This window comes from Camelus bactrianus, chromosome 30 (assembly GCF_048773025.1).
Source record: "Camelus bactrianus isolate YW-2024 breed Bactrian camel chromosome 30, ASM4877302v1, whole genome shotgun sequence".
Lineage (NCBI taxonomy): Eukaryota > Metazoa > Chordata > Mammalia > Artiodactyla > Camelidae > Camelus > Camelus bactrianus.
Window position 1 is genome coordinate 29,730,406 of NC_133568.1, and position 119,876 is coordinate 29,850,281.

The following is a 119,876-nucleotide window of genomic DNA, read 5'->3' on the forward strand; positions in this document are numbered from 1 at the left end:
CCGCCTCGTCTTGGCCGGTCCTGAGGTGGGAGGGGGGCGGGCAGTGGGGCGGGAACTCTCCACGCAAAATCCTGGCACCCGGGTCTGCGGACGCCAGGATCCCGGCAGAAAGATCTTTTCAAAGGGAGGGGCGAGGGAGGGGCGTGGGCGGCGCAGCCCTGGCGCCCCCTGGCGGCCTCCAGCGCTGGATGCACGCCCCCCACCCCCGCAGTCGGGCATCCTCGCGGGGTCTCCTCAGCCTCAGAGTCGTCGCGGGGTCCCCCGCCCCCAGCCACAGTATCCACTCTGGGTTCCCACTCATTGCGCCTTGGGCACGAGGCGCGTGCCAGGCCCCGCTCTTGGTGTGGGAGCAGATCTATAGGTGGTGGCACCAGAAAAGTGTTCTGACACCCACAAGACACCCGCAGGGGAGACCTGTGCCTGAAACAAGAGATTTCAGCCTTGTTGAGTCGACGCCGCTGGGAGGAACCGATAAACGGCGGAGGTGACGTGGGCATCGCTCCCTCTGGGCCCCTTCCTATTATTTAATATCGCACCCCGAGGAGCCAGCGAAACCACTGTTGGGTCAAATGTCTCACCCCCACCCCTTTCCCCGGGTCCCGGGCATGGAGTCGTTTCGAGCACCCACCCGCGCGTCCTGCGGGCCTCCTGGTCCGCGCGGCAGACAAGTCTTTTGCTTTAGGTTTATTTTAAACCACATAGGGTGTCGTGCAATAGATTTATGATTTTGTACACCATACATTTTAGCCGCCCTAACACTCCAGTCCCTTCCATCCAAGGCCAACACACAAATATGGTCCTGTTTTGGCCACTGAACTGCGCCGAGGAAAAGCAGGAGAGTTTGAAAGCGTAAAGTGTAAAGTGAAACAGCCCGGCGTTGGAGCGGCTTCCCCAAGCACCAGCTTTCGGCTCGCAGACCAGCCCCCACCCCTCATTGGTTAGAAACCCGAAAATCGCGCACCCCCAAAGGCCCCTGACCCCCTGGGGCGGGCCACTGGCCGGCGGCTGAAAGCCCGGGGTGGGGGTCGCGGTTCTCCACGCCCCCCTCACCTCCCCACACACGCTATGCCAGCCATGCAACAGGCAATCTGGGTCGTTCAGATATTTACAGAATAAAAATGACAATAACTCCACGTCCCGGGACTGCCATGCAATCTGTTAGTAATTTAGCGGGATGGGAATTTCCTTTCTCCGGCCTGCCAGTGGAAGCGCTTTTCCAAATTTCCACAGCGGGGGAAGCCTGCGATTTTACATAATGACTTCAGCATGCAGGGCCCTCTCGGCACCCTCGTCGTCTCCTGCACCCCCCTCCCTCATTAAAGCAGAGCGTGATTCTCTCAGGACACCGCGTGGACCCAGGCATCCGGGTTGGTCCGGAGGCCGGGGGCGCCCAGTCGGCCCCGCGTGCGCCCCTGCTCGCCCAGTGAGCCCCAGCCCGCCCCCCTTGCGCCCTGCGGGCCGGGCGAGCGGCGCCCCGCGCAGGGAGGGGCGGGAGCTCGGCGACTGGTCCCCCGGGCTCAGCGCCGGCTCGGGCGGGCGGGGGCGTGATGTCACGGCAGGGAGGGGGCGCGGGAGCGGCCGGGCCGGCGGGGAGGCGGGGGAGGTATTTTCCAGCTTTAAAAAGGCAGGAGGCAGAGCGCGGCCCTGCGTCAGAGCGAGACTTAGAGACTCCGAACTCGCCGGCACAGTCACCGCGCCGGGGCGGGCGGCCGGGCGCGGGGACCCGGGCGCGGGCGCACACCTCCGAGCCCCCGCCACCCGCCACCCTGGTCGGGTCCCAGGGCCGCAGCCCGGCCCCGCCACGCGCGCACACGCCCCTCGTAACATTTCCCCGGGGCGCGCGGCGCTGAGCCCGGACCGACGCGCGTCCGCAGGGGGCGAGGGCGCCTTCCTCCCGAGACGACCCCGGGCGGCGGCGCGGGGCGCCCGCGCCTCCCGCTCCTCCTCCTGCTCCTCCTGCTCCCCTCCGCCGCTGCCGCGTGGATGCCAAGTACCAGTTTTCCAGTCCCTTCCAAGTTTCCACTCGGCCCTCCGGCTGCAGTCTGCGGGAGCGGAGAAACTTTGGGGCCCTCGCCGCCCGCCGGCGGCACCATGAAGTCCGCAGAGGAAGGTAAGCTGGCGCGGCCGCAGCCCCTCACTGCGGCCCCCAGGCCCCCAGCCCCGCGCCCCCAGCCCCGCGCCCGCCGCGCCTGTCCGGTCCGCTCCTGGCCGGGTCCCGTCCCGGGGAGGGGGAGCAGGCCGGGCCAGGGTCTGCGCGCAGGGAGGGGCGCGGGCGGCCCGGCGCGCGGCGGGCGCGCTGCACAGATTGGGAAGCGGTGTCCCCCTGGTGTTTCCCCAGAGCAGCCCTGATTTCGAGCGCGCCTTCTTGCCAATAGGTGTCTCCTCTTCTCTAGCGCTGAGTGCGCGCTCTTGGCCTTCGCTGGTGCAGCCTCGCGGCGGTACAAACTCAGTTCAAATGCAGGCGGCTTGAGGACGGGGCGAGGTTAGGGCCGTCAGAACTAGGAAGGAAAGACACTTTGGGAAGAAGTGAGGTTTCTTTGGGAAAGGAGTATGGCCCAGTTACTTCCCCAGTGGGGCAAGGCCACCCTGTGGCTTCGAAGACTGGCCATACAGCGAAGTGTGGGGGTTCTGCGCCCCTCCACGGGCTTAGTCGGTGGGGGGTTCTCTCCGAGAGCTGGCTCCCCGAACTGCCTCCAGCCAGAGCCGCTCCGGGCCGCGCCATCAGGCTGGGGGCCCGACCCGCAGGATTAAAAGCCATTGAAGGTACTGTTGGGCACAGCCTCTAATTCAAGCCATGTTGCAGGCTTATAGGATTCATAATCTTACACAATCATAAGACTTGAGAGTTCCAACTGCAGAAAATGTTTCAGGACAGTTTGAAAAGGGACCGCCAAGTTTCAAGCTACTTGCTTAGAGTCAGGAAGATGGCTTAAGAGTCTGCCCTGAAACCTGGTGATGGCAAGGCGCTGGCCACCCTTGCGTGCAGCCTCAGGTCCACAGGTTCCCACTCCCTCCCTTAAAAGAAGCACTCCTGGGACCCAAGCAGCCCACAGCTCCTACTGGTCAGGGTTCCTGAAGGTGTCTGAAAATAGCCTGGGAAAGGGTGACCAGCATCCTAGTTAGGGATGACGATGGCAAATACGTGGTGGAAACTGGGAGACACCTTTCCAAGTGCCTTATCAGTGTTGAAGTATTTTATTTAAATTATTTTAAGAAAACTGCCAAGCCTGCCAATGTGTAGTGAGTGCTCTTAGTTTATAAGGGCAGACACCCTGCTGGGGAGCGCCGGAAACTCAATGCTGCTGCCTCCTGCATGGTTCTAATAAATGCAATGGCTGCACTGCCATTTGCAAGGACAGCCAGCTTGGGGTAACGTCCCCATGTTCAGCAGACATGAGCTCAAGCCCACACACTCAATACAGGAAGGCCGATGTGGCCAGGGTCCTGCTGTCTTATGTTATTTCTACGTGTTGTGCATCACGGAAGGTTATCTTATGTTTCTTACATTTCACCCCAATTTAGAACATGGTTAAATGTAAACTTCGGGTAAAGTTTACAGGATGAGCTCTTACTGTGAAAAGATTTTTTAAAAAAATTGTTGAGGTTTTGATTTGAAATCTTTGGACACGTATTTCAAAGTTTTCTCCACATATTTCTCTTATCACTGCTTTGAAAAATGTGGGTCTTTCAAAGGTTAGATTTCTTGAACAGTCGGTGGTCTGTCTGCAGTAACCTTTTCTCTTACAAGAGGAGCAGGCATCTCTGGGGGTGCTGTTTACTGTTCATGTTTCCTACTTAAGGAAACGTGTAAGGTGCCTCTGCTAAGACACAGCCCCCCGGTCCCAGGGATGCGCTCTGACTGAACACATGTGTATTTTATAAGGACTGCAGAATTAGGCTTACCAGAATGTATGAGCTAATCCTTCCCATCGACAGGCGCTGGACGGAGAGGCAGAGCCCTCCCTGCAGGTCCACGCCTGCCTGGCTGAGAGCTGGGGGACTGCGTCTGGCCCTTCCCCGCAGGCCCGGCCAGGCCCGGCCAGTCCCTCAGTGCCCAGCGACACACTCGGCGATTCCCGGCACTGCCCTCCAGTTTAATGAGCATCTGGTGAGAGCTCATTAGGCGCTGTTGCTTCTGAAGGCCCCGCGCTTGTTTTTCCGCGTGGGGAAGGCAGAGAAATGCAGGCCTTGTAGGTACACCCACCCACCCACTCAGAGGTTGCTCCACACAGAATGCCCGGGGCTCTCCAGAACAGAACAAAGCCCGCCCTGTTCTCCCGCCACTTAACTCCGTGGCGTTGTTTCCTAACCCAGATTAGTGAGGGCCTGCTGCTCTGTCACACCCAGCGCTGGAGCTCTGTGCCCTGTGCACACCCTCCGCCTCTGAGAGGAAGCGCCAAGCTAAACATTTCCATCAAGACAGGAGTGTCTGCTGAATTGGCAAATAACTCCAAACCATTTACGAGATGAAAGGCACTAGGGGGGTGCTGGTAAGAGGAGCAGTTAAAAAACAGCCACCCTATCTGGTTACCTTTGGGGATCTAAATCTGGTGGGGGGGGGTGTCAACTCAGCCTTAGGATAAAGCCGTCCTGAGTCGTGAACCTGAGGGGCTCAGGTGCCCCCGACGGGTAAACCCACATTCTCCTGGACAGAACAGTTCAGCAAAAAGTTTAACTGATGGTAAGGGCTGTTTTTGTGAGTAAGTTTTTGGTGAGAGTGAGAAGGTGGCTGAAGTTAAAAAAAAAAAAAGAGAGAGAAAATGAAATGTTGCGGCTTCTGAACGGAAAACAGAACTTCCATTTGCCTGAAGGTCAGCAAGAAACGCAAACTACAACAAAACAGCCCTCCAACATACATCTCAAAGTTAGAGCTATTATTAGAAACTAAATCAGGCCAAAGTGAACTATAGTTTATCACTGGAGAAAAGCAGGCATTTGAAAAGGGTCATGAGAGGGAAGTTTTTGGGGGGGGGGTGGCCATGTGATTCGCAGGTTATCTGCTTCCGGAAAAAGCTATACCCCGGGGACCAGCGGGCCCGCAGGGCAGAGAGGAGGACACGGTTTAATTCTGCAGAGTTGCAAAAATGGACACGTGTGTCACCCTCCTCCTTTCTGATTCCATTCCCCCTCCGCGTGTGATCCCTAGCTTCTCAGTCCTCTGCGATCATTCTTGTGCTGTTCCAGACGCTGGTTTCGCAGGTGCCAAGCCCCCGGGCAAGTCAGAATAAAGCAGAAGGGGAGAGAAGGCCCTCAGACGGGCCTAGCTTTGTGTACTGGCTCTGCGCGGACCCGCTGCTCCTGCGCCCTGGCCTTGGGTGGAACCCGGCGCTCTTCCTGCCCTTGGTCAGTCTCTGGGCGCTTTGGAGGCGCTCACGGATGGTGGGCAGGCTGCTTGTGCGCGCAAAGGCGTCAGTACGTATTTCAGGAAGCTGAGGGACCCACGTGAACGGCTTTACAAAAAAGAAGGGTTGCCAGTTAGGGGCCAGCCTGCAAGTGAAAGGCCGCGCGTAAGCGTGGACAGCCGTGAGCAGCAGCGCCGCTCCACTGTGCAAAGGAGAGCACGGCCCCAGTGCCTCCAAACCTCCCACCTCCCTGACTCCTTCGGGTGGCGTCTTCAGCTTCGAGGGCTGGAAAACCGTGTTCCCTGTGTGCATTGCTCGGGTTAGGGGAGAAGCGTGCTCCTTCGAAAGCGAGCCCTGCTATCCAGGGGCTTCCACTCGGGGCCCAGGCTGCGGGGCTCCGGCAGGACGTGCGCGTCGTACACTCGCAGCAGCAGAGCCCGGCTGCTCCTCCCCCTGGAAGCGGCCCGGCAGCTGGGGGCCCCTCGGGGCGAGTTCAGCAGACCGGCGGACGGCGTCCGCAGCTCTTTGAGACGCGGTTATTGAGCTTCGCGTCCCTCCGTCTTCGGGAGGCGCGAGCCAGGCCCGCTAGCCGGTCGGGGCGGCGCGCTCCACGCAGAGATCCGAGCCGCGCGAGCCGGCTGGCGGGCTGGCGGGCGGGGGTCCACGGCCCGCTCTCGTCCCCGCCCCCTGCCCCTCCCCTGCCCCTGCCCGCCCGGCTGCGGCCGCACTGGCCCTCAGGCCCGGGGGCGGACGGAGGAGGCTGGACCCCGAGTCTCCCCACCTCCCGGGCGCACGTGTACGCCCCTCCCCCGCGCGGACCCAGGGGACCTTCGGGGGTGTCGCTTGCGCGGGGGCGTGGACCCCTAGAGCTGCCCGGGGACCCCGGCGCGGGTGCGGGCGCCGGGAGCTGGGACACCAGTGAGAGGCGTGCGCTCCAGCTCGCCCGGAGAGTTTATTTAAAACTCGGAAGCCGGCGGCCGGCGAGCCGCTTGTTTATGTAAACCCGGAAACAGCGGGGGGAGGGGCGCGGCGGGGGAGGGCCGGCGGGAGGGGCGCGGGCAGGAGTCACGTTACCCGAGGACGCGCGGCCGAGCGCAGGGCGCAGCCGAGCCCGGGTCGCCGCGACCACAGGTGCCCGCGGCCGGGGACCCGACCCCGGACCCCGACCGGACCCCACCCCGGACCCTGTCCTGGACCTCGACCCCGATCCCAAACCGGGATCCCGACCCCGACCCGCAACCTGACCCCAACCCGGGACCCCGACCCTGGGCCTGACCCCAGACTCCAGACTCTGGACCCCGCCCAACCCCAGCCCCGGTCCCCGACCAGGACCCCTGACCTAGAACTCGGACACCGACCCTGGACCCCCGACCTCGTACCCGAACCCCGACCCTGACCCCCTGACCTCCGACCCTGACCCAGCATGACGGGGCTGGAGGAGGACCAGGAATTCGACTTTGATTTCCTCTTCGAGTTTAACCAGAGCGACGAGGGCGCCGCCGCGGCCACCGCAGGTGGGTCCGTGCGGGGCCCGGGCGTGGGGGCCGGGGGCGCGGGGCCGGGCGGGCCGGATCCGGGTCCGGAGAGCCCGCCTCAGGGGCGCGCAGTGGCGCCCGCCCCTCTGCCCAAGGCGCCCCCCCAGTCTTCTGTCCCCCCTCGGCGTCGCTCAGGGAGGGGCACCGAGGGGCCGGCGGAAAACAAATCAAGTTGAGGGGCGAGTGTAGAGAGGCCCCTTTCGGGGCGGTAGGGTCCCCCTAAGTGTGCTAGACTCGGGGCGTCACTCCAGTTGGGCTCCGAGCATGATCGGAGCGGGGAGCCTCCTATTTGGGGCGGGCTGGCGCTCTCGCCAAGGGACGGAGTGTCCCCGATCCTGGACTTGAACGCACGTGAGGCGGGGCCGAGACCCTCAGGTCTGCCCCCTTGCGCTCCCTGTGAGGTCAGCCGCCCTCTCCCTGTAAGTTAACAGCGGAACTAGCCTCGGACCACCAGGTGCGGGCCTTTTCTTTCTTTCGTTTTCTCTTCCCTGTCAAAAATAAGGCTTCCACTTACACAGCAGGTAAAAGAGCCCCCCAGCCCCCCAGGGCGCCCCCGGGGTGCTTGCTGTTAGGTAAGACTAGGCCCTTGAGTATCAGACCCGCATTATAGGAAGACGGTCTGTGCGGGGGGGGGGGGGGGGCCGCCCTGAATGGAAGTCACTACAGCCCCTCCTTGCAGCCTGGCTCTCCCCCACCTGTCTTTTATGTCCTCTGTCGCCCTCCTTTCTGTGTCTGTCTTCAATATATTCCCTCTGTCCCTGCCCACGTGGCGGTGTGGTGGAGAAGCTGAGCCCAGCACACTTGGCACGGGCAGGCGCTGGTTTCTGCAATGACTGTATAATATTTTCCGTATCATTCACCGTCCCTCTTTTAAAAGTGCAACGTCCTGCTCATTTAAAAAAAAATAAATGTTCCAACCAGGCCGAGGCTGCCTGATCTTTCTTATCTGCCCTTTCTGAACGTCTTCTCTTTTCCTCCTCCTTGGCTCGGGGTCTCCAGGCCTCTGGAGTCAGTGGGAGCCAAGGCCCCTGAGGTTGGAGAGAGAGGTGGCTGCTTGAAAGAGACTTGGGGCCGGAAGTGGAGAAATGGCCTGGAGGCGCCGTGCCCCTGCTTGGGCGGCGGGGCGGCTGCCTGTGGCAAGTCCTGGATGTTCCTGGGCTGCTTCTCTTTTGGTGTCCACCCCCCACCCCTTTCAGTCACTCAGTAAATACATTTAAGGAGAGATGCTCTGTGGAGGTGGGGACCACACTCCTGACCTCTTCATGGAGTGAAAGCCGCCCGGACAGAGACTTCCACTGCGAGTCCTGTGTCCCCAGGGCTGTGCTGCGCTGGGAGGCCAGCCTGGTGGGTGCAGGGGTCCTGTGGTCATGGAGCTTTCTGAGTTGTGGAGGCCTCGTGGCCTCCCTGTGCCTCTTTGTGTGTTTGCTCCTGCGGACAGACAGGTGCCTTTTAAGCATCTCTGCCAACTGTGTGCCCCTCCCATCTCAACCCCCCTGTTAAAACCTCCTGTGGGAAGGCCCCGGGGCGCCAGCACCTGGGGCCCAGCATTCTCCAGCTTTGGGGGCGGGGAGGCCTTAGGCAGCTGGAGAGTGTTCTGGGCAGAGATGGAAAGAGCTTCTTCCTCTTGTCATAGTGTTAGAAAGAAGTTGATAGAAAACATGCCTTTTTATATATTTCTGTGAAAGACATATAACTTTTTTCTTTTTTATTAAGACTTTTCAGAGCAGTTTTAGGTTCACAGCAGAATTGAGAGGAAGGGACAGGTTTTCCCAGGTGCCCTCTGCCCCAATGGAGGCACAGACTCCCTCCCTATTAGCGCCCCCACCAGAGGGGCGTTTGTACTGTTGTTGGACCTACACTGACACGTCATCACCACCCAGAGTCCTTAGGTTCACAGGGTTCACTCTGGGTGCTGAATGCTCTGTGGGTTTGGATGAATACATAGTGACTCGTATCCAGGATAATTGTCACCAGAGGAGTGTTACTGCCCTGAAAACCCTCTGTGCTCCACCTGGTCCTCCCTCCCTCCTGCGAAACCTTGGCACCACTGATCTGTTCACTGTGTCTGTATTTTTGTCTTTTCCAAAATGGCCTATAGTTGGAATCACACAGTTTGCAGCCTTTTCAGATTGGCTTCTTTCATTTAGTAACATGCGTTTAAGGTTCCTCCATGTCTTTTCCTGACTTGATCATTTTCAGTGCTGAATAATATTCCATTCTTTGGATGGACCAGAGTTTATTTACCCATTCAGTTCCCAAAGGACATCTTGGTTGCTTCCAAGTTTTGGTAATTACGTGAATAAAGTACTTTCTTCTTCTTCTCATTAGTTATTACAGAACATTGTGATTGTTAGTTATTGGGTTACTGATCACATTGTATGTTAGATTATTAGAATGAATTCTCCAGCTCTGGATAGGTGACAGAAATGGCTTCACATTATTTCTGGAACCAGCCTGGATAGGAATAAATGAATGAATGACTAAATCTGAGATGGATTGTGAAGTAAGGTAACATAGAGCTTTAGAGGTTGAACTAAAAATGGGCACTTTGTCAAAAGGACATGGCCAGCCTTGAGCACAGGGCCCCTGGTCTCTGTCGCAATTCTTCCTGCGCCCAGGGGGGGTGTCCTCTAAACTGTCACCCTGTCACTCACACCCCTTCATGCACTGAGGCATGTGGCACCCTGCGGTTCAAGGGGGCGACTGGGTCCTGGAGTTCCTTTTTGCTAGAGTGCTCAGCAGGTGCAAATAGACAGTCGGGTACCATTTGTTGGGAGAAAGACAAGAGAACTTTTTAAATGATCTTCCCAGGGCTGGGCGGGGGTGTTTGCGCTCTGGAGGCCTCGGCGTCTTCCTGTCTCCGCGCCCCGGCCCTCTGGGGAGCGGCTGGGCAGAGGGCTTGCCTGTCTGGAGAGCGGGCAGAAGGCCTCCTGTTTCTCTCTGGGTCTCAGGAAATAGTGGCTCTGCTGACAGCCACGGCGGGCGTGGCCCCGCTTCCCGCCCCAGGCTCCTGTTTTCTAAGTTATTTTGGCCACGCTCTGCCTGACTGTCGCCGTGGCAACCCAGGAGGAAGCTGGCCGGCCCCTGGAGGCTCCCAGCACCGGGCCACCTCACGGCCTCCGCGAAGGCGGGTGGTTAGCTGCCTTCACTGCTCGACAGTGGCGTTTCCCGGCTCACACGTGAAACGGACGTCTTCTGAGAAAGTGAAGGTGTGGAGGCGTTTCTGTTCTCCATTGCGTTCTCAGCGGTGGAGCTGTTGATGCCAGCCCATCCAGCCCAGGAGGGCACGTGGGCATGGCCTGCGATGCACCTGCTCCGGGGCGGAGAGGCCCGGGGACACCGGACACCGGAGTGGAGGTGCCCCGTCTTTAATATGAGCAGCCCCGCCACCCTCAACTTACCCCAAAGCCCCAGAGAGGTTTCCACCAGCGGTGGCTCTTTGTAGAGGAATTCTCTGTGTGTCTGTCAGGGGAAGACCACAGCTAGTAACGGACAGGTTGGATGGTTTTAATTCCTTAAAAATGGTGTGAGAAGGGGAAGATCTTAGCCGATGAGATTCGGCCGTCGGGGGCCTGTGGGAGGAAGGAGGTGTGTGAGGGCAGGCCTGCTTGTTGGCCGCCCGGACGAGCCATTCTGTTTGCCTTTGTAAACCTTCTCCCTGGCAGGCGACTGGGTGACCGGTGCCCTCAAAGCTGTGTCTGTCTGTCACCCACGGGCCTGCCCCGCCCCGGCCGCCCTCAGGCAGTGCCTCCCGCCTGCTCAGTAAACAGCTCCCAGCAGAAAACGCCTGGCATGGAGCGTCTTTGGTGTTGTTTTGTTTTGTTTTGTTTTGTTTCCACTACCTGTGAAATTATAATCCTGCCGTTTCGGGCGCCGCCCCAGCGAGGAGGTCTGGCCGGGCCTGGGAGGACGGGCTGGCGTCACAGTCGCCCCAGGTCTATTTCTAGCTCCGTGTCCTGCGCTTCAACCCCAGCAAATGCTACCAGGGATGTTCCTTAAAATGAAACACACGAGTCGCCGTGGCAGTCACCTCTCCGCATCTGTGGAAGGCGGCAGGGAGCGGGCAGGGACGTGGTGGCTCCCGCTGGAAAGCATGTGTTGGACGGGGCGCCCGCCTGTGCAGAGAGTGCGGCAGCCGTGGCACTGGCCTGGCTGCACTGCGGCGGGGCCCTGATGTCGGTGGGGAGTGGTCTGAGGTGCAGTGGGCCTTAGGAGGGACACGGGTATATTTCTGTGGTTGCTCAGAAATAATACGATTGTCTGGTTCTGAAGAAGACTGTTTCTCAGGGTTCTGTCGGGTCTGCTGAGGACTGAGTTTGCAGTGGGCGCTGGGCCAGCCTGGGAGCTGAATTCGCCGGCTGCCGGGCACCCCGCTCCCCATGCCAGTGTCCGGCTCTGCACCCTGAGCACCCTGCTCCGCGCACCTGTGGGAGGGGACGGGTGTTCGGACTGGAGGTGGCAGGAGGCAGTTCGTGTCTTGAGACACGAGCCACACTTCCCGAATTTCCATTCTATTAAGCCGTTTTGAATGCGCTCCCCCCAGCATTTGCTCAGCCTCCCGCTCTCTGTGCCGCCCGCCCTGGGAGTTAATGAGCCTCCTTGGCAGACAGCCAGGCTCCGAGGCAGCGGCAGAAGGTGGCGGTGATGGGAGCCGCGCTCTTCAGTGGCTCCTGACATGACATGAACCAGCCCGAACGTCTCAGGATTGTTAAGAAAGTTACTGGAAATATTTTCATTCCATGTAAATGTCATCCCTTTGAATAGCTAAATAATTCAGATTTGAATACGGTTTAGGGGGGTAATAAAGCCAAACAGAGTGGAAGCTGGGGGGCAGGAGGGAGAGAGGCCCCCAGGCGGGAGGGCAGGACCCGGGCTGCGGGGGCTTGGTCCCGGGCAAGCTGGGACCACTACCTGTGTGGGTCTTTGTTCTCAGAGGGAGGGCGTTGTCATCAGGCTGGCTGAGTGTCCGTAATGAAGTTCAGGCCTTCGAGGCTTTCGCTTTGGAATTTATTTAATTAAGGAAAACTCACGCTTAGGTGGGTCTTTTTTGTGTGTTAATAAAGGCTTTATTTTTTTTTTTCTTTCCTTTGTTGGATCATGATTATCGGCAGTCTTTGGTTTACATAAAGTCCCCTCTTAGGGTGTTCTGGGAGTCAGCGTGCCTGCCCCCCACCCCAGTCTCCCCCCTGGGCTGGGGGAGGGGCAGGACTGCTCCTAGGCACCTCGCTCGACTCGGAGCTCGAATGTCCAGCCCGAATGTCCAGCCGGCGCCACGGAACATGGCTGAGCCCCGTGGGCAGGCGGTGGGGAGGCCCCAGGACTCGCTCTACCATTTGCTGGGATTTTCTTTGTTTTAATTCTCAGAATTACCTTCCTGCCAAAAAACAGTAGATCATAGATTTGCACGAAATTCTTCAGCTGGAGCAGGAGTTGTGGGGATCCGCCCATTAGACCCCTTGCATGTCCGCACGGCCGCGGGGTGCTGGGGGCAGAGGGCTGGGGGGGCCTGTCCCAGCGCCACGTCTGGGTTTGTGGGGCACGGTTTGTACGCTTCTGTCAGCCTGGGCCAGGGCTGCCCTTCCAGAGTCGAGGGCTTGTCTCTAAAGTGAAATTCTTTCCTCATTGAACGCTGGATGGTCACATGGAGAAAAGGGTGCCCAGCACGTGGCCACGTACCCAAGGGGGCGGGTCTGCGATCTCTTCCTGGGCGTTCCTGATGCTGCCACCTCAGGACAGAGTGTCAGGAAGACAGCGGGGCTCATGGGATGTAGCGGTTGTCCCGGGAGCGCCCGTGAGAAGGGGTCCTTCGTCCACCCATTTCCTCTCGGTGGCCGGGAGGTGCGTGTCCAGGCTGGGAAGGCCGCCGGTCCCTGTGGTGACCAGGGGTGCAGGTGGCCTCCACACTGGCAGAGTGGTGTCCATGTGCTGGCTGCAGACTGGCAGCCGGGATGGGACAGGTGCAGACCCCACACTCACCGAGGTGGAGCCAGAGACCCCAGGAGGGGGTAGAAACCGCCCAAAGAAAGACGGGTTCCAGACGATCTAGCGCATGCAAGGCCAGGAGGCCGTTGACTGCAGTCACGTCGAGACGCAGTGCCGGGAGGAGGGGACACCTCTTTAATTTGGAACACGTCCGACATAGTAAAGCTGTTTGCCGACGTGTCACGACTGCAATTCCTGCCCTGAACGGACACAGATCAGTTTGTTAACACGCTGCCTGTTGATCACGCTCACCGTCACCGTCGTGGTGCAGCAGTGGGGCACGCCGCCCACTCTCGCTCCTGCTGGACTGGTGACACCTGCCTTCCTACCCGAAGCCACACAGGGACTGTTTTCACCTGCAGGGCCTGGGGACACTGGTTCTGTTTCCTGTTTTTTTAACTAGCCGTTCTGGTTAGAACGGTCTGGACAGGGCCGGGCTGGCTGCGAGGAGAGGCCCTCTGGACGTGAGAGCCGGGGACACATGCTGAAGGTGCCTGTGATGTGCTGCCGTCTGTGGCCAGGGGAGACGTCTGTCTGCAGAGCCGCCCGTGGACCCCTTCGGGAGGAGCAGTGTTTAGTCCCACAGTGAGTGAGGGCACCACTGCAGCCCTATGGGGCCGACCTTCCTGAGGCCCTGAGGCCCCTGTAGGGCTGACACCTCACAGGCCCTGGCCCGCCTGCTGCCCGGGTCCCTCTGGACAGCGCAGGTGGCCTCCTCTGTGGCCAGGCCTGGGTGTTCGTGGACGAGGGCCTCTGCCCCCGCCCAGCACCCCACGCCCAGGCGAGCGGGGGCCTGAAGGCAGGGTGTCCGCACCTGTCCCAGGAGGTCACCGCGGGGGGGCGTCTCTCCCAGGGCCGCAGCCCAGCCTGCAGCCCCAGACCCCCTCCTCCTGGGGAACCTTGACCGTGTCCTCTGGGAATTCCTGTTCCAAGGTTATTCACTTCTTGTTTGATTTTCACAAAGATTGTAATTTCATTTTTAACCCTCGATTGTGGTTTTTGTGGTAAAAGTCAGTAAGCCTCTGAGGGTGTTGGTGTGATTGGGGGACGCAGCAGACAGAGGGGCTGTGCCCGGCGTTGGGGTCTGGCCTGTGGAAGAGAAGACTGTCCTTCCCTCTGGGGTGGGGGTGGGGGTGGGGCGGTGCAAGGGCGCAGATGCGGCTGGGGAGCGAGGCTTGGGGGCAACAGGTTTGTGGGCAGGTGTGTCCTCGGACCCCCGGGAGCCCCCCTGCCCCAGCTCCCTCCTCCCGCTTGGGGCCTCTGATTCCCTCAACTGCAGTTTGTTTTCTTGGCTCAGCTCAGTCTCTCCCCAGGGCTGTTTAGAATCCGGCACCGATTTTGAGCATCTGGAAGTCTGGAGCTTTCTCTCCAAAAGGCAGCGCGCCCTGACACCCCGGGGTGAAGGCAGGGCCTTGCACTCCCTCCAGGATGTGCCCAGGGGAATGGCGAGCAGTGCTTTCCTGGGAAGGGGGTTTAGCGTGTCAAAGGCAGAACTTCTTGGTAGCAAGGACTGTAAAAGACTGGATTGCCAGAGAAGGTAGTTGAACCCCTACTTCTGGAAGGAAGCAGTGTTGGAAACGGACTCCCCCCACTGGGGCTGCTGGACCCACTTCTGTTAGTGAATACGGTGGGGCGGAGCCTGCATTTGAGGCCCCTGATTTTCTGGGGTTCGTCTAGGCGAGCTTCTGAAGCCAGCACAGCAGGAGGGCAGCCCTGCCCTCGACCACAATACCTCCCAGTGGCAGAGTTAACCCAGGAGCGGGGTGTATGGTTTCCAGGGGCGCTTCCATTATTCAGAGGCCTGGGGAGACTCACCTCTCGGTGCACGAAGATGAGGTGCCGAGATGTTATAAAAAGTCAGTTCAAATCGGAGGTCCAGAGTGTGGCTTTCCTGTTAAAAACTACTAATTATACTAGTAGTGATTTTTAGAAGCATTTCGAGGTTGTAATTAATATGTAATGACTTTAAATGTGACTGCACATCGATGTTGCCTGCTGTTTTTTTTAAGAAGAACTCTTAGGCCGTGAGTCACCATCGGTGTTTTCTGTGAGAGACCCCGGTTTCTGTGTTTTCATCCAAAGGTGCTTTCTTTGTAGCTGGTGATTGGGGCACCTGCATGTGACTAGTCTGTTAAAATGCCTTTAGATGTGCACGTCCCAGCGTCTAAAAGCCAGCCACCAGGCCACCCCTCCGCCAGTCCACCTGCCAAACCCTCCTCCAGCCCCACCCTGTCTGCTCACTGAACAAACGGGGCACAGACTCCGTGTTGAGGCCCCGCGAGTTGCACTAGGCTCACCCAGCAAAGGTCTCTGCCAGCCCAGAACTTGGTTTCTGCGGGCGAAAGACGTGGTGGACGAGGAGATAGGCGTTCAGGAGGGAAAATCCAGTGAGGGGGGATGTAAGTGTTGGGTGGGGACTGGGATTTTGAGAGGGTGGCTGGCGGGGGCAGGTTTTGAGTAAAGAGCAGAAGAAAGTAAGGGGCCGACCAGTGGTACGGCCTTGGGCGGGGGGACGCTGGGGCAGAGGGAAGCCCTGGTGTGGAGAGCGAGGAGGGCCTGGGGAGGGGCTCGAGCTGCCTCCCGTTGGGGCAGCAGGAGCTGAGCGACCCCGCAGGGCCCCTGCCCACAGGTAGCGGGGTGGGGCAGGTCCCCGATCCTGGGTTCCTAAGCCTGTGGTTTGTGTCTGGGGACCAGCCGCTCATCCCTCCCTTTTCCTTCCAGAGCATTACAGCTATGTCTCCTCCAACATCGCGCCTGGCCTGCCCCTCACTGTGGCCCACCCCTCGCTGCCAGCCCCATGCCATGACCTGCAGACCTCGGCCCCGGGCGTCTCAGCCGCTGCTTCCGCGAGTCACCCCTCGGGGTACGGAGGAGCTGTGGACGGCGGGCCCTCAGGCTACTTTCTCGCTTCGGGCAACGTCAGGCCCAACGGGGCGCCGGCTCTGGAGAGCCCCCGCATTGAGATCACCTCGTACCTGGGGCTGCACCACAGCGGCAGCCAGTTTTTCCATGACGTGGAGGTGGAGGACGTCCTGCCCAGCTCCAAGCGGCCCCCGTCCACGGCCACCCTGAACCTGCCCAGCCTGGAGGCCTACCGGGACCCCTCGTGCCTGAGCCCAGCCAGCAGCCTGTCCTCCCGCAGCTGCAACTCCGAGGCCTCGTCCTACGAGTCCAGCTTCTCCTACCCGTACGCGTCCCCGCAGACGTCCCCCTGGCAGTCCCCCTGCGTGTCCCCCAAGACCACAGACCCCGAGGAGGGCTTTCCCCGCGGCCTGGGGGCCTGCAGCCTGCTCGGGTCCCCACGGCACTCGCCCTCCACCTCGCCCCGCACCAGCATCACCGAGGAGAGCTGGCTGGGTGCCCGCACGTCCAGGCCCCCGTCCCCCTGCAACAAGAGGAAGCACGGCCTCAACGGCCGGCAGCTGTCCTGCTCCCCCCACCACTCGCCCACGCCGTCCCCGCACAGCTCGCCGCGGGTCAGCGTCACTGACGACACGTGGCTGGGCAACACCACGCAGTACACGAGCTCGGCCATCGTGGCTGCCATCAACGCCCTGAGCACCGACGGCAGCCTGGACCTGGGCGACGGCGTCCCAGTCAAGGCCCGCAAGACCGCCCTGGACCACTCTCCCTCGGTGGCACTCAAGGTGGAGCCGGCCGGCGAGGACCTGGGCACCACGCCACCCACGTCCGACTTCCCGCCTGAGGAGTTCTCGTCCTTCCAGCACATCCGCAAGGGCGCCTTCTGCGACCAGTACCTGTCGGTGCCGCAGCACCCGTACCCGTGGGCCCGGCCGCGCTCGCCCACCTCCTATGCCAGGTGAGCTGGGCCGTGCCGCAGAGCCGGCTGTCAGGGCCTGGAGGCCGGCAGGGCCGGTTCCTCCTTGGGGGGAAGGGCTCTCTGCTTCCGCTCGGGGTTTGCTGTCCGCCTTGGCGCCCGCGGCTTCCTCCTGCCGTGTCTGGTGTCTGAGTCTGACCTCCTTTCTGGAGGCACCCAGGCGTGTCAGGGGCGGGCCCCCCTGAAGACCTCTCCTTCACCGATTCTCTGCTTTCTGAAGGCCGTCTCCACGTGAGGCCTTGTTCGGAGGTGCTGGGGTCAGGGCTTCGGGGACAGGAGTCTGCCCGTAACGGGTTTTCAGACACGTGCGAGGTTTCTGTTTTCGGTGGAGCCCGGCGCCTGTCTGTGGTTCTGCCCCCTACCCCCACCCCTCCCCGCCTAATTGCCGTCCTCGTCCTCGTCGGCACAGATGGGGCCTCGGCTCAGCGACTCCCCAGAGCCGCCAGCCCTGCTGCGTTTGGAACGACACGGCCTCCCCCCCCAACCCCCCGGAGACGCCCGCCGCCTGGCTGTGAGCTCGGCACCTCCGAACCCTCGTCTGGGGCTGTTGGGTTTTCTTCTAACGGCGTCGTGGCTGCTGGTGCTCCGCTGGGTCCACTTACTCAGCCTGGGGTTTTTATTTTTAACTAAACAGCTTTCCCAACAGGTGGCCGCTAATGCCCCCTGCAGAGCGCTTTCTGCTCCAGGGCTTCTGTCGGGCATAGCCTGCACGCCGCCCTCGGGGCCTCTGTCGCGGGCCGGGCCGCCCCCGCGAGGAGGCGTGTGCCGGGCACCTGTGCTTCTGCCTGTGGTTTCGGGTATTTGAGGCTTAGCGCTCTGTTTTCCTGCTCCTCTTTGTTAGGGGGCATTCTGGGGGCGAGGCGGGGAGCAGGCCCTGCTGGTGTCCGGCGGTCGTGCCGGGAGCGAGGAGAGCGCGTCAGCAAGCCACTCACCGCAGAGCTCGCTCCCTCCCGCCCAGACCCTCTGTCCCCACGGCTAACCTGCACACGGTGGACTCAGAGCCACAGGTGGCCGATTTAATTCTCGGCGCCAAATGAGCTTAGCTAAGCCGTTCTAGAGATTTGTGGCAAAGAAAGAGCATGAGAACTGACAGTTGATCAACTGCTGAACACTCGCTTTCTGCCGCGTGTGTAGGCGTCAAGGGCAGGGAGAAAGCAGGACTTACCGCTGACTCCTCCCTGGCTGGCATCAGGGTGTGTCCTCATTTCTGTTGTTTGAGAAGCTGGTGTATTCAAAGTTACTCTCAAAACAAACCTATCTATGAACCTGGATTTCATTCATCAACGTGGGAATTAAAAAACCCACTTAGAGGCGTTTAAAACGTGTGGGAGCTGTTTCTGCAAGCTGTACCTCTTCATAACTTTTATTTAAATAAAAAAGAATATTTGAAAGCTGACCTCAAGCACAGACTCACACGCAGTCCGTAACCTTCTGCATGTTCGTGACCACGAAGGTCCCCGTGGCTGATGAAGAGACTTGGGTGAACCTACGTCAGAGAGAGTGAGGTAGTGACTGCTGCCGCGGCGACGACTCTGACCTGCGGGTTTGGGACAAGGGGGCGGAAGTTCAGGTGGACCCCCGCGTCTGCAGGGGCTGCCACGACAAACATGCGGACGCTCAGTCCCCACACATCTCGCGGAGCCACACCGCCTTTCTGTGTGGTTACAGGGGTGCCAGCCCCTGGCCACGCCTTAATTTGGTGGCCCCTGTGAAGACCCTGAATCCAAGCACGGTCGCCTTCTGAGGTCCCGGCTGGGGACTCCGACCTGGGACGTTCGGCGGGGCCAGTTCAGCTTGTGACACCTGGTGTTGGGGTGGGTGGGACCCTGGTGCCTCCTCCTTCCAGGCCCCTGGCTGCCGGGAGACTGCGGGAACACGGGTGTTTCTGGCGAGTTGTCCTCTGCACACCAGGCATCTTTACCCCGGGGTCTGGGCGATGGCCTTGGGGCCGAGTGACTCTGCCTCTTCCTGCCTTGGCTGTGAGCCCTGAGTGAGGGGTGATGCCCCCAGCACTCCCGTGAGTTCAGGCAAACAGACCTCGTGGATGCACCACCCTTCCCCCTGGGGGCTGAAGTCAGCTTTTTCCACTGTTTTGGTTCCACGCCAGAACACGTCTCCTGGTCCCCAGTGGCGGTACGTTTCCATGTGACCCCGTCCAGGTGCTCGGGGGAAGAGCGGGGTCAGCTGCTTGACCCATTGGGGCCGGTGACCGACTTCTTCCCACGGCTGCTGCTGCGTGTGCCCGAGGAGGGGGGCCAGCCCAGGGGACACCAGCGGGCGCCCGGGCCACACAGCTGAGGTGCGAGTGTTGGACGGCCTCTGGCGTCTGGGGTGGAGAATTTATCGGGACGAGTCCAGTCCCTTTGCCTGGGTGCAGCACCGCCGCGCACTGCTAGCTCTGTCCTGAGGGGGGAGGAACTTTCTCATGAGGAGTGTGCAGTGCTGGCCCCCCTCCCCAGGGGCCTCGGTGTTGTGGGACCATTTCCCCTTGGGGGTCTTTCTGCCTGGACAGCGTGTGTGACACGCCCCTCGGTGCAGAGCGGTCCGACAGGCCCCCAGGCGTCACAGGACGATGCTGAGTTCTTGCCACAGAAGCTGTGTTTGTGAAAGCAGCAGCAGTGTTGCACAGGAGTGAATAGTTTCAGAGTTTAGACTTATTTTGGGGCTTAAGAACGGTGTTCCTGCCTTGGAGCTCAGGAAACGCTAGAGCCCCCAGATCAGGGTTTTAGGTGCTCTCTGTTCTGCGTTGGAGTCCGGCCACAGCCTCTTCAGAATGGAGAGGGTCCTCTTCCCACTGTGCTCCAGGCTGCGGGTGAGAATGACTAATTCTGCCGGCGACAGTCACAGGCAGCGCCCACGGTCACCACGTCCGCACGGTGGGAGTGGCCGGAGGCGGTGAGAGTGGAGGGCCCCTGCCAGCAAGGCCGGGGGCAGGAGCCCAGCGCGCCTGGGGCAGAAGAACCCTCGCCGGTGGGGTTGTTTCTGGGTGGTGGTTCTCAGATGGTGGCATTTAGAGGACTTCATGCTGACCCAGAGGAGCTAAAGCTTAAGTGTCTGTGGAGCTGAACATACCAGAGCGCCTGTTGGGGCCCTCGCAGTCCGTCCTGTGAACTGGCTTGCGTAAAGTGTCAGCTTTTGAGGTTTTAGCGTCGTTGGCGATCTGGGTCCAGCATAATCTCTGAATTGTCTTTAAAGAGGCAAAGTCCATGAGGGTGTGGACTTAAAGGGAGCTGGGTTTGGAAGGCAGAGCGTCTTAAGAAGAGGCTTGTGACCGCAACAGCACGCTGGCCGGATTAACTGCCCGCCGCGGCGCGCGCTCTTTTGAGGGAAGACTTGGGAAGTAGTAGACTCCCGGGGGCGAGGGCGGCGCAGGGACGGGGGCGCCGGGTCCGCTTGGTTCAGGGACCCGAGGCCTGCACGTCTGAACCGCTTATTCCAGGTTTTGGCTGCGACTGATGATCTGAGTGACGTTCATGACTCTTATGCCGCGCGTGAGCGTTAGCTCCAGAAGCCTGACGGAACCGTCGCTGACCCCAGCTGCGCTGCATCTGCCCGTTTCAGAGTTTATCCCCATTTGGAATCAGATTAGGTAAAGCTGGAGGCTGGTGACCAACCCTAGCGCATCACTCCTCCCGGGTGGCCCCGGCCCTGGGCCGCCTGCGCTGGGGGCTTCCGCCGGGCCAGCCCCCAGCCCCTGCCAGCCCCCGCCGGCCCCAAGCCCCCAGCCCACAGCAACACCCTGGCACCGGGCGTTTCGCTCATGGGTTGCTTTTCTGTTTGACGTCACAAAAGGAAGCTCTCTGAGACTGAGCTTTAAAAGAGAAGCCAGCTAGCGGGGAGCCTGTGGAATCGCAGCGGGTCTCTGCTCCACCCGAGCACTCGCAGGGCCTGTGCTCAGCCTCCGGGCCACCCGTTCAGGCCCCGTTCACAGTGGGTAGAGCTGGACTCTCGCCCGCGACCAGCTGCCCTGGAGCTGCCCCTCGTGGGCCTTTGCTCCCAAGAGCCCCGAACAGACTTCCCTCAAATGGGGGGGGCGGGCCGTGGGGGGGCTCCAGGGGAGCCTGAAACCTTCCTACGACATACGTGTCCTGGGCCAGGTGCTGACACGCCGCTGGGGGAGGTGGGAACCCAGCAGACAGAGGTCTGACCTTGACCGCAGCCTCTCCCAGAGGCTTTTGCAGGTGGATTCAGTCCCCAGGGCAGCCGGGGCTCTGCGTTTCTGCTGGTGGGCCCCTCGCCGCAGGAGCACGTGGTCTTAGAGACGCAGACCCCCTGCAGCTCACGGAGCAGCCTCCCCCTGGTTCCCAGAGTCGCAGTTGACGCTATAAAAGGTGCTTCAAGTCCCGGCTTCAGCTAAGATGTGGGTTTGCAGTGGAGGGAGCGGCGGGCGGGAGGCTCCCGCCCCGAGGTGCGGGGGACGTGGGCCCCTGTTTCTCTTTTTGATGTTATTCTGTGGATGTCTGTAATTATTGGCCATGAAGAAGAGAAAGAGAAACTCAGATCCTTTTGTGTTCCTGGAGCCGATACAATAATTTGCATCTTGGTGGCTTTGCACACAGATTTTCACGTCAAGCCACTGAGATCTGAAATGCTGGCTGGTTTTGTGGGATAATCCAAGACTGGTCACGCCCGGCCCCGAGACTGGTCACGCCTGGCCTGGTCCTGCACAGGCCCCTCTGTCCACCCCAGGGCATGTGGGGGCGGGGCTGCACTCAGGTGTCTCAGGCACCAGCCCGGGCCTTCCTGTGTCTCCGACCTGGAGATTTCCCAGACTGTTGAGCCTCGGCCGGGAGGAAGCGTCCAGCGGCGACACGCGCCAGTGACCACAGACAAAACAGAGCTGATTTCTGCTCAGACGTTTTCCTCTAGGGCAGGTGTGTTCCGAGCTCGTCTGGGGCCCCACACACCTGCCACACACCTGGGCCGGCTGGGACCAGGTAACGGTCCCGTTGGGGCTCACACACGTCATTGTGGTGGGGGGACGGTGATTGTCCACACTTAAAACTAGACCTTCTGTGCAAGTTAGTGGGCCTTATTTGCCAATTGTTTCTTGGTTCATGAGCAAAAACGTATTCATGTCATGATGGGTTTGTTTCTTCAATGGATGGTTCTGAAGCACCTTCTGGAAGCCGGGGTTGACCTGCGGCAGTAGCTGATTTTGAGTGAAGAAAGAGACTTCGGTGCTGTTTTTCCCCGAGATTTCCCATCTGAGTCCGTCTGTGCTCTGGTGCCCCTTCGCGCCCCGCCTGCCCCTCACGTGAGGGAGGTTTTGTGGAGAGGAGCCGTCTAGAGCTTGGTGCCTCACACCCCTGGAGCCCAGAGCGTTGCATTAATTATGCTCCGACCTCCCAGTGCCTCGGAGGGTCCTCGGGGCCTCTGGAAATGCCTGCTTTTCTCTTGAGAGTCACCTCCCGCAGGTGAGTATGGCCACCCGCAGGGCAGCCACACTGAGGTGCTGCTCTGTTTTCCCCGAGCCCAAAGCTCATTAGGGCCGTCCAGACGCAGGGACCGGGCACCGGGCCAGCAAGCCCACGGCTGTGGGAGACGGAGTGCGGGCATAAGCCCCATCTTACAGACGGGGACACTGAGGCATGTGGAAGTTCCTGGACGCACAATCAAAGAGCGGGGAGCCGTGAGGTCTAGTGACGCGTGCATGGTCACTGCAGGGCTCCAAGGCCAGGAGGCCCCAGTGACACCGCCGGGGTGCGTCACAGGGGCCGGACACACGCCTGGAGGTGGCCCTGAGGTCTCACTGCTTTATCTTGAGTCAGGGGTTACAAGGAGGGGGTGAGGCGGCGGAGATGCGTGTGTGGTGAGGGGGCATGGTGGTCACTCGCTGGCGGTGGCCAGAGACCACAGCGACGAGGGGGCAGCACCCAGCTGGCTGCGCCTGTCGGGCACGGGATCTCCTCGGGCCCGAGGACGGGCTCTGCTGCGAACAGCGGGCGTCAGGATCTGAGCTGTTGCAGCGAGACCCTCCCTAGCTCCTGCGTTCCCCTGGTCCTTGGGAGCCACGTGCTGCCTCAGACATGTTCCTGTGGCTGACTTGAGAGCAACTGTATTTATTATGTCCTGAGCCACTGAAGTCTGTTTTAAACTTCGAATTTGGAAACCGAATGGCTACTATTTAAAGACTCTCTGGGCTTTTCTGTGGGCACCATATTAAAACTAAACAGAGGAGGGGTGAGCTCTGGGGGTCGCCCGCTGACTGTCCTGGTGGTTCTGTGGTGGAAAAGTACATCGGAATGCCGCTTTCAGGGCTAGCTTGTGCCCCGTCCTGCGTTACTCGGCGATTCTGAGCCATCCTTGGCAGCCGGAGTGTTCTCGCCCTGAGCCTTCATCTCTGCAACGACTGACTGGCAGCAGGCTCCAGTGGCACCTGAGACAGCATTTGGGCCTGAAGTCACTGTCACAAACATGCTGGAATCTGCCCCCTGTAGTGTGAAGGTCAGGAGAGCAGCAGAGTTTTCCCATGGGGTTCCTCACCCAGGGTACGATCCTTCATCCATCTGTTCTTTCTCCCTTCCTGCCTTGCCTCTTCTTCCGTCCATCCGTCCATCCTCCCACTCATTCACCCACCCACCCACCCACCCATCATCCATCCATCATGCATCCATCATCCATCGTTTGTCCTTCTGCCCGCCCATTAACCCATCGTCCATCCATCATCCATCCGTTTGTCCTTCCACCCATCCACCCACCCACTCATCGTCCACCCATCATCCATCGTTTGTCCTTCTGCCCGCCCATTAACCCATCGTCCATCCATCATCCATCCGTTTGTCCTTCCACCCATCCACCCACCCACTCATCGTCCACCCATCATCCATCGTTTGTCCTTCCGCCCGCCCATTAACCCATCGTCCGTCCCTCCCTCCCTCCCCCCTCCCCCCTCCCTCCCTCCCTCCCCTGGGCATGTGACAGGCATGGGCCCTTCCCAGCACTCTTTGTCCTACTCCCAGAGATAAGCACGAGGGGACGGCAGTTTCCTCCCTCGTCCAGACAGTCCCGGGCCCTGCGGGCGGAGGAACCGGCTGCGAGTGCAGGTCCCCGACCTTGGGTCGGGGAGAGAAGCTCCCCCAAAGCAGCTGCCTGTCCGTCTCAGCTGGACCCCCAGACAAGAGCTCGTCCCGTCCCGTGAGCCGGCCCCTCACGCTGAATCGTGGGGACGCCTGGGGCCCTCAGACACGCCTTCGCCGTGTGTGTGGTCAGGGAGCTCTTAGGAGGGGGCCTGTCCTCCTGGGCGGCCCGCACCGCTGCGTGAGAGGAGCACCGGGGTTCTGCCCTCGTGGAGGAGACCCCCAGAGAGCCATCCACTCTGGGGAGAGGGGCTGGGCCCCGTCTGCCCGGGTGCTGCCCGGCTCCCCCATCCCAGGTGTGGGGTGGCGGGAGCCGTCGGGAAGCCAGTCTGGGATGGCAGGGCCTGAGCAGCTTACGTGGAAGTGGAGTGGTTTTTTATGGAGGGGGTGCAGAGCAAGGATGACGGGGATTTTCCAGAGAGCTGGAAGGAAGTCTCTGCCTCCTTGGAGCTCTCCACGCTCTGCTGGTGGAGCCACTGAAAGCAATGAATTCTTATGAAATTCCTGAGCCGCCATTATAAGAAAAAGAATCCCTCAATGGTGGCCTTGCCAGGCTTATTCTGAAAGTCAGGCTTGTGATCGAGTTTGAGTGGAATTCCTGACCAGATGCAGGCCTGGCAGGACTCCCACAAGTGGGGAGCCTGAGCAGGTGGGCTCCCCAGGCTACCCTCCCCTGCTGAGCACGCCCCAGTGCTTGACCCCATCTGGGCCCCAACCCCCAGGGACCAGTCAGGCCCCGATGGGGGCCCTGGAGGGCCCTGAGCTCCACGCTGTCAGCGGCGGACAGGCGGGTGCTCCGTCCGCACGGCACCCCGAGGGCGGGCAGTGGTCCCTCCTCTCGCCTCGCTGGCCTCCTTCCCTTGTGCTGCCCAGACGTCCCTCGTCCAGCTGTTTACCCAACCCAACGTCTCCGTAAAGCACCTCCCGGCCCCTAGGTGCGTCGGCGCCTCGCCCCGCGCAGCTCCTGCCCCTGGGCCCTGTCAGTGCCATCCTGAGTGACAGCGCAGAGGGGCCAGTCCCACAGTCGGGTGTGACAGCCCGAGACTCCCAGCCTCTCTGGGCACGAAGTCCTGCCTGCAGCCTCTCCCCTCAGCCCCACCCGTGCCGTCCAGACTCACCAGGAGTGAAAGGCTGGGTCTGAAGGAGTTTTCTAAAGACCCATCCTGGACAGCGGCCAGCCCCTCCCTGAGAGGTGTTCCCTGGAGGGTGGGAGGGGCCCCCAGGACATGACACCTGGAGGGGTACCCGCGGTGGCACTACTGACAGCAGGGTGGGTGGCAGGAACCCACAGGCCCTTCAAACCCCATGGGATTATCAGCCGAGAAACCCGGCTTTGCCCGGCGCACCCACCTGGCCTCTCCCCATGGCCCCTGGCCGCCCCGCAGAAGGGCCGGCCCCCTTGAGTGGGAGGAACCGTCTCCCCCAGGGCTTGGCCGGCGGTGTCAGGGGCCACGGCTGGAGAGTGGGCGGCCGTTGGGCGAGCTGGGTGGTCCTGGGCGCAGCCCCTGCTCCACGGGCCTCTGGGGGCCCAGAGACCCTGCGTAACAGCCCAGAACTGAGCTGACGGCCTTTTTTAAAATCAGAGGGAAAAAACAAAACAAAGCAAGTGACAGAAGGCCCTGACTCCGACTCTGGGAGAACATGTTCCTTTCAAACGTGGGTAACGTCCTTCCCCTGAAGCTCTGGTGTCTCTCCTTGGGCGGATTCGAGGCCTGCCAAGTGCAGAGTCTGTAGCTTCAGCTGCTGTAGAGGTGTGAGAGTCCCGGAAGAGCACCGACCAGCTTTTCCTAAGTGGCGAGTCCACGTGGGCCCAGCTCTCAGGAGGCGCAGAAGCGAAAGGGTTCTACCCAGACCGTCTGAACAGAGGCGCTGCCCCCCACCCAGCGCCTGTCCACGTGAGGAGGGCTTCAGCCAGAGGGGCTGGCGGAGGCCCCGTGCGCGGCCGCCTGGGCGGTGGGGCTGGGGTGCATGTTGGTTCTCAGTGTGGGGTGAGCCCGGCCTTTCTGAGGAAGGAGGCTGGCGGAGGGGCCTCAGGCTGGGTGAAGCCACTTTCCCGAAGTCGCTGCCTCCGGCTCAGAACAGTCGCTGAGCTCCCAGGGCAAGGGCGGAAGGTGGGAAAATGGGTTATTTTGGCAGTTTACAGCTAATATCCTTCACCGTTTTTCAATGTAGATAAGCAAAAAGAAAACTGGCTCCCCGGCAGCTCCCTGACCGGAGCGTCATGGGGACGGATGGCTGTGGCACGCGTCCCTGGGACTGCTCGTGAAAACGGCTTTTGGGCTTTCACTCGTGTTACAGAAAACCAAACTTGTACAGAGTCCGAGATGAGTCGCGGGTCCCCATGCTCACCCCTAACCTGGCCGATTAACTCGGGGTCAGCTGGCCTCACCCCGACCCACAGCCGGTTACTCTGCAGCAGAATCTCAGACCTCACTCAATCTTATCCATCGACACTGTGTGCGTCTTCCAAAGATAGGCACTCGTTTAAGAAACTAGTTGTGACGCCAGTAGAGCCCATGCTAGGAAGCTAACAAGTGCCTTGAAATGACCCCTTAACCGAACAAGTGAGTGTTCGGATCCCCGATGCTGTGTTATTTTCTTGGCGGTTGTCGAGTTCTGGCCCCGTTCCTCTCGGTCATTCCGGTGCACGGTGTCTGCCTCCTGCGCACACAGCTGTAGGGGGCTCGGCGGTTCCCCGTGTCCCATGGGGCACGCCTCTGTCCCAGGAGTTCCCTGCTTTTCCTCAGGCTGGTGGAGACCCCGGGCCTTGCTGGGATCTAGCTCCAAAGTGATGGGCGCACGTCCCTCCACCGCACCTGGTGGCGTCTCTGGTGTGTGGTGGTTGGCGAAATGGTTTAAACGAGATTTTCAGCTCCAAGTGGAGAGGCCTGAGGCCTGCCCCGTTCACTGGCCATCGGGACTCACGGAGGGTGGTAGGGACTGAGACGAGGCTCTCCCGGGGCCCTGAGCCCTGCTGTTAGTTGAAGCTCGCTGCCAGGACCTTGGTTCTGAGTTGGCGTGAACGGTCTCCAGTCTCCGTGGTCGGCGCTGCCCTGAGCTGGGGCGCTCGGGCTGCACAGGTGGAGCCTGTCACGCAGGCTGATGTTCCTGGTGCCGGACCGGGGTTGGCGTTGGTTGGAATCGGGAAGGGCGTAGGGGTCTCGTGGTGCAGAGGTCAGAGCTGCAGTCTGGCAAACACCCTACCCTCTCCGGTGCTGCTTCTGCACAGCTGCTGCTGCAGTGAGGAGGGCCGTTTATGAAACCCTGTGCACACGGGAAAGACCAGGCTGGACGCACAGATGCCAGGGGCAGCACTGAGCAGGCGTCCGCCGCAGCCAGTGGAGAGGAAGGGCTCCCAGGGGTCAGCGCGGGGCTGCTGGGCAGCAGGGTGGAAGGGCGTGGACGGGCCTGGGGACCCGAGCAGCTGAGCCGTCTCTGGTTTGGGAGCCCAGTGCGTGGGTGGTCTCCGGGCTGTGAGCTCAGCTTGAAAAAGTCCTTTACCCCTTTCTTGCATGAAGGAAACAGATTCAATAAGAAACAGAGGCTTTCTCGTGGGAAATGGAGGGGGAGCAGCTCCGGGGACGGGGTGACTCAAACCGGGAGTTCTCCCCACGGAGGCCTCGCCCACGCTTGTGCCCAGGAGGCCTGTCTCGCTTCCTGGTCCTCACACAAGGCGAGCGCTCCCGGGGGCCCGGCGGGGGGCCGTGGAGCCGGCATCACCCTTCAGCCTTGGCCCAGGGTGAGCCGCGGGCACTTGGCCCTGACTGCTCCCGCTGCTCCGCCGGGCGGGGATTCGGGCTCAGAGGCCTCCTCGTCTTCAGATGGGAGCAGCGGGAACGCAGTTTGGATCCTTATTACCAAGCACGCAAACAGTTTTAAAAACCTCTTATTTGAAAGAATTCCAGAGTCACAGCAAGTTGCTCAGAGATCTGTGTCCCCTTCAGCCAGCGTCCGCAAAGCTGGCACATCCGTGATGGCCACTGTCGGCGCCTGGCCCCTGACGTGTGCGCACACATGAGCGCGCAGCCCCGCGGGGCGGGAATTGGGTGTGGAAGGCGGGTCGAGGGCCCCCTCTTGCTGTGGTATTCCGTCACCCCCATTTCACTGGCAGGAGAACCTCGTGAGGATTCGAGGAAAAGATGTGACTTCCGTTGGCCCCAGGCTCTCGTCTGGAGCCGGCTGAGGGCTCCTGCAGGGTGCAGGCCCTGTGGCGCAGACCCCCAGAGGACGGCCCTGGTTCTTAGTCGTTGGATCTTGACCTGCTGCCCTGGGGAGGAGCCTGTTCTAGGCTTTGCAGACCGAGCGTGGCCTCAGGCAGGTCTTCAGGCCTCCCCCAGACTCCGCGCTCCCACCCCAGCACATGTTCCTGGCCTTGTTTCCTGAGTTGGTCCTTCACATGAGGCTTACACGCCCCACGCCCCATTCTTCATGAACCATTAGATTTTAGATACAGTCTTTTTACTTAGATCAACAGAATGTATAAGACAGCACAGAATGAATACAGTGAGCTGGACTTTCAGACTGGAGACGTGTACCCCTCCGGGGAGGGTGCTCTGAAGTGGGCAGACGCTCGGAGGGCCTGGAGCAGCCCCTGGAAGACTGTTACCCACCTGGGACCTGTGCCCCCGCCCCAAGCCAGCCCTGCCAGGCCGACCTCGTGCGGAAGCCCTTGGCTCACGGGCCCCTTCCCCCGGCCCTGTGACGCTGACAACCTGCAGCTTCATCTGAGAACTGCCTCCGTCGGCCACGGCCCAGGAAACTGATAAACGCATCTTGGAACTTCCTGGATGAGGACGACTCCCCTCCCCACCCCACCCCCCGATGGCTGTGGGATGCACTCAGAAGCAACCTGGCATTTGGGATGGGGGGCTCCTGGCTCTGCCCGTGACTTGGCACTTCTCTCGCCCGAGCAGACGCATGCTCAGCACACACACGTGTCTGCCCGGCTCTCGCTGGTCATGCGCTCCAGTTCTCCGAAGCTGTTCTCAGGGAGAACCAGCGGGCTGTGTCTTAGCACCGTGCTGAAATGGACTCGGAACGGAAACAGCAGACGGGAAGGAGCTGGGAGGGCGGCGGCCAGTTCAGTTGTCCCCTGAGGGAACCTGAATTTAGGTTGGCCATTGACTAGAGGATTTTCAAGTGAAAGTTGTCCTGGAATCTGCCAGACAGTCTGAGGAGGGGGTTCCCCGGGTTGGAAGGCCTCCCACTCGGACAGTGATTAGAGCCCAGTGGAGTGGACTCGGGCTGAGGGACACACAGAGGCCTCCTCCCTGCCTAGACCGAGGTGCCCTGAGGGGCCTGGTCATCCTGGCCTCCGCTGGCCCCGACTGTTGGATTCTCAGGCCTACATCCATCGAATTTGCACGATTTCCAGTTAGGATTGTAAGTTTCTGGCTGCAGCAGCACCGATGAAGCCTCTGCTCGTGTTAGAGTCTTGGATTTTCCAGGTGAGGCCAAGGGCTCCCAGGCGCCTTCCCCCGGCCCCGTGACGCTGCAGGAGCTCTGGTTGCTGGGCAGCGTGGGCGGGCCAGACCCCAGCTCCTGTGCGAACATGGGGGCCTTGCACAAGACTGTGTCTTTTGGGGGCTGACCTGTGCCTTTTTAACGGGCAGGACCCTGGAGCATGTTCTGCACGGCCTTTGGAGTCACAGAGACCTGGTTTCCTCATGTGTAGAATGAGGCCAGCAGTGCCCACCGCCAGTCCATGAGGGAAAACGAAGCTGGGGGCTCTGCGGGCGGGCCTAGCACACGTGCCCCCCCCCCCCACGCTCCCCTCACCAGCGCCAAAATAACAGACCAGCTCACAGACCCACCTCGGGCCCCACAGCTGCCCCTTGTTTGCTGGCCTGGGGCTGCGGCTCCTTCCTGCCCTTGGTGGGTGCTCGACACCTGTCACGCATGAATCATGGGGCTCGGGGCTGGGGCGAGGTCCTGATACGGAGCCCGTCGCGTCCCCAGCAGTCAAGTCCTGCCACCCAGCTGGGCCCTAGCTGGTGGGAAGCATTGATCAGAACCAGGCCTTCCTGTTCTTAGGCCGAGCGGGTACCACTGTGATTTTGAAAGACCTTTAATTACTTCTGGAATCTATCTTACTGGGGAGGTTAAATAATTTATCTGCCTATCGTGAAGGAAAGAAAGTACTTCCAGGTCTAGTGTGGAGCAGTCTCCACCTTATACAGGAAAACACTTCCGGGTCTATTGTGGAAGTGTTTCCATCTTACTCAGGAGGCTTGTCATGAAGACCCGAAAGGCTCCGGGCACATGAGCCGTCGAAGACGTTTAGAGGGCTGTGTCAGGGTGCAGTTCTGCCTGATGGCGGTTTAGACGCCAGCGGTGCAGGGTGAACTGCCCGCGGCCCCAGGGTCACAGGGTGGGGCACGGGGGATGGGATGTGGGGGATGGGGTGCAGGGGACGGGGCGCGGGGGACAGGGCCCAGGGGATGGGGTGCAGGGGACGGGACGTGGGGGATGGGGCGCAGGGGACAGGGCCCAGGGGATGGGGTGCAGGGGACGGGACGTGGGGGATGGGGTGCAGGGGACGGGATGCGGGGGATGGGGTGCGGGGGATGGGGCGCAGGGGATGGGGTGCAGGGGACGGGATGCGGGGGATGGGGCGCGGGGGATGGGTGCGGTGTCTAATGCTCTTCCATCCCCTTTCAGCCCAACTCTCCCGGCCCTCGACTGGCAGCTGCCGTCTCACTCAGGACCCTATGAGCTGAGGATCGAAGTGCAGCCCAAGTCCCACCACAGAGCCCATTATGAGACGGAGGGGAGCCGGGGGGCTGTGAAGGCGTCGGCCGGAGGACACCCCAGTGTGCAGGTACCGCTGCCTCTGACCCCGGGGCGAGTCCACACTGCTTCAGTCCAGAGGCCACTTTGTGCCAACAGCCAACAGTGCTTTTCATTTTCTGTCTTTTTAAAGAAAACTGTCATCACCCAAACAATTTAGCTAAATATTTTACGCACAGTTAAGTCCTAGTTTTCTCCTCAACACACACGATTGTAGATGGGAGCTCACGGCCCTCATTTCTGCAGCTTACAGGTCAGCTGTGCGTCCGTGGGACTGCTTTGGGGGAGTGGGCGACACCTCGACCATCTCTGGGGTGACGAGCGTGGTCTGGTGGGGCCGGGGACTCCCCATGACGTTGCAGGGGTGACCAGCGTGGGATCAGCCGGGCACTGGAGCTGGCGTGGGACCTGCCGTGAGGTGTCAGGGGAGAGGGTACTTCAAGGCAGGGAGGTCACGCAGCCCTGGCTGTGCTGGGGGTCTCCTGCTGCATGTGGGAGAGGGTGGGCCCCATCGGTGTGACTCAGGGTGCTGCCCTGGGGGGCAGTGGGTTTTACCTGCCTTCAGAGTCAGCCAGTGCATGCCTCGTGTCCAGGCAGCCTCCGCCGTCCTGAGCCTGTCACCTGTGCCAGCCCAGGAAATCACGAGAACTCCCGGCTGGCTGTCCCGTGGCATCTGCACTCGGTCACACGTGGCACTTAACCCACCCACCTCCCACCGGGCCCTCTGCTGTGACTTGTGACAGTCCCTCTGGACACGAGCTTGCTGTCTTACCCTAGAGCCGCAGGCCGTGCGGAGTTGTTGACAGAGAGTGTTCCTCCCCAGTCTCCGTTCCCCCTACAAGCCCGGATCCCCAGCCCTGTTGTTCAGAGAATGGTGCCGGCTGGAAGGGAGGCAGTGGGGCCCCGCGCTTTTATTTTATTCCATTTAGATAAATGAAAATAAAGCTTATGAGGGAAGGGGGGCGCGGAGACGATGGCCATGGCAGCAGTCAGGGACGTGGAGTTTGCGGGGACGTGAGGGCAGTATTGGAGGCTGTGCCCTCCCCGCCAATTAGCACCCGTGGCAGCTGCTGGACGCGGGAGCGCGGGGGAGGCGCGTCGGCGTGGACGCGGCCTGCTTGGCCTGCGCTTGGCCGCCTCCCGGGTGACTTCTGCACTTAGCAGGGCTGCACAACCACAGTGTTTACCGCCCTTCCTGCTGCGGCTTTCACTGAACGAAATGCCTTGTGGCTGAGTGGGAAAGGTATTACCAAGGTGAGGAAATTGGCCAGTGAATAGGAGAAACGAAAATAAAGCCGCGGGGGTGTAATGGCCCAGTGCCCCCGGTGGTTGTAAATCGCATCGATGAGGGGAGTTGGTCCCGGAGGGAGGGGCTCGCACCGCAGGTCGGGCTTCAGCCTGGGGACGCGGAGGACCCCCGCCCTGACTGAGGGCCGTCCTCGGTGTGGGGCTGTGAGCGCGGGGCGCACGGGGCAGCTGCAGCGAGTTGCTCCCACTCCTCGGCCAGGAGCGCACCGAGCCCCTGCCCACAGAGCCCGCAGCGCTGGGTGTCCGTTTCTCCCGCCAGTGTCTGGGGCACAGCGCGGTGTCTGTCTCAGTGTCGACGACACAGAGAGAACTGAGTCGTTTGGAGGAACTATAAAGCTTGAAACTATTTAAAACATCTTGAGGATGAATCCTCGAAAATAATTTCAAAGCAAACAGCGGCAGACCGCAGAGGCTGGTTCTGGGTTTAAACAGAACGGATGCCCCCAGCCTGACGGAAACGCACGAGGGAAAAAGATGGCAGCAGAGAGTGTCGGCCCGTCAGGGCTTCCGGCGCGAGCGGGGTCGCTAAGGGAGAGTCTTCGGATCGCTCTGCGGCAAGTGTGAGGTCAGCAGTTAGAAAGGGGGCTTTTGGGTTTGTTTTCTTTTTCAGTTAGTGGACCACAAATTGGATAAAAATAGAATTTGCACATAATTATAAAACAAATGAAAATAGAAAAGTGTCTCTGCTGCCGTGAAAGCGTGGTAACCACAAAGTTTTATTCTGTGCTGTGAGTTATTTTCGCACATCCTCTGACCCCGCGGCTCCTCCTTCCAGAGACGATCGCGCCTCCCGCAGCTTCAGCACAGGCTGCTCCCCATGCAGGGAAGCAGCCCCTCCCCGAGCTGCTCTGTGGTCAGCTGGTCAGAGGGAAGCCAGGTTTTGGTTCCGGGGCGTCCAGGCTGTCAGGTTCAGAACTGCGGTCACGTGGAGCATCCAGCAGGCCCGGCGCTCGCATGGGCTGAACCAGGGAGGACATCCAGACCTTCACAAGAGTCCGCCGCCAAGTCAGAGGCTGCAGTCTTCTGCAGGACGCGGCCCCCAGCTGTGCCCCAGGGAGGACTCGGTGCTTTTCTCGAGCATCCGAGTCATGGGGGGCAGCCCCACACCCCCCTCCTCTGAGTCTAGGAGACACAGAGAAACTCGAAACCTTTCTAGGCAGAATCAGACTAAAATTTTAGATTAGGAAAGGACTTCTGTGTTCATGGGGTCCCCAGGCCCTTTCCTCGGCTCTCCGGAGTCACCAGCAGCCCTGGTGGGCATTTCCGCGGGCTCTGTCTGACGGGGGAAGTGGAGGGAGTCCTCGGGCCACGTGGGGTTTGCCTTTCCGGCGTTTCCACCACCAACCAGAGGCTGTGACCCTGCAGCAGCCCCAGCGCCCCGGCCTTCCCTCAGGAGACAGAACTGCAGGTCGAGGCGGCCGAGGGCTTCGTTCACTTGGTGTTCCGTTTGCTCTCCTGGGTGTCCACTTCTCCTGCCATCACCTGGGCGGAGCTGGCCCTCTGCCCTGCGCTCTGTGCGGCGTCCCGATGCCCGGTCCCCATCCCGAGAGCAGAGCCCCGGTGAGCTCGTGGTGGGTCAACCTCCAGGAGGTGCTGGTTCCGGCCGCCCTGCAGGCCTGGATAGAGGGACATGAGGGGCGTTAGTGATCTCTGACCCAGGGGTCAAAGAATTAAGCTCTGTTTACCAATGACCAGAATCACTTGCTCACAGGCTTCTGGGCCGTCACACCGAGGCTCGTGTGAATAATTGATAGGTTGCTGTAACGTGACCCTTGGTGGCAGCCTTGTCAGCTCCTGAACAGCTTCAGGTTTGTGACCTGTGTTCCTGTCAGTTATCAGTGGGCAGCGTAAACCCTGTCAGGGCAGGTGCCCCTCGGGGAGACGTGGGGACCGGCCTCACTCAGGCAGCAGGGCCTGGGGGGGGTGTCCCGGCCCCGGGCCCGGGCCCTGCCTCGTGCTGGGGGTCTCTCCTTGGGGTGCTGGCTTGCAGGCCCACCCTTGCCCCTGTAGACTGAGATAAATACTTTTCAGTCATTTAAGGCGTTTGGGGGCTGAAGCCAAGGAAGGAACTGACCAGGAAACAGGCATTTTTTCAGGTCATGGGAATCAGCCAAGGGGGCCGTGATCATCGCCGCATCCCATGGAGCCTCCCCCGGGCACGGAAGGGGCCACGAGAGGCAGGCTTCCTGCGGGTGTCTGAACACTCTGGACAGACAGCAGCTCCTCCTTTTACCCGACGTCCACAGCCCCATTCCTTTCACCCATAGCTCATTCCATTTCCCTTACTGGGTTTGTGCGAAGTGGGCATCTCTTCCTGCGGTGGAGACAGCACCAGTAACCCGGCAGCTGAGGCTTCACAGGACCAGAGCAAGACGCTGCTGGAGGAGGTGGTGGTTTGATGGCAAACCCTCGGGCCCCAAGGAGCCGCCATCAGAGCGCAGGTCCGACCCCAAACCAGACCCTGGGCTGCCCTGCCCACTGCACGGACTGACCTTGCACGGGGCTGCTGGGCCGTCCGTGTCCACCCGCGTCGGGGCTGGCCACACCGGGAACCGCGTGAGTCGTTGCAGAGGCACTGGCCGCCTTCGCTGCTGCCCCCAGCACGGGGAGCCCAGGAGCACGTGCAGGGCACCCTCAGCCCCAGAGACAGGTCACGAGGCCTGTGCTGGGGGTGGCATTTAGGTTCCTCCGGAAGTGAAGCGCCGGGGCCTTGCGCGTGGGGCCGCGCTGTGGGCACAACGGGTGCGGTGAAGCTGGGCGGTAGCAGCGATAACCGCAGGGAAAGCGGGGTCGTTGTTGCGCCTGCTGACACGCGGCCAAGGCCCCTGCTCTCAGGCTCATAACGTCGGTTTTAAACACTGGGCTTAAAACTGAGGTCAGGGCAGTTTACGCTTTCCTCGCAGCCGATACGTTCACTTGGGAGTAAAGTCCGCTGAGCAGCTCAGCAGGGAAACCCTCTCAGAGCAACAGGCAGACAGCATCGTCCGCCCCGGAAGCCGCCCACCTCAGAAGCTTTGGCCTCTGGGTTCCAGGCTGCAGACATTTTAGAATAAAAGTCGCCTTGAGCGCGGAACCTCTGGGGGTTGTCCTCGATCCTGCCACCTTCCACGTTGTCCTAGGAGGGTTTCCGGAGTGTCCAGCGCTGTTTGAGTAGAGCTGTTAGCGCTCCCGCGGGCATCCCAGCCGTCAAGACGGGGGTCGGGGGTCGGAGTTCAGAGGTCGGCACGGTGAGCGGGCCTCCAGCTCCTGGACCGCATTCCCTGCCGGGGCGTGGGGTACGGGGCACGCCGTGGGGAAGGCGCTCCCGTGGGTGGTGGCAGTGAGGGGTGGGGGCTGAAGATGAGGCGGACGGAGCTCGTGCCGCAGGGTCTCAGGTTAATCCAGTGTTAGAGAAATCTGAGTCAGAAAAGGTGAAGCCGGCTTTGAGCTGGGTTTTCCCTTCTGCGTGGTTCTGCAGAGCTGACATCTGGTAAACTCATAATTGCCCATTAAGCTGATTGTCACACTGGGCACAAGGGCTCCCTTGCTGGGTTCGTCTGTGCGCCAACTCGAGACCCAGCTGAAAAATGATTTCCCTCCGTTCACCGGCTCCTGTGTGGCTCTGCCTCCGTCCTGGGCTCTGCTGGAATCTCAGCGTTGACCAGACTTGGCCTCGGCCATTCCCTCACCTGTCATCCTGCCGGAAGGTGCTGAGGCGGGCAGAGGAGCTAAAACATTTTCAGGTGTGGAGAACTCAGCAGGCCTTAGACCTTAAAAATGGAACAGCCTCAGGCTGAAGCAAAGAGGGGCCGTTGCTGTGACAGGCAACCTTATAAATCTTACTTTGACAGACACTGTAACGTGCCGGAGGCAGAAACCCATGCAGTGGAGCCTGTGAAGCATTTAAATCACTTTTCTTAAAATGAACTTCATGTTTTAAATAATAGATGTTTACCTCCCAGGTTAAAGCTCGCATGTTCCCGTTTTCACTGAAATGGCATGTTTTCAAAAGGGTGCAGTTATGCCCACAACCCGCTGCGCTCTATGCGCCGCTCCGGCCCCAGCGTAAGTCCTGTGGGAACTTTCCGCCGTCATTTTCAAGCGGTCTGCCCGCCGCCAGGCGGGTGCCGGCCTTGGGGCTGCCCCCAGCACCAGCCACGCGAGGGCAGCTCGTGGCCAGAGGCTCGCTGACATGGTCTCACGTTAAATGTCGCAGAATGGAGACTGGGAGGAAAGCTTGTTTCTTCATCAGTCTCTGATTCTATTTTTACATTTCTTGTTATGAAACTGTAGGTTGAGTCCAGCATGGGCTACAGGGTTTTAGGAAGTTCATTAAGTTGGCGAAAGGCTGGGCTCGCACAGCCCACAAGGAAAGAGAAGGCATGTGGGCCGGACGAGCGGGCCTCGGTTTTCCTGACCTTTCCCGTCTGTGTGGACACACGTGTTCACACGGGAAAGAAACGTTTCAGTTCAAACAGGAGGCGCGCTTTGCTTCTGCAGAATTAAGCCATGTTAGCAGGGGCCCCTTGGAGTGGGTGGCTTCTGGCAGGTTCTCCGTGGTGCTGGCATTTGTCCGCATGGCAGACCAGGAGGACAGCGAGTGGACAGGTGGGTCCCCGAGCTCTCTGTGCGCCGCGGGCGCTGTGGAGTCGCTGCGCACAGACTCACGTCTCCACCGCAGGCCCCAGACCAGCTCCGTCCTCTGTGTGCATCTCGCCCACCCGTGCCGGACACCCGAGGAGCAGGACGAAAGTGCAGCTATTTTCACAGGAGAGAAAGAGGCTTGGCACTGTCACAGACAGAAAAAAATAAAAACAGGGTGCCTGACACACGACGCTCGCGCTGCAAGCCAGGAAATAAAATCCTCCCGACTGCAGAACTCCAGAGCAGGTCTGGAGAGCGTGCAAGTGTGTGTGTGTCTACGGTGAGTGCACGCGTGTGCGTGCGCGTGTGCGTGTGCAGACAGCCCCCAGAGGCGGGGCCCCCCTCTCCACCCACGCACACCTGTCTGGCTGGAGCTCCTCGCCTCCGCGAATTCTCACAACGTCGTTCGCGGTAGCGGCCCCACTGTCTGTGACACATGGGGCTGTTCCACAGGTGTCGGTGCGGCAGAGAGCGCCCCGGGGACGCCCGCAGGCGCCGGCACTGCCAGGAGCCCCGGGCAAGGAGGCGCAGAGCCGCTGGACGTCCGTCACTTCCGGGGCTGCAGAGCTGGGGGTCGTCAGTCCTGGGCGGTGGTGTGTGGTCTTGTGTCTGTGATGGTGACATCGTGTGGGGGTGTCGGCAGGAGACGGGACCAGACTGAGAGACTCCAGGCCCCTCAGAACATGGTGCTGCCTGGACTCCTTGTTGGGCCTGGCGCTTGGTGCTTGGTCCCAGCAGCTGCCTGATGCCCAAGCACATCCACCCCGGGGGGCCCGGGGGCCGGTGGGCCGGCCCTGGTGCCTGGCCCCCAGATGCATGAGCCACCTGTCCTCGTGTGGGACTCTCTCATGAGCACTCAGTGTGTGTGTGACCTCACCTCTCCACTAGCCGAGGCCGGAACAGCAGCCTAGCTCCCGTCAGCGAGGTTTACTGCTGGCTTGAGCCACACTCGGAGCAGCAGGCCGTTGCCTCTGTGGGTTAATAGATCCATAGGGCCCCACGCTTTAACCTGAAGTGTGACGTTCCAGGATTCTGTTGGAGAAGTTGGGTTGAGGACGTGTTGACACCGTGATGCAGGCACGCATGTGCCAGTGTGCACCGCACATGTACATGTTCCGACGTGGGCAGCCCGCTGTTCAGAGCCCACACTGGGCAGAGACCCCAGAGCTTTGGGGCACGAGGCATCTCCAGGTGCTCATTCCTGGGCCTGCGACATTAGGACCTGCGGTGGGGGCTCTCAGCGCCTGTGCACCCTCCCTCCTGAATTGGCCCTGCCCTGGAAGCGTGGCCGGTCTGCGCGGGGCGCTCAGGGACTGTCCTCTTCTCCCCCAGCTGCACGGCTACGTGGACAGCGAGCCGCTCACCCTGCAGCTGTTCATCGGGACGGCGGACGACCGGCTGCTGAGGCCCCACGCCTTCTACCAGGTGCACCGCATCACCGGGAAGACCGTCTCCACCACCAGCCACGAGGCCATCATCTCCAACACCAAGGTCCTGGAAATCCCACTTCTGCCAGAGAATAACATGCGCGCAATGTAAGCCATGTGTCTGCATGTCCGTGTGTGCTTGGGGGCCGGTGGGAGCTGGGTGGGCCCTGCATGCCTGCACCTCCCCCAACGTTTCCACAGCTGGGCCCCGGGTGCCCTTGGCTTAGCACCTGAGGAAACTGCACGAATATTTATGACAGCAGGTTTGTTTGTTTCGGGGTTTCAGCCACTGTGCATGGTGCCGCCTGAATATCTCAGCTGTGGGCGCTCCCCTGTGTCTGAGCACAGCGCCCGTGACAGCTGGAGGAGTGGCTAACCTGCAGTCACTGAGAGACTAGAGGGGGAGCAGTGTGTTTGGGACGTGCTTTCGCTGAGAGGGTCTCTGCCACGGCTGCATGACTGGCCTGGCGGCTCACTTGTTTACCGGTGAATCGACTGAGGGTCAGTTACCCCCTCGTGTCCGGCGGAGCCTGAGTGCGCAGCTTCGTTAGCTGAGCAGCCCTGCCGTGCACGCCCCTCCTGTGTCGTGGGCGCAGCAGAGAAGGAGCAAGTCTGCCCCACAGGACAGGCCTTCTGCATGGGCTTCGGGGGCGGGGGACAGATCCTGAGCACAGTACGTGGATAAGCAAGTTCAGGCAGCCAGTCGTTCCCCCAGGGGGTCGGTGGAGCGCCTGGGCCCCGTGCATGGCAAGGGTCTCTGAGAGGGCGGCGCTGGGCTGAGAGCGGAACGTGCAGGGAGGCAGCTCGTGCAAAGGCCCTGAGGCAGGAGTGAGGGGGTGACCTCGGGCAGGAGGAGCCCAGGGTGGCCGGGCTGTCCTGCGGGAGAGAAGGTGTGGGCGGTGAGGCCGGCAGACCACGTTCTGTAGGGCCTCGTGTGGGATTTGACAGTTACTTGCAACTGTTATACACTCTAAGTTGAAAACAAAAGGAAAGGTTCCTCTCCATGCAGCTCTTCACGGACTTGGGGGAAATCACCGTGAATCCTTGGGTTTGCTTTTGGGGCTGCGGAGTCAGTCTCCCGGGCCAGGATGCGGTCAGGTGGGTCAGGAGGACCTGCCGGTTTCTTCGGCAGCAGCAGCAGCAGCAGCTATGACTTCAGTGACTGCGTTTTCTCCACCAAGACCCTCCCGCTGGGAGCAGCCCCTGCCCCGCGCTCCGGAGTCGGGGCTTCGTGCTGGGCCGCCGCCCCGGTCTGCTGGGGCAGCGTTGGTGTGGCCTCTTAGCTTCTGACAGGGGGAACGGGCTGCTTCCATCTGACCGCTGTTCTGGTGCTGAGTGGAACTGTCAGGTTAAACAGAATTAAACGAGGTCGCATGAAGCCCTAGAAATTTCGTGATCTTGACCCCAGGTGACGTTGCCAAAATCTTGACTGAAAGAGGTTTTGGGAGCCGCCTGGAGGGCCCCAGCGGCCCTGTTGGTGACGTCCACGTGGGTCTAGCCAGAGCCCTGAGCGTGCGGGCAGCTCTCTCCAGACATGCTCAGACCAGATCAGGGCGCGAGGTCCTGGCCGGTCCCACCAAGCCCTTCAGTGAGCGGTCGTCTGGGACGGGCGGGGGCTCGGGCATAGGGAGCGGCTCGGGGGTTGAGGAAAAGCGTGGACTCTCGTTTTGGGCAGCATCGACTGTGCTGGGATTCTGAAGCTCCGGAACTCAGACATCGAGCTGCGCAAAGGGGAGACGGACATCGGGAGGAAGAACACCAGGGTGAGGCTGGTCTTCCGTGTCCACATCCCGCAGCCCAGCGGCCGGACACTGTCCCTGCAGGTCGCCTCCAACCCCATCGAGTGCTGTGAGTAGCCGCCCCGCCCTGCCTCCCTTGTGACGCCAGGCCAGTCCGGCCGGACGTGCCCTTTCCAGGAACAGCTTTCTTGCCATGTGCACAACCCTGTGAACTGTGCTTGTCCCACCAAGCGCAGCGTGGACAGTATCTGTTCCTTCCTGCGCTGGTGCAGGGCCTCCCCCACCCCAGCACCTGCTGGAGGAAACTGAGGAAAGGAAGTTTGTCCCCAGACAGTGAGACCTGTGTGTTGATCGCATTTGAGTTATCTCCCCCCGTCTCAGGAGACTTGAGAAAGGCGTTGGCGTTGTGGTCCGTCGGGCTGGACGGTCCTGAATTTGCCAGCTGGCGCAGAGCTCGGCCCTCCATCCCCCTTGTGGACCTGCCCATGTGGTTCTGGGCCTCTGGCCTCGGGCTTACCGCTGGGCTCGTCTGGGTGGTTGGACGGCCAAGAAGTGAGGTCTGCCCCCTCCCGTGTTAGCAACGTGGGTGACTGGTGCCACCCTGGGCAGAGACCCATAGCCCCGCTGCAGCCCCTGCTTCCCGACCTGGGAACCTGACTGTCCCCCGGCCACTGCTCCTGGAAATGCCCTTCCGTCTTCTCTGAAGGTCCCCTCCAGGGTGTGGCTGTCTCAGGAGCCGTCCCCATGGCTCACCTGTCTCAGCAGGAGGGTCCTGCTTTGGTCCCTGTGCCTCTGACCTGAGGGCCCGTTGGACCTCGGTGACCGGGCCCTTCCTGCCCCACAGCCCCTCCTCTGTGATGGTGGCCTTTGCCTCACTGCCCCGCCTCCCCCGCTCCTGCTGGACCCTCACTTGCAGGCTCCAGACGCCCGTCCCAGGCCGTGGGGCCTGCAGCAGTGGCTCCATCTCTGCTGTGTGATCTCCTCCTTCCTCCAGCTCATGGGTCCCTTGGTTATGGGGTGACCGTGTGAGGGACCCCGGCACGTAGCCAGTCTGCAGAAACGCCGTCCTCACCACCTGCTTCCATGCAGACTTCTGGTTGCTGCCTACATCCGTGTCCTCTGCCTGTCCTGCCTCTCCTGACAGCCCGGGTTCTCGGAGCCCGTGTGCCTGCTGCCCCCTCCCCGGCTCTGAGACAAATCCATCCTTGGATGGGCCCCCCACATCCCAACCTGCTCTCTGGGATCAGCCTCATGTGCCTCACTCCCAGAGACCCCTCCCTGGCCAACACCTGGCCCCACGCCCCTCCTCTGCCAGCACCCAGGGGAGGGGACTCCCCGTTGCTTCCAAAGACAGCACCCCGTTCCCCCCGGCGCAGGGGTCCAGGTGGGGAGTTGGCTGTGAGTCTCCGTGGCGGGCTCTGTCCGCAGCTTCCCCGGGCCCTCCACGGAGCCCACCCTCGAGTGGAGGCTCACACACAGGCTCACACGCGTGTGCACACGTGCCCCTGGGAGACCGGCTTTTCCAGGTGGGCGAGTCAGACGTGTGGCTTCCCTCGGGCGTCGCCTCGCCCGGGGCACGTCGCCACACTTCCGTTCCGGGTGCAAGTGATGGTCGGGTGGGTGGTCAGTGGCGCGGGGCGGCTCACACGCACGTTCCTGTCCCCACACAGCCCAGCGGTCAGCCCAGGAGCTGCCCCTCGTGGAGAAGCAGAGCGCGGCCAGCTGCCCCGTCCTCGGCGGGAAGAGGATGGTCCTGTCCGGCCACAATTTCCTGCAAGACTCCAAGGTCATTTTCGTGGAGAAGGCACCAGGTATTTTCCTTAAAAAACCAACCGGGTCTGCTTTGGGCGCTGGGGGAGCCGGCTGGTGGTGTGGGTACAGGTGGGCCGTGCGACGCTCTGGGTCCATCGCGGGTGCTGTGCAGGGTCCTCAAGCCCATCACGCGGTGCCGGGGGTTAAAGGGCCTGCAGGTGTGGGGCCTCCAGGAGGCCATTGTATGTGGCGGGGCAGCCCCGGGTCTGCCCGGCCGGGCGGGCACCTCCGCCGTGGGTCCCGGGCCGGGTCCTGCTGCCAGGCCTCCCCGTGTGGACGGCAGTTCCCATTTCTCAGAACCACAGGCTGTCGGGGACAGGCGTCCAGACACAGAGTGGCCACGGTAGCCACAGGGGGACCCCCACCCCGGGGCCCTGCAGGGCCTCACCCTCTGGACGAGCACCCCCACCCCAGACACACAGGCAGATGCTGTTGTTCTTTGAGTGACTGGTGGTCTCCGGGGTCCCAGCTGCTCTGAGCGTGTGCGTGTGCGTGTGCGTGTGCATTCTGCGTGTGTGGTCGGAAGAGGGGGCTGTAGGTCTGAGGGACCTTTTCCTCTGGTGTCTGGGGCCCCAGAGCAATAAGACCCGGGTTGTCTGCAGGATGGATGCGGCGGGAGCACCGCTCCTGCCTGGTGGACGCCTGGCCTGTGCCACGTGGGTAGCAAGTGTGGGAGAGTGTGGGCCCCACTTCTCTCTCAAACTCTGGAGTCTGTTTTTGGGGCTGATTCCGTGCAGGGAGCTGGCCTCCGCCCACACAAGGGTGCAGCTGCCCCCCAGGCTGGGGAGGGGCCGCATCTGGTAGCTTGTTTCTTGTCTTCACTTTCCTGGTTTCTCGGGAGCGCCAGGGCTGGACTCGTGCTGGTCACTGAAAAGCGCGGAGGCACTCAGCCCCCATAATGGGGTCTTGATTTTGTACAGTTTGCAAGAAACTTAAGCACTTCAATCAAAATGGGCTGAAAGGTCCTTCACAGGTAACCTGGTCTGCCTGTGCAATTGTGCACATGATTGGAAAGTACACTTCAGATGATGGCTGGACCCCGACTGAGTGTGAGGTTAAGGGGGAATTTGTTACTGGAACGCCCTTCTTTGGAGGACGTGAATTTTGAAATAATTTAACTTTTTGTGCATTAAATGTGTGTCCACCTGCATGGCAGGGAGGAAGGCCCGGCGTCCTCACCACGCACTGGGGCGTCACAGAGCCGGCAAGCTGCCCTCGCTGACTCACAGAGGAGATGCTGAGCGGCTTTCTGTGCTGGTTCTGAGACCAGTCAGCACCTCGGGCCCAAGACAGGTCTCAGCTGGTGTGGTCTGGTCATGGGGCCTTCACTGTGGCCTCGCGGGTGCCACGGGCAGGTCAGCCACTCGCCTGCAGGTGCAGGTGGGACTTGGCCTCGTCCCCGCCGGGGCCCTGGCCACATGCAGGCTGCGTGCTGCTGTCGGGGCCTGTCGTCCGCTCACCCTCTCCTGCAGTGGAGCTGCGTCTGAGGGGCAGAAGGTGAGAAACCAGCGAGTGGGTGGTGACCAGACGCCCTGCGAACACGTGCACCGAGACGAGCGAGACATAAGCCCTGCAGCCGGGCCTCTGGGCGTCCTGAGACGCCACACTCGTGTTTAACGAGGCCACGTGTGCCCTTGAACACGCTCCGTGTGAGTCCTGTGAGCGGAGACGGGGGAGCGGAGGCCCTGCCTCCTTCCTGTCCGTCAATTCTCGGCAGAGCTCACACACCTGACACCTTGACGGCCTGTCGCTGCCACTGGGCTTCCCCTGGTGGGTTTTCAGAGAAACCGCTATGGACAGTTTGGATTAAAAGCACAGCTGTGCTCTGGGCATCCAACGGGGCTGTCTGACCCGCTTCGCAGCGCGGCCAGTGGGTGAGCGGTGAGTTCTTGTCTCAGGGCTGCTGGCCTGGGCAGACGTCGCCCCATGGACAGGACTTGGAGCCGTTGCAGGAAGAATGGGGCCTCTCTGACTGCCACCACGTCTGACACCCCTCTGCCGCCCTGGGCAGTGGGCAGAGCTTTTATGAGCTTCTTGGTGTGGTTCCTCCTGACTAGAGGACTGGCCATCACCTGCGTCCCCCTCACGGTGACTGAGCAGGGAACCCGGCCATAAGGGCGGCCCCGGGAAATGGGAGCAGACCCCCCAGACGTCGGCCGGTCCCCCAGGGGTCAGCCGAGGCCGAGGGGAATGTCCCGAGGAGCAGCTCTCGGCTCTGGCTGCGTGAGGGACGGGCATCCCCAGACGTCCGGTGGTTTTTCTCAGGTCTCTTTCTGTGTCCAGCAAGAGGCCCCAGCGTTGAAGTAGCCGTTCCTTCACGGACTCTTGTCGACGGTTGCGGCTTCTGCGTCAGATGTTGTCTCCCAGGTGGATTCTGTGTGCGTGGAGACCGTTCATGCCCTCACCAGAGGGTCGTGTGCCCCGAGTGTCGGTCACCCTTCCTCCCACTGAAGAGCTGTGGGTCTCCCCTCAGATCTGTGAGTGAGGGACACATTTGCACGTGCATGTGAATGTCTGACCCAGCCTGACACACAAACGGCAACACCAAGAAAGCGGCTACGTGGACACCAGCTCACTCTTCTGGAGACGGGAGAGGAGAATGTCACCAAGTCCGTGACGCTGGCGCGGGAAGTCGCTCTGTCCTTCAGTCTCCTCACCTGTTCTGGGCAGCTCTTGGAACCTGTGTGAAGCCTGTTTTGGCTTTTCTGCTGCACAACAAGCCTCACCAGAACTTGGAGGCTGCGGCCAGCAGCACTTTGTCTGCTGACAGTGGTGGGTGGCTGGGCTCGGCCTCTGGCCATCCCGTGAGCTGGCAGGTCAGCTGGGGCCGGATGGCGGCCTTCTGCCCGTGTGCAGACCTCCCCCAGCTCTCCTCGGCAAGGTGACGGCATCCTACATGGGTGCTAGGCCTCCGCCTTGGGTGCTGGTCTCTAAAGGGTTCCTGGAAATCCCCCGGAGCGGACGCTGCGGCTGGTGTGTGCCTCACACCCGAGGGCTGTGACTTGCTCCCGAGACGCGCTGTTCAGACTTTCCTGGCGCTGACCTGGGAAGTGGGGGTGGGGTGTGCAACGAGCGTCCACATGGACAGCTGTCGTCACCTCACCACGCCCGCCATCCGGGCAGCTGACCTCCGCAGGTGGTGTCCTAGGGTAGCCCTGCGCTGAGACCCCTGTGTCAGGGGCTCCCAGGGGGGCAGCAGGGGCACACCCACAGCGGCCTGGCTGTGCGGGCACCAGAGCTGCTGGCCCCTGGTAGCCCCCGCCTGGGACTTACCCTGGACGGGCCGTCGGGGAGAGTGCACTGACCCCAGTGAGCGGAGAGCGGCGGCTGGGTCCCTCTGCCCTAAGAAGGCTTTCCCTAACTTTCTGGCCTTGGAGCTGAGTGATCAGCCCACAAATCTAAGCTAAATGACACTTCCGACCGTCTGGGAGGAGACCGGGCTACCCCGGCTCCCGTCTGCAGGGACGTGCAGGTGGGCGGGACCCTGGCAGGTGAAGCAGGTGCTGCTGGGGTCAGCAGGGCCCCGGCCTGCCCTTCTCCTTTGGCCCCAGACTCTGCCTTCACTGATGTCCAGGAAGCACCCTGGCCCCTGTGAGGGACTGCCCAGTTTCAGGGACTTGCACTCCCTGTGGGCTCTCCTTGTGGGTCCAGGCCGGCCTCTGAGGTCAGCATTCAGGAGCCTGGGGCGGGGACGGGCGCTCAGCTTGGCCTTGGTGCCCTCCCTGCCCCTCCTGGGCCCGGGCTGCCCTCTCCCTGTGGGATGTGCAGGCCCAGTGTCCTGCCCACGAGAGGGCTGTCACTGCAGCTCCCTCCCTCGGTTTGCCCCAAACCCGCTCACCTTGCATGTGTCCTCCCCAAGGGCCGTGCAGAAGGTGGGCTGGAGCAGGAAGCCTGGACAGGGAGCGCCAGGCTCAGGAGGCCCCCGCTTCCACGTGGTGGTGCCCACGCAGTCCTGTCGGGCGATTCATTTTCACTTTTAGAGTCGGCTTTCCAGAGGTGTAACTCGCTGACCTCACGTGCCGCCCGTTCAAAGCTTGGAGGCTCCTGTGTGTCCAGAGCTGTCGTGCGTGCCCCAGGGCGTCTCCTCGCCCCCAGAGGAACCTGACCCGTTAGTGTCGCCCACGCCCCAGCTTGGCAGCACAGCCTGCTCTGTCCGCTCTGCTCGTCGGCGGGGAGCCTGCATGCCCGTGCCCGGCTCCCTCCGCCCGTTGGTGTCAGGTCCGTCCATGCGGAGCGTCAGGGCGTCGCCCCTCCGAGGGCTGGTAGCCGCCCCACCCCTGCCCCGCGTGGACAGAGCACATCCTGTTTATCTGCTCAGAGTGGATGGACACTGGTGTCACGTGTGATGCTGCAGTGACTGCCGTGTGCACACGCGTGTTCCTCCCCTGGGCGCACACCTGGCACCGGGTGCTGGGCCCTGGAGTCTCCACCTTCACCCTGGGGAGCCTCAGCAGGCAGATAGCTTGCCTTGCTCTGGAGGCGCGTCTCCTGGTCCGTGTGGCTCAGAGGGTCCTGCGTGGGGTGGGGTTGATGAGGGAGTAGTGGATGGGACACCTACTGACACCTGCCCCGGCCCTCCCCAGGTCACCCCTGGTGGGGCTCCACCTGCTCACGCCTCCTGTGGCTCCCGGGGTCCAGCCTGCAGGCCAGGAGCAGACGCACCAGGGACCCTGCCTCCTGGGGCCAGGGGAGCAGACGTCTGGCCTCAGACGCTGGGGTTCTTCCTGAAGGAGGCGCTGCTGCGTCTCCGTCCTCCCGTCTGGCCCGTCAAAGCCTCGCCGTCAGTGCTGCAGGAGGGTCTCAGGAAGGGGAGTCCGCTCAGCCCCCCGCCCCGCCCGCGGATTGAGAGCAAGGACCCGCGGCCCAGAGCCGCTCCGCCTGAGGCCCCGGCCCTAGGAGGAAGCCTCCTGGCGGGTGTGGCGGGGAAGCCTTTCCGATGACTCACGCGGCAGGGAATTCCCTGATGACTTGGAATATTTTTACTTCTGGGCTTGTGCACAGTTTCCTACTGAGAAGCCCAGTGAGCGCCTGATAAGGAGGCACACAAAGGCCTGTTTGGGGCTGGCCTTCCCGTCCTGTCCCTTCCCGGGGAGGCCGGGCTGCCCTGGGCGGGTGTCACAGGACGGGCGCCGGAGGCTGGAGCTGGGGGGTGGGCCTGTAGTCCCAGAGCGGGCGATGATCAACACTTCTCCCTCCTGCCCCGTCCCTGGACAAGGCCACGTGTGCGTTCCCGACCGTAAAGAGACGCTAGCCTTTAAGAGTCAGGCTCCGTTTAGGGTCCCCGAGGCCTGCCCTCTGCCTGGAATCCATCCTGGAATAAAGAGGCCAGGGAAGCCGGGGCCAGAGCCCCCACGCCAGGGTGGGCGGGAATGCAGGGAGCAGGGGCTCTGAGCACCTGGGACTGAAGAGCCGGCCTGAGGGGATTCGCTCTCGGTTGGTCTAGGGCCGGAGGGATCTGCGCCTTCCAGAGCCGTGAGGGCCTGGGAGCTGGCGCAGCCGGCAAGGCCTGGCCCGCCCGCGGACATGGTGCGTAGTGGGATCATGTGGCCTGCTGGCCCCTGGGCAGGCACCCCAGGACGGCATTCCACAGGCCCAGGACGCCCTGGAGGGGAAGGACCCTGTCCCCTGGGGGGCATGTCCTCAGCACGCTCGCCCCGCCGCCCACTCCACGACTGCATTTCCCTTCGTTTTTGCTCCATGGGTGAACCTGCCAGGCGCTCCCGGGAGGCCAGTCCAGTCTCTGGCCCCTCCTGGAGGATGGACAGTGGTGGACACTGGGTGATGCTGGGTGTCCCTGGCCCCTCGTGGGCCTCCGTCTCCCCTCTCCTGGGCAGGTGCTGCCCTTCCCCATTCTGGCCAGGGAGGCCTGGACACTGTGGAGAATTCTGTTGTGGGCCGTGAGCTGTGGCTCTGCCAGCCTCTGTCAACAGGCAGAGAAAAAGCAGCTGCATGGTTTTGCCCCCAAACTTCAGGTTTTAACACTTAAGCTGCTCAGTGAGGGAGGGACAGAGATCGGCTCTGTCATCAGAAAACGTGCTGTTTCTAAAAGGCATCAGGGAGGGGGGAGAGGTCGTCACAGGCGGAGTCACTCTGATTTCCTCAGACACGTGGCGGGGGAGGCGGGGCACCAGCACATCCGGGCGGGTCTAGGCCGCGGGCACGTCACAGCGGCCCTGGGGGCCCTCAGGTCCATGGGCACCGGGGCCGGAGTCAGGGTGTTCTTTCCCCCGGGCCCTGAGCTCACGGGGGAAAGTTCGCCGCTTTGCAGACCTCGCGATGCCTTCGAGAGCAGCGGGCTGTTCTGTGGGTTTCCTGTTGTTTTTCCCAGCGGAGAGGTGGTGCAGTCTCTGGGCCGTGGGGCCCTGCTTGCCGTGGAGTGGGTCCATCTGGCAGATAACTCGCGCGGGGACCTCGGGCGTCCCGAGAGGCCGGTGGGGTCCTGGCGCCTCAGCCTCCCCGTGACTCATGCTTCCTCCCCGCTCCGCCCTCCACCCCTGCCCGGCCAGCACCGCCAGGGAGAAAAAGGAGATCTTGTTTAATTTATTTATAATTTAGGGTTTGTAACACACGCACATCTCTTCTTTGCAAACAGAGGATTAGGACACTAAATGTATCCATAGCTATAGTGATTCGTCTGGGGAGCTGACTCGTAAAAGATGGAAAGGAAAGAGGCCTCCGTCGGAGACTGACGTCTGTTAATTCAAAATAACGGCCAAAACCAGTCCCCCGACAGCGTGCCTGCCAGAGGGTTTTCCAGACTCTGGAACGCGCTCCCTCCGTCCCAGTGAGCGTGGGTTCCCGACCTCGCCCCCTCCAGGGCCCGAGACAATGTGCCCTTTCTTTCACTGGAGGCTTTTCGTTTTTTCAAACATGCAAACGGCCACTGGGGTAAAGTTAAAAATACCTTGTGTTTTGCATTGGTGGATCCTGATGTGGCAAGGAGCAGACACAGGAGGCGTTTTCTCCCCCCCCCCCCCGCCCCCGGCAATTCCCTGAGCAGAGGCAGGGCCTGTGGCCCTCGCTGCGTCGAACAGCTCTGAGCCCGGAGTGCGCCATGCACACTGTGGGCCGGAGCCAGTGGGGCCGGAACCCAACCCAGACCTGGCCCACGTCCCAGCACGGCGCCCCTCTTGCTGGGGTTACCCGTGTTCCTCCAAGTGTGGACGCCCTTCCGTGGCTGCGCTGGGTGGGGGTACTTCTGCAGAGCAGGGGTCTGTGGGCCCCTCCAGGCTCCCTGCACTCAAGTTCTGGATTTGAGCTTCTCCCGACTGGGTCTGGCGTCCACTCTCCCTGCTCAGCACGCACGGCAGCCCACCTGTGCCAGCAGGCGGTCCCCACGGCCGACCAGGCAGGGGGAGCCTCTCACCAGAGGCTCCTGCGTGTGAGTCCTGTGTGCCTGCGTCCGGGTTGTAATTTCAGGTGGTGGCCATCAGGACGTGAGTAACGGACTCTCCCTCCCCTTCCTTGCAGACGGGCACCACATCTGGGAAATGGAGGCGAAGACTGATGGAGACCTCTGCAAGCCGGTGAGTGCGGCCCTGGGGTGAGGGGGGAGACGTGGGGCCCGGGGCCTCCTGACCACAGTGGCGGCGGCCTGGCCCGAGATACCTGGCTTCTCGTTTGTTGAAATGAACCGACTAATAAAAATAACGGAGTAGGGAGTAGAAACGATGGAGAAACAGTTCCTGAAACGAGCGCTCTCAGGATGGAAGGTGAGGTGAGGTCTTGGACACGAGTGACCGTGGAGGACGGTGCGCCATGTAGGCGGCAGGCCTCTTGCCAGGGGGCATGGGGGCACTCTCACGCCCGGGGCTCCTGTCGCCATAAGCTGCCTTTGTTACCAGGGCCCCCCCACTGGCCGCTGCCCCCAAGGGGGACGCTGTGTGAGCCCGTGGGTGCCTCCGGGGCCGCCGGCGTCCGGGGCTGTGATTCCTTGTTTGTCCTCAGAGGGCAGTCGGGACCCGGGCTCCAGGTGGGGTCTCACCTGCCAGCCAGGGTGCCTGCGGGGCCTTTGCCCCACCTTGTGTGGGGCTGCCGCGCTGGCTCGGGGCTGTCCTGACGCTGGCCCCCACAGCTTCCTTGGCTGTCTGCACACGGGAGCCTAAGTAGTGACCGCTGTCCGGGGCTGTTGATGGAGGGGGCTTTGTCTGAAGTTCCGTGGTGGCTCCACTTCCCTCTGACGGCTGTTCGCAGGGTTACTGTCCTCCAGCCCCTCGGTTTCAGTCTGTCTTTATATCTAAAGCAGGTCCCCACACACAGCAGAGAGCTACGTCTTATTTTTACCCACTGACACGCTGTCCTAGTCGGGGTGGGCAGACCGTTGGTGTTTAACGTGATCAGTGATGTGTGTGGGTTGATGTCCACCATGGAGTGTGTGCCCTTCTTGGTCCCAGAGAAGCAGCAGGAGTCTTCAGGTAACATGATGCCCTGCAGCTAGCAGGTGATTTTTTGAGAAAATTCAAGTTTCTTCCAAGCTCTCTAGCTCATTCCCCCAAATGCTGTTAGAGATGTGCAGACAGTCCTCCCGAAAGTGCAGGAAATGTGGGCTTTGCTGGAGGGGTCTGGGTGGTCAACCTCTGCCCTGGGCCGGCCCCTCCCTCCACACAGGTGGCTCCGGGAGGAGGCAGCACCTTTAAGGCTGTGACTTAAGCTTCCTCTTCCAAGCTCTGGTCCATTTAGCAGGGGCCTTACAAAAGTGTCAGAGGAGCAGATTCTTCCCTGACTCCAGGAGTGAAAACTGTGTCCACAGCCCTGCTGCCCTCATGGGTGCTGGGCCTGCCGCCTCACGTGCGCACTGCTTCCTGCCTTCCCCTGAGGAAGGGCCGCTGGCTCGGGCAGCTCGGCCTCCACGCTGGACTCCTGGCCCAAACAGGCCGTTAGCTGCAGAGCCAGCCTTCGGGTTTGCCAGGACAGGTGCCACCTCCCCTCTCCTCGCTGCTCCTGCCCTGCTGGTCACCCCGAAATGTGGGCCCACAGCCCCCGGTTCCAGCTCCAGCGTGGGCCCGAGTCCTCTCCACTCCCCAGGGCCCGTGTGGCCGCCCCCTTCTCCCTGGGCAGGAAGGAGAGGCCGCAGAAGTGGTGCATCTCTTGGTATCAAAATAATTCCACCAAGTTTGCATGTTCAGATTTTCCATCAAGTTTTTTTTTCCACTTTGAACAGTGGGTATTTTAAAGGGAGCCGAACAGTTGACAGTTGTATGTTCTAAACGAGTGGGGAACAAGTGAACGGTGGTGGCCTGTAAGTTCACACTTTAGTGTAAGTTTACTCAGCTTACTCTTTTCTTAACTCTTCACTTTCACTTAACTTACACTTTCACTTTAAGTTCATCTCTCTTGTCTCTTAAATGACGTCTACTTTTATATTTTTTGAATTATAAAAGAATGTCATATTCATTGTGGAAACTTGGAAAATACAACAAAGCTGTCCTGGAAAAAGGACACCGCCTGGTGTAATTTCACCACCGTCAGCGCTCGGGCACGTTTCCTGCCCTTCTCTTCCTGTTGTGGGTGTGTGTCGTGAGCTCCTCTGCACATTCACACACACATACGTGGACACTGTAGCATGCGTATTTTTAAAGCCAAGCGGGGTTGCGCTGTGTGGACGGTTTGTACACCGTCATGAGTGGATTTTCCGCACCAGCTCGCGTGGATGCACCGAGCGCCCTGCTAACCCTCAGCCTCCCGTCAGGACAGATCTTCTTACCTTACGGCGCAACCCAGCACCAGCGCCCCCATGGGGATGGCGTTTTGTCACATAATTTCATCATCTGCCTATTTAGAGGACTGAAGTATGTCCGTCTGAGCCCACATCAAACTAAGAGCTCACAGAACCTGGAAATGCCACCTGCCTGGGTCGCCCACCCACCCGGGTCACCGGCCTGCCCGGGTCGCCTGCCACGACACTCCCTGCAGCCACCTTGTGACCCTGAGTCACGTCCCACTTTACTTCTGACCTCAGCTCAGGCAGCGCTCCTCCCTGTCTCGCCTCACTTCTGTGTTGAGCCGTCGTTGGGTGTCAGCTGTGTGCCCACGCCAGCGTCACCTGTGGTGTCTCCTTCTGATAATTGAATCCTCGGTAAACATCCCTGGAGGTGGCGTCTTTCTAGTCCCCGGACAGGTGGTGAGACTGGGACTCGGGATGTCAGAGCCAGGCTGGACACCTGCCCGTGTCTGACCAGACCTGGGCGCCCACGGTGGGTGCAGCCTCTCGGCCAAGATGCAGGCTGACCAGGCACACACAGCCGTGGGCCGTGGCTTCTTCCAGACCAAAGGAGGTATTGAAGCAGTGTGTTCCCCGGCGCGAGTGTGGTTCCGAGGACAGACCCAAGAGGGGCTGCAGGCCAGCCCCAGGTCAGGCGCGTCAGGACGTCTGAGCACCAGACAGCCCAGATGCAGGCGCGCCGACCCCTAGCTGTGTCCTTCCACAGGGTGGGACACCCCACCGCCGTATTTTTGTATCTGTACTTGAAGGGGCAGAGTTTTGTAAAAATGTTGCTGTTTAACTCAAAACACGGACGGGTAACAGCAACCTCTGTGAAGCACCCTGTTCCATCTGTGCTTGACGCCCACCCCTCCGGAACCTGCTGCGCCCGGCTCTCCTGTCCTCTTCAATTCGAGGGGTTGTGGCTCGGGCTGTGGGCCCCCGGAGACACCTGCAGGGCACGCTTCCCCTGGGGCTCCATTGCCGGCTACCTGAGCAGGGGCTCCCGGCTCCACCCACGAGTCAGCCCAAGGGGGCCCTTTGTCCATTTTCTCACGGTCATGATTTGGGGGCAGAAGGGTGCCCAGTAGCCAGTCCTGTCTCAGCATTTGTCCTCACAGCTTCTCTCCTGGGTTGAGTTGGTGGCATCTTAGGTGAAGCCCCAGCCTCCTGCCCACACACAGTACCTCAGACCACCTCTCAGCTCCGGTTTGCGGGAGTCCAGGACCCAGGGGCTGTTCACCCCTAGGGAAAACCCTCCTTGTGCTCGACGCTGTGGAAGGGGCTTGTAGGCGACTGCCTCGCGCAGACGGCTCTGCATTTGGGACGCTAACGGTCTCCCTCCTGTCTGCCACTTTCTCACTAGAACTCGCTGGTGGTCGAGATCCCGCCTTTTCGCAATCAGAGAATAACCAGCCCAGTCCAAGTCAGCTTCTACGTCTGCAACGGGAAGAGAAAGAGAAGCCAGTACCAGCACTTCACCTACCTGCCCGCCAATGGTAACGCTCTCTTTCTAACCTTGAGTGCTGCGAACGAACCAATGGGGTGCTTTTCCTAAGAGACACAGGAGCTGACTGCCGCAGCGGTGACACAGTGCGGTCCCACTGTGCGCTCGCGCGGCTGCCGTCCGTTGGCACGGTCACGTCTTCAGTTCTTCCCAAAGAAAAGCGAAGCTTCTGGTGTATTTTCCTTCATTGCTGTTGGGGTGGGGCTGCATTTGGGGTCATTATGATCGTGTTGCTGGCTGCTTGCACACACGCAACAGCCAAGGGGGGAAGCACTGCTCTTTTGTCTGAAAAGCTGGGGTGTGTTTAAATCCCGTGGAAGTTTAAAGTGGAGAAGCAAGTAGCTGTCATTATTTTGCAGGTGCCTTTAGAAATAAACCCTTTCCATGAAGCCTGAAGGCCGGTGCCCGGCGTGGTCCTTAACTAACACTGGTGATTCTCACGCTCCCGCTAACGTCCCACACAAGCTTTTTGTGAATAACTGCATCTCCCCGTGACCGTGCGGCTTGCAGCCCGGAGTGCCTTTCACTCGACTGAGAGGTCCCTTGTTCAGGCTCACGTGCTTTGAGGACGGTTTCTTTTCCCTAAAAAAAGTCCTGTTCACCTCTTCCACTTTGCAGGTGTTTTCTTAAGGAAAACACCGCTGTCTGTCGTTCCACCCTGACCTGGCAGGAAGCTGAGCCTCCCCGCGTGTGCTCGGAGCCCCCGGTCCCGTCACCCTCCTCCCGGTGGACGGGTGTGTCCAGCGAGGACCGCGTCCTGATTGGCTGTGTCACGTGCACGCGCAGCCATCAGTCCTGTTACACTGCAGCTTTTGTTCTAAAACCTTAAAAGAGATGCGTACAATCTAACAGAGACATCATAAACTAAAAACAGACTGCAAAATGAGCAGTGTCGTCATTTACTAAAATCAAGGAATTCTTGTAGGTTTCCGCTTTCTCTGAATGTGTAATGTCATTTACATGATAGAAAGCTCTGGGATGCCCGAGTAGACGCCAAACAGAATTAACTGTTTTGGGGACAAACACTAGCCATGCCTTTCCAAGTTTGAATGACGTGATTGTGTTGCGAAATCGCGGCGTCGTGAGCGTGTTCAGTCACAGGAGCGCAGCAGCGGCGTTTGCCCCCCGCCCTGGGGCCCAGCTGCTTGTGGTCTGGGCCGCGGGCGCCTCGTGCCTCCTCTGCATTCGTGGGGTAACGAACTACGTACCTTACAGAAGAGAATAGGCTCTTTTTAATGTGATGATTGTGTCCTAATTAAAATTCGTATGTGCTTGACTGACGGAAAGCTATGCTTTACGAAGAAAATGGCTTTTCAAACCAGTGTAGAAAGCAGCTTCCAACATCGATGTTTTCTGCAGTGCCTGCCCCGGATTTACCTCTCGCTCACACAGACCCCCCAGCGTCAGAGGGGGAACGGCCGGTGCTCATGGTGTGCCTCTCCGGGGGTGGGGGGCAATGCCCCAAAGACAGGTTACTGAGGTCATGGGGCAGGGCTGTCCCGAGTCACTGTCTCCCCTACCCCACAGGAAACCTTCAGTCCTGCAGGTCCCTCCCACAGGGGCCGGACAGGCTCTCTGCTCGACACCCCCCACCCCCACGTCTGCCGACACGCCCCACCCCCACGTCTGCCCGACACGCCCACCCCCACGTCTGCCCGACACGCCCACCCCCACGTCTGCCCGACACCTCCCACCCCCACGTCTGCCGACACCCCCCACCCCCACGTCTGCCCGACACGCCCACCCCCACGTCTGCCCGACACCCCCCACCCCCACGTCTGCCCGACACCCCCGCACCCCCACGTCTGCCCGACACGCCCACCCCCACGTCTGCCTGACACGCCCACCCCCACGTCTGCCGACACGCCCCACCCCCACGTCTGCCGACACCCCCCACCCCCACGTCTGCCCGACACGCCCACCCCCACGTCTGCCGACATGCCCCACCCCCACGTCTGCCCGACACGCCCACCCCCACGTCTGCCCGACACCCCCCACCCCCACGTCTGCCGACATGCCCCACCCCCACGTCTGCCCGACACCCCCCACCCCCACGTCTGCCCGACACGCCCACCCCCACGTCTGCCCGACACCCCCTACCCCCACGTCTGCCCGACACCCCCGCACCCCCACGTCTGCCCGACACGCCCACCCCCACGTCTGCCCGACACCCCCCACCCCCACGTCTGCCCGACACCCCCCACCCCCACGTCTGCCCGACACCCCCCACCCCCACGTCTGCCCGACACCCCCCACCCCCACGTCTGCCCGACACCCCCTACCCCCACGTCTGCCCGACACCCCCGCACCCCCACGTCTGCCCGACACCCCCCACCCCCACGTCTGCCCGACACCCTCCACCCCCACGTCTGCCCGACACCCTCTCACCAATGCTCTGTGGACCCTGGAGGTGGTGTGCCACCCCACCGGTGGACCCCTCGCCTGTGGGGTCAGAGCACAGAGGCCTGGCCATCTGTGGCCTGTGCCGCTGACCCTAGGCCCCAGCCCCCTTCACGTCGCTCCACACAGTCTGCTCCATCCGCGGCTGGGGTGCCCAGGCTCCCCACCCCCGGAGTACCCTGCCCTGCCTGCCTTCCTGGGGTGGCGGTCCCCATGGCGCTGTGACCAGGCCAATATCCCGCTGGACTGTGAGCTCCCTGAGAGCGGGGACCCCCGCCGGCCCCAACTCCATGCCTGAATAGTGGAGGGCTGCCCTGTGTGGTTTAAAAAAATAAATGAACAAATGAAAAACCAGAACTTCAGTTTCCAGCCTTAGGTTTGGTGTTTCTCTCGCGTCCTCACCGCCTTCCTCAGCCCTGGGGCTGTCTTCACTCTGCTGACGGTGGTGCCGCTCCGGGGGGTGGGACGGCCACCCTTGTCACCTTCCTCCCAGCTCTGAACTGACCTTCTGAGGCTGGGACTACAGACACACTAGCCTCGCCCTCCGCCCCTCCTCTGCTGGCTGCCGTTTCAAGTTGTTCAGACTGGAAGGAAGTCCCACTGGGCGTGTGGGGACCTCTGGGCCCTGGTGGCCTGTGTCCTGGCTGCTGGGCTGCGTGGGGCTTGGGACAGTTTGGTCCTTTCTCCCTCTCTGGGGCGGAGGGGGGGTAGCATGTTTAATTGGGGGAAAGTGTCCACTTGAGTGCAAGACGCCATCAGTGAGCAGCTCTAGCACAGGGGTGGGAAGGTCCCTGTATCCAGCCCGTCCTGGCCTCTCTGGGGCAGTGGTCACAGCCCTGTGCAGCCAGGGAGGTTCTACTAAGCTTGCTTGTTGCTGTTTTGGTTTACCTGTGCTCCTGCAACCTTCTGAAGGAGAAACGTCCCCACACTCTAGTGACTGAGCTGAGGCGCCCTGGTACCTGTCATGAGACAGACATCCCGCCAGGACCGGTCATGCTTCCTAAGGTTGTCTAGCACGTCCGCTCCGATTAAAGAAAGGAGCCTGACCTGCGGGGCACGGCTCCCCAGGTTTGGGGGAAAGGCAGTGTGCACGTCCCTGTGCTCCGGGGTCACGTTCCAGTCGCTGCCCAGCGACCTGGGGACAGGCAGGGCAGGTGGGGCTCACACACCAGGAAAGCGTCCCAAATTGTGACTCAAAGCACGTGCCGAAGTCAGTGTCTTTGAAATGAGCAGTAAGTCACGAGGAGTGCTGGGGCCTGGGGAGTCCGTCTCTTCGTCTGAAGTGTTCTCGCTGGTTTCCCAGAACTGCCTGTGTTGACCTGGGCCTCTGCCCGTCTGTGGCTCATGGAGCTGGGGGTGAGGGTCCCGGGGCTTCTCCAGGACCAGCCGAGGAAGCCCGGGGGACACACGCCAGCCCGCACGGCCTCTGCCACCGGGGGAGCGGCTCTGAGCATCCGCAGACCCGGGGCCTGGCTCTCCATTCCCGCCTGTGCTGGCGCCGAGCAGGGGCGGCCGGTGTGGGTGGTCACAGCGTGGCCAGACCGCCCTCCAGCTCCCAGACAGCCCACTGGCCCCATCTTCACGGCAGGTTTTGAGTTCACCTCTTCCACTGAGCACTCAGGCTCATGTCCCCCCAATCCGTGGCATTGCACTCTGGGCTTAACCTCGAATCCCCTTCCAGACAGCAGGACCCTCACTCAGGTGACCATGGGAAGCTCCGTGGGCCTCCTCCTCCTGGGACCCTTGTCACTCCTGCCTGCAGCCCCTCGGCCCCCACCCCTGGCAGGCTCCTCTGAGCCCAGCCCGCCTGGCGGAGACCCGTCAATGTCCCCTCATTTCATAAACAGACGAGGCCCTGGGAGGTGGGGCCCCGGCCTGGACCAGCGCCGTCAACAGCGGGGTGGCCGAGCGACACCTAGGAGGGCCCTCCTGGTCACCCCCACCCGCCCTGCTCTGGGAGCGGAAGTGTCACGTCCCCATCCCGCCGCGTGTGACAGCTGCATCTTTGTGGCCCTGACCGCGGAGGCCGCCCCTCCAGTCTTCAGAAGCCTGCCTGTGCATGTGGCACCTGCCTGGGCGGAGCAGCGGCATTCAGAGCCGACAAGGCCAGGCTCCTGAGGACCGACCCCCACGCCGTCCCTTGTACCCCCAGAGGCCACGTGCAGGCGAGTCCTCCTCTGCCTCCTGCCAGGAGCTGAGGAGGCGCAGGCGGAGGTCCGATAGCCGCTGTCCACACCTAGGCCCCGGCCCAGCCTGTTCTCAGGCACCTGCCGGCTTCCGTGTGGAGCAGACCGCACCCACGTCTCCAGCCCATGGTGTGGAGGCTGGCCTGTTCTGGGTCCTGGGGTGTCAATCCCGGGACCCCAGCCTGCCCGAAACACCCTCTAAAGGCAACGTAGAGCCGTGTGGTGCCAGGTCGGAGCAGGAGGGCGGTGGGCACTCCTCGTGTGGTCAGTGGCCTTGGAGGCTTTCTGGAACCTTCCTCCCAAGTCAGCTCAGCGGGGTGGCAGCCACATGTCTGTCCAAGTGCGAGAGCCATGGGGGCGGGGCCGGCGCATAGCTGGGGGCGCAGGCTCCTCGGGCTCCTTTCCGTCAGAGCCCAGAGGCGGCTCTTGTAGTTCCCAGCTTTATGGGGCCCTTGTTCCAGTGGAGGATGGGGTGCATGTTTAATCTCTTTCCATGTTAAACTTGCTGCCACAGAGGTGCAGTGAACTGGCCCCTCCCTGCCCGCAGGAGGGGAGCATGCCCCCCGCCGGCCCCTGGACGGCCAAGTCGGGAGGCCGGGTCTGGGCAGGGCGTAGCGGCCCTAGGGGAGGGGCATGGAAGCTGCTCTCCCTGCAGGTCCCTCCACGTGAGGGAGCCTTGCTCAGGGTCTGCCCTCACCCTGCCTTCGTGGGTCCAGCTGTGTCTGGTCGGCTGTCAGGAGTCCAGATTCGGCGGTTGGAGAGCCCCAGGCATTAGGAGAGGCGCCTTCACCTCTTATCAGTAGCCTGGCATCGACCGTCTCGACTGACACCCACCTGGGGCCTCCTCCCCAAACCTGGCCTTGAATCCATGGGGAGAAGGTTTGAACTTGGACCTGAATAGAGATGAGAGGGGGCGGGTGAGGGGCCTGGACTGGTGGAAGAGACCGCGGATGCCCGTTCACAAAGGCTGGGGCCAGGGACAGGCAGCCCAGTGCGGCCGCACCCAAGGACTCCCTTGCAGAAACCAGTTCCACAGGCGGCCTAGCAGGACCCGGGGGTGGGACGTGGTTTTGTTTAGAAACTTGAGAGCCACGGGCCACCAAAAACAAAGGCAGTGTGAGTCAGGAAGAAGCTAGACCCCCGACGAGTCTGGGCACACCCTCGTGGAGACCTGGCAACCCCCTCCCCCTGGGGACCTGGGCCCACGACAGGGCGGCAGCCATGGCACGGTGGTCACCCCCACGTGGCTCCCTGAGCTCCCACGGGGTCACCACCCTCGACCTGCCGCTGCTTGAACGCAAACCACCGGGAGGGCGAATCGGGTCCCCTTCAAGTGCAGTTCTGGTGACACTGGGTGAGACGCGCCTGATGTGTTCATTGGCTTGTGTGGTCTGTTGACCAGAGTCAGCTGTCGGCCTGGTGAGGTGACAGATCCCCACGTAGGGCACCCGGAGGGCAGGGCGGTGCACACCTGTGGCCGCGGACTGCCGCCACAGACGGGGAGGCTACCCTGTCAGTCAACGTCCCCACCGTCCGCGTCTGAGCTGGCACCCCACTAACCTCTGTGAGCCCTCGGTCGCTGTCTCCTGGTGTCCACGTTCTGCTTCCGCAAAGCCTGTGGGTCCCCACCCGTGGGGTCGGGGCCTCACCACCTCGTTGGGGTTAGTTGGCAGTGTCACCGCCACCGTGGAGCTGAGGTCTCGGGCAGGGTGTGGTTAAAGTCGGGGCGTTCCCACCACCGTGAGCCCACAGCCTTGCCCTCCTGGCGCCCAAAGACTTGGGCGCAGGTGCTGGTTACACTGTGGAAGGACTGGAGCTCGCTCCCGGAGAAAGAAACTCCATACTGCCCTGCCGCATGGTGTGTGGGTCAGTGAGTCGGCTTGTCCGCTGATCCACCCCCCACCCCACAGTCCCCTCTCGGCTCTGGCCATGGACAGAGGCCACACTGGGTGATGGGCCAGAGATGACCAGAGGGCCATGGCTGATGACCCATAGCTCCCCACCACCGCCCCCCATATCCCCTGAGTGTGGCTCGTCCCCTCTTGGGTGTGGCCCTGCCCGTCCATGTGAGCAGGGCACTTACAGCTGCTCTCGGGCCGCAGCTTTGGGTTGGCCTGCTTTTCTGTGTCCCTTCTCCCTTCTTCCGTCTGCATCTGGATGCCATGCCAGGTGCTGGGGCTTCGAGCGTCTGTGAAACTCCCACCTCCAGGGACTCACAGAGCAGCCTGGTGTGTCCTCTTCACATAGAGTCCTGGTTTCTGGATAAAAGAAATCACTTGGATTCACGAGGTGCTGACACTCAGTGGGGCTGGTCCGAATGCGTCCCTCACAGCTGTCCAGAGAGCTGCCCCCGTTCACCTCGGAGCCTTGGCCTCTCGGGGTCAGAGGACTGGCCGGATGGTGTCCTGGGCCTGGACTGCTGGGCCCTGCCCTTCAGTGAGGGGACAGGCTGGCTCAGGGCACGGGGAACACCCAGCTCGTCCTTCCTCACGTATGGGTCCCGTTCTGGGCATGAGCCCCAGGTGCCCAGGTGTGAGGGAGCCCGAGATGGCGTCCGTCCGCTGCCCCCACCCCCGGCTGCCGGGGGCCATAGGCGCATGCCCTGAGCTTTTGGCAGCAAAGGAAAGGAAACGTCGGTGTCTGTGTAACAGCCTGCGGGCCTGGGGTCTGAGCCCCGCTCCCTCGTGGAGACATGTCACATGCCCTCGGCCACCTGGGGCAGTTGGCCCTGCCCACTGGCTTGTCCATCTGAGGGGAGTCCTAGGGGACAGCCACGGTGGGACCACAGACTTCAGTTCTGCTGAGTGGCCGTCAGCTGGGGGCCTCTGGCTGCCCCTGCCCAATCATCTGCTGAATCAGTCAGGGGTGGTCATTTACCAAATCCACCGAATCCCTGCGCGAAAGACAGGGTGGAAATGACCGATTCGCGCGGATCCCGGACGACGGGGACTGAGGCTTGCTTGGCACTGACTCAGTCTCTGAGGACAAGTTCAGAGTGGTTTCCCGGGGTGTGTGGCTGGGGTGGGGTGGGGTAGCCATGCCTGGGGGCCACCTGTCCACTCAGTGCCCAGAGCCAGACAGGATGGGGCTCACACTTGCTTCTTGACCTTGTGAGTGAGCCCACAGCGCCACCACACCTGTGACCGTGAGGACTGGAGCCTGTCCACCCCGAGGAGAGGCTGATGGGAATCTGGGCAGGGGAATTCGGAAAGGTGGCCGGAACTGCCCTGAGCCTTCCTGATCTCACTGGGTGGCCAGTAGGCGTCCACGGAAGTGTTACGATCGGTTCAGGATCAGAACCATGTGGGGCTGGGTCTGCCCCGTGGAAGGGCACACTCGCCCCCCCACACCCTGCCGTCTCCAGGACCATCCTCCACCCTGGCCGGGAGAGGGCAGAGCCACTGCCTGGCTCCTGGGGACTCGAGTCTCAGCGCAGGAAGAACTCGCTGGGGCTCAAGTCCCCTGGTGTCCCCACTCCTGGCAGAAACGCCCAGGCACCTTCAGCGAGGAGCCCCGGTGCCATCAACAGAGGATACGCAGCTTTGGGGCTTGGGGTGCCACTTCCACAATGACAGTCATGCTCTGAGTGAGGCCCGGCCGGCAGCCCACGTTTCCACAAGATGTGCTCTGTGGCCAGCAGTTGGCCTTGAAATCACATTGACCTCCAACACTTTCGCTTTCTCTGACAGACTGAGACTACTGCTCGCCACTGGGGTGACCTGGTCTGCAGTGCCCGCCCCCACACCTCCCACCCAGACCAGCACAGTGAACGGTGGACAGACACCCCGTCATAGGAGTCTCAGGCCAGGAGGGCGCTGCTCTCAGCCGTGGACAAGGGTCCCCTCACACAGGACCCTTCTGTCTCTCCCCCAGCTCGGGAGGCAGCACTGTCCGCGGGCTGCTGTACAGAGAGGGCTGAGGGCCATCAGAGGGCGAGGATCCGGCCACCTTGTGGGTGCCGAGGAGCAGGGGCCACAGACACAGGGAAGGACATCTGAGCGGAGGGGCCCAGCTTGGAGTCGTGTGCCGTGACGGCCCTGGGGGCTGGGTGGGCTGGGGTCCAGCCTGGGGCTTCAGCCTGCGTCCACTCTCCACCCCACGATGGCAAGAACTCAGTGGGTCCCAACGCCATCGGAAGGTGATGTGTTTCGTGAACCGTCCTGCCGTGCGCTGGGCGGGGTCCTGCCCACACAGAGGCCCCGCAAGATCATTTTGCTGAGATTTTCCCAGGGTGACGTGGGAGTTACCGTGGTGCCGCCGCGCCTTTCAACAGGTCGTGAAGGACAGATGCAGAAGCGTCCAGCACAGCAGACACCGCACGCTCCTGCCCCTGCTGGCCTCCTGGGATTGCTGGTCCTGGCTGGGCGTTCACTCCGCCTGCCCTGCAAGGCAGGTAACTCACGCCTGGGGCGCTTCCTGGCAGCTGTGTTTGTGGCTGCTCCTCGACAGTCGACAGAGCAGACAGGGTAAGAGTTTTAAAAGAGCTCAGGGGACACTTCACGAAAGAAGCAAGTTGGCCCTCGTGCCTGGCTGCAAATCCAGGGCAGTGGAGCGAGCGTCCCAGGAGGGTTTTAATTTAATCTGCCAGACACACGTGTTTAAGAAGTCGGAGTGTCCGCACGCTGATTCAGAATCTGAACTCTGCCGGGGTGCCACGTTCCACACGAGCGTCTTCCGAGTGCGAGAGACTTGGTTCCACCACATCATGTTGGTTTGTCGGGGCTGCTTTTAGTGACAGCCCTGCCTCTCAGGGCTGGGGCCTCTCGGGGCTGCTAGCGTCCACTCGCCATCTCTGGAGGATTCTGGTGGGAACCTGCTCCCCAGCCCCGTGGCGCCGTCTCAAGGAACTGTGTCCTGAGGCTGAGGCCGTCGGTGCCAGCCGGCAGTACTGCTTCTGGGAGAGGCCGTCCCTCCCGCGGCCATGGCGTTGAAGCTGTCCATGCTTCGCAGTGGGAAGTGAGCAGGGTGCGTCCCCGTCGTGGGTGCTGGCCCGCTCTCCCCTGCCCGCCGGTGAGGCTGCACACGGAGCTGGCTGGGGGGCGGGGCACGGGAGAGCCCCTGCACACGCTCAGACGTGCCCAGTCTGGGGCCCCAGCTGGACTTTGAACAGTCCCTGGTGCCATGCTCCCTGGGGCCTGGGGTCCCCACAGTGTGGCACGTTCGGGTGGGGAGCCTGCGCCCCCTGCGAGGAAGGACACGGCTCCGCCCGAGACTCTGAGCTGCTGCCGGGCACCTGGGGGTACTTCACTGGCGTGGGATCAGCACGTGAATCGGACTCCGCACAGAGGGCAGCTGGCTTCTCAGTGTCCTGCAGCAGCCAGCGGCGGCCTTTGGCTGAGTGCAGCCCCAGGACTCCAGCCCCCCGTGCAGAGCCCGGCCTGCGGCGCTCTCAGGAAAGAGACATCTGTTCGGTGAAGGGCCGTGAGTGTGTGTGGGCATCGGCCCTCAGTGTGGAGGTGGCCTGGCTGATGGAAACCCACCCAGCGGCCCCCACGGCGCACCCAGTGTGAAGACGCCCTGTGGTCTCTGCAGGCTTGCCTGCCTGCCCCCACCCCCACGTCCCATGTCAGCTTTGCTGGGCTTATCTGGTCTGGGAGTGCTGGGGGTGCTGGGGCCCGGGCCTTGGAAGCAGGGTTTCCGGCAGGGCTGAGACCTCCCAGCTCTTGGCCAGGCTTCAGGGCAGAGAGGGCACATCAGGGAGTGACAGACTGCATCCCCTCCTTGTGTCTCCTTCCAGCTGTCAGCTCCACCTGGGGATCCAGTCGCCCTGAAACTGGGCATCTCCCTGCTCTGTGTGAAGGGGGATGCATCAAAGACAGGCGGTGATTGAGGAAGGGGTGGGGGTGGGTGTCGGCAGGCGGAAAAGGCGAGACCGAAGACAATGACCCCCACCGGGGACCCCACGAGCCCAAAGCCTAGGACTTGGAGACCCCCGAGCAGAGTGCCATGCTCTTGCCTCAGCTGGTCTGGGGCATCAGCGGGGTCCCAGCCACACAGCTGCCGCACTGCCCAGGCGCCCTGCAGACACTCTGCGGAAGAGCTGGTCTGCGACGTCCGGCTGCCGGGGAAGCCGCAGGCACCGTGGCCCTAACAGCAAACAGATGTGCAAACTTGCCAGCTCAGGGCCTTCGTGAGGCACAGCTATGTTTGGGGGAGAGTCTTCATTTATTCAAGGAGGAGGAAGGGGCCACACCTAGGCCCACAGCCTGGGGTTGAGGGGCCTTCCTTCCGTGTGGCCACCCCGCCGCCAGGAATCTACCTGTGCGCGCGGGGAGGTGAAAATGTGATGAGGGTCTGCTGACAGCTCACCCACCCACGTTCGCCTTCAGCGTCCGGGGCGTCCGGTGTGAACTGAAGTGGGCTCTCACTAGTCTCTCTCAGAGTAGTTTGACCGTCAAGGGGTCTCATGTAAACAGAGATAAAGACAGTGAGAAAACGGGGCCACGGGCAGTAAGGGCGGGCAGGACCGGGGCTGTGGGTCGGGACGGAGCCCGAGTGCCCGAGGAGACCCCACAGGCACACCCGCCCATTTTCTTCCCCTCCGGTCCCTCTTCGTCCCCTTGCCAGCTCTGGGTGGACCGGAGAGCACTCTGGAGGTTGTGTGGAGCCTCTGACTCTGCCCTGGGAGCCGCGTGATCCCTGGTCCTCCGTTGTCTCCTCGCAGGAGCAAAGCAGCGGGAAGGAGGGACAGACGGCATTTTGCTCGCGTCAAAGGGCTCCCCCATCCCCGTCCGGTGGCTGAAGGGCTCTGCCCTGGGGCAGGGGCTCACTCGTCCTTCTGCTGGGTTTGCGGGACTTCTCAGCGCCGTCCTCCTGTGTGCTCCGGTTTCCCAGACATGCAGACGTTTATCAGCTAGGGCGTCGGTAGCAGCAAAATGAGTAGTACATCCAAGTTAAGATTTTCGCTTTGATGACTACAAATCCGTGGGCCCTTGGGTCCAAGGCTTCCCCTGCAGTTTGCAAATGGATTTTCACAGCATGTCAGTGCTGGGGGAGAGGCCAAGGGAAGCAGTGCTCTCAGAATCAGAACCAGCTGCTGCTCTCGGGTCCGATGACTCACGCCCTCTTTAGTTGGGTGGGAGGCCCGGGCAGGAGCTGCACAGGGACTCAGTCAAAACTCTGTTTGTTTTCCGAGGTCACCCGCCGCAAGCTGCCCGCCCCACCCCCTGCAGCTCACGTTCTCTGTCTTCTCTCCCCCCTCGCAGTTCCAGTCATAAAAACAGAGCCCAGTGACGACTACGAGCCTGCTCTCACCTGTGGACCAACGCGCCAGGGCCCGAGCCCCCTCCCGAAGCCTTGCTACGGCCAGCCACTGGCCACGCCGCCCGACCCGGCCTCCTGCCTCGGGGCCGGCTTCCCGCCCTGTCCGCAGAGAAGCACCGGGATGTCCCCGCCACCCAGCTCCAGCCCGAAGCTCCACGACCTCTCTGCTGCCCCCTACAGCCAGGGTGTGGCCAGCCTGGGCCATGGCCACCTCGGACTTCAGCGGCCAGCCGGAGGGGTCCTCACCGGCCAGGAGGCACCGAGGCCCACGGGCGTGCACCCCGGCTCCCCCCAGCTGCCGCCCCCCGCCCTGCTTCAGCCACAGGTGAGTCCACAGCTGAGCAGCTGCTGCTTCCCGGGTCACCGGCCAGCTCTCTGTCCCAACAGCCCCTCCTCTCCACCACCGCCCGGTGCCCAAGAGCCGGCCTGTTTGCAGCCCTGCAGCCCCACCCGCCCGTCTGCGATGGGCCACCAGCAGCACCCCCTGCCGAAGGTCCCAAGGAGCGAGCCTGCCGCCGCCCGGCCTCTGCTGCCGCCCGAGGTGCGTGAGGACAGTAACCATAGTCTGGCCCCCATTCCCGTAACGGTCAAGCGCGAGCCTCAAGAGCTGGACCAGCTGGACCTGGATGACGGTAAGTGCCCGAGGCGACGGTGCGGCAGAAGGGCTTGTGCGCCAGCGGCCGGCCGCCCGTCGAGCGGGAAGCGCTGTTGGTGGCACCTGCGTGGTTGGCTGTGCGGCCGCCAGCCCACGGGGGACACACAGCTCTACACGGAGAGCTTGGACGCGGGTCCCGGCACCTGTGGCCATAGACCCTCAGGGGCCCTGTCCCTGGGGTGATGCTGGCCAACAGCTCGGGTGTGTGTGCACCATGCGGGCTGAGCCGTCCTGTTAGGAGAGGCGGCCCAGAGCCCGGCGTCAGGCCCGGCTTGTCGTTTCTCGCCGTCCGAGGAGCCGCTGCAGTTGAGTGAACGGTTTTTACGCAGAGGCTGAGCTGCGAGTGAGTGGAATTTCACCCTGCGCAGCTCCGGGGACATGCTTAAGCACGCGGCAGGCTTGTCAGTAGCTCAGAGAACGGATAGTAAGGAGCAGGCGCTCCCTGGCCTGGGGCTCATCCCAGCACAGGCGACCTCGCCCCGGGACACACCGGGCCCCCTCCGCGTAGAGATGTGGAGGGTGACTTGGAAAGAGGTGCCCTGCAAACTCCCGAGTCAGGCCAGCTCATGTAGAGGACCTGAGAGCTGAGGTCCTGCAGCGGTGACAGGAGGCACCTTGGTGAGGGATGGGGTCTCTCTCCTGGGGACAAGGTGCCGAGGGCCCGTGACCTGCTTGCTAGGACTCGACTCGGTGCTTTCGTGGGCCCTGCGTGGATCGTATGCGCACCTGGCCTGCCGTCAGCGGCATGGCCCCCTTGCCCAGGTGTCAGCTGTTTCCCAGACCAGGGTGCCGACCAACGCTGAACATGGCTCCTGGCCTCCCCCAACACCGCCTCGGCCTCCCAGCCTCCACGGTCAAAGCCTCTTAGCCCCCTTCAGCCATTTCCCCTAAAAAAACCAGCCAGACGTTGTGGGTGTTTCCCTCCCGCTGCAGCCGTCTCAGGAGACGCCACTTTTCCCCACGTTCGTGTCCCGCAAGCCTCCCGCTGGGCCCTGTGCTCCCAGGACCCTGGGGAGAGTCACTCCTGGAGCTGCCGTTCCCGAAGCAGGTGGCGGGCCCCAGCTGGTGCTGGGGGGCACTTGCGGGCCGGCCCGGGGGCATGTGAGCCTCCACGGGGGTGAAGTGCAGCGCCACCTCGGGACGCCGGTGCTGGCCCCCCTCCACTGAGTTGTCCCGTCCACTTAGGTGGAAACGAGGCCCCACAAATGCCTCCCCGGCTCGTTCCTGACTCGAGGCTATGAGCTTTCAAACACCCTTAAGCCAGGCGTCCTCCCTGTAGGACGTGCTCGTGGTCTGTAGGTGAGACCCCTGGGGGCGCCACCCAGGACTCAGTGGCTGATCCCTGGAGAACCGCGCTCTGGGTCCAGAACTGCCCTCAGCAGCTGTGGGAAGTCAGTCCTGCCCAGGAGGTGCCCGATTCACCCGGATGTGCCTGCAGGACCCCGGTCACCCAGCCAGACCCGAGATCTCTGCAGGAGCAGGGTGGCAGTCCGGACAAAAGGGGACCACGCATTCTGCTGACCCTTGGTGCCTTGCGTTCAGCCCCAGTGCCTGGCGAGGCAGGCTGCTGGGTCCGGGCTTCTGTCTGAGAAAGTTCCGGAATGGTCCTGCCGAGGCAGGGTGGACAGAGAGAAGCATCGCCCCCTTGAGGTCCAGACAGCCCCACAGCTTTTAGGCTCAGGCAGAGGACTGGGCAGTGCCCTCTGGCCCCCGTCCAGCTGCCCAGGCCCCTCTCGTGGTCAGATGCAGCCTTTTTAGGTGGGAGGGTGGGCAGGGAGTGACCTGGGGAATGGCCCACGCCCGGTGAGCTCAGTGAATGCCCGTTCTGCTCCCTCGACAAGGTGTCGGGTGTGAGGTGTGAGGATGCTCGGTCCACAGCCCAGGCAGGTCTCCAGGCCCCTCTGGACCTGGCTGAGAGGTCAAGGCTGAGTAGGACGGCCCAGCCGGAGGCCCGTTGGCCCAGGAGGGCCGCCGTGGCCGCACGGTGCTGAGCGCACAGGTGCAGCCCCTGGTGCTGGTGAGACTGCCCCCTGTCTCCGTCCACCTGGCACTGACCTCTCCCAGCCCTGACGGGCACTCCAGCCCCTCCGGCCCCTGTGCCTCCCTTCCCACACTCCCCCGACCCCAGGGCCTGCCGGTCCTGCTCCAAACATCTGTGGAGCACCCGGCTGTCCACTTTAGGGCCCCACATCTCTCACCTGCGTCATGAGGTCACTTTGTCGTAGGTCTCCTGTTCCTAAATCCAACCCCCAATATTCTGTTTCGCTCTCCTTGTGATCACGGTTCTCTCTCAGAACACTGACCTGATCATGTGACTTCCTGTTCCCAACCTCCCTGGACCCTCGCTGCCGGAGAATCAGGAGCCCTGTGTGGGCTCGGCGGCCCCCAGCCTCCCTGCCTCGCCTCCCATGCACCCCACCTGCTGGCAGTGTTTGTCCACCGTTTTCTTGGTCCTGGGGCCCCTGGCAGAGGTTCTGAGACCCAGTCCAGTGTGGCTCCCGCAGATGGTTCTCTCGGCCTGTTTCAGGCTGGAGCTACAGGCCGTTTCCTGAGTGTCCACAGTCCCAGGCCGGCTGTCACATGCTGGCCTCTGAGAGCAAAGCGGCGTTCGTAGTTTCGGTCAGGGTTGGGACCATGGTTAAGGCGCCCGTGCCAGAGGCTCCCTGGACCGCAGTGAACGTGCTTCTGTGAATCCACATGTTTCCGCGGGACCCCCAGCCTCCCCAGCGTGAACTCTGAGCAAGTGTCGGGGCGGGTTCTCCCCGGGTCGCCTTGACAGGGGTGGCTGGTGAGGGCCTGGCGGGGTTTTGGTGAAGCTCGGCTGTCTTGAGTTGACTGCAGTGATCCCAGCCCATCCATTCAGTGTTCTGTGTGGTTGAGGTTTTTGGAAATTAATTAGTCAAAGGGGAACAGTTGAAGCTGCTGCTCATTCTGGGTGGAGGACAGCTCCCCAGCCCCGAGCCTGGGCAGGAGGGCAGCGCTCGAGGAGGGACGCGATCTGCCCGCATCTCCCGGGCCCTTGCTGGCCGCACAGACTCAAACGGGTCTCTTCAGAGCAGAGATTACGTTCCCCTCGTGGAGTTAACTTCTCGCTCCGTATCTCCACCCAGTTATGTTTCGTCTCCCCTTGCCCCACCCTGCTTACGTTTAATGACAGTGAACTTCAGGAGTTCCATTTTAGTATAAATGTTGTTTAATTTCACCGTCTCTCTTAAGAGAGTGGGAGGCACTTCAGAATCCCTGGCCGGTTCGAGGCCGTCTCGCTGGTTTAGGAAGCAGGCCCCTGCGAAGCGTCTGCAGCGGGGGCAGCTGGGGCAGTCGTGGGAACTGGCTCCAAGGCACGTGCGTCTTTCCCTGTGTGGGTTACGAATAGGCAGCCACCCAAGGAGGGTGCGTGGAGGAGAAGGTGGACACAGGGACAAAAAGCTGCGCTGGAACCTAGGCGCTTGATTTCACGTGGCCTTCACGTGAAAGCCAACGCTTTGTCTTTGTCGTTTACACCCAGGGAGAGGTGAGAGGCTGGGGGCTGACGAAACGGCCCAGGAAACCAGGGGGGATGGGGCGGTGTGGGCGCGGGTGACGCCCCCCGCCCCACGAGCGCCCTGCATGCACTGGCCCTTGTCTCAGCAGGACAGGGCCGCTGGTTCCTGGGGGTGCTGGCAGGTCTCGCCTGTCCTCTCCTGGGATTTGCCCCCGTGCATCTGCGGCACGAAGGTGCCGTCCCCTGGGGCGGGGGGGGACCTGGCCGTGCCCTGCGATTTACAGTGACTCAACTGCAGAGCGACTGCACATCCCCAACCCCAGGTGACAAGTTAGGTGGCGTCCCAGCTGGCCTGGCCCCACCGCCGCGGTGCTGTCTGAGGCGCTTCGCGGGCCAGTGGGGGCCGAGGCTGGAGGCATCCCAGCCTGTATTCCATCTCTGGTTTTCACTTGCTGGCTGCATGAGATGGCCGCTCTGAGGTCGGGCGACGTAGGGGTCCTCAGGCTTGTCCGTGACGCTGACGGTACCAGGCCTGCGAGGAGTTACAGTACGTTTATTTCACGTGTGTGCTGGCTTTTTATTTGGCTTTTTTTCCAGGAGTGTAGAATGAAAAAGGCACTAACAGGATATTCCATCAGGTCCCAGAGAGCCCGGGGGGTTGGGGCCCCGAGCACGGTCCCCACTCGAGTCACTCGAGTACCCACAGTTTATGCCTTAAATGGCACAGCACGTGTGACCTGCCCGTCTGCTGGGGACGCAGCGGAACACGACAGGGTTAACGCACGTCCCAAAGCTCCTCTACTCGAGCCACTGAAGCGCAGGAAGACGTGCCTCCCGGTGAGTGCCAGCTGTCTGGGGGCGCCTCTGTGTTCTGGTTGTTTCCACCCTCAGATTTTGTTTCAAAAACGTTTGGCCCGTAAATAAGTGTCGATTATAGTTTATTCTTTGGTTCAACGATACTCGTAAAACGTAAGCTCTCAATTTCGACTTCTCGATCCTGGCAGTACCACAGGGTGTGGTGTTTTTTTTTTGAAATTAGCTTTATGGCATCTTACTTAACACACAGATTAAATATGTCGTAAAAGCTGCACCTGAGCCGCGTCTCCTTCGTGACGTCTGTGACTTGCCCCCCGTGGGTGGACCACACGGCAGTGTCCCTCTGGTGCCAGGGTGTCCTACGTGGAAACGCGGGCAGTTCTCGCACACACGCGTGCATGCACACACACGCCCACGCACACAGCAGTCTACGTGTTGGGACGCACGCCCGTTTATGTCCATCTGCTGGGACGTTTTCTGCGTCTGTGCCGCCCGCGGAGTTTGCCCCAGCATTTACGCGAGGGCCCTATTGTGCTGGCACGCCGCACCTCCTCTGGGTTTGCGGTGGAAGCGATGGCTCCCGAGGTGCTGGCTCGTCTGCCGCTGCGCCCGCCCCCCACCGCCCCGTGGGCACCCGCCCAGCGGCCCCCACACAATCAGCCCTTTCAGGCCCCAGCAGGAGCTCTCGGGTTTCCAGAGTCTAGGTGTCATGAAACCAGCAAGCAGGTGGACCCGGGGGCCGGGATCACGTCTGCCCCGCGTCTGGCTGTGCGCCCCCCTCACGCCCTCCCCTCTTTCCTGCGCTCGAGCCGCTCTGGGAGAGAACAAGCAGCTCCCTCATGGAAAGTCTTACCGACCTGGCCCAGGGCCCGGGCTGAGGCCTCCCCGCTCCCAGCGATGATTGAGGGTCTGCCTTGCAGGGAGCAGACATGCCGGGCCGTTCGCACTGCGGATGGCGGCAGCTGCTTGGTGGACGGAGGCATGTGGTCAGCCCTGCAGATGGGCCCTCAGGGTCAGTGCTGAATTCACGTGGACATTGCATGGACGTCTCGAGGTGCCCTGGAGGGAGGGCTGCTGTCAGCACGGTGACCCACCAGCTGCATAACAAGGTCCCCAGGAGACCCTGCAGACGGCATCTCACGAGGCAGAAGGTCCAGCGGGCCTGGAGCTGCTGCCTGGTGCAGCAGGACCTCTGCCCCCCCCCCCAGGAACCGGGCGCCATGACGGCCACACCGTGTGTGGGTGCTTCACTGGGACTTCAGTCTGTCCAGAAGAACGTGGGGCCAGCCTCCCAGGGGCACTGTGTCCACACGTTGTCAGACCAGCACGCAGACTTTGCTGAAATACCTTAGTCCTCGTCTAGAGGAGCCGAGTGTCCCCCAGTGACGAGCAGAAACTGTTGACCCGTGTGCCGAGTTTCTCTGTCAAGCTGCGTGGCAGCGACCAGGCTCTGTTTCCGCTGGGTCCTGGAGGGGTGCGCCTTCCCACCACGGCCAAGCTGCAGGGCGGCTGCAGTTAGGATCTGCCCCTTGTGGGGGGGGGGAGGTGGAAAGAGGGCGGGCTCTGAGACGTCTGCAGAGTAAGGTCCTCTATAAATAGCGCACTGCCACTGGGACACATGCTGCTGCCACCGTCGTCCAGCTCTGTGACCTGCTGGGCCGTGATGTTTGAGTACCTCCTGTCCTCCCGACGGAGGGCGGAGGGGAGGGGCTTCAGCTCGTGTGATTCTGCAGCGGAGGGTCCCAGGGCCTGGGCACCGCTGGGCACCTCTGGGTACCGCTCAGCTGCCGGGTGTAGACGTTAACTACGCGCTTTGGCTTCCCAGCCAGGTGTCCTCCGGCCCCGTCAGGTCTGTGTGCTCGGGGGGAGCTGGTGGCCTTGCTTCCAGCTGGTGTTGACCTTCTCCCTCAGCCCGAGGTCCTGGCTTATTTTGTCCTTTGAATGGAGAGTTGTCTGGTGTTACTCGTCTGAGGGAAGGAAGCGGGCTGCCGTCGGGAGACAGCGGCAGTGGGGGTGGGGGGCAGAGCTAGGAGGGTGGGCAGAGAGCTGGTGTCAGACCTGGCCACGCGGGCGGGCAACGCGGGTCCCTCATCACTGGTGAGCGCTGCGGGCGGGGACATGTTGGCTCATGAGCACGTCGCCTCTGTGTGGACACCCTCCGCGTCCTCCTGCAGGGAGATGAGTGCCTTCCAGCGGCACTCGCCGGCTCTGTCTCCGTTTCAGACCAGGTTGTATGGCCCTGGCCCGGTCTCTGCGTTTCTTTGTCTGATGCTGCACGGTTCAGAGTGCTTTCTCACTTAAGAACACGCGTGCTTGACAGATGGTCTCAGATCTGTGCGCCAGCAAATAGCACACCGCTGTGCTGTGCCACCAGAGCGTGAAGCCGGAGCTGGAGGTGCTCGGAGGCACAGCGGCCACATTCAGAAAGCCCAGCTGCTGATAGGCTGTCAGGGCTTGGCGTCTCCTTGGGGAGAGTGGTGAGCAGGGCAGTGGGCTGAGAGTAGCCAGGACCTGTAACCGGACCCAGGCACCACCAGCGAGCCGGCAGCTGGCGCACCTGAGACCTACCTGACACAGAGCGCCTTCTTCACCTGGGTTCTGAAGGAGCAGGGAGTGAGGGCCTCCCAGCTGTCCATCAGGTCCAGGGAGAGGTTGGAACGTGGCGACTGTTTTGTAGTAATCCTCTACCCATCAGAGCTGAAAAAGCTGTTCCCAACCCAACATGACACAGAAAACCCAAGTGGCAGTGGTAATGTTGATGTGCGGCCTTTGGTTCCTTCCAAAGTGACTTTTACGAATATTGCCTGTTTACGTCCGCAGCCTTACAGCAATCCTGTGGATGGATTTAACTCCACCTTACAAAGAAGGAAACTGAAGCAAAGAGAAAAATGTTATTTGACTTGCTCAGAGTCACCATTGGTGAGTGACAGAACCAGGGGACTGCCTTGATCTGCCACCTCTGATTTGAACCCAGTCTCTACTCTCCCAAGGTTTAGCTGTATTACTGACTCTTTTTTTACCCAGTAGAGATGCAGTGAACAAAGATTTATGCTCAGAAGTCCAGCTTTCAAGTGTGAGTTGATTTTGCAAGCCAAAGAGAAGGGTAGTATGTGTTTTTCTTCTTCAAAGAATATCTGGTTATTAACTGAGGTATTTTCAATAACTGAGTAAGGCCTGGAGACAGACAGGACTTCCAAAATGATGGGGAGAGAAGCTTGGTGAGTCAGCACTGCCCGGAAAAGCACTGAAAATACTGACAAAACTCTCAGGTAAAGTATTTCAGAATCTGAAAATTAACCAGAGGCAGAACAAAAGGGACACTGGACCTTGGTGAGAGAAGCAGGTTCTGTGGTTTTGTGGCTTGGGGTTCCTCCTGCCCCCTTGCCAGCTCCATGGTGTGCAGCCATGAAAAGCCGGCAGCTTCATAGACAGTGAAGGAGATTGGCCTCTTTGGGGCTCTGTTAAAAGCTGCACCCCAAACGCAGTCAGTATTTTGACTGGTCGTGAAGCTCCCCAGAAAGCCTCATTCCCAGGGCAGGATAAAAACAGCAGAGGGCTGGCATCGTGCTCATTGGAGCTGCCCAAGGCCGTGATCTCAACTGAGCAAGTGAGCCTTGTCAAGCTAGGTGACCACAGGGGAGTTTGAAAGCCCTGCTGTGTGCCTGGGGGTCTGGAAGGCTGCACACACGCACACGGGTGTGCACATGCTCAGGGAGACCTGGGCAAGGAGAGGGCCCAGTCGTCCACCTCCGGCTCGTCCACCTTGAGACCCTGTACAAGCGGAAGTGAAGCCCAGGCTGGCTGAACTGTGGGCGAGTCAGAGGTGGGCCTTGGTAGACAGATGCCCTCAGCAAAAAGGGGGGGCCTCATGGCTCAAGGCAGTTAAAAACACCTGACTGATACTCGACTGGCCATTAAAGTGTGCTAACCTGAGGGTGATCCCTAGGAAGCTGAGCTTAGAAAATAAACACAAATTTTTCAAAAAGAGAAACAGAGAACTTAGTAGCCACACACTGCAGAGATACAGAATCTGTAGAATTAGTCCAGGAGAGTCACTAACCAAGTAAGCAGCAACTAGGGGGGAAAAAAGAACCCAGCGATAACAGCAGATCCTGGAGGGGTAGGTGGGGGGGGGGCAGATTCCAGAGCTGCTGCGGTGTCTTACCTACAATGTCTAGCTTTCAAACAAAACGTTATGAGACACGAAACATGAAAATATGTCCCATAGGCAGGGATAAAACCCACATACAGCAGACAGTGTCCCCGAGGGGGCTCAGGCACTGGACTTCGTAGCCAAGTAAATGAGCTGCCACAGACATGCTCAAGGAGCTGAAGGAAACCATGTTTAAAGGGTTAAAGAAAAGTAGTACAACTGTGTTCCACCAGATGGAGAGGATCAGCAATGAGACAGAAATATGTATATTTTCAAAGAGCCAAGCAGAAATTCTAGAGTTGAAAAGTATAATAACTGAAATGAAAAGTTCATTAGAAGGGCCGAACAACGTTTTGGAGCTGACAGAGGAAAAGAATCGACAGACTTGAAGAAAGATCAATAGACTGTCCAGTCTGAGGGATGGAGAGAAAAAAGATTAAAGAAAAAGAACAAGTGGGACACCATAAAACATACAAATGTGTGCATAATGGTACTCCAGAAGAGGGGAGGAAAGGGTAGAAAAACATTTGAAGAAACAATGGTCAGAATCTTCCCAAATTTGTTAAAAAACATTGTGCACATCCCAAAAGGTCAACAACTTCCAAGTAGGATAAAATCAGAGCTCACATCATAGCCACACTGTCCAAAGTCAAAGAAAAAGAGACAGTTCTAAAAGCAGCAAGAGGAGAACAAGTCATCAGGTGCGTGGACGCTGCAGTAAGGTCAATGCTGACTGCCCATTAGCAGTCATGGAAGCCAGAAAGCAGTGGGGTCACCCACTCAAAGTGCTCAAAGGAGGGCTGCTGACCATGAAGCCTACATGCAGCAGAACTAGCCTTGGAAAAGAAGGAGAAATAAGGAAAGATACTTGGACCTGAGCTACAGGAGGAGCTAAAAGGAGTCTTTCAGGCTGATGGTGACTCAGATCCGCGCGAAGGAATAAAGTGCTGGTGAAAGTAATTACACAGGTAAATAAAAAGACAGAATAACATTAACAAAAACTTTCTTGTGGGGAGGAGACAGCTCACTGGTAGAGTGCCTGCCTAGCACGCACAAGGTCCTAGGTTCAATCCCCAGAGCCTCCACTTAAAGAATAAGTAAATAAATAAACCAAGTTACCTCTTCCCCTAAAAAAAAAAAAGAAAGAAAAAGAAAAGAAAAAAAAAACTTTTTTCCTCCTAACTTATTAAAAAAATACTTAAGATAATAATTACAAAACTGTTCTGATAGGCTCATAATATATATAATGTCATTTGTGTGACAACGATAGCACAAAGGAAGGAACAGGGAAGGAAGCTGTGTTGGAATAAAGTTGCTGTATGTTTAATAAATATTACTCTGAAATAAATATTTTAAAGTTAGATGAGTACTGTAATCTCTAGAGGAACCGCTAAAAAAACAAGAATAAGTTAAGTAAACAAAACAAGGTTTTAAAAAGGCATTTAAATGATACACTAGCAAATAAAAAGAAGGCAACAGTGAAAGAAGATAAGAACAACAACAAAAAAACCCAAACCACAAGACGTGGAAAACAAACAGCAAAACGGCGCATGTATGTCCCACCATATAAAAGTTACATTAGATGTAAATAAATGAAACCCTCCGGTAAAGGGAGTGGGGTTGTCAGGCCAGATGGGGGTGGGGATCCAGCTATGTGCTGTCCACAGAAAGCATACTTTAGATTTAAAGACACAAACAGATTAAAAGTGAAAGCTTGGAAAGGAAGTATCGTGCCAACAGCGAACAGAGATCTGGAGCAGCGACAACAGTATCCGACAGAACAGATTGAGGACCAAAGAAAATGTTACTGGAGACAAAGAGGGACGTATTCTAATGAGCAAACTGAGCAGGAAGATGCAGCAAGCGTACATGTATTTGCACCTAACGGCAGAGCCCTCTAGCACAGGAAACAAAGACTGGCAGAGCTGAAGGGATAAATTTAAAGACAATTAAAAAACCGCTGGAGATGCCAGTACTCCACCCTCAATAATGGACAGCGCAGCTGCACGGAAAGGCAGCAGGGACGCGGGACGGTCGAACCACTGCCGTCGGCCCGCTGGGCCTAGACTCTCCCCAAGCAGGGTGATCATGGAGCATTCTCCAGACAGACTTCCCACTGGGACACAAAAAGCCTTGATAAATTTTAAAGGATTCAGTTCTGATCACAATGGGATTAATCTATAGAATCAATGCAATCTCTACCAAAATTCTAGCATTTTTTTTTTTTGGAAACTGACAAAATGATCCTAAATTTATATGGAAGTTAGAAAAAATCCAGAATAGCTAAAGCATTTTTGAAAACAAAGAGCAAAGTTGGAAGACACATTTCTCAATTTCAAAACCACTTTAAAGCTACACTAATCAGGACAGCGTAGTATTGGCATAAGACATGTAGATCAAAGGAACAGACTTGAGAGTCCAGAAATAAATCCTTCTTTTTATGGTAAATTGATTTTTTAACAAAAGTTCTCCCCACTTAATTACGGCAAAGGATAGCCTCTTAAATAAATGGTGCTGGAACAATTGGATATCCACCTGCAAAAAAGTAAACTTAGACCCTCACCTCACACCTCACAAAATTTAGCTCAAAATGGATTATGGACTTAAATGTAAGAGCTAAAACGATAAAACTTTTAGAAGAAAACATACGAGAAAATTTTTGAGACTTTGGATTAGGCAAAGTTTTTTTTTTAAGATATGACACCAAAAACAGCCCATAAAATTAAAAAACTGATAAATCTGATTTCATCAAAATTCAAAATTTTTGTACTTCAAGAGATACAATTAAGAAAAAGAAAAAAACAAACAGTAGGCAGGATGAATGCATTTTCAAAACAGTCTGATAAAGGGTTTGTATTTAGAATATGCAGAGAACATATCTCAGTACTAAGAAACAGCCTGGTCAAAAGCTGGGCAGAAGATTTAAGTAGACGCTTCTCCAGAGAAGATGTGTGAACATCTAGTAGATACGTGAAAAGACACTCAGCGTCACATCACAGGGAGTGCGGCACCAGCTCGCTGGGGAGGACGCGCAGAAACTGGACCTCTCACTCCCTGGGGGGACTTCCTGCATTACGGCCACTTGGCAGTGTCTTAGAAGTTGAACGTAAATTCGCTGTGAGACCCAGCAGTTCTGCGCTTAGGCGTCTGCCCAAGAGAAATGGACGTGTGTGTCCACACAAAGATCTGCACACAAATGTCTTAGCATCATTTATAGTATCCCGGCATTTGAGACAGCCTGGTGTCCAGCCGCTAGCGCACGGATAGACAGAAAGCGTGAGGCGCGTCCGGGCAGTGGAGTAGCGCTCAGCCCCGAGGAGGAGGAAGCGCTGGCTGGTGCTTGGAAGCCGCTGGACCTTGAGCCCATCGTGCTGAGTCGAAGAGCCAGACGCAAAGAGCACGCGTCACGTGGCTCCGTTAAGTGAAGGTGTCTGGGAAAGGCCGGCGGTAGCCTGGCGGGGGTGTTCCCTGGTCAGTCCTCTCCCTCATGCGGCTGGAAGAGCTTCTCCTCGCTAGTGTTACGTCCAGCTTTGCTGGGGTGCTGGGCGCCACGGAGGAAGGCGCTTCTGAAGGGGAGGCTTGTGTGCGTCCTGCGTGTCCTCCTCCGAGTGCGGGGCACGCAGCCCTCTCTCAGGAGTGCTGGAGGGAAGTTCTAATTCCCCTTGTGAACACGAGCGTGACGCTGACGGCAGAGTTCCTCTTGGGGAGGAGAGACACGTGCACTCCTCCACCACTTACTGTTCAGCCGAATCAAGGGTTCTCGTTAAATCGGGGCCGCTCGCAGGACCCCCGCGCGCCGCCTCCGACCGTGGGCACAGCTTTGAGTCCCTTTACCTTTTTCAGTTTGAATTTTGACACAGTGCTCTTCCTTCCTTCCAGATTGTAATGTGGACACTTCCACATCACAGAGAACAAAGAGAGTCTGTTCCCCACATCCGCCCTTATCAGGCCCGGGGGACCCCAGCTAATCAAAGCCTGGTACTTGGGACAATGGGCCGGGCGGGCCGGCCCCCCTGAGGACACACAGTTATCGCTCCCAGAACCCGGGGCTGGTTTCCTTTTGTTCTGCAGTCAGCGGGGGCTGGGGGCGGGCCTTACCAGGCCGCCGCCCTCCCCCCCCCCCCGGGGCGAAGGTCCCCCCAGGGCCTATCAGGCCCCGCAGCTGCTGTTACTCCAGACACGGCAGGAAGAGCTGAAGGCAGCAGAGCCAGCGCCTCGGCAACGTCTAGGGTCTGCGACTCCCGGGCTCTGGCTCCAGTCCGAGCCGCACAGACCGGGGAGGTGCGGCAGAGGCACTGTCTGCGGCCCAGACGTGGGGGCCAGGGTAGGGGGGATCGTGGGGGCCTCGGCTGCGAGCCAGGCCGCTGCCCTGCGAGGGGGCCCCACGTGGGCAGGCCCCTTCGGTCTCCAGGACAGACTGTTTTACAGCCTCCTCCATCCTTTCTGCCCATAAAGCCAGTTGGTTTGCAGCCTGGTCTTGTGTGTCTGCAATGGTTTCAGCAGAGATTGGAGCTGGGCCCCAAGAGAAGCCAGGGCGGGAAACCCAGGGCGGGAAACCCAGGCAAGCCTCAGAGGCTGGCATCTTGCAGCAGAGTGTGTCTGAGGCGGAGCCGTCTTCTCGCACCCGCTTTGGTCCGACCACTCAGGGCCCGACTGGCAGACGCAGACAGAAGTCTAGTGAAGGAGAAATTCAACCCGTGGGGGTGGGGCAGCCCCCCCAGGGTTTTCTCTGGACTCGGCTTTTAGGAAGGAGCCCAGGTAAGACGGTTGTACCACGAGCGGCCTAGCGTCTGCGAATATTTAGTGCTAGAAATTACGTTTGAGGGCCTTCCTCTTAATTACTGTCCCAGGATGAGGTCGGGCAAGGAGAGCCAAGCCACCGCGGTCACGTGTCGGGCCGCTGTGGGGGGTGGGGGCCGAGGGGAGGGGGCCGCGCTGTTCGCTGCTTCTGGTGCGGCCCCCTTGCTTTCACAGCCTCAAACTTAGACTCCCCTCTATACGCACTTTGCATTTTTCCCACAGTGGCCGTTGCCAGCAAGCTGTCAACTACCGCATATCCCTCAGATTTAAGAACCCAAACTTTAAAACAAATGAAACTCTTGTTGCCACTGTAATAAAAATCAGAATGGAACCGGGCTGCTCAGCAGACGCAAACTTCAATTATTTTTGTGGATTTAAGATTGTTTTTTGGGATTCCCAGCCTCCCAGCACAGCAGACGTGCTCCCTCGGGCAGCCGGCTGGAGAGAGAGGCGCTGGCCGGCGGACGGGCGAGGTGGCAGCCGCCGGGCTGAGCTGGGTCCGCCACCTGAGTGTTTGCTCTGGCGTCAGCAGGGGCGTCTGCGGCCGCCCTTGGAAAAGCTCATAGTGCGGGAGGCGGGGGGTGGGGTGCAGGCGCTTTTTAGTGCATTTTAACTTAAGAAAAGTGTGCGAATGATGTTTGTCGAGGTCTGCTGTTACTTGGTGTTTAGCCAGAGGAGGAAGCACCGAGAGCAGGTCCAGTTGTCTCTCGGACCTTGGTCCGCACGGGCTGGGAAACGCCCCCTCCCCACTGCCCCAGCCCCCAGCAGGCCTCATCACCACGCCACCGGCCCTGGCACTCTTTTTACAGTCTCTTCACTTGCTGAGATGGAAACGGTGGTTTCCACTGGATTAAATGCCAGCTTTCCATCCCACGTGCAGCTTCCTGCTGTGATGGTGTGGAATCCAGGGGTAGCAGGGAAAGGTGGGGGTGGAAACTGGGTGATGGATGCTGGGTCCCTCAGGTGAGTTGTGACCTGGGCACCCGAGCTGCGTCTCCCCAGAGCCTGCCCTTCCCTCGCTGGCGGCTTCCTCTTCTGCCCCGCTTCCTGTTTCTACTTTCAAGGCCAGGCTGGCTGCGGGGCTCACGACCTCTGGCTCTGAAATGTGCTGTGTCCACCGGCCACCACCGAGGGGCCGAGCTCACTGACTGCCACCTGCAAAGTCCCTGGAGCAGGTGCTGGGGTCACCCGACCGCCTGTGGTGGGGCGGGCACTGACGTGGCTCCTGCCTGCCCCGAGGGACACAGGACACAGCGAGGGGAGCTGGGCCTGCTGGGGTGTGAGCCTCGTTCAGCGGACGGCGTCCAGCACTTACCAGGTGGTGGGAAGATGAGACCCCCCCCCAGTGACTTTCCTTCTCAGGGCCCTTCCTTGTCCCTGCTGGTTAGCGGAACACTGGATTTAGACACGCTCACACGCACCCCAGCGGCTGTGGCCCTGCCCCCCCCACCCAGGGGAGGGAATTTTTTTAAGCCGTCTGATCACTGCTTCTATCCATGCTGTCTGCTGGACCGGGGCCTGCTGAACTCACAGCGCTTTGCCGGCGTGTGTCATGCTCTGGTGCAGGGAGCTTGTGGGCCAGGTGCGCAGTGATCGGGGGCAGGTGCAGGGCTCTGGCCCCGCTCCTGACCTGAGGGCCCCGTCCCTGCATCAGGGGCATCAGGCCTGGTGACGGGAACCGGCCACCAGCTTATCCCTAAGCCCCGCCCCCCCCCCCCCCCCGGGAAGCGCCCACACGGCCTGAGCCAGAGGTGACTGCGCGTGGCCCCACGTTAAGTCTTGCTGGGCTTCAGTCCGAATGAACGGTGACTGGGAACAAATACCCTGAACAGCTTGCTTTTCACTTACTGGCTGTTTTGGGGACACATTTCAAGGCTTCTTCAGAAGTCAAATTTAGATACACAAGTGGAATGAACGCTAAGTTTCCAAATGGACAGCTCAGCCCCACGGGAAGGAAGAGGTTCAACAGACAAGACGACTTGCAGACGACTAGCCAGAGCTTCACCATGGGTGCTCGGGGGCTTGTGCGGTCCCCGCATCTCACGGAAACTCTGGGAAGGGGTTGATTCGACCTTCAAAGGAGGACGTAAACCAGGCAGTACTTGCAGGACTGTCAAGACGCGTGGGCAGACCAGCCCGGAGCCCTGGCCCCGGGGAACTAGAGCGAGGTGGGAGAGGGCAGCGCACAGCTGAACGGCGTTCCCAGCTTCAGCAGCAGTCCAGGTGGCACCGCGGCACCCAGGGAGGCTCCTGACCAGGGAATTCCGGAGGCCGGGGGTGTGGTGCTCCTGCCTCTGAACTTGAGGGCTTTCGAGGTCCTTTCAGGATGTCTCGGAGGAATAAAGACAGGGAGCCAAGCCTTGGAAGCTGTCTTTCCTGTGTCCCGGCCGGCATCTCTGGTGCAGGCGAGAGGTGCGGTGTTAGACGGCGCGAGGCCCCTGCTGGGGCACACTTCCAGCACCAGGCTCTACTTCTGTTGAGTTCCGGACCCTCCATCAATGGAGCTTCCTCCGGAAACCAGCTTGTAAGACACTTCCCCCAGGGACGTGCCCTGGCCCCACTGTGGTCCCCGGCTCAGGGCCCCGGCGTCCTTTCCGCGTGCGAGAACACGCAGGTGACTGATCCGGCCTGTCTCTCGGGGACTGTTGGAGACGGCTGTTGCGTGGCTAGTGGTTTCTGGGACTGGTGGTTCATTTTGGTAATCACCAGAGGCACGCCGTTATTGTATAAAGTCAATTAGACTGCGCACAGACTCCGGCCCTGTTGATTTGATTTAGAGCTAGCGAAAGCTCCAGTAATGTGCAATTACAGGGAACTTAATGGGCCTTTGTACTGAAGGCCACGTCCAAGGCACCTAATATACTTTGATGAATTGCTCATTATGTGCAGTGTTGGAATAACTTCTATAAAGATTAATAATTGGATAATCAATACAAAAATTCAACCCTGGTTTTTTTCCTGCCGTGGGGTCGATGTGTCCCAGGGGTTCTGGGGCCCGTCGCGTTTGCCCGACTTCTCTGACTGCTGCCTGTTGTTTTCGAAATTGGGGGTTTTGAGAGTAACTTACCAGCTTGGTGTGTTGCGCACTTTTTTCCTCGTGCCGCCTGTGACTTTTCTGTTCAGAACTTTACGGAATGAACAGGTTCTGCTGTTGGTTCTTGTCGTCGACACTCAGAGGTGGTTTTGCCCTCAAGTGGGGAGGGAGCAGACAACACCCTTGAAGGACCTGTGGACACGCACGAGGCACCAGGTGGCCTGTCCTCAGGGGCCAGGAGAAGGGCTGGGACGGAGCTGGAGGGGGGTGGAGGAGGGGCTGAGGAGAGGGGCCGCCCCGGGGGCGTGTGGGCTCTTCAGACCCTGCGTGCCCCGGGCCTCCACCCTGGAGACACGGGCTCTGCTGAGGGATGGGTTGCATCAGTGGGCTGAGGCTAGTGGCGTTGGAGCAGGGGGAGGGGCTCGGCTGTGTCCGGACCCATGTGCGGATTCAGGACCTGACTGAGGGGGAGACGAGGCAGAGGTGGCCGGGCGGCTGAGTGCAGAGCCCGGGCGGAGGTCTGAGCCCTGCTGTCCTGGGACAGCTGTGACTGCCTCCGTCAGGCACACAGGACGGTGTGGAGAGACGCAGCCCGCTGGACACAGCCCCAGCCGAGGCGGGAGGGGGGCCAGGTGCCCGACAGCCTGCTGCAAGTGCGGGGGCGCAGGGAGGGTGCACGGCCACCTGGGTTCTGCAGCTACAGTTTGGACCCCTGTTGAAGGTGGACTGGAGGCACCGCACTGTGAAACAGGCCGAGGTGCTCTCCTGCAGTGACCCTGTGCCACCACGCCAGGCTCACCCCACCAGCCACACCTGGCCCCTTCCTAGTGAATCCTGCCGAGAACCACACCCAACACAAACCAGAACAAACACCCGCACGCCACGCACCCCAACACCCACAGGTTACGCCTGTGCTCTCAACAGCCCACCACGGGGACACGGCTTCGGGAGGGAGCAGGGTCTACAAGCCCGGCGGCCGGGGTGTTGCAGTGACGCCCAGAGAGAGGCCAGGCCCCGGCTCCTTTCTGATCCACTTGGACCCTCTCGGGCCCCAGACTCGGAGCGGGAATGTTCAGCCTCATGATCCCCCTCCATTGCCCCGCAGAGAAGGAACAGCCCCTTGGTTGGTGTCTCGGGACCTGGGGAAGGACCCGTGTCCCAAGGCAGAGGGGCAGGAAGGCCAGCCTGCAGACCCACACGCCTCCTTGTCCAGGTCCATGTACTGTATTTTATTTTTTAATTAAAGGAGGCTTTGAGGCTTTTTAATTTTTCCCGTTCCGTTAATCGTTTGACTAGGAATTTCATAACTGGGGAGAATGTGTTTTCTAACGGTACAGAGCGAGCCCTGGAAATGCTTGGTGGTGGTTTAATGATCCCAGCGAGGAAGCGGAATGCGCTTGGCGCAGATAAAATAATAGCCCAGGAATATGGGAGGCATACGCCCCGCGACACATCGGTGGGAGCACGTGGACTGGCCGCGGCCCCTCCCAGGCACGCGGCTGGCCCGTTCCCCACGGACGCTGGAGTTTCCACACAGGGGTTTGCATTATTGGGAGTGTTCAGGCTAAATAAGGAAGCAGCCACCGAGGTAGGACAATTATTCCGTTTTAATGGCTGGCAGTCCCACGTAACAATGGTGCCCGTCAGTGCAGCCCCACACCCAGCTGGGAGGGTCATGTTTTATTAAAACCGTGACTTGTTGTCATGCAGGCCCTCCACTGTCCCACTCTCTCCTTCCCAAAATAGCAGGCCCCGTGGCAGTGCCTTATTATGATTAAAAAGATAAAAATAAGTGAAGGCTGAAATAGGTCCAGGACACCTGAGGTAACACAAGAACTTACTTTTTAATGAAACTGGAGAAACTGTTTTACTTTCCACTGCTTCACAAAGCAGCTCTAAAAAAAATCAGAAAAGTAAAAACGGGTTTTAGTGATGTTGCAACTCTGCATTTTCAGAATTACAGTGGCTGCGATGCACTCGTGGCTGAACGGCCCGTTCTCAGCCCAGAGCTTCACAGCGGCAGCACGCCCACATGGGAGGTGCTGGGGGCTGCAGGTGGACCAGGGAGGCCACGCTGGACAGAGCCCACCGCCCCTGGGGGACCGCTGACCGGTGCCCACCTGGCAGGAGGAAGTACGGACGGTAGATGTTCTAAGAGGTCAGCTCCTCTCACGACACTGAAGCGCCCACGTGAGAGCCGCCACCTCACTCCTCCTCTGCCTGCACGGGGCGGGGAGGACACTCCCCTCCCCCTCTGTCTTGGTCTCTGAGGTGTGGCTTCAATCGTGGCTCCACTCACATCTGCTGACACCTCAAGTGAGCACCGCGTGAGTCTGAGTGTCCGGCAGAAAAGGTGGGCGCTGCGTGTTCATCAAAACCTGCCCCCGCCCCGGGAAGGTCCCCACAGTGACAGCCTTTGTCTTCGCAGGGTTTGCAGCTGCCATCCACGGGCTTCCTTATCCGGGAGTCAGTGGGTTTGCAGGGGTAGCCAGCGCAGCCTGGAGACGCCTTAGCAGTCAGTTCTTCAAGAATAGGCTTGGCCTCAGACCTTCTGGTGCTGCTTCTGTCCCTAAATTACTGCCCTCCAAGCTGACAACACTAACTTTAGCCAAAGGTGTATTTTCTGGGAAAGTTAGTTGTAGGAACGGGAAAGAATGTCCTTCCTGTTCTGTTTTGCTCTTCAAAAAGCTATTTTGGCCTCCCTTAAAAATAAAGACGTTCCTGACAACTTGTCCTGCGTAAGAATATGCGTCTTCCCGTCCCTCAGAGAGGCGCGGGGTAGCCGGCGCAGCAGCTTTTGTGCCGTGTGCTTGTGGACGAGCAGCGTGTAACTTGATCCTGAGCTGCGACGTGGGGTGCCGCGCAGGAGCCGGGCGGGGACGCGGTTCCGCCTGGACCCTGGGGGAGCCGTCAGGGCCTTCTGTGCTTCTGCTGCTGTTTAAGGGACAATGACGGCTTTAAAGAGCTGTTCTCGTCATGAAAAAGCAGCATCGAAGCACGCTGTAAACCAGAAACGGAAAAGGTGACAGTGTCCCTGCTGGGCTGCCTGGCTTGCTAAGTAGCAGTAGACAAGCTTGGTTGTTTTTTAAAAACTCGTAGTACATTTGGGTTCCTTACTGGAACTAACGTAACCATTGAGAAAGAAGAAGATGCTTCAAAGGGTGTTGTGTGCACTTTATGTAACTGAGTGTGTGGTTTGTGTGATTAAGCTACATGCTGAGCGGTATCAACAAATGTGGTTTTTTAAATGGGCATGAAAGTCGTGTCTGCAGAACGTGGTGCTCATCTGAGTTGAGCCAGCTTTTCCCAAAGCAAGGGTTAAGCAGCGAGGCTGGGCTAGCGCTGCTGGGCCAGGGTTCTTCTTCTCTAAGCCGAGGTCCCGGCCTGAGACACGGGGATGGTGTCTGCGGAGACCACCTGGAAGGTTCTCGCTCCTGCCTCTCCTGGCCCTTCCTCCCCAGCCGGCTCGCAGGCCCCATGACTCCGATGGGGTCCCGACCAGGGACGGGGGCAGAGCCTGCCACACTCTCCCGCTTCCCCCGTTGTTTGTCCGACCGTCACCCACGAGAGATCAGCAACGTTGTCGATTCTCTGAGACAGAAGCGGAAAGACACAGCTGATGTGTGTGCATCAGCTTGAGAAGCCTGCACAGGTCCTGGTTCTGATCTGGTTCTGATGACACAGGGATGCCCACGTTGTCAGAAAGACGGAAACCAAAAGAGCTGAGGTGGCCCTGTCCCGCGTCCCGTTTGTGCTTTGTGAGGGAGCCCAGAGTTGCGTTCACTGCAGGCCGGGGTGACTCCCGCGCCCACAGGAGACTGCAAGTCCGCCGGAAAGTGCCAGAGCTCTCCTCGCCCCTCTGCAGATGCGGGACAGCACGCCAGCTCGGAGGACGTTAGCAGGAGGAGGTGGAGAGGCCGGCAGCGTCGCTGGGGCAGGGAGGGGGCTCTGGTGGAGGCTTCCGTTCCCCTGCTGTGTGAGGACTGCACGTCTCCTGCCCTCTCTGGTCCGGTCCAAAGTGAGAGTAGTAGCCCCTCCCAGAGGGCTGGGCAGGATGCTGAGATCCACGCCTCGTCTCCCCAGCACACGCAGCTGCGCGGGAGGAGTTTGTCTCTGCGTTAGAGGTGCCTGGGAGTCCTGGCCACCGCAGGACGGGACCTGAGTCAGTCCTCCCGAGTGAGACCCGCAGCCCAGCGGGCACGGGGCATCACCGCGAGGACGACCCAGCTGCCTCTGTTGGCACTTGGTCCAGCGGCTCCTCCCCCAGACGGCGTGTTCGGGGCGAGGACCCTGCGTCAGGCATCCTAAGGGGAGGTTTCTCACACGTCTCTGAGCGGTGGTTAGAGTGGTGCGGCGTGGACGTGGGGGGGTTCAGTCCGAGACTGAGGGAGGCTCGTAGGACGCTCGGCGCCGAGACTCCTCGCAGCCCAGAGGTGGCCTTGCCGGCCGGCGCTGCCCTGGAAAGCAGGCTCCACCTGGCTGTGCTCTGTGGCTGTCACCCCTCAGGGGCGCTTTCCTCCAGGTTCATATTTCAGCTCTGACCCCTATCGTCCTGTACTTCCTGGGGCCTCGGGGACGGGCGATGTCAGGACCCTGGGTTTTCCTTCATAGTCATTCTTTCCTCTCGCAGCTTAAAGTGACTGCGTTATCACTGCGAAAAAGGCCCTATTTAAAGTCAGACACAGAAGCCACACTATCACCTTCACCTAGAGTAGGAAGCGGGGCAGCTGGTGATAAGGTCCTGGGACTGATAAGGCCATGACACTGGCAGGAGACGCCGCCTCCGGGCAGGGTGGGTGGGGCGTGTGGGCAGCTGCCACACGGAGGTCACGCTGAGTAAGAGCTCTCCAGGTCCGTCAGGCCTGGAGCAGACGCTCGGAGCCTCCGGGGACTTCCCGTGGGGAACAGGGCAGATCAGCAGGCCCTACTCCTGGGGCTTCAGGGCGACGTTTCTGGGACAGCGGCCGGAGGCCCCTCCAGGGTGGGCACCGCCCTGTGGGCTCTGGACTCGTGTCCCGCGTGTTGGAGCCGAGGCCGTGCTGGGGCTGGCAGCGCGCCGTCCTCCCCGCGCGGTAGAAACGGTGACGGTGCGGACCGTGGGCTCTTTGCTCGCCTGTATCATCTCCTCCCTTTAAATTTTTTTTCCTAAAGCACATAAAAGCTGGTATAGGAAAAATGACAGAAAGAAAAGTTTTGGTTTTGATTTGTTTTTAACTCAAACAGAATGCCGTGTTTGTATGTGTGTTGGCGGGTGGTTTGCTGTACACAGTAAAGGAGAGGAGTGGCTGCCACAGCCTCCCCTGCCACAGGGACCCCGTGTCCTGCGTGGCCATGCAGGCCAGGACGGTGAGGGTGGACCCCTGCGTCCATCCCCCTTGGCGCCGGCCTTTCCTGACTTTCCTAGTAAGCGTCAAGGAAGAGCTGTTGCCGCCCGCCCTGCAGGTCGGCACAGGGAGCAGTCTGCAGGTCTGGGGGCGTGCAGGTGGCAGGGCTGGCCCCGCAGGTCACCCAGTCCGGGCCCGGCCTCCTCGCTGGCTGCCCCGGGGCACTGGCTGAGTCCCGTGGTCTGTCCGTCCACAGGATCCGTGGTCAGGCCGCCTGTGGTACTTCCTCACGTGAGAGTAACACGTGCCAGTTGCCGTGAGGCCGTGTGAGAGGTGGGCACGTCAGTTCCTTCAGTCCTTAAAATTTGATTTGAGATCCTAAGTTGCGTCTGGAAGCCAAGAATTCAGACATGGGAGGACCGTTGCTTAAAGGCTGGCCCGTGACGGGGGGAAGCACGTTAAACCTATTCAGACTCCCGCAGCTCCTTTCAGGCCTGCCCTGTCCTCAGCACGGCCACACGGCCCCGCGTGGAGCCTGAGGCGTGAGCTGGGGCGTCTCCCGCAGCGCGAGGCTCTGAGGTCGGCTTTCTCCGAGCGCTGGGCAGACGAAGAAAGTCACATGTGAAACAGCGCTTTTACTTAACAAACAGCGCTTCGCCTTGCTGTTTGGCGCCGGCTCGCCTGTGAGCTGCGCAGGGTCTTTACGTGGTGTCCGGAAGGACGCTGGCCCTGCGCTCCGACATGATGCGAGCACAGGCGGGAACTGTGCCTGCACCTGTACGTGTTAGCTTCTGTGCTTTACAGAGTACTTCCTTTTCGCTCAATTCCAGATGTAAATGTAGAGGTGGATCTGTGTGTGTTTTGGGGGGGGGGGCACAGATCCCAGACTGAAACAGCAATTCTAACTGCCACATGAGTTTTAGGGAAAAAACAAGTTTCCACCTTAGGAGCGTTTTAGAGAAAAATTAAATATAAGGGAAAAACCCTTCTTGTTAAGTTAAATTGTGGTGTAACAGCTCCCCACATCCTGTTGTGGGGATGTCTGACGCTCAGCAAAGCGAAGGTTCCTCTTTCAGGTCTCTGACGATCCCGGGGGGGTCACATGTTACCTGCAGTTCAAAATACTCCTGTAAAGAAAAACCTCTGTGTCGGTGGAAAAGCTGAATAAGGAGGTGGAAATTATCAGCGGAGAGAAGACACTGTGGGAAACCGTAGGTGGTGTCGGCACAACCATATCAGAGAGGAGCCACCCCCGAAGTAACCGCACGGAGCCCGGGGGCACCGGGGCCTGATATGGACCCGAAACCGTGACCTCACGGAGGGGAGATAGGAAGTCGTGGCCGGGAGGGGAGCGGGGCCTCGGGACCCTGTGCTCTTGTTCTCAGCCGCCCGCGGGGACCACCTGACCCTGGTCAGCCCTCCCCAGATGTCTCCTTTCCTCACCCATCTGAGTGGGAACCAGCATGGCGTCCGTCCCCCAGGGCTCCTGCCAGACTGTGTCTGTGCAGAAGAGGGCAGCCCTGGGCGCCCACCCTCGGCTGTGTGGGCGGTGGTGTGGGGCCTCCCCCGCCTTCACTCTCTGTCCACTCTGCCTGCCCTGCTCAGTCCCCTGGGGCACTCGGGGGAGATCCAGGACATTTGTGCATGTGTGGTGATTCTTGAGTGTGTTCCTAAGATGAATGAAACAGAGACCCCAACCTGACGGGGCCAGGCGCGGACCACGTGGGACTGGAGGGCCCAGCACCTCCAGCCCCAGGTTATCAGGGAGGCAGGGCCCGTCCTCGGCAGAGACCACCAGCCCTCAGTGATGGGCCGGGGGGTCTCGCTCCCGGGGGATCCTGACGGCCCCCGACGGGACAGATGCTGGGCCGGGCACCACCCACAGAGGAGCCTTGTCACGGCCTCCTGTCTGCGCCTGGACGGCTCCCACCACGCTGAGCGATTGCCCCACGCGCACCAGCGCGGGTGCCCCCTCCAGGGCCCAGGTGCCCCCGTGGGCCGCGAGGGGAAGCCCACAGCCACTGCTGCTTCTGCTTTTCTCTCATCAAACAGAAGTTCTTTTTCCTGTGGTCTGTTCGACCCTGAGTAACAAGCAGCTCACAGCTCCCTTGCTTACTGCCTTATGACCCTCAGGCCCCCCTCCCAGTCCCCAGTATTATGACCCTTGGGCGCCCCTCAGACATTCTTCAACTGCCCATTGCTGACTTTCCAGAATCAGATTTTGGGTCTGGGACTTCTGTTGTCCTGAAAATGGGCTGAGAAGGCCATCCCAGGCGCGCGGTGTGGGGTGCGGTATGACTGAAAGCGGGACCTCTCCTTCAGGTGGGACCCCATCCAGGAAATCTCCCCCCACCCTGGAACGAGGCAGCCTCCCGGCCCCATCTCCACCCTCCCAGCAGCACCCAGCGCCCAGTGGGAGGGACACTGACTGCGTGCGGCCCCAGACCTTTTATTTAACCTGAAAACTGGTTAGGAGGACCCGCTGGGCCCGCCTAGGGTTGTTTTAGGACAGAATGCGAGGGTGGCCGTGAGAGCGATTTGTGAAGTGTCTGGTGCTGTGTGAATAAACTGTGATGCCCTCCGGGGTGCTGGCGTCATCGCCTTGTCTTGGGGGCACTCGGCACATACGCTCCGTACCTTTCTGGTTTGTTCCCCTCACTCTGCCTGGTTCAGAGACGTCCTGCCTGCAGGTGTGCCTTTTCCCCCGCACAGACAAAACCCCGAAGAGGCTCGGGCCTTGCCCCTGTCCTTCGTCAGGATGTGCTTTCATGGCCACATCAGCGAACCTGGGACCCGCGTCTCTTCAAAAACAAGTGAGATGGAGGAAGCGGAGGGAGCCGCGGTCTCTGGTTCCCCTCTGCACTCGGTGTGAACAGGACGAGGGAGAGCATGGCTGATGCCTTGACGAGCGTGCAGAGAACCGGCTGTGGCCTCGGGATGCGCGGCCTCCTCCGCAGCCAGGACACAGTGGCCGCAAAGCCAGCCCTCTGGGCCTTCCCGCGTGAAGCCAAGGCCCCTGGGAGGACGTGCGGGGTCTGTCAGGCCCACTGTGTCCTCACGCCCACCTCAGGGCTTCTGGGTTTGCTCTGAGGGGGCTGGTCACGCTGGCGCCCCTCCCCGCAGCGGGTGGCCAGTGGCACTGTCCCCTGGGACCGTGCCAGCAGCCCCACGGGAAGGGTGGGGGTCTGGGCTCCACGTGCGGGGTCTGGCTGTGACCTGAGCCAGCAAGCCAGTTATCAGTTCCCATGACACAAGTCCCCCATTCCCCGCCGCACTTTGTTATTGTTATTCTTAAAAACAGCTGGGGGGTGTTGAAAGGGAATTTGGGGGTGGGACGCACTGCCACTGATTGTCCAGGAAGCCGCCCTGGAGGGCAGGGGCCTCTACAGAAACACCCGGGCTTTATCTGCGCGGAGGGAAGCCCGGCAGTTCCGTGACGTGAGTGCATCCCCACCTTGGGGTTCTGCTGGGAGGGTGAGCGGCGGTGACAGCCTCCCCGGCGACATTTGCCCGATCAGGTGGGGTGGAGGCGGGATGTTGTGCAGTCCACTCCTGACGGCCTCTGCCAGCTTCGCTCATTTCCTCCCCGGCTGCCAAAAATCACATGCCGGTACCGACCTGGACACGGGAACAGAAGTGAAGGAAGAGCCCCAAGCTGGGGGGGAGTCGGCCCTTCTCTCCGTCCTCTGACAGCAGGGCCAGGGAGAGGGCGGTCACGAGCCTAGGCTTCCACTGCGGGGGGCGGGGGCGCCTGCTGCTTTTGCAAACCTGTGGAACCTGGAAAAGACACTCCTGGCTCCTGGATCAGCACTGCTTTGGCATCGAAGCTCCAGGCCGGTCGGCGCCTGACTGTGTCTCTGGCCAGAGCAGTGTCTCTGCGTCACGGTCACCAGGTCCGGGGCAGCTGCGTCCTGCCGGCTCAGGACACTTCGGGGGCCCAGGTGGGAAGCTGAAGGACTGCTGGGTCCTCTGGGGGGTCACTTCTCCACAGGTTGAACGTAACTGACTGATGGAATTTCTGGTGATTTACGTTAACGTCTATGCAGAGTGTGGTTTCTCTAAGGCTTTCTCTGTCTTTGTTTTCTTGCAGTAAATGAAATAATACGAAACGACCTCTCCAGCACGAACATCCACTCCTAGGTGGCGACGTCGGACTCTGAGAAGCCGCGGGATGCCGCCTTGACAGTGACAACTGCGTAAACAAACTGAACTCACACCTGGTGCCACTCAGAACTCCCACCTTCGTGAAGGTTTCAGCATTTGTACAAAGAAGGAGCTCGAGGGAGGAAGGAACGACCACTCCACCTCCTGAAGGAAAGTCATCTCAAGGAGGAAGTGAAAGTGTGTGGGTGGGTGGGGGGGAGTGCAGGAGACAGACCGAGTGCGGCTCCCCACGACCTGGCGGCCGACCCCAAGCCGTACCCTTCGGGCACCCCTGGAGCTCATACCGGAAGTGCCTTATTCACCCAGACCACAGCATTGGGGCATCGTAGGGCTGAGCGCTGAACTTGCTACCAGGAGGGCGTGTGTAGGAGCGAGCCTGTAAAGACGCCTCGTCACGGGGCTTCATCCCTGTGTACGCTGAGAGGGCTGGGTGCTGTGGGAAAACCCAACACGCGTCTCCTACTTTTTTCGGCTTTCCTGGGCTGGACGTGTTCGGTGCGTCTCAGAGCTCTTCCAGTGTGTCATCTCAGTGCTTTCAGGACATCGTCCCCTCCATGTTACTCAAACCGTAGGGCTGTTCGTTGCAGCATGCTAGGACTTTGTGCTTAATCTGGCTTTGAACATAGCACCCAGGAGTGGAATAGCACAAGATAGGTTGCTGGGCAGAAAAAGAGACCTGTCCCAGGACAGAGCTGGCACCTGCACGTGTGCACATGTTTAGGTGAATGTTTGTGTGTGAGCAGCAGCAGAGGTGGTGACGCTCAGGCTGCGCCCGGCACGGACATCCGTGTCAGCAGTAGCCAGTGTCCCGTCTGGAAGATGCACCAGGGCTCCACACCTGGCTTCCCAGCCATTTCCGCGGGGCGTCACCCCCGACAGGTCTGCATTTTATCTCCTCGAGCAGGTGACCGAGCACTTTAGAAGCCAGGAGACCTGTGTTCACAACATCGGCTGTTACCAAATGGCAAAATTGGAAAGTAACTGTAAATAGCGTTACAGAAGGAGTGTAATATATTTGTTCAGCTGTAAGATGATTATTTCACAGAAGCCTTATAACTGCTTCTTGTAAGAAAACAATTACCAAAAACAGCGTTTGAATATGCGGTGACTGTGGTGTGTTTCCAGCTTAGTTGCTCTTAACAGGTAGGTTAGCGTAAGCTTTACTCTGCCTTTTGTCCAGTTAACAGCTTATCACACATTATCGCCAGCAGTGACCTGCTGTTTCACGTAACCAAAAAGCATGGTTTAGTTAAAACGGTTCAGCTAACAACTGTGCCTTAGGAACTCACGCCCCCTCGTGGGACACAGCTGAATCGCACCCGGGGGGCGGCCGGGACGCATCCAGCCCAAGATGGGCGCTCGCCCACAGGAAGAACCACTCTCACGGCGTTCTTCTGCACGGTGACGTCTTGCTTTGTTTGAAGCCACAGAAAGACACAAACATCTGAAAGCCATGCCTGTAACATTTACTCAGGACTGTGAATCGCTGAAGATCTGTGGCTTCGTGTCTGTAACAGAGTCCTGCCCCTGCCGCCCACGACCCCGGCCCACCCTGCGTGTGGCCGCGTGAGACCTGCATGGAACACTTCTCGGTAGACTGCCTCTGGAGAGGACGTGTCTGACGCCGTGCCGGCTGTCTCTGTAGCTAGAGAGTAGATCCAATAAAGCGCTGTGTTCTGCCGGACAGTCGTGGTCTGAGGCTGATTCAGTCCGTGTGTGGGGAGTTCCTCTTTGTTCCCCGGTGTGTTTCCTGCTTTGGGTCCTGCACCTCCGCCGCCTGTAAGAGGCTTTCCGTCGTGAGGCTGTCGCCTTGCCAGGGCAGCCGCTTTCTTCCTTGAACGCTGGAAGACCGGCCCTGGCAGGATGGCGGTCGCTGGGGCCCCAGGTGCTCCCAGCAGCCCCTCAGAACCGTGCGCCCAGCACGTGGAGCTTGTGCTGCTGCCACAGGTTCCTGCCGGGCAGGCCTCCCACACTCCACGCAGCCCATCCTCCGCTGCGCTCCCAGGAGGTGGGCCTGCGAGGCCTCCTGGCTCCACCCAACCCCCCACCCCACCCCCAGCCACTCACCTCCTTCCAGCCTGGGTGGGAGAACGTTACCGGGGTGCTCAGAAGTCCAGCGTCACAGCTGGAGCTTCTCCAGTCACTACTGTCTGAGCTGTGGGGGCACTGTTTTGCTTTCTGGACTTTTAATATGCAAGGATTCCTGCGTCTTTGGCTAGGTTTACAGATGGAGCTAAAATACTAGAAAAATCTCATCGACGCAAGTAGCAAGCATCCTTCCACCGGTTTCTGTGCTGACGTGTTGGCAGGAGGCCCCACACGGGCCACGGAGCTTCGGGAACCGGGGAGACGGGGGTCTGGCAGTGGCTGTGGAGAAGACGGGGCCCGCCGGCCGTCAGCATGAGTTTTTGATCCCTTTTGTGCTGGTTTTGAGAAATAAGGAAAACACCAGCTTATTTCTAGCAAGCAGGGAAGTGTTTTGCCCTCAGGTGTGCAGACCCGAACTGAGACCACATCCTTCTGGGGAGCCGAGGGCCGCCGACCGCCCTCGACCCCCACCCAAGGCATCCTCGGGGGCCCCGGGGGACACACAGCCCAGAGCCGTCTACACTGGCCGAGCCGGGCGGCCACGGGGGGCCCGTCATGACTCACTCCTACCCCTGCCGGTGCCCGTGGTTCCAGCCCTTCCCCGGTGACCAAGGGCAGGCTAAGCACAAGCCTGAAGGGCGTGTCCTGATCTGAGCGGTCGGGTCCCCAGCGGGCTGGGTGACTTTCCGCAGCACCCGGCGTGTGCGGGCCCCACTCTGGCTTCAGGGAGGGACCCCTGTGACCAGCTGCCCTGCCGACCCCACGACACCCCGGTGCAGGACCCCAGCCAACCACGTCGCGAGGAGGCGTCTCTGTGCCGCCTAGTTACACACTTCCTCAGAAACACGCTCCGGTCGCAGGAAGTCAGCCGCACTGAGCTGCCGTGTTTGGGGGGAGAGACTGAAGGAGGGACGACGGGAGGGGGTTGAAGCTGAGAAAACAGATGGGAGGGACGTCTTGGCTCCGTTTAAGTTGAGGTGGAATTCACGTGTGAGGGAATGAACCACGTTCAAGTGCACGATCCCCTGGCACTTAGCGCGTTCACGGGGTCGCCTTCACAGCCACCACCTCTGCCTCGTCACACGCTGCTTTCGTCGCCCAGAAGGAAGCCCTGTGCCCACGAGCAGCCCTCCGTCCCCTCCCCAGCCCCCGGACCACCAGTGAGTCCGTGTCCCTGGATCTGTGTGCTCTGGATCCACGTAAATGAATTGTGCAACGTGGCCCCTCACTGGGCACAGTGATTTCAAGAGGCATCTACGTCATAGACCATCCCTCTTCCCTGTGGCCAAACTCAGTCCGCCGTGTGGTCGGACCGCACTCCGTTTATCCGCTCGGCAGTCTGGGCACCTGCTGGCTTCTGTGTAGGAAGCTACTCTGAATATTTGTGCGTAAGTTTGGTCCCCATCCCTGTTTCCAGGTCTTGGGGATACGTGCCTACGGGTGGAATTCCTGCGTAATATGGTAACTGCGCTTTGCCGGGTTTTTAGATTATCCATCCCTAAGACAGCCCTGCATCACTAATCTAATCTGGACTCGCGTACGTGAGCGCGTCCTATCTGCTCGTTTACGCCAGAGATATTAAGTTAGCCGAGGATGACGAAGTGGTCCTTCACACCACAGCGGCAAGCAGCCTCGCCCTCGCCCGCCCCCAGCCCCTGGGGTAGAATCGAGCTGCCCTGGGCTCCTGCCAGGACCCCGGGGCCTCGGCCTGTGAGTCTGAGTCACTCGGGTGGTGCCAGCCGAGCCCCAGATCACACGTGTGTGTTTTGCGCCGCACACACAGTTACGACAGCAGCGGAGGGAGCCTCGCGAGACCTCCGGTGCCGTGAGAAGCGAGGTTCCTGAGACGCAGAGCTGCCGCGGGCATCTCCCGCCGCCTCCCTGCTGGCCGGGGACTCCGCCTCGCGGCCCGTGTGCAAACACAGCTGCAGACCACTGGCACCGGCTTCCAGCAGCTGCCGAGCTCCCAGCGCTCTGGGACCGAGGTGGGGCCCAGGCGGGGCTGAGCTGGACGACCAGGGCGCTTCCGTCTGCGGCGGCCACTCCTCTTTTCTGGAAAGGAGCTCTGAGCCGCAGAGGGCCCGCGCCGCAGCGCCCCCGGCTCTGGCCTGGAGCCCTGTTCCAGCCAGGTGAACAGTGGCCGTGCTTAGTGTCAGGTGGAGAAGAGGGCTGAATTAAAAAGCTCCTTCATTAGTGGGGTGTTACTGTTAGTGGTCTGGCTTCAAGTGGTGACTTTCTGCAGCTCCTCTCGTGGTGTAGTTTCAACCTGCGAATAGGGGCGTGTGCAGACGGGGTGAACTCACGAGTCTTCCTTGTAGGAAACTGCACCTCGCTCCCCGGTGTCTGGGCAGGCCCGAATCCCACTGGGAGCGTCGCCCCAAATCCTCCGCCTCCCTTCACAGCCTCCCACTCTCCCCCATCCTCCCCGATCACTCAACCTCCTCTCCCTTCAGAAACCAAAGAGGCAGAGGTTGCAGAAGACGGTCAGGGCTGAGAGGCTGGCCGGGGAAGTCCATGCCCTTCCTGGTCACCTTGTTTGCATCTGACAGCTGGAAGCGGGGCAGCCCTTCGGCCCCATGCGGTGCAGAGTGAGGGGACGGGCAGCCGCTTCCTTCTGCGGACACCTTGGTCTGGCTGGAGTGTCGGTGACGCTGGTCATAGAGTGAACGGTCTGGAACAGCTTGTTGGAACTGGCGTGGCGGGGTTCGTCGGGCCTGCAGTTGCCTCTGCGGGAAGGTTTATAATATAAATTCCGTTTCTTTCTCTTTAAAAAAAAATTTTTGGAGGTGAAGGTAATTACATGTATTTGTTTATTTAATGGAGGTACTGGGAATTGAACCCAGGACCTTGTGCGTGCTCGGCGTGTGCTGTACCACTGAGCCACACCCTCCCCGCTAAATTCCGTCTGCTTAACAGATACAGAGTCGTTTAGGTTTTCACCTGTCTCTCGGGCGAGCCGTGGTGGTCCATGTCTCAGGGAATTTGTCCGTTTCGTCTAAGCGCTGGTGGCGCTGTCCTGTGCTGTCCTTTCAGTCTGTGTAGGGTCCGTTGTGAGTCCTCGCTCTCGTCCGGGTCTCCTCTCTCCCTCCCCTTTCCCTGGTCAGTCTGACTGGAAGCTTATCTTTTATTGATCTTTTCAAAGCACTGTCTTTTGACTTCACTGATAAACTCTGCTCTTTACTATCTCCTTTCTTCTTACTTTGTTTCATTTGCTCCTCCATCTAGTTTCTTAAGACAGAAGCTGAAATCCTCCATTTGAAACGTCTTCCCCAACATGGGCGTGTGGTGCTGTCAGCTCACCTCCAAGGTCTGCTTTAGCTGCTTCCCGCAGATTTTTACGTGTTACGTTCTCCTTTTGTTCAGTTCAGAATTCTTGCTGACTTTCATCTGACTTAGTTTTGACCCATTGAGAAACACGTCATTTAGTTTTCAAGTATTTGGAGACGTCCCACATTTCTGGCTTAACGCCACTGTTGCTTGGAGGACATAGTTTGGATGAGGTAGTTTTTATGTTCACTGAGTCCTGCGTTAGGGTCCAGAGGGGCCGTCGTGGCGAATGTTCCTGAGCACCAGTGAGCAGCGCACTCCGTGCTGGTGGCAAGCGTTCCCTGGCTTCCCCCTGGTCAGGTCGGTCAGCAGTGCTGTTGGGTTTTCTGGATCCTTCCTCATCCACTGCCTCCTTGTCATGTGAATTATTAAGAGAGGAGGCGGAATCTCTGGCGTAACCGTGGCTTCATTTGCTTCTGCTGCAGCTCCGCCCATTCCGCTGAGGGCATCTCAGAGCTCTTTCCTTAGGGCTGTGCAGGTTCCTCGGCGTTGCTGCGTGCTCCAGGCTGACTGATGCGTGATTGCGCCTTATCCTCTTCATCCCTGGCGATACCTTTTGCTCTAAAACCCTACCTGAGCTGATACTAATCTGCTTAGTGTTAGCATGTACACATTTGTTCACTTCTTTGAATTTTAGCCCTTTTATGACAACGTATAAACCACATGCTGGCATACGGTCTGGTCTCACTTTCTGCCGTCTTGTTTATTTTCTGCTTAACGCGTTTCCTCCCCATTTGCCCTTTCCTGTCTGCCTTTGGATTGAGTATTCGTTATAACCCCAGATTTGTCTCCCTTGCTGGCTAATTAGCTGCAGTCTTTGGTATTTTACTTTAGTGCTTGTTTAGGGTCTGTAGGTAACATCTTTGACATCAGAGCTTACCTTCCAGTGACACAAAACTGCGTTGCAGGTCACATGAGACCCTGACGCCGCGTCTTCCCGTCTCTGCTCCCAGCCCTTGTGCTGTTTGCTGTCAAGCTCTGCTCCTGTGCATGCTACGAACCCCACAACACACCGTTATTATTTCACTTTAAGGAGGAATTCTCTTTTGAGAGAGTTAAATGATAAAGAATTACAAATATTTCACATTCCCGTGTGGCTGCCCCTCCCCGTGCGGCCATGGCTTTGTAGACCGACATTTCCATCTGGTGTCTCTTCCTGCAGAACTTCCTCTGACGTCTGGCAGTGGTGCTGAGAAGGTTCAGCTTTTGTATGTGTGGAAAAGTGTTTATTTTGTCAGGTTTTGAAATTTTGTATTTAAGTAATGGTAGATTCATAAGAAGTTGCCCAAAAATGTACAGCGGGGGGAGGGGACCCACTGAACCCTCCCCACCTTCCCCCAGAACAGGAAACTGACGGGGGCACAAGTTGTAGACCCTCCTCAGATGGTGCTGGTTTTACAGGCACATTTCTGTGTGCTCAGTGCTTGCTCACGTGCAGGCTCACAGACCCACCGCCGACCCTGAGAGCAACTTCCCCGTCACGAGGTCCCCTCACACTGGCCCTTTATCTCCGCAGCCACCCGCTTCCTGCCCGCCACCTGTCGCCCCTGCACCTCTAGTTTGTTCCCACATCTACGGTTTTGTTATTCCTCACAAAGGGGGTCACATGATGTGTGACTTCTGAGATGGGCTTCACCTCCCCCGCGTCTCTCCTGCGAGCCACTGGGCTGTCGCTGTGTCGGCAGTCTGTACCCTCGACTGGGGGGTGGTCCTCCCCGGTGTGGACGGATAGCGATAGATTCACAAGAAGCTGCCAAAAAATGTATGCGGGAGGGGGCCCCGCGGAACCCTCACCACATGCCCCCCAGCATAGGAAACTGGCATTGGGACAACTTACAGAACAAAACCCACTGAGGACATCTGGCTTTTCCCCCCGTTCTTTGACCACTATTGATAAAGCCGCTGTAAACGTTGGCACACATGAAGGTTCACTTTGGGTTTTGGTGAACGTAAGTTTTCGTTTTTTGGAATAAAGGCCCCGAAGGGCAGTTGCTACGTCACAGAGGAAGCGCAAGCTCAGTTCTTAAGACTACCCAACCCTTCTCCTGAGCTTCTCCGTCATCTTGCCTTCCCACTGGCGACGCGGGAACGGGTATGCTTGCCTCCGCCGGTCTGGCAGGTGTGCCGTGGTGCTCTGTTGTGGCTGAAACGTGCTTACCTGCTGGCCAGCGACGCTGAGCACGTCGTGGGAGCGTCTTCTTCACCGTCTGCGTGTCCTCCGTGGAGAAACGTCTCTCCATGGTTTCTGCCCATTTTCCAGTGGGATTGCTTTGTCTCGTCTTGTTTTTCACACTCGGGTTCAAGAGTCCTTTATTCATTCTGGATGCACGTCCGTGGACAGGTGTGTGGTTTGCAGGTATTTCCTGCCAGTCTGTGGCTTGTCTTTTCAGCCTCTTACTAGGATCTTTAGGTGAAAAAACTGTTTAGTTTTGATGATTGTTTGCTTTTCCTTTTACAGGTTGTGCTGCTTTGGGGTTAAACCTAAGAATTTTACCCAGCCCAAGGTCCTAAAGGGCTCCTTTTTTTTTTTTTTTTTTTTTTTTACGGAAAGTTTATAGGGTTGTGTTTACATTTAAGTCCACATCCATTTGTAGCTAATTCTTTGTACAAGGTGTGAAACTTGGGTCTGGGTTTGGTTTTTCCCCTTGAAGCTCTAACTGCTCCCGCGCCGTCCCCTGAAAAGCACATTTGTGCTTTTGAACACACTGGTGTGGGTCTTCCCTGGGTTCTCTGTTCTCATCAGCCCCACACTGTCTGCACGGCTGCTCCGCTGTGAGCCTTGGAATGCCCAGCAATTCCTCCCACTTGCCCTTCTCCACCAAGTTGTCGCAGCCCGTCTAGGCCTGTGTCTTCCCACGTAAGTGGTAGAGTGCGCGCGTCTGCGCCTACGGGAAGGCTCGCTGGACAGCTGGTCGGAATCGTGCTGGACCTGAGAACCAACCTGGGGAGAATTAGCGCGTCTACCGCGTTGAAACTCCCCCCCCTCCACAGACATGGCTTTAGGCCTGTTTTTATTATTTTTCTTCTTACTAGTCATAGGAAGGTCTTTAAATTTTTTTTATTTTCAGGTTCGTAAACCTTAGCGTTCAGCTTTCTTTGCGTCAGTTGTGACCGGAATTGTGTTTTCAGTTCAGCTCTCCACGTGTGCTCGCCGTCAGTGTGCGGACGTGTGCTGACTTCATCCTGTGACGCTGATGAAGCCTCGTACTAGCTCTAGGAGTCCGCTGCCGATTTCCGGGGTTTCGTGTCGATAGTCGATGTCACCTGCAAGTCGGGGCTTCTCATGTCTTCCTTCCTGGCACCTGTGCCTTTTACCCGTTTCCTTGCTTTGCTGCGCTGGTGAGCCCGCGTGCCGTGCTGGGTGAAGTGACGGGCGCGGGGCTCCCGTTGTGCCCCCGGGCTCTGGGCAGTGCGTTCGGCCTTCCATGGTTGCGTCTGTGAGCAGCAGGGTATCGCAGGAGCCTGCTGAGTTGAGGAAGTTCCCTCTGCTCCTGCTTTCCCGAGGGTGCCCGTCACGTCCAGGAGTGACACTTCGCCAAGCGCTTGTTCCTGTGAGCTGACAGGATCGTATGATTTTCCTTCTTTAGGTATTGATACGCTGGGTCGCATTCGCTTTCATTTTTGAGAGATTTTTTTGTGGCTATTGAATTCTCAGTTCACATTTTTATTTATTTCCTTTAGGTACTTTTTTTAATCAAAGCCCACTTTTTTTTCCCTTTTGTTTTATGAGGGGGAGGGGATTGGGTTCATTTATTTATTTCTATTTGGAGGAGGTGCTGGGCTTGGACCCCGGACCTCGTGCGTGCTGAGCACATGCTCCCGCACTGAGCTACACCCTCCTGCCGTTCTTCAAGTTCTTTAAAGATGCTGCGTGACTGCCGGTTGCGCTGCTGCTGGTAGGAGTCCAGCTGTCACCCTCACCTTTGCTCTTTCGTACACAATGTGTGTTTTTCCCCTGCCTGCTTTTACAATCTTCCCTCTGGTCACTAGCTTTAAGCATTTTGTGTAACTGGGTGTATATTTCCCCACATCTCTGGTGCCTGGGGTTGGAGCCTCATGGATCTGTGGGTTTACGGTTTTCAGCAAATGTGGAAAATTTCGGCCATGGTCTCTTCCAGGGTTTCTGCCGCTCCCTCAGCCGCTCCAGCTCCACGGGTCTGAGGCTGTGTGGAGCTGGCCCACCGCTCACTGAGGCTCTGTTTTCAGACTCCTCCTCTGTTTATTTCATATCGTTTCTAGTGCTACGTCTTCTTCCGCAGCGTCCAGCCTGCTCTTAACCCGGCGTGCCCTCAGTTCCAGCAGCGTCGCTCGGCGCCGGAAGCTCGGCGTAGGGGTTTAGAGAAGATCCTCCGCGTTCGGCTGTTCCTCCGACTTCTTGCACGTGTGGCGATGACAGCTGCAGTAACCTCGTCTGCTAATTCCATCATTTGTTTAATTTTCAGTTGATTCCACTGATTGATTTTTCACCTTATCATGGGGGGTGTTCCCCCGCTTTTCTGCGCAGTCAGATGCCAAGACGCTGTGAAGTTCACCTCACTGAGTGCTGGGTGTGTTCTGTCCCCTTATGAAAGCTTGAGCTGTGTTTGGGATGCAGTTAGTCACACTGAGAGTTTTGACCCTTTTGGGTCATCCTGGTTTTTTAGCCTAGTTCTGTGGGACCAGGACAGCTGTCTTTGGCTGATGTTTCCCACTGCTAAGGCAAACCCCCCTGAGGACGCTCCCAGTGCCCCGTGGGGCATGAGGTTTTCCACCGCGGGGCCGCCTCGTGTGAGGTCCCGGCACCTCTTCCGGGGCTTGGGGGAGGCTCTTTACCGGACCTCTGCGCCCTGCACGCCCAGCCCGTCGTCACCTGCGCCGGGGCGCGGCCGGGCAGCCCCAGCACACAGCTGGTCTGCTGCCCCCGCCTCGGGGTCGCCACTCTTCCCTGCCTGACGTCTGATGTCTAACACATGCTTCGTGTATTTTTTCCATTTTTCACTCTCATTGGTGGGCGGGAAAACCTGGCCCCTGTTAGTCCATCTTGGCTGAGAGCAGAATTTCTGATGCTTGATTTTTCAAAGCTCCTTCACTCAGCCAAATTTGAGTCAGAGAAGTAGTCAGTCTTCCATTTTCCTTGCATTTTGTATCTCAGAACAATAATGTTATTCACATCGAAACTGCACATCTAGCCAGAGAGCGGCTGGGGTGACCAGATCCGCCTGGGGCTCCACATAATTTTAATCGGAACGGAAAGCGTCAAACAGAGGCTGAAAAACAGCTTTAGCTGCCAAATATGCTTTTTACCTGGAGGAAGAACAAAAGAGTCCCTCGGAAGAGACAGAGGTTTTCAGTTTCCAAAAAGCAACAGAGAAGGAAAAATGTGTCTGCGTTCAGGTGGTGTGGGCCCCTTCGCATGGGACACGGCTCTGGTGTCACACTGTCACCGCGACAGGAGGCCTGTGCTGGGCTCGCGGCGAGCTGCCCATGTTTCCCGGCCCGTCGCCCAGCTGTCCTCACCTGGAACGGGCTCAGAGGCTCTCAGGCCACTTCACAGGGACGGCTGCTGTCAGTCCCGTCCCGGATGACACGGCCCAGAGTAACCGCGGGCTGGCGGCCCGTTAGTGTCACACCCGGGAAGTGAGGGCCGCCGCATTTCAGGGTGCTGCTACTCTGTGCTTTCCCAGTGTACCTGGAAAACACATCACCTGAGGTGCCTTAACCTGGAACTCGGCACAACTGGGCGTTAATGATATTTGGCGGGTCCAAGTTCACTTTTAGACTTTTTAATGAGAAAGGGGTTTGCCAAGCAATTTAATCACCTAAATTAAGAATGCAAGTGGTTTTAAGGTCTTTGGGAACAATCGTTGTTTGCATGCAAATAAGGCTGCTAATTACGAGATTTTTTTTTCTATTCATTGAAGTCAGCCCAGCAGGACTTGGACTTGAAAATATACTATTAGCAATTAGTTCCTGTAACTACATATACTTGAAAGGAATAAAGTAAATTTTTTAAAAGTGTACCCTCTAATCCAAACTTACCACTAATGTCTACTCACTGCCCTTAACCTAGATGACAACCCATGACTCGTGTGCACAGCTCAACCACAGTTTTCACTGTGTTTTCAAATGTGCTCTGTGTTGTTTCATCCTCAAAGCTGCCCTGTGAGGCAGACAAGGCAAGTCAGAGCCCCGACCCACAGAGGGAGTGACTGAGGCCCCGGGGGATCTCTGGGCTAGGGGCTGTCAACCTGTGAGGCAACGGGGCTTTCTCGCCGTGCTCGTGCTTTGAGGAGAGAGAAGCTGGTATTCATCCGTCATCCGTCATCCATCCCCCCATCCCCCACCCATCCGTCCAGCCTTCTGTCCATCTGTCCATCCACCCATCACCCACCCAGCCAGCCAGCCACTGTCCGCCCACCCATCCCCACTGAGTTGGCGTGTCTGGCATCTCACCACACAGCTGATGTCACAGCAGAGTTTGTGACAGCCCAGCAAGGCCCCGGTGCCCAGGGCTGGGGCAGGTGGACCCTGAGAGCAGCTCTGCTTGGTGTTCAGTTCTGTCCTGACACCCTCACCAACTTCAGTGACCCAGGCCAGCCTGAGGCACAGTCAATGAGCTGAGGCAGCTCTGAGCAGCTGCCTGGGGTGGGCAGTGGGGCTGACCAGGATGGGAGGGACCAGAACAGCCCAGCATAGAGAGTCAGGCCCTGGCTGTCTCCCTCCTCCCTCTCACTGGGGCCCCTGGAGTTCTCTCTGCACCCCACCCCCGTGCCTCCCCCACCCAGGTTCCGGGACCCTCCTACTCTGGGGGTCAGGGCCCCTCCTGTTAGGCTACATTCGGGTTTCCTTGCGTCTGGTGGCTGCAGTTTCCTGGCTGGGGCGGCTGGCCGGGCCGCTGGCTTCCTTCTGCCGTGTGTCCTCCGGCCCTGCCTGTCACCAGGCCCCTGTCCTGGATGCAGGTGACGGATGCCTCGTGCCCCCCTCTCCTGGATTTCCTGATTATTCTTGGAGCCAGAGCAAAGCAGATGATGGAGACAACGCCTCGGGGTCCCGCTGACCTCACCGCCCCTGCCAGGAACCTCGCTGTGGTCCAGCCGGCCAGCCGGCCGCAGGGGAGAGGCCTGGGGGAGGGGTGTGCCCCGCTGGGTGACTCCATCAGTCTGCACGTGGGGGATGCGGGTGCCAGGCTGAAGGGCCGTGGCCTTGAGGTTGAGAGAGGAGGGGACCGAGTCGCAGTGATGACACTTGAACTGTTCTCTGCCTGCCGTTCACGACACCCTGGACGCTGTGTGCAGGCACCCGAGCCTGACATGGGGAGGTGAGATGTGTTCAGAGCTGGCCCAGCGCGGCCCCGTGGGGACAGCACGGGCTCTGAGTAGGGATTTGGGAGCCTTCAATCCTCGCGTGCCAGGCTGCTCCGCGGTATCCTGGCTGTGTCTCCACCTCAGGTCCCCCACCTGGCCTGTGGCTCCCAGGGACCTGCTTGGGGCCCGTCACCCCCTGGGGCTGGGATGAAGGCAAGGCGGGCAGCCCCTAGCCCTCATGCTGCCTGCCCAGCCGGGCCAGCCTCCAGGGCAGTGGGTAAGTTGTCACCACGTCAATTCCAGGTCTCCAGGTGGGCAAATCCAGGTCTGGGCTGGGTCCTGCACCTCCCGTGGACGCCGGCTGCGTGGAAGCCGGGTGGAAATCTGCGCCATCCACGGAATGTTCTCAACAGGCTGCAGCCACAGGTCCCCCCCACACCCCCCAGCGCTCCAGGATGGAAGGTGGCGGGAACGAGCAAGCCCGCGAGTGCCAGGCGGGCGGTCGCACGGCTGCAGGAGGCCCGCCTTCGCCCGGCGCTTGACGGGATTTGAGGTTTGAGACGCGAGCTACGCACACGCTGGGGGTGGTGGGCTAGGATGTATTTGAGGGAAACCTCCAACAAAAGAGGTTTTAACCCCATTAACCGGGAAACCCATTAACCAGATCATTTAATTCCTGATTATTCCATTAACCAAAAATTTCTGGATTATGTTTTGATGGGCTTGTGGTAAAACCCCAGGCAGTGTCTCTTCACTGAGGAGGAGCGGGAGGCCTGCCCCCAGGGGGACGGTGGAGCCGCCTGCTCGCTGACTGAGCCACCTGTTGGCGTGGCCCCAGCCGCGAGGGGCGAGGGGGCGAGGGGCGAGGGGGCGAGGACCAGCCCTTGGACCAGAGGGCTGGGCAGGTGGGCCCGGAGAGCGGAGCCGGGCGTGGGTGGTGAGAAGCCGCTCAGCAGAGAGGCAGCAAGGTTGGGCTTCAGTCCCAAAGCAGGGTGCCCTCCGGTTGTGGACGACGGTCGGCACCAGCCTCGCACTCCCCGGGTCAAAGGGCGCGTCCCCGCCCTGCGCCCCTTAGACCCGCTGGCTCCAGGAAAACCGTCTGGTTTTATCCTCCACTTCTCTCAATAAAGAATTCCTCACCCCCGGCTCAGGGCCTGGCGGCCGAGGCCTGGGGCTGGCCCTCGGCGATGGCTCGCGGGGTCCCGGGCACTGGCTAAGCCCCTGTATCTGGTGTCCCTGGTGCTGCTCACGGTGGTTGAGTCCTGCGGGGGTCTGAGCACTGGACTAGGCGTTATTACAAAGGAAAACGTACATGGCCCTGCCCTCAGGGAGCCCCCGAGAAGTAGAGGAGAGTGGGCCGCCCAAGGGAAGGTGGGCGCACGTGCTCCTGGCCACACACTGACCATGTGGATCCCTGCTAGTGCGTGTGGGGAGTTACAGCCACAGCGAGCGAGGCTCCGGGCCCACCAGCCCGCCTCCCAGCGCACAGCATCACGGACAACGCAGCTCCCACAGGCTGGTACAAAGCAATGTTTTTTTTCCCCTGCGATGTTTAAAAGACACACCCTTTCCCTGGCCCGTGCTCTCGCTGGCCTGGCGCCCTGCCAGGCTGCACCAGCCTCACCCCTGTCTGGGGGCCTTCGAGATGCCGGCCTTCTGTCACAGCGCTCAAACACGAGCCCCCCTCCCGCCCGTGGGGTCACACCAACTGGACAGAGGCCTCATGTGATTCCCTGGGGCAGCTGTGTGCTTGTGGGGGGGTGATGCACCTGGACCCGGTGGAGGCGGGGAGCCCGGGGCAGCAGGGGTGGGAGCCTGACTTACCAGGAGACTTGGGAGAACCTGGCATCAGGGTGCTTCAGGACAGACAGTGGGGGGACCCCTGACACACGGGGCCCTGGGCCCGGGGCCACGATCAAGACACGTGACGCGAGTGCCTGCCTGTGGCTGATGGCCGGGCTTTGACAGGACGGTGACGTCCTCCCTCGGGGCTCCTCGCAGGCGAGGCCCAGCTAGACCCGTCGGTGCACGCTTTATTCCTCAGACCCGGGGTGTAGTCTCCTGTCTCCTGTCTCGGTGGGTGAGCAACGTTGTTCTACACTGAGGCTGTGCTCTGCAAAGCAGCTTCCCGTCGCTTGTGGCCGGGTCCTTGGCTGAGGTGCATTCTGTCGCAGGCCTCCCGAGGCCAAGCCCCGCTTTGCCTCAGATACAGGCTTAGGGAACTGAAGCCCTGGGAGCCCGCTGTCTCAACTGGGAGCCCTGCAGCAGAGGCTTCCAGGGCTCCGTGAGCCTGGATGTGGGGACAGTAGACACAGAAGCTGAAGGAGACAAGGACTTTCCCTCCCGGAAATGGACTCTTGGCCTCCCTTCGCCTCATCGCCTGCCACCAGCTGCACACGTACATGTCTTCGGTCCACGCCGGGCCACCAGCAGCGACGCAGCGGATCGTGTCCTCTGGGCTGGGACACGGCGGCCGAGGAGGGGTGGGGACGTGCCAAAGCCAGGCAGCGGGGTTCCTGAGAATCAGAGTAACTCGTCCACAAGCTTCACTCTGCTGCGGAGGAAGGCAGGCCCAGAAGGAGTTCGCGATTTGCACTCACCCAGTGACAGGTCCCCACACTGGGGCCTTCACGAAGCCCCTCCCAGGTCGGCCCAGGTGGGTGTGGCCAAACAGGGGCGGTTGGGGGGCAGGGGGCACGGGGAGAAGACTGGCTCAGGGATGCCCGGACCCTCAGGGATCCCCGACCTGCCCTGGGTCGCGTCTGTGTCCGAACACCCCTTCTTACGAGGACACCACTCGTGCTGCGTGAGGCCTCCCTGCTCCAGCTTCAACTTGGCCAGTCACAGTGGCAGAGCCTCAGGCCCGGGGGGACCTCAGCACCTGACCCAGAGGCTCCCTGGGGGATGGCATCCAAGGTCCCCAGGACTCCATCCACGCAGGTGGACACCCAGACCCGGGCTGCCCCTTCCCCTCCTGCCGGCCTTCCCTCCCCTCCTCTGTCCTGGACAGAACTTTACTCTGTTCTTGGTGACCATCTTGGTAACAAGACTGAACTCACCACGGGACGATCAATACCAGGCCTGGTTACATAGCAGATAATCGAACACAAGTGTGTTCTTCTGCATGACCACCCCCAAACCCTCAGTTAACCTAAGGAGAGTCAGCAGTGGGCAGGACGTCTCAAGAAAGTATGGATGGAAGTCAGCCCTGTTGCCGAGGCCTGGGGGCCGCGTGGGGCCTGGGGGTCGCCTGGAGCCTGGGGGCTGCCCTGAGCTTGGGGGCCCAGCCTGTGCATCCGCCCCACCCCCACCCCACCCCCACCCCCGGCTTCAGCAGGAGGATTCAGAGGCCGAGCCAGTGGGGACGTGTGCTCCGTGTTCTCACACTGGTTCTGGGCTGGAAGGCACAGGGAGCGTCTCTGAATTTCCGGTCCCTCAGCCCTTCCCTCTGGCTCTGGGGCTGGCAGCCGGCCGTCCCCAGTCTCCTGAGGCTCAGTGGAGCGGCTGGACGCGGCCCTGCTGCTTTTGTTCTCAACCCTCTGGTTTCCCGCTCCCCAAACACCAGGGCCTCCGCGTCCACCAGAGCCACACAGATCTGCCCTCCGCGGTCCGGAGACAGGCAGCTCCCACAGGGCCCAGCAGCCCACACCCCTCCCGGGGAGGCCTTGCCCTCGAGGAGAGGCCTGGGGAGGCTGGGCTCCTGCCCTGCAGTGGAGAACATGGAAGACCCCCCACCAACTTCACATGCTGATCCACGGCCCACGCGGAGGGCTGTGTCTCCCAGAGGGAACCCCGCTCCGTGGGCTGCGCTGCTCCACCGCGGCTCCCCGAGCACCCACACCGCGGGCGGCAGGTTCATGACTCAGGCGGGAGGAATGTGTTCTTTGGCACCTGCCTCCGAGGAGCTGGAGTTGGCACCCACATTGGACGCTCTCTCTGAACACGTGTGCGTCCAGGCGAGGAGGCTCTGCTGCTGTCACCTCGTCATGGCGGGGGGGGGGGGGCTCGGTGCTGCAGGAGCCACGGGGGTCCCAGGTGGGCCCCGAGCCCCCCGGTCCCTCGGGACCTGACTCTCCCATTTGGTGGAGGAGTTGCTTTTATAGGATTAACAGCAACACCTCCGCTGGGAAGGAGGGAGAAACATGGAAATTCACAGTAATTTCGCCAAAGGCCATTCGGGCTTTTGTCTTGTGACCTTAAAATTAGGAAATGAAGCACCAAATCTACCTCCGCTGTTTGGCGAGGCAGAGTTTCAGCGGTCACACCCAGGGAGACACCTTAGCGGCTGAGACCAGCGCCACGTGGGGCGTTGGCTCCGTGACTCATGTGCACGGGCACCACCTGCTGACTCACCGAGTCTGCGCCCCGCGCCTGCCCAGCCATGGGAAACCGGCTTCTCCCGACACTGGCCCGGCCTGACCCTCTTCCCACCCAGACTCAGGAGCACCTGGGGGCCGACTGCCTTGGTCCTGGTCTCCTGTGCTGGGGGCTCGATGCCTAACCCAGTGTCACTGATCGCTGAGCGAGTGCACAGACAAATAAACTACCAAGGGAACGAATATGAATGAAAAATTGCACGAGGAACTGACTGGGACAAAGAGGGCTGGGGGCCTGGTCCAGGCGCGTTTACGCGGAGGGGAGCCCGTTGGCCTGTTTCCCGTGTTCACTGGTGATAGTGTCTTTCCCTCACTCAGTCTTGTGAGGGACGACACCCTGGAGTCTGCGGCAGGTCGAGGCCCTGCACAAGGACGTGAGTTAGGGCTTGTGTCCCCAAGCCACCTCTTGTCCCTTTCTGTTCCCCCAGGGCCTCCGTTCTGTCCCCACCCCAAATATCCAGGCCTCTCAGACCGATGGCGTCCCAGGTTCTGCTGCTGCAAAGAGCCGCTGGATCTCAAGACCAAGCTTGCTACAGACCCCACCTCCGCTCGCGCACGGAAGCTGGTGCCAGCATCCTCGCTCCTGAGCCCAGGCCACCCCAAACTTGGCGCTCCAGGATCCACTGCCCGTCAGTCCCGTGAAGACACCTGGCGCGAGGCTCCACTTTAAGCAGGTGACTTGAACGTGCTGATGGGGACTCTCAAGCCCCGCCAGGGCTGTCTGTCCCAGCCTCCTTGAAAGCACGCCATCCCAGGGACCTTACGTCACCTCCGAGGACCCTCAGAAACTCCAACGTCAGTTTCCTTTGCTGACTCACTAGGTGGGTCTCCAGACTGTAATCATCTTATTAGAATGTAAGCACAGCTGCCTCCTCGGTTGAGGCGGAAGACGGTTCTGCCGAGCTCGGCGGCTGCTCACCGTTGCAGAGGGAACTGAAGACGGAACGGGGCCACTTCTTCCCCAGCGGCTGTCAGTCAGTTCCATGTGTCTGTATGGTTTGGCTTTGGAGACGCCGGTGAGGAGCCACCGAGAGTCCAAACTCAGTGCCCGGCCACATTCAGCCACGAGTCCCTGGCCGGCCAGGTGGACGGAACCATCCTCACGGCCCTTCAGGAGGTGCTGGGTTTACCCCGGAAGACCGGGGGTCCCCATGGAAGAGCTGGGTGTCGGGTGGGGCAGAGCCAAGGCCCCCCCTCCCACACCCCAAAACGTTACTACCGATGGTAGTCACTCAATCCCCAGTGAGAGTCTCTGCGAAACCCCGGGGCGCTGGAACCGCTGTTCACATCACATCTTGTTTAGCTCCTAAGTGGTAGGTGACAAGCACACTTCAGGGCACTTGGTGCTGACGTAAACGGAGAAGCTTCTGGTTGGGTCCCCGCTCTTGAACCGACAGTTCTTTTGAAGTTGCCGTGGGGTGGGAGTGCACGGGGGCTTCCTTGTTGGAGCCCTGCCACTCCAGGCTTCTTCCTCCTCCTCCTGCTTTCCCTTCCTTCTCTCTCCTCCTCCTCTTTTGCTGCAGAAAAGGCTGCATTGCTTCACCTAGTCCTGGGCTTGAAAGGCCTCTGGCTGGAGGGAGAGGGTCAGGCAGCGGCCGAGTCCTGGGCTGGGGAAGCTCCCGGCCTGGTCACCGGGGCGTAGCCAGGGGGTTGCTGTCTCCTGGAAGAGCCTCCCCTCCTGGTTCGGGGTTGGATTCGAGAAGTCGCAGAGGTGGGGTCTGCAGGCAGAACCAGGTGTGCTGATCAGCGCGGCCTGGCCTGGGGTCTCCAGGGTGAAACCCCATCACCCAGAGACAGCAACCCACCCAGGGAGAGTGGCCTGCACCCCACAGGGCCCAGGGAGGGGGGCAAGGAGGCCCCGTGGGCACAGGCTGACCACCGACCACAGCTGGTTCTAGAGGCCAGGAGGACGCCCCGGAGGCTGTGCCTGGTGGGTGGCAGGCAGGATCCTCAGGAGACAGCTGTGACCCCAGCGCCGGGGTGTGCAACTCCTCGAACCAGATCCACTTTCTCTCCCCCGACGGCACTGGGGCCACGGCTCTCCCCTTGCCCAGTCGTGGGCTGGATGGTCCCCTTGCGAGTCTCATGGGCTGGGCCCCCCTTCTCTCTCCTGCCTGACTCTCCTCAGGGGTCAGTTTGTGCTGTTGCTGTTTCTGTTTCTTCCAAACAATTTCCTGCAGCTCAGAACTGGGGACCTTTTTGTAAGTTAGAGACTTTATTTCACATGGAAAAAAACTAAACACCTTAGAGTTCCCCGAGAAGCGGACTGAAATCACCTGGAGAATCTGAAAGTGTGACAAGAAATGGGGCGCAGCCCTGGCCCAAAGGGGTGCTCAGTCTAGTTGCATCTTCTGGTTAACTCGCGACTGACTGGAAAGCCTTTTTCCTTTTAAATCCTGTTTTAAAATCTTCATAAAATTATATCTATTGTCCTCAGTAAGTAGATAAAAGCGAAAAAAAAAAGAGAGAGAGAGAAACACCTCTGCTTCCTGGGCGTCTTGGCCTGATTCTTCCCCCAGAGCACAGGACACAGACCCTGAAGGTGGGCGGCTAGGGTCGTGCGCCCAGGCGGCAGGTGTGACGTTCTGGAGGCGGGAACAGGGGTGGGGCCGTGCAGGGACACTGGAAGCCCTGGTCAGTGGTCACGCTGCCAACAGATCCCCCGTTTGACAGTGGACAGCCACATTCTATGTCACTGTTTCTCCCGGGTCCTCTGACCTCCTCTAGAACAATTCTCATCTGTGACGTCCTCCAAGTGGGTCTCTGCCACCTGACGGATGTCCCCCGGCGCTCCTCTCCCAGCCCGTGTGTGGCGTTCTTTCCCTCTCTCCTCTCTGAGGAGCCAGGCGTTTACTGAGCACCTACTGTGTGCTGGGCACAGACGTGGAGCCTGGTGCTCCTGCACTGCTGGCCCTGGGCCTGTGGCGGGCGGTCAGGTCAGCATGGCCGGGTGGGCTGGGGGGACCCTGTGCCCTGTGCCTAAGTATTGCGAGTGTTAAGTCAGGGTCACGGACTACATGAAACATGTCTTTCCCTTCACTTGACAAACGCCTTCAAAGCCACCTGCAATCCGCGGTTTTCCTGGTTCGACACGGCGGCTGGGCCGGGCCGGGCCCCGCTCTCGGTCGTTTTCCTCTCGTCCTCCCCTGGCTCTGCCACAGGCCACCTGTCCTGTCCTGTCCTGTCCGGGTCCGACACTGCACTGGCTCTGGCAGGAGGACTATTTGGGGAGGGGACTGTAGAGTCTACGAGGGGTCAGGTTAGGGTTGGGGCTGGATTGGGACAGGCTGTTCTCCCAGGAGGAAGTCCTCCCGCCTGAGTCCAAGGTGGCCCTGGTCCCCGGGGACGTCCTGCTCTGACTAGGTGGAGTGGGGCCGGGTGCCCTTGTCTGGACCCACCGAGTCGGCCGGAGTGCTGGCCGTTGTCATGGGTACGCGGTTCCCTTCTGCTCCGGGCACCGAGCACAGCGAGAACTTGGGTAGAGGCACCGCCCAGGTTGAGAGAGGCCGGGTGTTTCCTCGGGTTTGCGGCAGGACCAGGCTAGGGGCTACGGCAGACCTGGAGAGGCACCTGGGGACGGTGGCCCCACTGTGACTGCGTCTGTCCCGTCTTCTTCCCCACCTGCCTTCTGTTAGTTGAAAGGCTCTCCGTCCTCTCAGCTGCCCGGTCACCATGTCGGGACACCCCTGACTCAGTCTCCAAACACAGTTAGTCAGCACCTCCCCACACCGTCCTGTCCGCCTGGTCACTGTGGTCCCTCTGCAGACCATCAGCGTCTGGACTCCCACCTCCTGCTGTCTGTCTCCTGACCAGCTCAGAATGCGCCACAGCTCCCGGGGCACACGGGCAAACCCAAAGTGGGCTGACGCTGGAGAGCGTGGCATCCGAGCCTTCGTGTGGGCTGAAGCTCAGATGTGGAGTTGGCCCCAAGTGATCAGAAATGAGACCTGGGCTTGAGACTCACTGGGGAGCGGGGTGAGGAGAGACAGGGCCTGGGAAGGCAGGTCCAGTTCCCAGCACCAAACAGCACCCTCCGTGGTGCCTCCCAGTACTCACTGCAAGGCAGGAGGTGTTCTGGCCATGGGGGAAGCTGCCCGAGAGGTGACCAAACACAGTGCCCGGAGTTCGGGGCGCTGAGGTGTGTAATGGTATTCCGCAGGAAGTTCCTAATTATCTGTGAAATTGAGGCTCTATTTTCAGATAAGACCAAAGATGTGATTCCACCAAATGAGCTGAAAATTCCTCTTCCTCCTCCGTCCCTGAGTGGGCAGGGGTGGCCCATGTCACACAGACCCCGTTGGCCTGCGTGGGCAGTGCTAACGGACTGGTCACCTTGGCTGGGGAGGGGACAGCCACAGCCTCCCAAGGCCAGTGTGAACATAGTCGAGCTTCTGGGGGCTGGGGGCAGACTAGTTAGGAAGGCAGCTCAGAGCGACCGTGCCCAGCATAGGGGTTCCGGCTGCACAGGCAGGCGTGTGGGGCCCCACACGCTTTTCCTCAGGGACTTCCTCACCTAAACCAGCAGCCCAGCTGCTGAGCTGGGTGTGGAGGAGGGGCCTGTGCGGGGCCTGCCTTCCACCGGGAGTCCAGGGTCTGCTGTTGGGGCGTCGGGGTCCCCCACGTACATGGTGAATGTGCTGCTTCCTGCGCTGAGTCGCCTGGGGGAGCAGGCAGCCCCCAAACCAGAACAGAGGAGGGGCTCGCTGAGCTCCAGCCTGGCCTCAGACGCAGGAGGCAGGCAGGAAGAGGGGACAGAGGCCTTGGCCCAGTCCCATTTCCCTCTGTCTTCATCGTCTCCAAAGGGAGGGGCTCAGGGGCACAGTGCCACCCCTGCTGGGTCCAGACCTCGACGTGGACCGTGCAGAACTGGCTGTGAGAAGAGACCCTGTGGTGAGCAGAGACTTCCTGTCTAGGACACAGACGTCCCTGACGACTAAGGAAAGAGTGATTTGTCTCGACTTCATTAAAATTAAGAACTTCTGTTCATCAGGAGGCACCAACAGAGAGCGGAGGGGCCCCGCAGGGACACAGTGGGACACTGCCGGCAGGAGGCCACCAACACCAAGGATGGATAGCTGCACACGTCAGCAGGAAATGCTGACAATCCCACTTTCAAGTGGGCAGAGACTGGAGTAGGCCCTTCGTGCCTGGACGCCCAGGTGTGTGGCCGGTGGTGGAAAGGGGTCACCGCCACTTTGATCAAGAAAGCGCCCGGACGCCACAGCCCCAGCTCCAGACTGACTGCAGGTCTAAGGGCAGACAGACCGTGAGTTGGGTGTGGAGCAGGAGGGGCCCCCATGGTCCTGATGGAGCAGAACTGACAGCAGCGTCCCCACTGAGCACACAGAGCTGCTCCCGACGGCTACCCTGCTGGGCGCACCCCCCCGCACAGAAACGGGTGGCTGTCTGCTGGGGACACGCATGGGGGTGTTGTGTATAAGGGCCAGACCCAGACGCAACCCAGATGACCAGTGTGCTGTGTCCACACACAGGAATGCTCCATGACGCTGAACAAAGCAACCAGAGGTCAGATCTGTAGGAAGAGTGTGACCCCAGTGACAGAGGGTCAGAGGCGGGCGGAAGTAGTGGTTGGTGACCGGGGTCAGAACAGGGACCGCCTCTGAGCTGCTAGGGACCATCCGCGTCTCCGTCTCGGTGGAGGTCTGCGGGCAGACACCTGTGTGAACTTTCTCTAAGCCGTGTGCTTCGCTGTACGTTAGTTGCACCAAGTTCAAAGACTCTCGGACCCTGGAATTGGGCCACCTTGGGTTGAATCGAGGTCTGTGGTGCGCTCTGCTCCCGCATGAAGCTGCTCCAGCGGCTGGACCTCCCTGGGCCTCGGTTTTCATCTGGGAAACGGGCTGACAGCAGCCCCCACTTCAGACATGGCTGAGAGGCTGGAATCAGTAAAGACCAACGGAGCGCACGGAGTCCTGGCTGGGGCTGCCGAGCCCGGGAAGCCCGGCTGCTCGGTTTTCGGACTGCTCGTTCTCTCCAGGCGTCAGACGTGTTTGCCGTGGGCAGCGCCAGCCCCGCCTGTTCCACATGCTCCCTGCCTGGCCCCGCTTCACTCCCACACCCACACCAGGTCCCAGGAAGCAGCCAGTCCGGGAGCTCTGTTCTGCGCAGGCTTCACCTACGGTGCACAAACTGCTCAAAAATGTGCACCAGCCACCACTGTGCTGCGCCTGCCATCAGTTTAGGCTCCCAGTAAACATTAGAAACTGTACACAAAGCTAAGCGTTGAAGGCAAGATTTGAATATAGAACTGCTTGTTATGCCAATAATTTTTTCTTCAGCATGGACCCAAAAAGTGTCTTAAATCTGGAAAATCTAACTATGTTTCTTTCCGAAAAAGCAGATGAACCCTTAATGATTTACAAACCGATACATCTCCAAGATCCAAAATCAAAGCCACTCAGCCCAGACAGGGGAACACAGACCGAGGGGCAGGATTCGGGAGCCCTGCGGGGCCAAGGCTTCCAGCTGGGGTTCCCCAATTCCCACCGTTCTGCTCGAGACCCGGGGGGGCACGCCTGCACCCAGGTCACTAAGCCACGCCAGCCTTGCTGAGGTCTCGTTGAGGGAGGACGTCATGTCTTCAGGCGTGTTTTGACCAAACACCATCAGGAAGTTGGATGAGAAACCTGAATGTGTTTCTGCCCCAGGTTTCAGGAGCGGTTCCCTGCAGCCCGTGTTCTGAGCTCTGGGGAGCAAGGTAATTATCCCCAAATCCTGTTGAGGGTGAGTGTGTCAGAGTGTTCTGTACAAACACACACACGCTTGAGGAAGAGGCCCTCCAACGCCTGTCTTTGCATCTGAAGGTGTAGATGAGCAGAGGTGAGAGGTGGGCACCTTGGTGACGTGACTTCTGGCTCCTCGTCTTCGTGGCTTCTGAGCTGCCGTTTGGGCCACTGCTATCTTTTCAGCAGAGCACCTGGGGGCTCCGAGGGGCCGTCGAGACGTGGTGAACAGGACTGGACGAGACCCGCTGCGGACAGGCACCCCCGCCCTCTGCAGTGACCGGGTGGGGTGGCGAGCTGCTCACACTCCCCGCGGACACGGCTCTCGGAGACGCTGCCGTTGGAAGGCGCCCCTCCCCGTCAGCCTCCTATAATTGCTTTTGGAAGCCACGGTTCGCTCAAACCTGTCACATGTCTGAGGCTGTCGTGGTCACATCGTTCAGAGGAATGGGTGCAGGAGGACGGGGTCTGGATTTTTCTGTCAGGGTTCCTTTTTTTTAAAGTCAGAGGGCTTCTTTTCTGTCCACAAGCGGAGGAGGCGCACAGAGGCTGGCGGTGACGGCTGTGCCGTGGCCGGGGGTTTCTCCGCAGCATCTGGGCGGATGTAACAGAGTTGTCACCCGGAAAAGGAAAACAAGAACTACCTCGGTTCTTAGTCACCCCAAAAAAAGAATTTTTGACGAGAGACAAAAAGCATGATATAGACAAGACTTTCATTCCTGAAGTAAAAAAATAGTGGAAGACAGTCCACGCCCGAGGACTGAGTGGGCCAGCCCGAGGGAGGAAACGTGGCGCCACTCCTCTGCTCCCCTGTGTTTATGTCCTGGTTTTGTGACTGACTGGCTGGCTGACTGGCTGACTGATTGATTGACAGCTCAGGCCCCCTGTGCTCTGGGTTGTTCCTTTCTCCTACCTCCCCCCGCCCAGTGCGCGTTTCTATCGGAACTGCCTAACAGAGGGACCCCCGTGACGAGTCACGGACTGCGAGGCGGGCGGCGTGTGCGAGGCCGTGGAGGTGAGGGTAAAACCCTGGGTCCTCACCTTTCACAGTAGGAAGCCGGCAGATAATCCCTAAAGCTTAAAGATCGTGAAACAGCAGTGAAACACAGTTTTTAAAGACTGGAGGTTAAAATGGAGTTGAAAGAATTAAAACGGGGGCCTGTACAGAGTGAGAAGCGGGGTGTGGCCGGGAGTGACTGAGAACGTGGTTTTGTGGTGGTTGCTGTTGCTGTGAGTGTGAAAATACGTCTAAGTTTAAAAGAATGTATCACTTTAATAAAAAGTAAAGAAGACAATGCGATGATAAGTCTAAAACAAGGGAGCCTGAGGGCGAGAAGGGAGCCCCGGGAGGACGGGCAGGCCTCCCCACGCCCAGAGCAGGGGCTCCGCTTGAGGCTGGTCTCGAGGCTGGAGCTCCCCAAAGACAGGGCTGGTGCCAGGGAACGGGTGCCCTCAGGTCAGGCTGCGGGCACTGCCCGCAGCTCGAGGAAGGGGTTGCGGGGCCCTGGTGGTTCTCCCGCGGCCCAGACCTGCTCTGCTGGGCAGGGGGTGACTCCACCCCACCAGTGCCGAGCTCCTGCGACACTCACGGACGGAAAGGAGGCTGCAGGTTTTACCTCCTCAGTGGTTAGGTTTCCAAAATAGGATCTGGCAAATGATTAAACTAAATTGCAGACCTAATTGCTTTCTCTTAAAATAATATTAAAGCAAATGTGATATTGTGTTTAACTTGGAGGAGTGGTGCCTCTGGCAACGCAGTTCTGCTCTGAGTTCCACAGGGGAGGGCTCTCCCCTACAGGCTGCTCGAGCAAAAATATTATGAAATGAAGTCCTTGACGTCTGTTAAGGTAAAGAAGTATTTTTAAATGGAGCAAACGCCACTTTGGTGAATTCTTCACCCCTCCTTTCTGCCTTCGACCCCAAAAGCAAACGGCCCCCACTGACGAAGGAGGGATGGCTGAATGCCACGTGGGTCCCCGAAGGACTTCGGGCCGAGACGTGGCCATGGGGCCCAGGCCTGGGTGCGAGATATGGAAACCGTGACTCACGGGGCCTCCTACTCCCAGGCCCCGTTCCAGGTGCCACAGCAAGGCTGGCCCTGCACAGGCTTGTGCCCAGCAGGGAGGGTGACGTGGGCTGTGGTGGCTGTGGGCACAGTGCCGCCCTGTGGATGGCAGGGCCGCCGGTGACGGGCCCAGAGGACGAGAAGGAAACACCTTCTGGAGAATCCAAAGGGTCAGATTAGAGCCCGCGGGCCAGGCAGGCCTTTGGAAGGTGAAAAACAGAGTGAAGGACAGTTTTAACCACCTTCCCACATCCTGCAGTTCTCAAGTTCACTCTCAAAGTTACCTTCACTCAGCTGCCAGGACAGCTGTTCACAAGGCCAGGCTGGGGCTCCAGGGGCCGGACCCTCCCCTCCCGGCCCGGCCGCCCCAGGCGAGGCTGCGCGGGGCAGGGCAGGAGGGACGGGGTGCACCCCCCGCGCCCCCGCCCCCACTCTGAAGTAGCTCTTTTTCTGTGTCCCAAGTTAACTGGAAAAAAGGAAACTACAGAGAGAAAGGGAGAGGTGAAAAAACATGGTCGTAAATCTGGGATCTGTTTTTACTGGTGCTTCTATTTCAGATTTTCAGATGGAAAAATACTTTCATGCATTCCAGGCACCTCAGTGTTGGCCGAGAGATAATGATAAATGCAAAAAGCTTAAAAAAAGAAAAGAAAAGAAAGGAAAGGAAAGGAAAGGAAAGGAAAGGAAAGGAAAGGAAAGGAGAGTCCTTCTTGGGTCCAGGAGAGCAAATCCTGGTAAACTTGCCTCGGGGCTTCCCCCCCATTCAACCCGAGCAGTTTGCTTCAGCTTTTCCAGTGCCGTCTCCCCCGGCGCCCCTTCCACGGTCTCGTGTGCCAGGAGCGCCCTGACTCCGGAGCAGCTGCCCTGCGCCAGGCCCTGCTCTCCCGTCCTGGCTGCGGGCTGCGGGCTGCCAGGAGCCCTTTGGGGAGGCGCCAGGGGGAGCTTCCCTGGCACGGAACAATTTGGGCAAAAGGTTTCAAACGCACTGGAGTGAAAATGCACACGAATGTGAGAAGCCGGGCGTGCCCCTCGCAGCCGGGGAGAAATGCGCGGGTGCACATCTGGCGAGGGCCCGGGGCCCCCGCGCGGGCCCTGCTGTGGGCACACAGCGCTCCTTGTTCGTGGGTTGGGCCTGATGGATCCCAGGCCTAAACCGAGGCCTTTTTACATGCGGCTGTGGTTTTCTTCCCGCTTTGCTGTGAAAGGACTGTTTTTGCCGAGCCCGGTGAGTCTGTACACGGCGGGTACGCGTGGCTCACGGAAGCCAAGCCCCGATAGGTGGGTTTAATTTGCTCCAGCTGTGCTGGCCAGCTCCTCTGCCCACTGTGACTGGCGGGTGGGGTCGTGGGGGTACCCTCTGAAGCAGCTGCAAACCATTCAGTCACATAAACTGAAACGAGAAGAGGGCGAAAAACCCAGACTTGCAGTTGGGCCTCACCCTACAGCTGTGCTCACACAGCCCAGCGAGACAGCAGCCCAAACAAAGCCGCCCCGGCCCGGCCGCTGCCGGAGGGAAGGAAGGAGCGCGCTGTAAGCCCCAGGTATGCGCTGCGCTGCAGGCCAGCTGGGCGGACGCGGGCGCAGCGACACCTCCAGCTGGCGGGCGCTCTTGGCAGCCGTGTCCCCATCTCTGCATCCTGGTGGGTGATGAGCATCACCAGGTCTGGACTCCAGCTGCCCAGGAGGCCAGTGTGGCCGGGGAGGGGGGTTATGTCCTGGAGGGGCCCAGCCCCCAACGCTGGGCAGGAGGAGACTCCCACAGACGGACTGCTGGGCGTCCTGCCCACCCAAAATGATTGCCAAGGGCGGGTCCTCCTGAGAGCTGAGAGGCAGCCAGACTGAGGGCAGGAGAGGGGCGGGCAGGGCTCGGCAGGTCCCAGAATGTCCAGGGAAAGTGACAATCGAGAGCTCCCAGGGCAGCCTGCAGGGAGCCCCACGCACCCAGCCTGGTACAAGCCCCTGCCTGCCCCTCCCTGTTCCACATCCCAAGTCTGCACAATTCCAGCATCTGCAGGATGCAGGGCGGCAGGGGGGGCAGTGTTGAGCACATTGGTCCACACACATGACCACGCCGCCCCTTCTGCCCACGCAGTGCTGGCCTGAGGGCTCACCCCAGGGGCGGTGAGACTCAGTCATGGAGGGCGGGGCTTTGAAGGATGTGGAGGAGTTTTCCGAGGAGAAGCATTCCCCAACGTGACATGTAAAAGCACCAAGTGATTAAAGCGTCTGGCTTTTTCTAGAAGTAACACGACTCTCCATGGCTGAAGATCAGGGTGTGTGGAGAGGGACGAGTGTGAGGCTGGAAACGGCCCCTTGGGCTGGGTTGGAGTCGGGTCTCTGGAGGAGACTTCGAGAGGGTTTGAGGGCAGGACTGCAGGGCAGTCTTTCCAAGTCTGGTGTGGGGTTGGCTCACCTGTGCAGGCACAGTGCTGGGTACGGGTCCTACTGTGTCCGGGAACTCGGCCCAGAGTCATCCTCGAGACTGGTGATTCTGTTTTCAGTCTCTCTCTGCCTAAAATTGTTAACGTGACTTTGTTCCTAAGACTTGGCCACGGGCCACCAGTCTCGTTTGGGGAGGGGCCAGGCTGGGTGCTGGGGCTGCGGTCACTCTGCACCAAGGATGCTGCGGTGTAGAGTAGGGCTCGGTGCACATTTGCTGAACAAAGAAGACAGACCCTCTCTGTTTGCAGCAGGCTGGGCTGGGACAGGGAGACCAGGGAAAAAACTAGAAACTGGCAGAAAGAGGGGCTGGGGTCCACTCAGGCCTGGGGACACAAAGGGGAGGAGTTGGCAGCAGAGGGGACAGGACAGACCCCACACCTGCGGGATGTGCTGTCAGGTGGGGGTTCCTGGGAGGGAGGCCCAGGCCCGAGGCTCCGTCTCCCTGGTTCAGGGAGGGTTCCCGCCAACTTGGCTTCAAGGGTGCCATTTGCTCTGGGTGCAGGCGTGGGAGCAAGTGGGGGTGGCTGGGGTATCTCAAGGGCTGGTGGAGGTGGCTCTGCCTCCTCCCAGTGTCTGCTCCCTGAAGGTTCCGCTG

At 59.9% G+C, this 119,876-nt stretch overlaps 1 protein-coding gene across 8 annotated transcripts; it reads left to right on the forward strand.

Annotated features, from left to right (window-relative positions):
- Window positions 1–1,627: 1,627 nt before the first annotated feature.
- NFATC1 (nuclear factor of activated T cells 1) lies at window positions 1,628–92,641 on the forward strand. 8 transcript variants are annotated; one of them, XM_074355361.1, is made up of 11 exons: window positions 1,628–2,110; window positions 15,581–16,679; window positions 30,437–30,596; window positions 37,829–38,031; window positions 39,599–39,771; window positions 41,333–41,473; window positions 48,945–49,000; window positions 52,541–52,673; window positions 64,473–64,855; window positions 64,967–65,162; window positions 90,884–92,641. In XM_074355361.1, exons 1-11 carry the CDS (start codon window positions 1,984–1,986, stop codon window positions 90,931–90,933), a joined length of 2,721 nt encoding a protein of 906 aa, XP_074211462.1. In that variant the 5' UTR covers window positions 1,628–1,983; the 3' UTR covers window positions 90,934–92,641. The 8 variants fall into 8 exon arrangements, with proteins under 8 accessions (XP_074211462.1, XP_074211460.1, XP_074211463.1 ...); XM_074355363.1 differs by having other exon boundaries at window positions 1,629–2,110; window positions 64,967–65,071; XM_074355359.1 differs by having other exon boundaries at window positions 64,473–65,162.
- Window positions 92,642–119,876: the final 27,235 nt, after the last annotated feature.

Bases quoted from the DNA above. Each gene is read 5' to 3' on its own strand.
- NFATC1 (XM_074355359.1), top strand. From the start codon at position 1,984: ATGCCAAGTACCAGTTTTCCAGTCCCTTCCAAGTTTCCACTCGGCCCT. The intron at 16,680-30,436 runs GTGAGCTGGGCC...ATCCCCTTTCAG, and splicing joins TCGCCCACCTCCTATGCCAG to CCCAACTCTCCCGGCCCTCG. The intron at 65,163-90,883 runs GTAAGTGCCCGA...GTTTTCTTGCAG, and splicing joins CCAGCTGGACCTGGATGACG to TAAATGAAATAATACGAAAC.